Source organism: Schistosoma haematobium, chromosome 2, assembly GCF_000699445.3.
Source record: "Schistosoma haematobium chromosome 2, whole genome shotgun sequence".
Taxonomy (NCBI): Eukaryota; Metazoa; Platyhelminthes; class Trematoda; order Strigeidida; family Schistosomatidae; genus Schistosoma; species Schistosoma haematobium.
This window is the reverse complement of record NC_067197.1, coordinates 995,196-1,139,374: the sequence shown is the minus strand read 5'-3', so window position 1 is coordinate 1,139,374 and position 144,179 is coordinate 995,196. Positions and strand designations below refer to the sequence as shown.

Here is a 144,179-nt window from a genome sequence, read left to right as displayed (position 1 = left end):
CACTGGATGAGAATAATTTCTCTTACGTAACAAAGCATACATGGCTGCATCACCGGTCCAATAGTTGGTTTTACAGCTGATATCTAGAATCATTCATGTAGTTAGGGAACTCGATTATTTTTGGACATACAATGATCAATATTCTCAATTCTGATTTCATCTGAAATAGACACAATAAATTTGGGCAACTCGGTTGAATAACAAGGTGATTTAGTTACATTTCAAAAATAGTATTGTGCTGTATTCGAATTATTTATAATGTGATGTAACAGAAGTAAGATGAATGAGGTTTGATATTACGACATCAATCACACATTCTACTAGTGGTATTATTGGAGAATATTGGCAAGCTGGATCAATAGTTTTTTGTTCATCAGGTGAGAGGAAGTGAAACATCAATAATCCCTGGAATTTCCTTAGATAGCACAGATAGCACTATTGTCACACTAGAATTTTATATTTTTAATTTACCATTTTATTGGTAGGTATAAAGAGAGTGGGCGCATGAATGGTGTTAATAATTTCATGAGTGTACAAATAGAGAGGCAATTAATTTTCACGAAGAAACTGAACGTGATAGAATTAATTTAATCTTTCAATGAATCACATTTATAAATGTTTCAGGTTTGAAAATAGTTGGATCAGTCGAGCAACTGGACATACTGAACACGGATATGCACTCATTGGGCGCAGTTTATTTTGACTTTAAATTTCAGTAGTATAAAAGATTATGTCATATAAGATTGAATAATCAAATTACCTTTCACAGTTGTTATTCTGTTGTCGAAGTCTCTGATAGATCGAAACATACTTTCCATCAGATCTAGAGATTAAAAACACACACAACAACGTGTTTTATTACTACGTTTGTTACTGGATGTTCAAATCAGTTGTTTGTAAAAACATCTGTCAGTTACATTGAAAAAATAACGATTTTATTCCAATGAATATATTAGATTTTGATTGTGATCATAAACCGATTGATGTTAGACCACAATTGAATACCCGGAAGCACTGGATGGCCGTTTCATCCTACTACGGGACTTCTCAGCACTACGCACTTACGATACCGCTCGTGAGATCTTAATCAAAACTTAACAATCACAACAAACACTATACTGATAATAACTATGTGCTCACTAGTGACTAGCTTCGTGAGAAAATTCTCGGAGTTCTAGTAGGAATCCGTGACAACTGGAGCTAATCCATGTCGGATAGAAACAGGTGTCTACCTCAGTACAATGGAAGATGGTTGTGCAACTTCGTGGATTGATTGAGGTTAGACATTAACACTATTGGATGCCGGCTCAGTGATTCAATAGGTTAAGCGTTTGCGCGCTAGACTGAAGAACCTGGGTTCGAATATCGCGAGGTGCGAGATCATGGATGCGCACTGCTGAGGACGAAACGGCCGTCCAGTGCTTCCAGCTTTTCAATGGTGGTCTAACATCAATCGGTTCAGTATCTCAATCAATACCAAACAATCTCCACAACCCCTTTACGAACATATCAGAGTCATTACATTACAGAACATCAAACACATCTCAGCAAATAATTAATGAGCTGATATGATTTCAAGAACACTATTATACATGTATCAAATTCAGGTTCTCGGACATAAACGAGTGGATCAAATTCTACTTCATTTAAATAGTACGATAGAACGTGTGTTATGTGAACACGTTTGTTTGTATGATATATAGTTTGCAAAATTAAAAAAACCGTTACGTACCTTCCGATGCAGAAATCTTCGCTTTTAAGTTCGCAACATACAGATAAAAAATGATCTGTTTTAAATCCTTAGGATGCTTTGGTTCGACATCTGAAAAAAGAAACAGTATTTGTCACAACAATAAGTAGTTCACTTGATTTTTGAGTATTGACGTTCACATTTAAGTACGATGAACCAGATCACTACAGATAGATATGTGATTGTCAAGATTCAGAACACTACAGAATAAGGGTTACTCGTGGACCATCATCGAAACACCACAATTAATGTTTGAAAGACAAAGAATAATGATTAAAACAACGAGTGGTTTTCAACAGGAACAAGTATTTCCACTCAATCAATGTTCTGATCAATTAGTGTCATATGGTTGAGTCATCACAATAAATCCAAACGGTATACATTTGTCTAGAACCTATCTTAGCATTATTCAGATAGAAGGGAGAAACGACAAATTTATAAAACAGACTAATATGCCCAAACAATAGTGGGAGTAAAACAATCCATGTAAACAGCCTACGCTTTACATCATGTTTAAGTCAAGGTTAAGGAATGATGGCGATGGTGAAAATGTTAGTGATATGACTCTGTTTGTACACTGTATAAGACGTGAATATCTCAGCATGTATTTGTAAAAGTGCATTTTCAATAATACTGATAACTTACCAGTCTGTTTGGATGTATGAAGAAGCAAGAGCAGTGAAGCAACGTGAACCAAAACCAAACGAACCATATTCATTGAAACTACAGAATTTATTCTTCAGTTTATATACGATGATGAAATGAAGAAGGAAGATGGTGTGAATATTATTTACCATATAAAAGATCAATGAATGTAATTAACATTTAGAAACTATGCAAGATTCAATGAATGAATAAAGCACAAACAGACACGTTGCATTCTTATTTGACCGACATCGGCATCTTTAAAAGAATGTCCAACCATCAATTAATTTCAAAATGAATAGAGTTTTAGAATAAAATCTTTCGTTGTGAATCAAGTTCGTCTCATTATTATTCAAGAATGAAGTTTGTGTTTTCTAAAGAGTGAACAGTTGAGATCAGATGACCTTTCAAAAGTAAAACATATAAATTGAACAGTGTTGTTTACTGCTAATTAGAAGAGAATTTTATGAATACACTCTGCCCTTTATGTCTATCGTCGTACGACCTCTAGACGTAATATTCAGACAAATTATATACCTGAATAGTATATGTATTTCGTTTGATGAACAATAAACATTAAACGATTATTGATTTCTTTTGTAACTTAGTTGTCTGTAGCGTGGTGTCGAGTTGGGGTTACCTATGAACACTGCTACAAAGAAACACGGGCCAAGTTAATCAGAAGGCGAGGTTTGAACGTAACCAAATAAATCCATAAAATCCTCGAGAAGCCAAATATTAGAAGGCAGTTAATGGACCAAGTCGAGATATATTTGCTGGTGATCTCGTGGCATCGAAAGAATACCGAAATCGTGCCAGGATAGAAGCTTGGTTACAGAACGTAACCGAATTCGCGCGAAGTTACAATCAAAGTGTGAGTATAAGAATGGAAGCACAAAATAGATGTCACTAGTACAGTCAAACAAAAGCACATTAAAACAAGCACTGGTACAGTTGGTTATAATAATGACTGTTTTTATTAAACCAGTCGTGTTCTCGTGATAAATGTGAGTCACTACTTGTCTACTCATCCAACAACATTTTTAATTACATCCTAGCACTAACATATTTACTCACATGCTCTACACCTCGTGGGACATGGGCTCAGATCAGAATCTTGCGAAACATTCTTTTCTGGACTCTCCTTTCCAGTTGTTGTCAAGTAATATTCATTGTTTTGATGTTTGCCTCAGTCTCCTGACACAATGTTTCCTTATATCTACCTCATTTTTTTTTGCTCTGGGGATTCTAATTCGCAGACTAACTGTTGATGCAGTTTGGTGAGTTCCACAATGTAAGTCCAACTAGCCTCCAGAGTTCTTTGTTGAATCCTTCTTCAGCTAGAATTTGTTTTGTTCTCTGCCACAGCATGTTGTTTCTGATGGTTAGTGTCCAAGGGATCTAGTGTGTCTTGTATAGATCATTGTTTGTAAATGTCTGAATCTGTTGTAACAGCACATTACAGCTGCGTACAACACGGTTATATTGACGTTTGTGTTGAAGATTCTGATGTTGTACTGACTGAAATTTCTTTTGAGTTTGATATTTTCTTCAATCGTGACAATATCGCTTTTCCCAATCCAGTTGACATCCAGGAGAAAAAGTAATCCTAAGAGTCAATAAATATGAGCATCCTTTCAATCAGGACTCCACACTTCAGTCACTCGTATAATATATGTGTGGTGGAGGCCATCTACTCTGATTCTCCATAATGTTGAGGTAGATTCGGTAGGCTTCTCCTATCAACCCAGTCAAATGATTTCTTGCAGTCAGGAACGTTGATGTTTAGCGATGAGTTCCATTCAACTTATCGTTCAGCAATGAACTGTAGAGTGGTGAAGATAATAAGGATCATCCTTGTAGTTACCTCCATATTTGACTTAAATGCTTCAGCCGATATATTGTCTGGACCTTCTACGTTTCCAAAGTTGATTCGTCCTATAACTTAGCTGATTTCCTGGATTGTCGGTTGAGTAACGTCTAAAGAAATCTGTAAATGGTTCTTCGATATTCGATGGATTTGGTGAGGCCGGTCTAATCAGTAGCTCATCAAAGTGTTCGACAGACCTGTCTAACTGACCTGAAAATATATCACCTGAAGTACTGAACTCAAACAGAGAATTAACTGCTAACATTCTTTACATTCTATTCAGGAAGATTTGGAAGGAAAAACAGGCGTGAATGACAGACTGGAAAGAAGGATACCTCATCAAGATACCAAAGATAGAAGGTCTGAAAAATGTGAGAACTACACAGGCATCACATTGCTTCCAGCACCAGGAAAGGTTTTCAAAAGAATGTTGCTGAACAGGTTGGAAGATTTCGTAGACCCACAAATTCCAGATGATTATCGTCGAACAGTTAGTTGAACGGATCTGATCATTAAATATCAACTTTCTTGATTACGAGAAGGCATTCGGCAGTGTGGATAAGAGAATCATCGATGAACAAGGAAGATCCGATGCAGACGTAATAGTAAGGGTTGACACAGAAAAGACATCATTCCTACAGTTGAAGAACATATAGGACTCAACATGACTACCAATCAATATCAAATTTGGACTCTTCTATCTGAACCTCAAGGCAGCTCTATTGTACGGAGCGTAAGAATCAATAACTACCACAACAATAATCAGGCATGTACAGGTATTTATAAAACAGTTGTCTACTGAAGCTCCCACCAGCAAAATCCTACTGTGGGAGAGAACAAACCAGCTTCCAAATGAATATTGCATCAGATGCATCTCTTCACCCTCTTGTTTACTCATGTGCATTCGGCCTGTGTCTGGTCTTTCTCCGTTCTCGTTCGGCTGATGTAAATTGCTGTCACCTTATTATTCCCCTGTTGAATAGTGCGCTGGGTATCGATCAAGATCCATTTTTTATGATGGTGCGTCACGTGGGCCAGCATCTCCTGACATAGTCAGACTGATGCTTATTTAGCCCATTTCCAGCTGTTATGCATAATATTCTCCTACTGTTTGAGTGTATCTTCTAAGGATTGAGACCTGTTGCAGAGTGCTATCTTGGGTTCACCGAGCTTATTTGTATCTGATATTAAGGTTATATCGAACTCCCATAATGTTGCTTGTCCGATTGTCCACTGCTTCTTTAGCTTCAATTTCAGCTTGAACATCTCCAGATGGTGATTTGAAGCTATGTCAACTCCTCTATTTGTTTTCACGTTTTCCACTGACTCGTCTGAACTTCTCGTTGATGCAGATGTGATTGATCTGGTTCTTTGTCGTGTTGTCTGTCGAAGCCCATGTAGCTTTGTGAATGCGTTCATGGAGGAGAATGATGACATCTATGTCTTTGCTGTTGAAAGCAGATAAATAAGCAAGTCTTTTGCCATTTTCATTTCTTTCTTCCAGTCCATGTCGTTCCATTATTTCTTTGTACCTGATGTTGTCCATTACGTCTTTGGCGTTCGGGTCCTCTACCAGGATGGTCAGGTTGTTTCCTAGATGCTTCTCTACGGTCGGCCATAGCCTCTCATAAAACTAGTCTTTATCTTCTTCACTGACCTCGTTGTTGGGTGCATGACACTATGTTATATGCACTGTAATCCCCTCGTTCTTTGTTTTGAAAGTTGCATTGACCATCCTGTATCCATGAGATTCGTGCTTTTACAAACAGCATCAGTGAAATTGCCTGTGTGTGAGAGGCATTCTCTTCTTCATGACCAGAGTACAACAGAAACTTCAACGAAGCTAATCTTGCCTTTCAGTAGTTTTCATCTTTGCATCACTGATTGTGATCTGTGTCAAAAACTATTTTTGATGGTAATGTCATGATGTTCCATTTCGCGGTTCATACCTTATATGAATTATGGAAACGAATAACTCTTTGAAATATCTAGATGGCAGGAACAGCTAGTCCACCAATTCAAGCAGGCCGCCAATGTCGCATCATTCAGATGCATCAAATATTTTGAATCTCATATTGTAAATTCGTGAACAGACATCCACAGCAGCCAACGTTTTATGCATCGAAAATAAGCAACACCTATTTTGCTCCGTTATGCGGTAGTGAACAACAACACCAGTGGGGAACAATCGAATGTATCTGACACGAAATTACAGGACTTGTTAATATAACCTAACAATCAAGCATAAAGTAAATACGTAATTTGCAAAATGTCCATCGATTGTCTCAAAATGGCTCAGACTTCATTGTTCTTGCATTTTCATACAAATTGCATCCTGTTTCCGTTCTTTACTGTTCGATCCTCTTGCCTCTCTGCTTCCAGACCTTCTGTTCATGACTAACATCATATACTAATTATGTCAATATAAGTAGCACACACCACAATGCAACTCTCAAGAAACTGCTAATAAATCGTCTAAATTGTATTAATTTCTGGTCCCGTGAAAGAGGCAAACGTTCATAGAACGATTACTTAGAACATCTAGAATTATACTGCATTACTTAGTTGCATTCATACAATGCGTGCTCAAGGTCATGCAGGTCACCAATCATTTAGGAGTTGCATAGTAGGTTACAGAGGTGAGCAAATGTTTGGCGAATGCTTATTTTGCCATGGATTTCATATGGATTTCTTCATGTCAAATGATATAAAGGTGGTAAAATTGGTTACGTCCAGTCAGCCTGTAGAGCTACTCTTCGCTTTGCCAATAGTGATGGCTCTACACTAATATATATATATGTTTTACAATAATAATATAATATAAAGCAATTAGTCCCTTTTATAAATTTCGATAGAACAATGAGAAGACAGAGTTGATCTGAAAAATGTGATGTATTTGCGCTATACATTTCAAACAATCTGGTCACACATATATACTTGTCAATTCATTTTTATATAAAAATTAATAAAGGTCAAACAAATAAAAGTACAACTAAAATAACTAAGGGCGGAGAAAGAATAAGAAATTGTCGCGTTATCCTAGGCCATAGAATGACTTAAGGATTACCAAGGTAAATTCAAGGTTACGACAAATTGTTTTTGTACACCTAACGGAGGATTAGGCTTACGAATAGCCAAGACTTCAATAAACTTAAGAATTCGACCTTGACAATTTCTATACAACGTTGTATTAATGTTAACTTTTTGCCCCGTCTCAATTATGTGTTTTGCTATCGATGAACTTGGTTTTCTACCTCCTACGTTAATCGGATCATTTGACACACATTGATTTTGAAGCCATCTGGGCACATGGAAAGAATTACTTTTATTATGTACAGCTAATGTTCAATTTACGTTTGATGGTGAATATTTTCGACAAGTTGATGGTGTAGCTATGGGTAGCCCTTTAGGACCTCTCTTAGCTGAGGTATTCATGTCATATGTGGAAAATATGACGAGCGACTTCATTGGTGAGACAACTCTATATATAAGATATATGGATGATATCCTAATTATATGTGATAAGGATTTTGATGTTTACCGATTACTGGATAAACTCAATGGTGTTCAAAACGATATTGTGATGACACATGAATCAGAAAGTAATGGCCAACTAGCCTTTCTAGACATACTCTTAAGTCGAAGCGATGATGGCACTATTAGACGGCCCGTGTACAGGAAACCAACGTGGACGGGACAATACTTAAATTTCCGTAGTTTTCGTCCATTGCAATACAAGAGAGGTCTAGTTAAGTGCCTCTTTAAGAGGACTCGAAGAATATGTACCTCTGATATGGTGGAAAAAGATGAAAAGTTACTGACTGACACTTTAATAGCAAATGGTTATCCACTCAAGTTTATTAATAGGTGCAAAAGTCAGTTAATGCCAAGACCTCTAAATTATTCAGTGCCAAAGAAAAAGGTCTATATCAATCTACCATATAGAGGCGAATCAAATAGTATAGTTTTAAGGCAGAGATTGAAAGCAGCCATTGAGAATACGTATTGTGCTCCTCAGTTGGTAGTGATTGAAAAGTTTAAGGCCATGATTCCTAATAGACCCAAACAATGCACTAATGATTACGTCACATCCCATTTTATTTACCAATTTACATGTTTGTGTGGACACACATACATAAGGAGGAGTAATCGAATAATGCAATCAAGGGTCAATGAACATGTGCCCAGATGGCTTCAACATCAATGTGTGTCAAATGATCCGATCAACGTGGGAGATAGAAAACCAAGTTCATCGATAGCAAAACACATAATTGAGACGGGGCAAAAAATTAACATTAATACAACGTTGTATAGAAATTGTCAAGGTCGAATTCTTAAGTTTATTGAAGTCTTGGCTATTCGTAAGCCTAATCCTCCGTTAGGTGTACAAAAACAATTTGTCGTAACCTTGAATTTACCTTGGTAATCCTTAAGTCATTCTATGGCCTAGGATAACGCGACAATTTCTTATTCTTTCTCCGCCCTTAGTTATTTTAGTTGTACTTTTATTTGTTTGACCTTTATTAATTTTTATATAAAAATGAATTGACAAGTATATATGTGTGACCAGATTGTTTGAAATGTATAGCGCAAATACATCACATTTTTCAGATCAACTCCGTCTTCTCATTGTTCTATCGAAATAATATAATACTCATCGAGTGGATACGTTACGTAATAATTACATAATGGCATTTAAATTAACATTGATTATCAGTATGGGGGTTGTGGAGATTGTTAAGTTTTTGGTTGAGATCATGAATCAATTGCTGAGGAGTCTCATAGTAGGACGAAACGGCCGTCCAGTGCTTCCAGGTTTCCAACGGTGGTCTAACATCAATTGATTCATGATCTCAACCAAAAACTTAACATTGATTAATTGGAAGAAAGAGGATTATTCATTTTCAAAGTGATCAAGAAGTTGCTACGTTGCGTAATGTAAGAAACAAAGAAGGAACAGAATTTTAACGGATGGTCAATAAGGTGGTAATTACGTAAGAATCAAGAGATGAATGTTGAGAAGTTATTAAGTTCAAAAGCAGCAGAAATAAAATTACAAAAGTTAAAGAAAAAAACAAGTGGAAGAAGTATGAGAAATAGTTCTTTTGAAGGAAATCTTAAACTGATGGCCAGGGCAGGGAAAGTGGTTGTACGAATCTCTTTTGAATGCAAAGGTCAGGTTTGTGAACATGGATTGCGATGGCTCCCGCAATGTGCAAGAGGCGCACTCGTAAACCATGTGGCAAATTAGATGGGATATTGTAGATAACCTTAAAAACTTTATTCAATTCGACTTGATGACCTGTGTCAACCAAGTGAGAGAGAATAGAACTTTTAATCACTTTCACCTGTCCTTTGTTTAGCCACGACGGATGGTGTTCAGTATTGCGATGACGGACTTGCCGAATTGTACGCCCAATATAACTGGCTCCACAGGAGCAGTTGAAACGATAGATACACATAGATTTGGCGAATTCAGGCAGTCTGTCTTTGTTGGCTGTTCTTATCTTGGGATAGTTGTAGAAGATTGCATTTAATCTGGCAGCATTATATGTTTTTTGTACAGCTCTTCTTAGTTTCTGAGTCAAGATTTCTTCAATGGTGTCATTTATGATTTGTAGTTTTATGAGTAGTACCTCCTTATGGACGATGGGTATCTTTGTCCTTGTTTTCTTCTCCATCATATGTTTGTCGATGAATTTCATGGGATACCCATTCATGCTAAGTAGGTTCCGAATATTATTCAATTCTTGTTCGATGGTGTCTTCAGAGCAAATCATTCTAGCCCGATGTGTCAAGATCTTTATCAAGTTCCTTTTGTATCTGATTGGAACTGCACTATAGAAATGAGTGTATTGTCCTGGTGCAGACTTTCTGTCTACCCCTCTTTTTAAAGTTCCATCTGCTCGTCTAGTTAGTTGTACATCCAGAAATGATATACTATTGTTCTGTTCTTCCTCTGATGTAAAATTAATTGATGGATGAACGTTATTAAATGTATTAAGTAAATTGTCCTTATCATTTTCTTTTTCTAGTACTATGAAGTTATCGTCTATATAGCGATAATAAGTTGGTAAATGGCTAATTATGCTTTTAAGTGGTCCGTTTTCCAGCTTTGCAAGGAAAATATCAGCGAGTAGAGGGCCCAATGGTGATGCCATGGCAACTCCATCTAGCTGTCTATAGTATTCGTTGTCATATCTGAATTGTACATTCATTGTGCATCTAAGAATTAACTGTTTTATCGCGGTTGCTGGAATCGGGGTTTCTATACGTCTCTCTGTTAGTTCATTGCAAATAAAATCAACTGTTTCTAGTAGTGGAATGTTAGTGAATAAAGATGATACATCAAGTGATAACATGAAATTATTCTTGACTGATAGGCTTTTTATGTTCTCAACAAATTCAAAGGAATCCTTGACACTATGTTTGACAATTTCTTTGTGTAATGGTTTAAGAATTTGTTGAATCGAATCAACCAATCAGAATAAAGTAAGGAGAACTTTGTTGTATTGAATCAACCAATCAGAATAAAGTAAGAAGAACTTTGTTGTATTGAATCAACCAATCAGAATAAAATAAAAAGTGTTCTGTCGTATCGAATTGACCAATTGGAATAGAGTTTTAGAAATTCTATTTATTTTGTTAAATATCAAATGGATGTAATAGATTTCAATTAGTTATTAATCTGTTGTTCAATGTTACCAAATTTTTATTGATAATTTAACATTGAATGATTCACTTATGATCTCAATGAAGAGAACGACAACAACACATTAACTATCTCTATAACAAAAAGTCCTATTTTTGATATTTGGTCAATAAAGAAGGAATGAATTGAGTGAATAAATTGCTTTTCAATTAGTACTTTTTTTTCATTATTGCTCTATATATGATTTACAATGATGAAATAATACTTATCAAATGGATACGTTACGTAATAATGATATATTGATTAGAAATTAATATTGAATAATTGAAAGAAAGAGGATTAATCATAATCAAAGTAATTATTCGATAATCAAGAAGTTGCTATGTTGCATACTTTTATCATCTTTTCATTGATAGTTATTATTCATTTGAATTAAAGTATCTACACATAACATTTAATCTCCTATGATCATATATAGTAGTAGTAGTAGTACAGATTAGAACATTGGTAAAGAAGAGCCTGAATGACTTCACTGAATAGTGTTCCATTGTTCATATATTAAAGTCTATCTATTCTTAGTTATTTAAATAGACGATTAATTAATAATGAATAAAAGTCATGAATTCACTCATCTTATTCATACAACTATTAATGCTAATAATTATCAATTACAATCAACTAATTCAACTGTATTATGTTTATGTATTACATTAATTATATTAACATGGTTAACTAATTGTATTCTACTTGGTGGTATATTACAAACAAAAGGAAATGGTAAAAATGTATCTATAATTTATTTTTTTATTGGATCACAAGCAATAGCTGCTTTATTACATGTAACATTAAATTTACCACCATCAATTGTGAATATATTATTTGGTAAGTAATTTTTCCTGATGATGATGATTTGGATGATGATAATACTAATAACAGTAGTAATAATGATACTACAATTACTATCAATATTTGTATAAATTTTTGATTGAAATCATGAGTAAATTGAAGCTAGACCACAATGGAAAACCTGGAAGCACTGGACGGCCGTTTCGTCCTAGCATGGGACCCCTCAGTAGTGCGCATCCAAGATCCTGCTCGTGGGATTCGAACCCAGGACCTATCAGTCACGCGTCAGGCGCTTAATAAACTAGACCACTGAGCCGGCATCCAATGGTGTTAATGTCTGACTTCAATCAATCCACGAAATTGCGCGACCATCTTCCATTTTACTGAGGTAGATACCTGTTTCTATCCGACACGGATTAGCTCCAGTGGTCACGACTTCTCACCAGAACTCTGAGAATTTTCTCACGAAGCTAGTCACTAGTGAGCACATGGTGAATTAGAATATTTTCCTAATATGATTAGGTTCTTGTATTTGATGAATTGAACCAATCAATATGAGCATTCTGTTTGACTTATATACTTGTCAGATAAATGTATCTGTAATCTAGAAAAAACTTATAGTTCAAGTATAATCTGAATATAATTCAACTAGTTTAACTGTTGGAGATGCTACTACTGAACTATTTGGGGGTTATTAATGATCTGTTTTAACACAGATATGTTTGTAGTCTTCTGTTTCTGAGTAGTCATTGATACTATGTTTAAGCATTTTGCCATTTGAGTCTAATCATTCAAAGTCAATAAAGTGTTCTTGATTGAGTGAGATCACGAATCGGTTGATATTAGATAACCGTTGAAAACCTGAAACAACTGGAAGGCCAATTCATTCTTGGATGAGACTTTTCAGCAGTGCGCGCTCACGATCATAGGACCATCGATCTCGTGTGTAAATGCTCAACCTCTAGACCACTGAGCCATCATCCGACCATGTGCCATACTAGGACGTAACCGTCGTCTAGTGATTTCAGGTTTACAATGGTGTTCTAACATTGATCGATTCATGATTTCAATCAAAAACTCAACAGTCTCCACAACCCCGTACTGTCAATGAAATGTGTTTGGTGATCCCGTGTAACGTGATTCGTTGAATATATATTCACTTGGTTATTAAAATTTAAAGCCATACAGGAATATACAATATGGCTTCGTGAAATAGCAAAACCATACTATAATATTTCATTTACAAAATGTTCATTAATTGTCTCAGAATTCATTATTCCTTCATTTTCATACTAATTGCTTTCTGTTCCCGTTCTTTCCTCTTCGATCTACTCAATCTTTTGCTGCCACAAATCCTATTCCTGACTCGTGTTATATGATACACAACAATCATTTTCTGTTCTCATTCTGTTTTCTTTGATCTTATTAACTTTTTGCATCCAGGTATTTCATTTTTTGATTGGCGATATATACTACTTATATATCAATCGATTTCAGTAGTACACGCCCCTTCAAGCATAACAACGTTTATCGATATTAGAAAATTTTAAATGAAATTTGACTAAAACTAGCAAATGTAACTACTTTAATTCAAAAATATATTCAAACAATTTTTTTAAATAACTACATTGACATCCAAAACAGAGAATTTACGAGGACACTCCAAAAAAGTTCACAAGACCAGAACAAATTACTTGTCAGCTGACTGTCGACCTTCCCATCGAATCATCAACAAGTGAAATTCATTACCTCAGCACGTGGTTGAAGCTCCATCCGTCGACTCTTTGAAAAGAAAGTTTGATCAACTGAGAGACCACCATTGTCAGGACTAACACAGGCCATCAAGCCTCCTGTCCTTTCCAAACTGAAACTGGTGATACAATCATGATTCATTTGCATCACATTTTATATTGTATGAATTAAAATTAATGAATGTAGCGTAAAGCATTGATTCTTTAACAACTTTGTCTGTCTTCCCTTATATGGTAATATTAAAATCACTTCATATCTTTCTTCCTACCAACTAATTCTTTCTTCTTGTACTATATCTTTATATGCAATCTTTCTTTTATACATTACTATGATTGAGGTGACTACCTTTATGAATTCGGTATTCATCTTGTTGTGCTAATGATATATGGCAATGTGGACCGGTACACATATGTGCCTGATCTTAAGTTGTAGCTGACTGACTGTTTGACTGGATAGTCTATGTGTTTCCTGTTTATTAGTTGGTTGAAAGTAGTCGATAAAAAAAACATGAACGTGATTTTCATGTTAGTTGACACTTGTCAGCAAAAGAATACATGCAATCCTCAAAGAATTGATGTTTCTTGGTGAATTCAGATATGAATCATCCAGTTTAATACATTGTCATTGAGCTATTCGGGCACCAACTAGCCTCCTACATGATTATAATATGCAAGTTGAATAATTAATAGATTTCAATGAATTCTATACTTAATCCTTAACACATAAACCAGTTAGATAATCATAATTAATGATCAACTTAGAAATTATTATAATCCAATGAATCCAATGTCCACTTGTATCAACTCTCATTAGCTAACAACACTTAAGATTTTTTAACACGTAACATCACTAGAAATAAAAAGAAAATAGTACATTGACATAATTTAATCAATCAACTTGTGATAAAAGTTTATAATAATGTGTTTTATGCTACTGATATCGATAGGTATAAGTAGCATGTACCATCAATCGAAACTGAAATACCTGGCGGCAGAAGGCTAAGACGATCAAAGATCGAAGAGAAGAAAATGAGAACAAAGAATGAGTGGTGTAGAAATGAAGAAACAGTCAATAAGCCAGACAAAAGATGATATTACTAAGAGTGTAGTTAAGATCGTTGTTAAGTTATCATGACATAGTATAGATTACATTTTAAATATACATTTGGGTAGGATCTGATCAATCATACTGACAGTAAAGCAATAATTGATTACGTAACTAAATAATATACTCAGAATGAAATTAACTTGATGAAAGATTATCTTTCGTAACAGTTAATACTATCACGATAGTCAAATGAGAGTTTCCAGATCATTTGACAACTTAAGAAATTACATTTGACATCTTATTTCTTAGTTATCGTCAAACCGGTTCTGAAAAAAAAGAGAACATTAAACGTTTCAACTCATTTCAGTGATTAATATATGGGATCTAGTAAAATAGTGTTTATGAGAGAGAGAGTCCAAAACCAAAGATGACATTAGTTTTACACTGTTCAGCTATTATCGGCATAGATGTTTGTGTGGATTATTTAGCATTATTGATGTCACTATATCATGTGTTCATTAGTGATTAATCTCAAGAAGTAATTGTCGACTTCTATTGAAAAACCATAACCATTTGATTTCAAACTGCGGCCGTTTAGTTTGCGATAGTACACATATTATAAAAAACCATTGTAAAACACATAGCGTTGAACAGCTATTTTGTCATAGTATCAAAATCGTCAACAGAGTTTGCCTACAAACCCCACAAGTGTTGTGATGTATACCTATGGATGTCAATTCAGTGATGTAAAGATGAGGCACTCTCCGTGATATCTGAATTCCTTAGCTTTGATCTTAGAGGGGTCGTGGTTGTAAACTGTTGAAAAGTTTTATGCTAGGACGAAGCACCTATCCAATTCCTCCCAGTCTTCAATGGTTATATAACCAAGGTCATTTCGTGATATAAACTGCAACATTCAGATATCTCCAAAAAACCCTCATACTAATACCTGAAATCAGTTTGCAACGTCAAGATTGTGAATCACTGAAGCTCGATATCTGGTTATAAGGCAATAAATAGTTGTTCCATGGTGATATGGAACTTTTAAGCAACGTATATACCAATAACTTTACATGAGCCCAAACCCACAGCATTCTTGCGTTCTCTTTACTTGATGATTTCAATCGTGATGCTTTCATTGATTTTCTAGGTAGTTTATATGTTGGACTGACTTCTTAATTACTGGTTAGCCTGAGTCTGAAGTGTATAAAAATTCTCTGATCTCCGTTACGTTCCCTTTGTTTAACATTGTAACACTTTACTAGTCAACTGTATAGTTATAATTGTCTACATCCATCAGTATTAGCTAAGATGCATTGTAGAGTTTGATAGCTAGTTGGAATTTATTCAGACTAAGATGAAAGTAGTGATCACTTCGCTTAATGTTATTTGGATAAAGTTGAAATATTTCGTTTTGTTGATGATAATCGACCATTCTTCTTTTATCATTTCATCCTTCAGTTTGTATAAAAGTGACTGGAGTGATTTGGTTGATTGGTTTTATTTATTAATTTATTTAATTATTTGAACAGTAACATTGATACAAGAAGGCATCAAATAGATATGCGCCACATAAATCATTCCATTTATATGAGGTCTGTGTTACTACATGTGTGTGCAGACCGAAACAGGTGGTTTTCTCAGGGAGCCACACCCGAAGCCTTTGACCTAAAGGTCTAATTCACAAGGCAGTGGGGTTACGTAAGGAAACGCAGTCCCATGGTAACCGGTGACCAATAATAGTTTCATACACCATTTGTTTACTCAGGATCCAGGAGTCCATGTACATCATTGGTTTGGAATCACGGTTTCACAACTCACCTAGGTGGATCCTCGGTAACCACCAACCCGGTTAAAGCTCCAGACATTCGTTTTTCGTCCTCTCAATTTCATAATCAACACCCCTGCCTCAAGAAGGCAGTGGTTGTATGCATGTGGCCACTTGAGAGAGAGAGAGAGAGCTGACTCTCCCCACTCTCAGCCGTACTAGCGCATTTGGGGTTCGCAATTACCAATCATCCCTAATAACTTTCATAATGTAACTGTAATTGCTGGCATATATAAATATTCTTTTCATAAAGTTACATGGGTAGCTATTTACCTTTATCAGATATGGTAGACTCAATACGTAGATCATTTTCATTTATGCATGAAATCATTCATTCATAAATCATTCATCCTTAGTCATTTATACCCATCCCCCCAGTAGACTATTCAATAATTCATTACATAATACATCAGTATTGTTCAGATATGATTAATTCATATTTTCCCTCATATTATTGACAGTGAATATTTGATAATGAATGTGTTACAATCGATTTGACAAAGAAATACGTTAGTTATATCTTGTTCTTATCTTTCTAGTTTTGTCTAATGTAAAAACAACTAACGTAGAATAATAATACGGATTCATGTGTGTGTGTTTGCATTTTCCCTTAACAACCAGTATGTTTTCACTTAACAGTTCATTTGGTGTTGACATTTCCAAGTCTTTCAAGATAATCAATAAACCATGAATATTCGATTTGTTATATTTTAGTTCATTTGTTGCTATGAAAAGATTGTAACTAGATTCATCAATTCTAATAATACACACAATGATCCATTTTTTAATTTATTTTCAAGGCATTCAGTTATTGATAAATCTTCTAATTGAATACTTGTTATGTTCATTAAACTTGAATGCTACTACTAATTCGTCTTACTCGGAACGGAACGAAGAATCAAGGATGCAGAGACTCGATAGGCTATACTGATCCGTTGTCCCCGACTCAGCTAACTCGATCCAGAGGTCTTGGTAAGATGTAGAAAAGTGTATTCTACAGACAACCAGAAGATACCAGGTCCATCAAACACACAAATCAAGTGTATTTATACAAAATCGATATTGTCATGGAAGTTTTTAAACGTTTAATCGATAAGTTCGTCAATCGACTATGTGCGTGGGTGGTAAGAAATGCCCAAGCATACATCTGCATACAAGCTCCACAAAGATAAAATTACAAAATATGAGTTTTGGGGATCTAACGTCCCCAACAATACTCGATCTGGTTTCCTAAACTCTTTTAGTAAACTTCAGGCTAAATTTACAAAACAATTTGAGCACGAGAGAAAAAGCGTGAAGTATGGAAGAAAACGCTTTACTCCAAGATTTGATTATTTACAGAAAATCTAGCATATTATATGTGTTATAACTTTGGTCTTGTGTTCTATAAATGTATAACGTAATGATACCGCCGAATAAAAAACGGTGATTTATCCACCGGACTAATGACGCATAATGCACGTACGAGCAGTCAAGAGTTTTGATTGGTCCTGCTTCTTGCTTAGCCCAGCCAGTTAAGTCCAGAACACCAATTTCAGCCTCTGCAATATGAATCCTTATATTTCAAACATACTCGGTTTATATATCAACCAGACAGACCATATTGTACCATAAAATAGGAAACAACATTTGTACAAGAATTAGCCAGAAGTGGCTGTGAGTGTGGGAAGTAGTAATTAATAAACAGGGCATGATTCAAGAATGGTAAATCGTAGAATAATAGTTCATAGGACAAAATAAAACTCATAATAAGAGGGACATGAATATATATAGTTTAGTTATTAAAAACTTATACGATAACAATATACGAATAGTATTGATCCATAAATGGATCCCAAAGGTTACTATTCATTATTCTTATCGAGACATAACACTTACACTAATCTGATCGTTATTGTTCTTCTTTTTTTCTTTTACGCTCCCTACCTTCCTTTTTTGTCTTCCCATTCTCATTGTTTTGTATGGCGCACACATATTTGGTGCCCTTTTGTACCAATATTTATGTGTTCAAATAAATAAATAATCAACACCTATGAACTCCACTAGTCATAAATTCACACTAGGACTTCTACTGGTTAGACATTCATTAGGAGAGTTGAAGGTCTTGAATTGGATCACTAACAAACCCATCTTTTATCAAATCCATTAAGATACAGAAAGAATATCAATGGGACAATAATGAAATGTTGTTAGTACGAATACGCCATTTAAATGTAAATGAAGGGTTGTTCAATTATTTATGTTACATTTATCTAATGTTAAAATATTGTCAATAATGCTAACATTTATGTATGTACCATCTTACCATCACACACTATCATAAAGGGAGGGGAAATTCAAGTCACTGACACTTTGTAAGGTCAATCATAACTTCAGACTACTTCGTTGATAAAACGTTGAATGATATATTTAAAACTTTAGTCACTTACCTGTACTACCTACAAATTCCATCACAGTCACGTAGGTGTATACACACGTTGTCTTTCCTTAAACCGTGAAATTAAATTTACTTTATATCTTTCTTTCTATGAACTAATCCTTCCTTCCTTCCTTCCTCTATCATATCTTTATACATAATCGTTCTTTCATATATTACTACCATGTAAGTTAGTCCTTCTATGAGGTGTGACAAATTGAACCGATGCATACATGTGCCTGGTACTATATTGTAACTGACTGATCACCTACAAATACTATTCTAATTCAAACAGAGCAGATGCTTATTTATGATGAAGATCACTTACAAAATGAAGAATTCTCACAGATGTATAGTCTTGTTTTCTTATGCATTTCAATGGAACTTATATTAGATTTCTATAAAAGACATCGAGAAAGAACTCGATTATGAGGATTTTTCAGTGAATATTTCCAACCGTAAAAACGACACCAACACCGATGTTAATCATATTGACATTTATATCTCATATGAAAAGAATTACAAGTTTAAAATCACGCATGTAATATCCTTTTGTTTATATCCAGTATACTTTAACTAATTACATGATCAATCAATAGAGTATTTTTGATTGAAATCATGAACCGATTGATGTTAGACCATCATTGAAAACCTGCAAGCACTGGACGGCCGTTTCGTCCTATTGTGGGACTCGTCAACGGTGAGCATCCACGATCCCGATCGCAGGATTTCAACCCAGGGCCTTCAGTCTCGCGCGCGAACGCTTAACCCACTGAACCACTGAGCCGGCATCCAATGGTGTTAATGTCTAACCTCAACCAATCCACGAAATTGCGCGATGGTCGCGCAAGGCCCTCGGTTCGAATCTAGCGAGCGGGATCGTGGATGCTCACCGCTGAGGAGTCCCACAATAGGACGAAACGGCCGTCCAGTGCTTCCAGGTGTTCAGTAGTGATCTAGCATCAATCGGTTCATTATCTCAATCAAAAACTTAACAATCTTCACAACCACTATACCAACAATAGAGTATTCATTCCTTCATGTGTTTTTCTTTAGTTTTTGTTTTACTTCAAATACACATCCTAGTGATTATGTCATAAAGAATATTGTTCAAACGAATCGATCGATAGATTGAAATGATAAATCATCAGACATTTTCTTTCGTTTTTTTTGTCTAAAAGAGAAAGGAAACACTTTCTGATGAACAGAACTGATTGTCTACTTTCCAAATCAATATCCAAGAGATTTGACAGAGAATATCAATCGAAATGTTATTTGTAAAGTTCTATGTATACTACATCAATGTGTAATTTTGATTTAATAGGTCTACATAGAGATTATTTTCAAGTATCAAGGGACAAATCTATAAGTGAATGAACATCTAATTCGCTGTACTATCATAGAAACAACTCTTGTTCGCCTCCATTTACTTATGACTGTTTTGTTTTGTAAGATTATGAATGAAATTCAACCAATTTATTACATATATAAAAACAGTCGCTACCAGAACATCTCAGATATGACATGATCTATTGTGATATTGAGTGACATGGATCTGAATCATCAGAACCAATTTTTAAAAAAAGTGACCTATTAGAATTTTGTCAACAGAACTGACAACATCCATCTAAATGTGATTTATTAATGAGTACACTATTTAGATGGTGGTTGGAGGTAGTCAACAGGAAACCCTGGACCCGGGTTTCGTGCTACTTGGCACTCGTCAGAGTGTTGTACCTGTAATCTTGAGGGAACTGGTGCTCCCTGGCGGATTCGATCTCGTGTCACCCAGCTTCACAGTCAGAGACGTTACCACTGAGCTATCTGAGTGGTGACTAACCTCCTGTAGGACTGAGATGTAATCACAATTGATTGATCACTGGGTGGTGATCAATGTCATGCTTGTCTAGTCCTTATTAGTGCAGATCGAATTCTATCGATCCTGTTGACTACCTCCAACCACCATCTAAATCTCAATACATAGTACCCACAGTGTTGAGTCACCTAGACTGGTGGCCACATTGCAACATGATCGATAGCATTCGATCTGCACTAAATAAAGACTAGACAAGCATGACATTGATCACCACCCAGTGATCAATCAATTGTGATGAGTACACTTTGATTAGTACAGTTATGTTTAGTGATTGTGTAAGGTTTCCATACAATGTCAATCGTGAATAAATATTATAAGAATGAAATCCACTGACATATTTCTTGTAAAATAGTATGTTAGAAATGTGTACAGAAGGTGTTGTTTAACATCAATTGAATGTACTTGGTTATGTAATCTACTTTTGACGATTATCTTCTTGACCAATTAGTCAACGAGTAGTAATTAGTATCTTATGGTATATATTAAGGAATAAACTGAATTATATATGTATGTGCATATACTTATCTATATGTATATTATGAACTCTTAACTACGCGGAATGATCTATCCAACTTGTTAGTCATGAAATTCTATCCTTTTCCCATATCAGAAGAACATTAAACATGTGATTGAAAACAGCACTGCTCTAACTTTGAATGTTACCACTATTGATAAATGTTGTGCATAGGGTGAGTACTTCATCAAGTCAGACTTTTAAGAGCTTTCACGACTGTATTTAACAATAGAAACGGAAATCTTCTAGATATGTAACATCAAATAGCGAATATTTTAAATCAGATAACATCAAATATTGTAGAATAAAAACTTGTAGCTTGACAATAGTTTGTTCACTGAACATGATAGGACACATATGCTTATAAAGTGATTGTTAGATATAATTTCATTCATTTCCATTCAAAATATAAGCGAAGTACATCATTAAACCAAAAAAAACGCAATCACAAATCCCTTGTTATCTCTTACAAAAGTATAAATGTCAATCATATTGATCATTCATCATTATAAAGTACCCTAAGTCATATACAATTGTTCTACGTTATGGTTGATCAGACTCCAAAGATCTAATCCGATTGTGATCATTTAACTAATTGACACAATACCTAAGTTCAGTTTGTTTTATATCAGATGTTTGATATTGTGAACAGTTTTAGTAACTTACATGCAATTGAGTTTGTTCACATTTAATTCGGTTAAGTAATTTTGTTAATATCAGAAGGGGTTTTGCGGAGATTGTAGTAAATTCAACAGTTGAGATCGATTTCGTGGGTTAGTTGAAGTTAGACATTAACACCGTTGGATGACAGCCGGCTCAGTGGTCTGTAGCGACTCACGTGCAAATGGGTTTATTCTCATTTAACTCAGTTAAGCCCTTTTGCTAACTTATTTAGCGGACAAAGCCATCCGCACTATAACAATTTATTGTACCCTTATTATTATTTTGTGCTTGTATGAAATACGCATGCTTGAATATTGCTTACGGCCTACGCATTTATTCACTCTGCTAGTCTCACTACTAACCGCTTATTTGATTCGATTACTCATTAATTTCACATGCTATATATATGTCCATGTTATTCATATGGCTGACTCTGACTCTGCTTTCTCGCTCGCTTGATTGTACTCGATTGCTTATATTCGCTCAGTCGCTCGCTTGCCTGTTTGCCGTTCGGCACAACTCTTAATGCTCGTTTAATGCATCTGTAATTTTGGACATCTGTGTGTGTGGTCTCGAAATAAACGTAATCAACGCTTCGTACTCGCCTTCTGAATAATATACCGTTGGGGTTAAATAGGACGGTTATCAAGACGAATTGTATACGAAGTTAAGGAATACATCGAATACCGACCACCACATAATTGGCGATCCCGACGCGCGAACACGAAACAATCTTGAACGACATAATCCAATTCCTAAAATCCAACGTACTCGATTACAATTGTAACTATCATTTGGATTATAATTATAACTGTGGATTTATTATCTCATTATTTTGATTATACGTACATTATCTCACAAACATTATAGAACATAACGACAATATTCATAATAAACAACAATCTTTTACAAACAATTGATATTTTGGTGCAATTTAGTAAGTCCGTTCTTTGTTATGAATTGTACCATTTGTTTTTATCATTGTTTTTATCGACTCACTTTTCTCTGTGACATTCGCATTATATTCGTGTACTTTTTGATCTTTATAAATATGTCTTTAAGTAACGACACAATAGAACTTTCCCAAACGCCGTCCGTGAGGTCCATTAATGTAACTATTCCTCCTTTTAAGGTCACACATCCTCAACTTTGGTTTATCAGACTTGAACATTACTTTGTAGCTAATCGTGTTCATACACAGCGAGATAAATTTGGCCACGCGAGCTCGCTACTTCCAGATGAAGTAGCAGATAATGTACGAGAGATTTTAATCAAGCCAGACATAGAAAAGCCATACGACGCATTAAAACAGGCAGTGATTAAAGCCGTCTCATTAAGCGACCGGCAAGCCATCGAACAACTGCTCAGTCAAGTGCACATAGGAGATAGGGCTCCATCACAACTAAAAAAACTACATGAGAAGCATAATCGATGACAGAAAAGTAGATAAAAACATATTTTATCAGTTGTGGTTACGACGACTTCCAGCGAACGTGCAGCAGATCCTTGCGGTTGAGGACAGCGATGTCGATATAGACAACATTGCTAAAATAGCCGATAGGATTTATAAGAGAATGAAACAAACGAGTCCGCAAAGGCATAGTATCGCAGTAGATGGACGGATCGATGCATTACAAAAGGAGATTAATGTTTTATGCCACAAACTGACGAAACTAAACCAGAGCGATACGCAAAGAGGATGGTCACGAAGTAGATCGAGGGAAAGAAGTCGATCACGTTCTAGGAGACGCTCAGCTCCTACAATATGTTGGTACCATCAAACTTTCGGCGATAAAGCTCGAAACTGTAGACCATCATGTAAATTCAAACGACCACACTGATTGTCGATAACCGCCGCAACAACTACAACAGCTCCTAAAAACAGTCGTTTATTTTACGTTCAGGATAGAGTAACAGGCGCTCAATTCTTAGTGGATACGGGAGCAGAAGTAAGCGTCGTGCCTCCAGTAAGTAACGAAACACGAAATATCGATACAGCGCTAACGCTTAAGGCAGCAAATAAATCCGATATAAAAACATATGGCAAGCGAAAAGTAACCCTGAATTTTGGTCGTACTACCTCATTCCGCTGGGAATTCATTATCGCAGATGTATCCGTACCTATAATTGGTATTGATTTCTTAAAGAATTTCGACCTACTAGTGGATACCCGACGAAACCGGCTCGTGAACGGCGACCATTCAGTAGTGATAAGAGGAGTGACGACTGATCACGCATCCATGAATTTAGTAGTGTCAAAAGACAAAAGCGAGCCATATAGATCGCTTCTAAACGAGTATGCCGATCTGACGAAGGTATCATACGATAACAGAGATCTTAAACATACGGTACAGCACCATATTATAACGAAAGGTCCACCGACTAAATCAAGACCACGAAGGCTAGACCCGAAAAGGTTGAATGTCGCGAAACGAGAGTTCGAAAAGTTGACGAAGCTTGGTATCATAAGACCTTCTAATAGTCCCTGGGCGTCCCCATTGCATATGGTTTCGAAGAAGAATGGGGAAATCAGGCCATGCGGAGACTATAGAGCCCTTAACAAGCAAACGATAGCAGACAGATATCCGATACCACATATCCACGACATTACTACCAATATGGAAGGTGCCACGATATTTTCGAAAATCGATCTCGTTCGAGCTTATTACCATATTCCCGTAGCGGCAGAAGATATATCTAAAACGGCTATAACTACTCCATTTGGGTTATTCGAGTTTTTGCGAATGCCCTTCGGATTAACTAATGCAGCCCAAACCTTCCAAAGATTCATCGATCAGGTCGTCAGGGGTTTGACAGGAGTTCACGCATATATCGATGATATACTAGTAGCTAGCTCTACCAGGGAAGAACATCTACAACATCTACGACAGTTGTTTACGAAACTTCAAGAACATGGCGTCACTATTAACGTGGAAAAGTGTGAATTTGGAAAGGAATCATTGCAATTCCTAGGTCATATGATAAATTCACATGGTATCATGCCAGTTCCGACAGAAGTTGCTGCTATTCGTAATTATCCGTTGCCCGATTCACAAAGAAAATTACGAAGATTCTTGGGGCTAATAAACTATTATAGACGATTTATCCCAAACTGCGCAGCAATATTACAGCCATTGACGGACGCCTTGCGAGGACATACTCGAACATTCCGTCTTTCAGCGGATGCTATACAGGCTTTTGAGAACGCTAAGCGAGCGCTAAACGAGAAGATGATGTTGGTACGACGAAAGAACGAAGCACCATTAGCCGTCATGACAGACGCATCGAACTTAGCAGTAGGAGCCGTTTTACAGCAGTTAGTAAACGGTGTATGGGAACCACTTTCATTTTTCTCGAAAAGATTAAATCCTACCCAAACGAGATATAGTACGTTTGGAAGAGAATTATTAGCAATCTACTTAGCAATAAAACACTTCCGTCATATGGTCGAAGGCATAAATTTTACCGTCTATACAGACCATAAACCACTAACGAAAGCGTTAAGTGCAAAACAAGACAATTATTCCCCTAGAGAGATCCGACAATTAGAGTTCATTTCACAGTTCACGTCCGACGTACAGTACGTTAAAGGACAAGAAAACGATGTGGCCGACGCATTGTCACGAGCAACGATAAGCACACTTATGGCAAGTGGAATTGATTATAACGGTCTAGCAAAGTTGCAGGAGAGAGACATCGAGTTAAATAAACTCAGATCCGGTGGTTCAACATCATTAGTACTCGAAGAGGTGCGGTTTGGTAACACGAAAGTAATTTGCGATACATCAACAGGCCGACCGCGACCATTTATCCCGAAAACGTTGCGACACAAAATATTCGAAAGCATGCACAACATGTCGCACCCAGTAATAAAAGCCACGATAAAGCTGATTAGTGAACGATTCGTATGGACAAACATGAATCACGATGTACGTAATTGGACACAAGCATGCATGAAGTGCCAAAAAGTTAAGGTACATCGTCATACTAGCTCTGCAGTAGGTCCGTTTTCGCACCCAGACACTAGATTTGAACATATACACATCGATATTGTAGGACCACTGCCCGTTTCAAATGGATACAACAATATCTTTACATGCGTCGACAGGTTTACACGATGGCCGGTAGCAGTACCGATAAAAGACACCTCAGCTGAAACGGTAGCTAAAACCCTAGTTGAAAATTGGATTTCTTACTACGGTGCACCAACGATTATCACAACTGATAGAGGAGCACAATTCGAAAGTCGACTCTTTCAGCAGCTTACAGAACTCCTCGGTATTAAACGAATCCGAACGACATCGTACCATCCAATGGCAAACGGAATGGTCGAACGCCTACATAGGCAATTAAAAGCGTCCCTTACAGCCGTCATCGTTAACAACGATTGGTCTAATAAACTTCCTCTAGTAATGTTAGCTCTAAGAGCAACAATTAAACAAGACATGGGATGTTGTCCAGCCGAGTTAGTTTACGGAACTACTCTACGGTTACCCGGAGAATTTTTCACTTCAAGTAAAAGTGTCCCGACTGATGTAACCGGCTATGTGCAACGCCTGAGAAAGCACATGAGCGATTTAAAAATAATACCTCCCAGACCACAACAACGACGAGTATTCATACCACAGGAACTACATAACAGCACTCACGTATTCATCAGAAGAGATAAAATACAACCACCTCTTCAACCGAGTTACGACGGCCCATTTAAAGTGATAGAGAGGACAAATAAAACGGTTACCATAGAAAAAGCTGGGAAGACAGATGTAATTAGCATCGATCGAGTAAAGCCAGCTTTCATCGATAGCGATAATCAATCAACAAGTACAGACTCATCTAAGATGGTCACACCAGCGAAACACAAGTCGCAAGAGTCAACGACGTTAACGCAACAAAAAGACAAGACTCCGATAACAACAAGATCCGGCCGCAGAGTAAGATGGCCCCAACAATATGTTGCTACGATTTTTTATTAATGATCTACTATTTTAAATATTAATTATAACTTCTACCTCATTGTATACACATGCATTATTAAGCTCATGTTATACGCTATAAAACTCAACGTATCTTATGTACCCTTACACTTATGCGTATAATTTTTGTTTAAAATGTAAAGACAATACCGCATTCCTTCTATTTCTTGCTATTATTTTATGTAACCTCACGGACGGGCACAAACCAAATGTACAGCACACACTAACTTCATCTTAATTTTGTATAAGCCATTTTTTTCAAACAATTCAAACTACCCTATTCAGTTTACTATTTTTCTGTGCAAACACAGACATTTTCCATATGTCTTTGTTTGCAGGGGGGAGCTATTATAGCGACTCACGTGCAAATGGGTTTATTCTCATTTAACTCAGTTAAGCCCTTTTGCTAACTTATTTAGCGGACAAAGCCATCCGCACTATAACAATTTATTGTACCCTTATTATTATTTTGTGCTTGTATGAAATACGCATGCTTGAATATTGCTTACGGCCTACGCATTTATTCACTCTGCTAGTCTCACTACTAACCGCTTATTTGATTCGATTACTCATTAATTTCACATGCTATATATATGTCCATGTTATTCATATGGCTGACTCTGACTCTGCTTTCTCGCTCGCTTGATTGTACTCGATTGCTTATATTCGCTCAGTCGCTCGCTTGCCTGTTTGCCGTTCGGCACAACTCTTAATGCTCGTTTAATGCATCTGTAATTTTGGACATCTGTGTGTGTGGTCTCGAAATAAACGTAATCAACGCTTCGTACTCGCCTTCTGAATAATATACCGTTGGGGTTAAATAGGACGGTTATCAAGACGAATTGTATACGAAGTTAAGGAATACATCGAATACCGACCACCACAGGTCTCATTGGTTAAGCGCCTGGCGCAAAACTGATAGGTCCTGAGTCCGAATGCCACGAAGCGAGGTCGTGAATGCGCACTTCTGAGGAGTCCCACAATAGGACGAAACGGCCGTCCAGTGCTTCCAGGTTTTCCATGGTGGTCTAGCTTCAAATGACTCATGATGTCAACTGTTGAAATTAATTTTGTTAACTTAATAACGAACTGGGTCATCCGTACAACAACAATTTATCTACATCATTGTATCCTTATTACTGTTGCGAATGTATAAACATGTATGCTTGAGCATTGCTTACTGCCGACGCATTTATTCACTCTGCTAGGCTTACTACTTAACCGCTTAATTGATACGATGATTCACTCATTCCACTGCGTATATATATACATATGTTCATGTTATTCATGTCCATTGCTCTGTCTCTCTCTCGCTCAATTGTACTCGCTTACTCGTACTCATATTCGCTGACTCACTCGCTCGCTTGCATTCTTGCTTTTCGGCACAACTCTTTCATGCTTGTTTAATGCATCTGTAATTTTGAATATAAACATAATCAATACTTCGTATTCGCCTTCTAATTAATATATCGTTTGGGTGTTATCTAATGACGGTTATCAAGACGAACTGTACACGACGTATTAAGGATTATATTGAATACCGACCACCACAGTATATTATTACCCTCTCGCAATCATTCTATTTTATCTGTAGATCTCAATTTCATAAAGTACTTTAAGTAATAAATTGTGGTATAGTTTATCATTAATCTTTTTCTCTATTCTCTTCTTTCTTTTCTTTTCTTTTTAATTTTCTCTTTCAGGTACTTCACAAGTTCATTCATATGTTCATATTTTCTGTTTATATTCAATCTATTTAGATACTTTATTTTGTAATTTGACATTTTTACAAACATTCTTTTCAAGTTTAGATACATATTTACGATTAAAGAATCCAATATTTTATTTATCCTCATCACATAGAAGACCAGCATTATGGTTAAAAATAGGTTCACCATGGTTTATGGCTTGTATACAATCCATTGGTCAAATAGCATTAAGTGATCGTCGTCATGTTAAATTATACCCTGGTACAATGGAAACATCATCATCATCATTATCATCAGTTACATCCTATCATGTCAATTCATATCAACATTATTCTATGTTGAATAAAGATCCTATAAATGATAAACAAACAAATTCTGAATGGAATACAGTTTGTCTATTATTAGATCCAAATTTTTTAATAATACGTACTGTAATTGCATATGCTTTACCATTAATTACATGTTTAATATTAATTATATTACAATTATACGGTTTACATAGATTACGTAATCATTCACCAGAAATGTTGAATGCTTTATTAAATGTACGTTATCCTAGAAACAATAATAGTACTAGTAATAATAATACTAGAGAATACAATGAAGGAATGTGTTCACAAGATTCAGTCATTCCAAAACACGAAGCAAATCATTTCAAAAGACAAAATACTCAATTCGTTTGGAGAGAAAAGGATACTGGATTAGTGAATAACATTCATTCAATCTTTGATGGAACAATGTCGAATAGAATATTGTTACAAAATCCTCAATATAGACAATTATCAATAATGACAAATTCTTATCAGTTAAATCCAGCTTATACAAATGAAACATTATTACTTAGTAACAATGGATCGATTGATCGAATACAATTAAATCAATCATCCATATCACCAACTCGTTTATCAACTAGTTATTTATCTACGAGTCATTTAAGTGATTTACAAACAACAGTCTCAACGTCAATTTCAATGTTTGAATGTCCTACACATGGTCGAATTACAATGACCAATTCTATAAGCCGTATATCTAATATTGGTATCTCAGAGAATGGTGATCAAACTGTACGAAATCAAATTTCTAGTTTGGTAAATAATTCTAACACAGAAATGGAAAGAAATTCTGAAAAACATTTATATTCCACTTCAATAACTACTAATAGTAATACAATAACAATGAATTCTATATCAGATAATAATCATAATATTAATAGTTTGTTTACAGGTAAATTAGGTTCGAATACTTCCAGTGAAGAACCAATTACTTCAAATGCTTTTTTATTTAATTTGGATGGTGAACAAGTTAAGTTATTGTCGTTTAATCATTCATATGAACCATTGAATTCAACTGGATTAAATCAGTATCATTATTATTTATCATCAATGATGTCACCAACATCATTCCCTGAGTTATCTTCTTCTTCTCCATCCTGTCAACATCAACTATTACGTCATCAGCATACCTCTCCAATGACTTCACAACTAGATTTTAAAGTAACAAATGGAATGCATAAATCAAAATCTGATTATCAAATTAAATGTCGAAATGAAATGACTTCAACAAACGATCGTCTTTTGAGATCACATAGTTTAAAACCAAGTTATCAACAACAAGCACCATTTCATCAAAGTCAAATATTATCTAATGAGAAGAATGGAAACGATATGTTCAAGACAAATTTATGGTTGACTGCATATCAAGGTGAACAATTAGTGGTAGCAATTAATTTAGTTAGTTGTATTATTGCAGTTGGTACATGGTCTCCATATATATTAGTGACATTAGCATATGCTTTATGTCAACCAATGAATATACCGAAATCTCTATATCATCAAATGATGCATTCTTATGGGACTTCATCAATCTCTACAAATTATCCTTTATCTTCTATTCAATCCATTTCATCTATTATGAATAATGATCTTAATTTATCAGATCATTCAATGAATAAATGTTGGATTCATTTAAGTGTTGATCGTATAGCAGATTTTCGTTGGTGGGCCTATGCATGCTCTGGACTATTATTACCATGTTTATTATTCTTTCTTGATTTAGGTTTACGTGAAGGTTGTTGGAAAGCGTTACAATTAAAAACTGAATCAAATCAGAATATTCATTCAACGAAATCCCTTTCAAATAGTATGAATAAACAGTCAATCATTGATAATGAATTGAAATCTGTCAAAGTTTCTAATCATTCAAACAATCATAGTAACAGATTATGTGATCATCCATCAACAAGTCATAATATCAACACTGACTGTAATATAAACACTGAGTCAATCAGTAAACTTTACAAACTTCAAAAATTTGAAATGATCTCAACTATTCCATGTACACAGACCAATGTATAAATGTGAAGTAAATATTTCTGTGAATGTAATGATCATTAGACATAAGAAAATTAACGGGAGAAAGCGAAAGCAAATCATTAGAATCCATAATTTAATGCTACCTTTCTTATTCACTTTCAGTCTTCATCGTATTGTATCATCACATGAATAGATTATGAATAAAATCTTATTAAAGAGATCGAATGCAGAGCTTTACATTCGACTTTTTAGTATGTAGACAATAGAACTATTGTGCTACAACACCAGCTACATAACAAACTACTTACTGTCAAGTCATTACAAATTCTGATGAAAAATGTTAACATAAAGTACCATTTGGTTAAATAGTAATCCTTTCGAGAGTAAAAGTCCTTCACTCCGATTAAAAATTAAAATCAATTTAGATGCAATTTGTTATGTAACATTCCAATGTAATATGCCTTCAGTCTTATAGGTTGTATAGTTGCTTTTTGATGTTGTTAACAGTTTCCATTTAGACTTTGTTGTAAATAATATTTTGATAATAAGTAAATAATAAGTAGTTTGCAATAATATTCGTAAAATGATATTTGAAAATACTTATCTATTTATTTGAATACATAAATATTGGTAGGAGGCAGCACCAGATAACTATGCGCTACATAAATCTCATTTGATTTGTTTGAGGGATGGGATACTGCTCGGGTGCCTAAACCCAAGTAGGTGGTTTTTTAGGGAGCCACATCCGGAGCCTTCAACCTAAAGGTCTGATCCACAAGGCAATGGAGTAACGTAAGGAGATGCAGTCTCATGGTAGCCGGTGACCAACAATAGGTTCATACGCCATTTGTTCACTTAGAATACTGGAACCCATTTAAACCATTGGTTTGGAATCAGGATTTTCCAAGTTACCTAGAGGGTCCTCTATATCCACCAACCCGGTTAAAGCTCCAGACGTTCGTTTTCCTCCTCTCAATTTCGTAAACAACACCCCCGTCACGAGAAGGCAGTGAGTAGGACTTCCCTGGCAGAGGCTATATACGCATGGCCATGTGAGAGCATTTCGAGAGGGAGAGCTGACTCTTCCCACTCTTGGCCGTAGCAAGGCATTTGCGAGCAAAATGCAATCGAGGCTACCAGGATCTGGTTGAGACTACAATTTATGATTGACCTCTAAGAGACGTTGAAGTGACCTTCAGAATGTCCACCTACTACTTAGGACTAAATAATGATCGTAAACTAGTGTGAGGAATAAGTGTCGCGATATACAGTTGATGGTTATGGTTAGGAATTCGATATAAGATTTTCATCACGAACTGATATCAGCCAAAATGTGAAAATGTTATTTAGCCAAAAGGGATGAATGATTTTCGCTTCAAAATACAAGACCTGTTTTCCTATATCTGATTGCTTCGTTTATAAATTATAATCTCGCCGAAATCTTTATGGCTTTTTAACTCTTAAAGCGTTTTGAATTATTTCACCGTTGATATTTTCAATCGGTCTTACTCGATATACGTTCATCCTGTGCAGTTTGCTTTGGTGTGGCTGTTATGTTCACTATTCAGTTAATGCATAACACGATATACAACTAACGGCATTCGAACGAATAGAACCACACAGTCGCAAATTAGAAGACAGAAGAAAGTGATTGTTTGGTAAAAATCCCAAACGCACTGAAAATCATAGCTATTTATAGACAATAGCATTCGCTATAACATCACTACAATTCAGCCAATCTTCAAGAAAGCAAGTTGTGCAATTGTCTAGTCATAGCATGCCATGGTAATACTGTAGAAAGCTCCGTTAGGTTTTGATTAATTTGAAACCCTTCGACTCCTTTAGGGTCTCTAGAGGCTCCGCCGTATTTCTCGAAAACTATCCCAACAGTGGTCATTTTGTCACACGTTTTATTGAATAAATAAATTTTAGTTAACTGCGGATTGCTGAACACGCTTTTCATCTTATCCAGGCATCTAAAGGTGAAGGTACTGATTTAGGTTGAGTACATAATCAAAATACATCAATGATATTAAGTTAACATCATGAGTGAAAACGAATCCATATAATAATCATGTTATTTAACAAACAATGTTACATCACTTATTCCTCTGTACAAGAGTCAAGTTGAAATCACCTAATCATCGTAGCTTTAGTGAAACCGAGAAAAGTAGTGTTCTCTAATCAGAAGTTATTTTTAACAAATTTGTGAAATTAACTATCCATAAAGTTACAGGCAACCTCGAAAGTGAAAACTTTACCTTCCTCCAAACATAAATCTAATGAAATATGATGAGAAAATCTTGTAGATTACTTTCTCCATCCTCTTCTATGTATTTGCTTTCACAATTATATGTATATTCATGTATTCATTTAGAAGTAACTTCAAAAGGGATGTTGTATTTCTGCATCATTCTGAATTAAACTACATTAACCAGTGTAGATAAAAAGTTATGACGTAATAGTCTGAAGTTTCAAATGATTAGGCGATATTTGTAGTACCACAAGAAATCAGGTAGCTGTGTTTTGTTTTTACTTAAGGATCTTTTTATTCGGCATTGAATATATTCTTGTACATAGTGGAATACTTTTAAGTTGAACGATTAACTTATCAGCCATAATGTGGTTAGTAGTCTGTATACTTCGTTGCAGAGATACATGGTGTATATACGTTTGTCTATAAGACTATTACTTTTTATTGACTATAACTTGCTTGTACACTACAAGTTAGAAATATAGACTATTGGATCCTGAACAACTAATTTAGGGAGAATAGTAATCGATATGAAACCTGAAGATGATGGATTTGTATTGATTCGAATTCTCCTTTTAGTTTCGGTCAAGGTCAGTTGTGACTTATGTACATGGTACTTTGGTTAGAACAGCTAGATACATTTAACTAACCATTACATAATAAATTGTTAGTACCTGATAAATGAGTTACTGGTCAAATTATTCGTCATAACACAACTACTAATTGAGACTTAATTTTAATGTGTCATCCAGGCAACATTTACTTTTTCCATTTACTATTATATATGAGTGAAATATTTGCAAATCGAAGTTGACAGTGAAACAATTACATGTTAACAATGTTGAGTGAGAATTCGATTATGTAACGAAATGATTGAAGTTAGACATTAACATCATTGGATACCGGTTCAATGGTTTAAAGATTAAGTATTTGCGTGCGTGACCGATAGATTCTGGATTTGAATTACTAGAGCAAGACTGTGGATGTCTATTGCTGAGGAGTCTCATACTAAGACGAAACGATCATCCACTAATTCCAGATTTTGATCATTATAATTTACAAAATACAAAACTAATGATCATCGGAATAAATTTTATTTTCATAATTCACAATTTTCTAATGTCTTAGTGCAATTGGGAAAAATGGATTAGATTAGGGTTCAAAAAAAACAAAGAATAAATGAAAGAAATGAAACTATATTACAGGGTAAAAATAAGACAAGTTAATGAAGAACTTTTTTTTCCCATCCACTTCATTCACTTAACTTCACAAATCAACATAAAATATCGTGAATGCCTTCGTTAAATGCAAATGATAAAACGTAGTATTGAGATAAAATGATAGTTGGAGGTATTCAACAAGAAACCCTCGGCCTAGGTTTTGTACCATTTGGCACTTGTCACTGGAGTGTACCTGTAATCTTGAGGGAATTGATGCTCTCTGGCTAACTCAATCTTGTTTCACCAGGTTCACATTCAAAGACGTTAGCACTGGGATATCCGGGCCATGACTGCTCTCCTGTAGGTCTCAGATGTATACACAACGTCTCTGAATGTGAAGCCGGATAACGCGGGATCGAATCCGTCTGGCAGCCAACAATTCCTTCAAAATTACAATTACAACTCTCTGACGAGTGCCAAGTAATACGAAATCTGGTTTCAGGGTTTTCTGTTGAATACTTTCAACCACCATCTTATTTCAATATAGTGCACACAATGTTGAGTCAACCAGACTTGTAGCCATATTACAACTTGGTCGATAGCATTCGATCTGCACTAAGAAGGACCTGACATACATGACAATGATCACCATCCAGTGATCAATCAATAATAGTTTATTCAGTAAGAGATGTTTGATTAGCGTAAAGAATTATCCACTATCATCTAAGCAAAAATCCAATGAAGTAAAAGTTCTATAAAGATATAATTAATGAATATTCCAAAACTGTCTACAAGATACTTTTAAAATGTAACTATCACTTACTTATATTCATTCACAAATGTTTATGACAAGTTTTATACCCATGACAGATTTTCTTTTTTATTATAAATTATATAATTCATGCATGAATTCGATGATAATCAACTGTCATTTGTGAAAGGAATAAATAGAATGAGAAATATACAAACCACTATGATGATACTTTCCCTTTACCTTAGTAATTTGATCCATAATTTATGTATATAATAAGTATTTTCTTAAAGCACAAACATAATTAGTTATCAACGATTAATTCAAAACAGGAAATACTGATATCCAGATAGATTTCATCCATAAAGGATAGCTGAAAGTAAAAGGGTCATGAAAATGCTAGTTTGTCTTGATTATTGACGCTTTTAGCAACATTAGGGATCAAACCTAGAATAGTGAAATCTTATGACTTGCACACCTTAATCACAATTGATTGATTACTGGGTAGTGATCAATGTCATGTGTGTCAAGTCCTTATTTAGTGCAGATCGAATCCTATTGACCAAGTTGCAATGTGGACACTAGTCTAGGTGACTCGACATTGTGTGAACAATGTTGAGATAAAATGGTGGTTAGAGGTAGTTAACGGGAAACTCTGGACCTATGTTTCGTGTTACTTGGCACTCGTCAGGGAGTTATACCTGTAATCTTGAGGGAACTGGTGCTCCCTGACGGATTCGATCCCGTGTCATCCAGCTTCACCAGTCCCCTCAAGATTACAATTACACCTTGCTGACGAGTGCCAAATGGCACGAAACCCGGGTCCAGGGTTTCCAGTTGACTATCTCCAACCATCATCTTAACCTGCACAACTTACCTGTAGACCGCCAAATTAGAACTCAATAGGTCACATTAGCAAATATGAACACTGTTATTAGACATATATTGATAAATTTTGAGATCAGTTTAGAAAAGTTCCTTAGAGGAGTCATCTACTTACCTGAACCAAATGTATGATCACATGGCACTGACAAAATATGCTATTCCATTTAGTATATGAACAAATTAGAGACAATTAAGAATACAACCGATCCCATGGCTACTCCACTTGTTTGTTTATATCCGACGTCTGTTTGAACTTGATTAAAGTTGAATTCTGATATCGATCAAAGGATTTTATTATGAAGTTAATGCTTAATTGTCATCTAATTGATAGAATATTATTATTCTCTAGTAAAGTATAAAGAAAATCTAGGCCTCCATCAATAACGATTCTAGTGTATTATGGATACAACATTACAATATACCACTATTTCATTTCCTTTGACGGTCAGATCTGAAACTTTTGTTGATATTGAATAAGCTATTTTAAAGTTCTTTCAAGTATTTCAATAGAGAAAATGCTGAAGTGTTATGAAATCTACTCTAAGGGTTTTAATAGTCAATTATGTTTATGAATTATGCTTTGATAATTCTCAACATATGACAGGGTGTATGATTTGTAATAACCTTGCTTCGTTAATCAATCATCTCCATAACCGTTATTATATAAACCTCAACGATGTTTGAAATCAGAAAGCAAAAAGAAGTGGCAACTACAGTTTATTATCGGATAGCGCAGACCACAAATTTATAAACACATTAAGCAAATTTGAAGTGTGTGTGTGGGGGGGGGTAAATAAGTATATATGTGCAAATACATAGGTAAAATTTACAGTGAAACTGCATAAGGACATAGCACGCCAAAAGCAAGGACTAATAATAGAATTTCAGCACATATATACATGGTGGTGGGTGGGTGGAGGAATCATTGAATGATATTTAAGCAATCAACATTTTAGCTAGAGTCTGTCTTGTGCTTTAGTGATCATGACAGTACATAGAAATATACGAATTGTTACTATTCAAATGATATTGTCTGTTAAGTAAATTTATAAAAGGGTTTAATCAAGATTAACCATAATCAAAATTGGTTATAGGATAGTTGCTATAGTTTTGAAATATGGAGTAAACAATAAAGAGATACCAACGAATAACTTGAGTTCTTTTGAGAAATTCATCTGTCACTGACTTGACTCTTAATTTTCGTTGTAATGTGATGTAGGTTACTTATATCCACACAAGTAGTATATAACGGTGGTCAGGCATAGAATGCATTTCCTCAGAGGATCGATAACGAAAGAACGGGAACGGAACGCACTTGATATGAAAACGAATGAAGAATGAAATCTGTGACAATGGATTGATGTTTTCAACAGGAACAGTCAAGTTTGAGATGATGAATTGATATTTTGCGAATTAACGATTTACTATATGGTTCTCAGATTTTATAGTGATGCTCTGTAATTTTGTACTCGAATATATTCGATTGTCCCCGCTAGTGTTCTTGTTCACTACAGTACTACGAAAGTATTCTGCTCTATATTCTTTGTACCGTTTCAACTTAATTACAGTTATTTGATCATGGTGATTTTACAAGGGATCAACGATGAAAGCTACTTTTTAAGGGCATAAAAATAAATAAACAATTAAACTGTATTGTAATAATAACGGCTTCATTTAGTTTTATGTATTTATTTAAACACGAAAACATTGGTACAAGGAGGCACCAAATAGATATGCACCACATACATGATTCGATTTGTGTGAAGGGTGGAATACCGCCCGGATGTCCAAGCCGAAGTAGGTGGTTTTCTTAGGGGGCCGTGCCCGAAGCCTTTGACCTAGAGGTCTGATCCACAAGGCAGTGAAGCAACGCCAGGAGATGCAGTTTAATTTTAACCGGTGACCAACAATTGGTTCATATGTCATTTGTTCCTTCAGGATCCTGGGATGCATGTGCACCATTGGTTTGGAATGAGGGTTTTCCAACACCCCTAGGTGAACTCTCCGTGTCCATCAACTTGGTTAGTTTAGTGATTCCTAGAATATAATCAATGATCAGACTTTTACAATACTATGACTTCATCATAATTACAATTTCTAACATTAACTTAGTACCCAAATATTATGAAACTATTCGTTCAAATTTAGACAAAAGTTTTTAGATACTCGAAGTTTAATATTGAAATATTCAGTGGTTATCTCTAGCAATGTTATTTTAATGGTTATTCAGAGTTGATTGTTATGTTAACCATTATGAATAGGTGAATGTTTACTGCTCTCAGATATATCAGTCAAAATGTATTTATCTATACCACCACCACCATCACTCTATTTCTTCCGTTGTTGAAATGAGGATGAATAATGTAGAAGATTGGCGCTAATAAATACATAAGATAAGAACACAGGAATTTTCATGACCAATGAGAAAGAAAACGTCACTCTCTTTAAAATTGTCTTCAGATAGGCTATATATTCTCTGTTCTGTTTCTTTGTGTGTAACAGTTACTAGGTCACGCAGTACAAATCAACTCACAATTACATTCATAATCACGAATAATACCCCTTCCCTGTGTGATATCCAGTTATGAAACACTAAATAGAAATTTTTCAGTAGAAACTAACATTACAGTGAAACAGAAGTAACCAGCATATGAAAAACATTTCTATGAAACTCCAAAACAGTAAGTGAGTTTCGACTACCTGCAAGGATTGGACAATCGTTTCGTTCTAGTAGGGAACTCAGCAGTGCGCATCGACGATCCCGCCCCTCACGAGATTCGAACCCAGGGCCCATCACTCTCGCATGCGAACGCTTAATCATTAGACTACTAATGGAGGATCGTGGATGAGCACTGCTGAGGAGTCCCACATATATATTTGTTAAAAAAAATGTATAAAAGTAAAAAGTCAACTATACTAGAAATGGAGGGTAATAGGAGACAAAGATAATAAAGAATATAATGTGAAAATGATTTGAAAAGTCATTATAATAAACTAATATTATTAGGGTAGGTTTAAAGTGAGAACAAACTGTTTTTGAATACACAGAACGGGTTTGAATTTTCGTGTGAGTAAGGCTTCAATAGACCTTAGTATATACCCTCTTTACACTTTTGTACAACACCACAAAAGCTCAGTTAAGTTCAATCTTATGACCTGTTTCGATTATATGTTTGGCAACAGAGAATGATGGATGTTTATTCCCTCCTCTTTATTGGGTCATTTGATTCTATTTATTTCTACAATCATTTCAGTACATGTTCACATATTTTAATTCTCAAATCACGATTACTCCTCCGTATTTATGTGTGACCACACACACATATTTAAAATAATAAACACTGTGGGCTTAGACTCTATCGTTTTCGATGAAGCATGAACCTTGTTCTTTCCTTGATAATGACCTTTGCCACGTAATACGTCTTGTTAATGACTGATTTAAGCCTTCAATAAAAGATTATCTTAATCACCTCTAAATGGTAAGTTGATGTAGACAGGATTTTTTTTTCTGACAAAGTGTTATGACGGGATGAAAGGTCGAAATTACATTGATTTAATCATTATGATTTTTATTCAACATTAATTCCGTTTAATTCAATTTGATGATCACTTAGTATAGTATTTGTTGCTGTTACTCAGAGTGATATTTTATTCTGTATAATATACGAATCGATTCTTGAGGGGATCGGGATCGTAGATGCGCATTGCTGAGGAGTCTCATACTAGGATGAAACGGCTGTCAAGTGCTTCCAGATTTTCCATGATGGTCTAGCTTTAATTGACCCATGATTTTGACTATTGAAACTCCTTCTGATAATAATATACGATATTCTTGCATGAAGTATTTTTTATATATGTGATTTATTCTAATTATCAATCAAAAAAGGATGTATAAATCAATATATAAATGAGTGTATTTCCGATTCGACTTGTCATGATTGCTCGTGGTTCTTATTAATTGCGTAATAGGGGCGGCCAGACCAAAACATAGCACAAGTCCATGAAGTCACTGATAAGTAGACTGAGCCATACTGGTAGGTGTAGACTACCTGGTTGTGGACCGCGAGACAATAGCAACCGATGGTTAGAGACCTTGAATGACATGGCTTGAAATCGTTTGCAATGGCGCGGGTGCATCCACTATTTGTGTTCTCCCAAATTCTAATATCCTGAATCCTCTTTGTCTCTTTTTTTCTCTTTTCAAATTTATTTCACTGGATTATACTCTTTGAATAACACCTTAAAACCCCAATGTTTCCGATTACTGCTTATACTCATGCCGCCTCTACCACTACGGGATTTGAATCGACAACTGCATCTCTGTATTAATGTGGTGTGGCAACTCGAACTGATGTACGTACGTACGAAGTTCTACGTTGTTACTGACTTACTTACTTATTTGAGTAATATATTTCCCCGTTTCGAATGTGAACTTCAGTCTGTCTAGTTACCAGGAGTGGAATGAATCTTTAACTACATTATCTTTGTTCCATTCACAGACTAGATAAACTCGTAATCGCTTCAAATATATCACGAAGCTACTAGTAGATCTCACTGTACTCACTGAACTTTCCATCTATTTCATAACAACGACAGTAATATTACTTACTTACTTACGGCTGTTGCTCCTCGTGAAGGAACATAGACCGCCCAACAGCACTCTCCATTCAACCCTGTTCTGGGCAATCCTTTCTAACTCTTTCAAGTTGTCATTCATCCTTTTCATATCTGCTTCTATTTCACGACGTAATGTGTTCTTTGGTCTTCCTGTTTTCCACTTCCCTTCAGAATTCCGAGTTAGGGCTTGCCTCTTGATGCAGTTTGATGATTTGAGTAATGTATGTCCTATCCATTTTCATCGTCTTTTCCTAATTTCTTCTTCAGCTGGGAGCTGGTTTGTTCTCTCCCAAAGAAGGATGTTACTGATGGTATCCGGCCAATGGATGTTGAGTATCTTGCGTAGACAGCCATTTACAAAGACTTGAACCATCTTGATGATGGCTGTAGTAGTTCTCCAATGACAATAATATCTTTCATTCTATCTTACAAATATAAGTTTCTATTGATGATTCAATTTAGTTTTCTTTCTTCAATTTCAAAGTGAAATTATAATTTACCACCAAAATTCATTCATTTTTAGATGCCCTTAAGATATAAACATAAAGAATAATTGAAAGTGGACAATAATAATGAACAGATTTGTCGTCGTTGTTGTTGTTGTTTTCTTCTCTCTAAACACTTTTAGGCTTGTTTATTATTTATTCATTTCACTGGTTTTGAGTTTCTATTGAATTGTGTGTGTGCGTGTGTGTGTGTGTGTGTGTGTGATTGTATGTTACTAAGCTTATTATCATGGATAAAATTACTTATTATCATATATAAATAGTATATGACTGATTCCCTAAAGGATATTAAATAGGTAATAATAGAAAAGACTGATTCGTTAAGTAAATAAGCAACTTCATGGAACAATCGAATAATGAATTTCTATTTGCATATATAGTTTAGGAATAACAACCAATATGTGGAATGTTAAATAAGATTTAAAAAAAAGATAATGGAATTTATTGTGAAATTATCAGTTTTACATTAGACTATAGTGAAGTTGTTATTCATTATCAAAAAAAGGGTTGTATATCTCTTCTTTACTTTGAAGTTCTTTATTCAATTTTGTCACGGTATATTTCTTTATGGTATGTATAGTATGATTGGGGAGTACTGATGGGCGGTCTATATTATCCTATTTATGTATGTTTGTATGTATGTCAGTATGTAGGTAGGTAGGTAGATGGGTAGGTAGGTTGGTAGGTAGGTACGGATGTGTGAATGAGTATGTATGCGTAGAGTAATTGCAAATGTTAGACGTAATATAATTTTATTCCCAATTGTATAGTTTTATTTTACTGATATATTCATAAGGATTGTATACAGTTATCTAATGCCATAACGTCATTATTTGAAATCTAATACTAAGAATCAGAAGGGGGTTTTGTGGAGATTTTAGTAATTTCAATTGTCGAGGTCATTAGTTAATTGAAGCTACACCACCATAGAAAACCTGGAAGCGCTGTATGACTGTTTCCTTCTAGTATGGGACACCTCAGCAGTGCGCAGCCACGATAACGCCCCCTTCGAGAATCAAACCTAAGACCTATCACGAGTGACTGACTTAACGTGGCATTTCCTGGAATAGATGCCCAATTTCGAGACCAACAGACAGGATTCCGAAAGAATCGATCGTGCACAGACCAAATCGCAACTATACGGATCATTGTGGAACAATCAATTGAATGGAATTCATCACTTTACATCAACTTCATTGACTACGAAAAAGCACTTGATAGCGTGGATAGAACAACACTATGGAGGCTTCTTCGACACTACGGCGTGCCTCAGAAGATAGACAATATCATATAAAATTCCTATGATGGATTACACTGCAAAATTGTGCATGGAGGACAGTTGACTGACTCGTTCAAAGTAAAGACCGGTGTTAGGCAAGGTTGCTTGCTTTCACCCTTCCTCTTTCTCCTGGTGATCGACTGGATCATGAAGACGTCAAAATGTGAAGGGAAACATGGGATACAGTGGACATCTAGAATGCAGTTGGACGATCTAAACTTCGCAGATGATCTGGCCCTTCTATCCCAAACGCGACAACAAATGCAGGAGAAGACGAACAGTGTGGTAGAAGCCTCAACAGCATTAGGCCTCAATATACACAAAGGGAAAAACAAGATTCTAGGATACAACACAGCATGCAACAATCCAATCACAATCGACGGAGAAGATTTGGAAGGTGTAAAATCCTTTACATATTTTGACAGTACCATTGATGAACACGGTGCTGAATCTGATACAGATGTGTGAGAGCAGCATATTTACAACTGAAGAACATCTGGAACTCAAAACAACTGTCAACCAACAGCAGAGTCAGAATTCTCAATACAAATGTCAAGACAGTTCTACTGTATGGGGCGGAAACCTGGAGAACTACGAAAGCCATCATCTAGAAAATACAGGTGTTTATTAACAGCTGACTACGCAAAATACTTCGGACCCGTTTGTCGGACACTATCAGCTACAACCTACTATGGGAGAGAACAAAGCAGATCCCAACGGAGGAAGAAATCAGGAAGAAGCGCTGGAAGTGGATAGGACACACATCGAGGAAAGCACACTACTGTGTCACAAGACAAGCCCTCATATGGAATCCTGAAGGTTAAAGGAAAATGAGGAAGACCAAAGAACACATTACGCCGGGAAACGGAGATAGACATGAGAAAAATGAACAAGAATTGGATGGAACTAGAAAAGAAGGCCCAGGACAGAGTGGGTTGGAGAATTCTGGTCGGCGGCCTATGCTCCATTGGGAGTAACAGGCGTAAGTAAGTAAATAAGTAAGTTTAGGTAGTAGTATATTTACAAATTGTTAGTCGGGATAACTAAATAAGAGAAAAGGATTAGGATAATGGTTAATTCTCTAAGTTTATAAGAACGTGTGATTAGTTCATTTGATATTTATGTAATTAACATCGTTTAAATATTCATAGTTGAACATGATTCAACAACAACAAAAAACAAACATACATACATACATACACCGAACTGGCTGTTCAATTCGTCTCTTTCCAATTTCATCAATAATTTAATGGACTTCTTTAAAATTTCTAATTAACATGCAAATTAAGGTGTTTGATTAGAAAATTCTGTTACTCATTTATTAGACACTATGTTCAATCATAAGTAAATTACCATGTTGATTATCATCGAATTATTGTACAATCCCTTTTTTATTCTTAAAGAAATTGAACTAAACACACAAATTATTTGAATTAAGGCTGAGGTTAGGCATTAACGTAGTTGCATGCCAGCTCAATGGTCTAATGATTAAGCGTTCAAGTGTGAGATGATGCAGTCGATCACCAGGAGAAAGAGGAAGGGTGAGAGTATGCAACCTTGACTGACACCGGTCTTTACTTTGAACGAGTCAGTCAACTGTCCTCCATGCACAATTTTGCAGTGTAATCCATCATAGGAATTTTATATGATATTGTCTATCTTCTCAGGTACACCGTATTGTCGAAGAAGCCTCCATAGTGTTGTTCTATCCACGCTATCAAGTGCTTTTTCGTAGTCAATGAAGTTGATGTAAAGTGATGAATTCCATTCAATTGATTGTTCCACAATGATCCGTATAGTTGCGATTTGGTCTGTACACGATCGATTCTTACGGAATCCAGCCTGTTGTTCTCTGAGTAGGGCATCTATAGAGTCCTTCAGTCTGTTAAACAATATCCTTTTGATGAGCTTTCCCGGCATTGAAAGAAGAGTGATGCCTTTGTAGTTATCACACTTCGTGAAACCCCCTTTCTTTGGTATTTTGATCAGAAGTTCCTCTTTCCAGTCTGTTGGTACTTGTTCGTCATCCCAAATCCTGCTGGAAAGACCTCTGCCTGGAGCACCTCTGGGGCTAATACTGGTCTGAAACCCGAATAAAGGAGGCGAGTTGGGCATGAGGTTAGCGACCCCATCCTGTAGTAGACTAACTCGCTAAAAAACGCTAACCAGAAAAAAATTATTCAAACGACTGAGATCTCGGTTGACAAAAATGTTTGCTTTAATTAACCACTGAGTCGTAATCATTTCCATCATAACGTAATCCTTAGTGCATATTAACCGTTAACATTCAATCTGACTGTTAGTCTAAATGATATTTTATAGCCCCTTTATATAATAATTACATCATAAATTGATTGCTAGTATTCGAACAACATTATGAAGTAGAGAAATAAGAATCTGATTACCACTTAGTAACCAGTTAAAGTAACCAAGCATGGTTTAGATCAATTTTCACTATATTTTAATCACTACTACTTACTATCTTTTGATTCATTTTCTCTTTATCATACCGTCTGTTAGCAGACCTTCATAATTCCATTAAAAAGACACTGAAAACTATTGAAAATGCGAAATGCATGTAGAATCATATTTCTCTTTGGAATAGCCCATGAGAGTTCTTTAAAACGACAGATTATGTTTTTGTTATCTTGATTATACAATTAGCTAAACTGATATCAACTTTCGTTTTGTGGATCCCGAGTTTGCATACCAACCTATCAGTCCATTTGTTTATCGGACTTTAATCAATTTTCAAGACTAAGCTTATTTGATACCGTCCATCAGGATTTCAAGGATGTTGGACTTTCACAGACTAAGAATCGGTTAGGAAGTTAATATTTATGTGTCTAAATACAAGGGATACAAGGTTATTGTTGTTTAGTCTTCCATACAGTCTTTATTTAAAGTAATTAGACCTCTTTTGAAATTTCGATAGAATAATGACAAGATTGAGTTAATGTGAAAAGTGTCTTTATTCTTATCAGTTATGTTCAATTGTTATTAGATCATATCAAGCCCTGAATAAATTCATTGATTCTGAGAAACTTTCACATGATAAGTTATTACTTCTGGTCATTCACCAGTTTCTTTTTCCCAATTCCATTAACCTTGAACTTTCTTCATTAGATCACATGTATACAAAAGTGTTTCCATCAATCAATAAGTAGATGATATAATAAATTATATAATTATTTAATTAAATGTATATTGAATGACCTGAACTGATTACATTTATTTGTTGAGCTTAATTTTGTTTTCTTGTTCTAAGGAAAATGATGTTAGGCCACCATTGAAAACCTGGCAGCACTGGGCGGCCGTTTCGTCCTATTGTAGGACTCCTCAGAAGTGCACATCCACGAACCCGCTCGCGAGATTAGAATGCAAGGCCTTTAGTCTCGCGTCCGAACGCTTAACCTACTGGACACTGAGCCTGAATCGTGGATGCGCACTGCTGAAGAGTCTCATACCAGGACGAAACGGCCGCCCATTGCTTCCAGGTTTTCAATGGTGGTCTAACATCAATCGGTTCATGATCTCAATCAAAAACTAAACAATCTCCAAAACAAATATTTGTGCAGAATAGTATGAATTCATATTATTTCGAGGTTTCTCGTCAGCTGCTTACAAACCAAAAAATGTGATAGAATTTTCACATTGAGATAGAGTGAAAACAAATGACATAGATGAGTGTAAATAACTGGGTTACAATAATAACTATATATACATATATATGCTAGAAGAGGTCAGAGGTCAAAAGGAATTAATTCGGGTTGGGTGGTGTAATAATGGAATTGAATAATCATAAGATAGGTTACGTAATAATAATTAAATAGAATTTGAAAAGTTAAGACAATTTAGGAGGATCAGGTGGTGGAAATGCGTAAATAATAATGTGGTTTAAGAATTATGTAATATGTTTTGCTGAAGCTATTATGATCAAAAAACTTAAACCTGACTTATGCATTCAAAAAGAGACTTTAATTAACTTATCACTACCCTGGTAACCCTTTATTATTATTATTATTTTATTTTTATTTATTTATCTTAAAATATTTATATTCCTCCCCTATTACATAATTCTTAAACCACATTATTATTTACGCATTTCCACCACCTGATCCTCCTAAATTGTCTTAACTTTTCAAATTCTATTTAATTATTATTACGTAACCTATCTTATGATTATTCAATTCCATTATTACACCACCCAACCCGAATTAATTCCTTTTGACCTCTGACCTCTTCTAGCATATATATGTATATATAGTTATTATTGTAACCCAGTTATTTACACTCATCTATGTCATTTGTTTTCACTCTATCTCAATGTGAAAATTCTATCACATTTTTTGGTTTGTAAGCAGCTGACGAGAAACCTCGAAATAATATGAATTCATACTATTCTGCACCAATATTTGTTCTTGCTTTATTTAAATTCATAAAGGGAACCAATTGCATGAAAACTCCAAAACCCCTAAACCGATAACTATAAATGAGTTCACTTGATTAACAAAGGTATCTCTGCACCTAGTGTCACCGACGGCGTAATGTGAAACACTATATCCGATAATATTATTCAGTAGTAATCCGGGCTAAAACTTCATCATAGTGTGAAATGGCTTTAAAAGGATGTTATAACTCTATGATAATCTTCAATCACAGGTCGTGGTCGATAAAATAGAAGAATAGACGATGGAGATATCAGTGATTCTCAATAATCAATCAAATGTATCCGTTTCTTTTACTATTGATACAGAGAAACAATATATATTGAATATAGGGATGATTACATATAAAGTGTCATAAATAAAGAAAATAAATGGAGACTTTATTTTATCGTTTCTAGAAGTTATTGAATATGCATGTTACAATCAGTCTCATGAAAGATTTACTAACAATTATTGAGTTCAATTTAAGTTTGCGGGTTTTATTTTTGAGTTTTGTCGTTGCACTAATACAGTTTGTTACATCTAAAGTTGAATTAAGGGTTATTTTGTTCCTCATGGTATACAGTAAAATATCTCTCAATGTATCATCAGTTTCCTCTGTGACTATCACAAAATATCGAATTCACAACGATTACCAGTAAATCATTATATATAGAGAGTTTACTGTATACATGCCAATGTTACATAAATGTTAATAGTTTAATTGTTCTATGTACTGGTTTGACAATTCAAATTTATCACAACATTGAATGGTCATATCCATTCATGCTGGTAGGTCGTACAAACAATTGAATCATTTAATTTTCATCAGTGTAAATACTATAATGTACCATCCTCTTTCTAATGAATTCAATGAATGAATGAATAATGTACTGACCACACATACTCTAGTTCATGTTTGCAAATCATTGACTATCTACCATACAACGCAAATAACTATTACAATGATTGATATGCTTCTTCAACTCCCATTTCCTCTTTAAGGAAATGAAAGCCAACTACTGACTATCTCTTTACTCCTTCGATATATAACTTAGTGCATTAAACAGTATTGAATAAAATTAATGGTTGATAGTGTCTTTTTAATATTTATACACACGCTAGTCAACTTTATGATTCTCCTAGTTCCATATCAATTGAAATCTTATTATCAGTAGAAGTTCTCAGTTTCTGTATCGAATTCAAACAAGATGGTGTTCGCACCTTCAATTGACTCTTTCAAGTGAAGACTGGACACTCACAGAAGCATACTAGAAAACGAATAACATAGGCCGTAGGCTTTCTGTCCTTACTACACAAATCTGAAATCTGAATCTGAGATTAGATGGAAGTACTGTTACAACAAGGCAAGATGTTTATCTTCGAAAATTGTTAACATATCTTATATGTACTGATTTATGTATGTGATTTTGTGCAGGTTGATAATCACTTGAAAGCAGATTGCATCAAATTTGTACTGTATCGCTTAAGATGAACAATATGATAATGACCAATAATCAGTTGTAGAAGTTAATATAAACAACTTACTTACTTACTTACGCCTGTTACTCCTCGTGGAGGAGCATAGGCCGCTCACCAGCATTCTCCATCCAACCCTGTCCTGGGCAATCCTTTCCAGCTCCTTCCATTTGTTATTCATTCTTTTCATATCTGCTTCTATTTCCCGATGTAATGTGTCCTTTGGCCCTCCTCTTTTCCGTTTCCCTTCAGCATACCAAGTTAGGGCTTGCATCGTCATGCAGTTTGATGATTTGCGTAATGTATATTCTATCCATTTCCATCGTCTTTTCCAAAGTTCCTCCTCAGTTGGCAGAGTTTAAGTGGTTTGAATTATTTTTTCTGGTAAGCGTTTTTTTCAGCGAGTTAGTTTTCTACTGGATGGGGTCGTTAACCCCATGCCCAACCCCCCTCCTTTACCCGGGCTTGAGACCGGCAGTAACTCTACAAGAGCGACAGGTCGAATATGTTCTTTTAAACGAAAATTTAAGTTTTAAAATCAATTTTGTAGTCATTTTTGGATATTCATGTTGTTGGCATTTTTAACTAGACTGAATTGAAATTCACACCGATGTATGTGTGAATACCAGTGTGAATATCGATTTTGAGTGACAGGTATGTGGTATTCATGAAGTGCTATATCGAGCAACTAATTGAAATTGAAAGTGTAAACTATTATATTCTGACCCAGTGGTTTGACAGCTAAGCTCATACTGTAACATCCTGATGTTGTGAACTCAATTTTTAATTAGGTCACGAATGTATGTTCTTAAAGTGTCTCATACAAAGAATAACAATTCTTCAAGTGGTTCATAATACTACTACTGTTGAAGCTAAATGCAATTGATGAACACTATGAACTATTTCACTCTACTGACAGTGAATTTTATAGAGTTGGTGAATAATTTAGATGGTGTTCCTTTTACAGATTTACATATTTCAACTACCATGATTTTATTGCCATCCTGAATAACAACAGCATTCAACTTCAGAAGTTCATTGATAAGTATGACTGAACAATGAGAGATTGACTCATGATACATACAGTTTATACCACAGAATGACTTGGATGAAATAAACATTGAATAACTTGGTGTCCAATGGTTTCGATTTTCAGATCCGGTTAATTTACAGTATTGAACGGCTAAAATCCACTGACACAAACAACATTGTCTCTTATTCGAATTGCATGAACTCCATTGATCATGGCGTTTCACTAGATTTTTGGGAATTACCTCATGAAGATAGTCACTGATGAGCACACGATTATGACTAGCATTTGAAGTTTGTGAACGTGAACATATAGCAACTTTTCTACAATCAATTTTGATTGATTAAATTTGGTTAAGACTTTATAATAAATTACTTAACATCTAGCGTTATTTAAGCAGTAACAACTCTTCTATTTGCTTGTACTATGATGATCACTGTCTTGTCTGTATAAACGTGTATGCTTGATCACAAATGACAGCCTACCGACATAACTTTCTCTAGCTTAAATTTTCATAGCTTAAATATCGCTCGATCAGTCATTCTCTTTCCCATGTATATATGTGCTCAAATCTTATTATTAGCCTTCGCCTTTCTTATCTGTGCCTTATTCGATTTGACTTTAAACTTGCCTCTATTTACTCGCACATACATCTTTACCTCTCTGCTTCAAATTCACTCGATGAGCTTGTACCCTTTGTCATCCATGCTATCCGTTAGTAAATTGAATTTGCCGCTTCGTATTGATTTCCGATTTCATACACTGTTGGGATTAATGTTATAACGATTATCAAGGTGATTGTTTAACAAAGCCAAAACACTGCTCTGAAATTCATGTGCGTGTATTAGGCCCATTCAACTACTGTATTATTTATCTGCTCACTATCATTTAGACACTTGATCCACCATGTTATTTTCTATGTGGGTCTGATTGCCAAATTTTAATCTATTCTTCCATTTGGTTGTAATACACACAGATAATCAATAATTTATGCATACTTGATTAACACTCAAAAATATATGTGAATTTTTAACACTCACACACATACGCACACTCTTAGTTTCCCTGTGTGCTTGCTTCCTGTACGCTTGCGGATTTTACCAATCTTTAACAATGAACCATCTCAATAACTGGTGTTTAGACTTCTGAATAATCTCGAGTAAATTCATAACTCTATTAGGAGATTTAGCCGGTGTTAAATACTCAGTTAACGAGATATCATTTATTGGAGTCAGATATAAAGGAAACTAACCTTTGAATGTGCCTTATCTATCATAATGCTACAAAACAACATCACGACAACAGTAGTTTTATCGACATAGGTTAACAAACTCATATGAAAAGAGAAAATTGACCTTGCACAAATGATTTTCAACTGTTCCTTAAGTTGGCATAAACATGTGATACAACCAATCTCTATGCCCAATTACCGCATGACATTGTAAATTAACATTGTTAAAACATCAACCAACCAATGAGAGAATAGCTAAAGTTGGCATTGAACTTCTTGTTTGTGGGCTGATATTTGACGTGTAAACTAAGAAATGTAACCATTGAAATAAGCATCAAACAATCATTTCATGGTTCTTATTAATCAAAAAATCAATTTGATATAAACATAATTCTTGTGGTAGCACTTTCAATAGAGAATTTATGCACATAATACCTTACTATATTTCTGCCTACATTTGATTGTAAATTTCCTAGAGGATTTTTTCAAAACAGCCAACATGTTAAACATTGACAAAGACTGATACGATGATACATAAACACTTTAGTGCTTTTGTTAACAGACCTTGGTACATGTTTGGCATGTGAAAAACAGAAAATAGAAATGTATAATTGTCATTTACAACAATGTCTTGTCATTTTATGTTCTTGACTTCTAGTGTATGAAAAGAAAATCTGTAGGTAGGAGTTTAACAAATGTATTTTTGTACTGAATTATACAACTTGTATAAACTCTTGACAATAATGAATTACCCTAATGAACAAACACACTGGTTAACAACCATTAACTGATATGAATTGATAGAAGATTGTTTAGTTAAGGTGATTTATGATGTTTGTCTTAGTGATCAGAGATTATTATCATTCACATTAATCATAAACAATTACACATATCTACAAATGTAATATTACAGATGGAATGTTCAATAGGATAACACAATTGTCTTCTATCAAACACTTTATATATATATATATATATAAACAATCTAAATGAATGAATTAGGTTAGTGACTATACGGTTTAGAAGTCATTTCTCAGCTGACCAACAAACAGCCTGTTTCACAATAGAAATAATCAATTTTTCTTTTAGAGTTTAGCAGTTTTAGGTTTGTTATCGATTCTTCTACTTTAATATTTTACACAACGATTGTTACATAACATTATTAATTTGAGTTCAAATACTTTCACGCGCCTAGCGCGAGACTGATAGGTCCTGGGTTCGAATCTCGTGGGGTGCGGGATCGTGGATGCGCACTGCTGAGTAATCTCATACTAGGACGAAACGGCCGTCCAGTGCTTTCAGGTTTTCCACGATGGTCTAGCTTCAAATGACTCATGATTTCAATCAGTGAAATAGATTGATATGCTAAGTAAAATCTCAGTATGTGAAATTCACCTGTTTGGTCACTTTACATTATTGTTTCTAAACATTTTACCCCACTCTACTATAGCGCTTTTAAGTAGTGAACAATCAAAATTATTCAATTTTCTGAGTATCACACAAAAGCACTTTCTTCATTCTAATTGGCTTGCTGCCATAATATAACTTTACCATGAATCCCAATTTACTAACCTAATATGTATACTTGCTGATCAGTAGCTTTAAAACTGGGATGAATTTTCATTTTTTGTACATTGTTTGTTAACGAATTGTTGTACAGCTTAAATATCATCCATTAGTTTCGAGATCATTCTCATACTTTTAGTGGTGTCGACAACAAGGGCTTCTCTGTGGACAATATACACAACCCTCTGTATGACAGAATCCAGACAATCAAAGTTTCTCAATAACGTGTAGACATTTAAATGACGAAGTAAGCATCCTGTGGCTTACATTTCCGATTTATAACAATACTATAATCATCGAAACCGATTGTTCATTAGCCTGGCCATGAATGTGAATTATTCAAGTGTCGCTTAGCGTTCTCAAAAGCCTGTGTGGCATCTGTTGATAGACGGAATGTTAGACTACGTCCTCTCAAACGGTCCGTCAATGGTTGTAATATTGTTGCTCAGTTTGAAATGAATCACCTAAAATAGTTTATTAGTTCCAAGAATCCTCGTAACTTTCTGTGTGAATCGGGCAACGGATAATTACGAATAGCAGCAACTTCTGTTTTAGCTGGCATGAACTTTGAAAATTTATCATATGAACTAGGAATCGGAATGATTCTTTTCCAAATTCACACTTCTCAACGTTAATAGTGACGCCATGTTCTTGAAGTTTCGTAAACAACTGTCGTAGTTGTTGTAGATGTTAATGCACGGTAGCACTAGCTACTAGCAAATAATCGATATATGCGTATACTCCTGTCAAACCCCTAACAACCTGATAGATGAATTGCTTGATGCTTTGATCTTCATTAGTTAAACCAAAGGGCATCCGCAAAAACTCAAATAACCCAAATGGAGTGACTGCAGCCGTTTTTGGTATATCTTCTGCCGTCAAGGGAATGCGGTATTAAGCCCGAACAAGAACAATTTTGGAAAGATCGTGGCACATTCTATATCGGTAGTAATGTCGTGGGTGTGCGGTACCGGATATCTGTCTGCTAAAGTCTACCTTCTGAAGGCTCTATGATCTCTACATGGCCTGATTTATTCATACTTTTTTTAGAAACGATATGCAACGGGAATGCCGAGAGACTATAAGATGATACCAAGCTTCATCAATTTTTTGAACTCCTGTTTCGCAATTTTCAACGTTTTCGGGTCTAGCCTTCTTGGTCTTGCGTTAGTCGGTGGGCCTTTCGTTATAACACGGTGCTGTACAGTATGTTTAAGATTTCTGTTATCGTATGATACCCTCGTCAAATCAGCGTACTCATTTAGAAGCAACCTATATGGCCCGCTTTTGTCTTTTGGCACTACTAAATTCATGGATACGTGATCAGTTGTTACTCCTCTTATCATTATCATTACTGAATGGTCTCAGTTCACGAGCCCTCATACCATTTCCACCAAACGCTAACTGTTGAAACAGATCACAGTCGGTTACACCATGAGAGTTCAAAATAGCCTTCATATCAGATGAAAATAAACTCGGTGAACGCAAAATAGCATTCAAAAACATGTCTGTAACCTTACAACATACACCACAAGTGTAGGAAAATACTATGAATAACAACTGGAAATGGGTTAAAAAGGGCATCAATTTCACTATATCAAGTGGTGCTGGTTCACATGACCGTTACCTGGGCATTATTCAAGAGAGGAATAACGAGGAGACAGTAATCAACCACTGTGAAACAAGCGCGAAGAAAGACAAGATACAGGCCAAATACACAGAAGCAAACAAGTGAGTGGAGAGAATCATCAGATACAACAAGCAGAAATAGATTAAAAAACCCACAAGCTGGAAGAAAAGGAAATATGACAAAACTAAATGATACAGTGAAGAGTGACCAGTCGAAAACAAAGAAGGTAATCCAATCATTTAAATTTATACACAGTAGAACGGGCGTATAAAACACTTCGACGAACTCTTGAGTTGACCGACTCCACCAAACCCACTGGATATCAAGGAAGCAATTTCTGACCTTCTTATAGATGTCGCTCAACCAACAATACAGGAAACCAGCTAGGTCATCGGACTAATGGAGACGTAGAAGTTCCAGACAGTATACCATCTGGAGCATTCAAGTCAAATATGGAGATAACTACAAATATGATCCTTATTATCATCGTGACATTACAGATCGTTGTTGAACAATCAATTTAATGGAACTCATCACCAAAACATCAACTACCTTGACTACAATAAAGCATGTAACGGTGTGGATAGCAGAAACTTATCGTACCCTCTACGATATAAAGAAGTACCTGAGCAGATCATCTCCACAAAAATATCTTATGAATGACTTAAATGCAGAGTCGTGTATGGAGAATAGCTCACAGGTGCTAATTTCTGAATTCCTTCCTCTTCTGGATGGTGACTGGATTTTGAAGGACAATATCGCTACAGATGAAGAAAATATCGAACTCAAAATAACTTTCCACTAATACAGAGGTCAAAATATTCAATGCAAATGGAATGACAGTTTTATTGTACGGAGCGAAAACATGCTGAACTAATACAAACATCATCAACTAAAGCGAATATTTATGAACAGTTGACAACACAACACACTCCAGATCCATTGGCCAATAAGCATCAGCAACAAACTACTGTGTCAGAGAACAAAACAACTAGCTGAAGAGAATTTAAAAATGGACTTCAGTGAATAGAATTATTCGGAGAATCCTGGTTTCAGGCCTATGTTCCACGAGGTGTAAAGGATGTAAGTAAATATGTGAGGAAGTGTAAGAAAGTAAATTAAAATGTTATTGGGAACATTGCCAAGTAAGTTACAAAAGAACTGAATAATCTCACACTGTTTATCGTTCATCAGACAACATACATATATTTTCCAGATAAATATTCACCTAGACATGATCTTTAGAAACCGTCCGATAATTAAAATACTAAGCATATCTTCTCTGTTCAGACAATACTGAATTCATTCATCAAATGAGTTTGACTTAGAACAATAGATTTTATTCAGGAATTTGTTCATTTGAAACATTCTTTGAGAGATGCCAATGTCGGTCAAAGAAATTATCAAACTTGTCACCTTTTACTTTATTCATTCATTAAATCTTGCATAGTTTCTAAATGTTAATTACTTTGTTTGATCGTTTATATGATAAATAATTGTCACCGTTCCTCCCACCTTCATTATATGATGATATATAAACAAAAGAAAAGATTCCGTAGTTTCAGTGAATATGTTTCGTTTAATTTTGGTTCACATAGCTTTACTGCTATTGCTTCTTCATACATCCATACAGACTGGTATGTTATCAGTATTACTTGAAATAAACTTTTACATATACATGCTGAGATATTAACGTCCGATCTGGTGTATAAACAGAATCATAACAATGTCATTTTTGTCATTACCATCATCGTTGTCATCAGTCTAAGTCATGTTTTAAATCTTGTTATGCTTCCAGTATTGTTTGAGAAGGTTTGTCTGTTTTATAAAGTTGTTGTTTATGCCTATTTCCCGAATAGTTATAAGATAGGTTTTAGACAAAAGTATACTGTGTGATGAATTCATTTTATGAATTCAACCGATTGACAGAAACTGATAGGAACATTGATTCAGTAGAAATATCTGATTCTTTTGAACACAATGTTACAATGAATAAGTAGGCGGTTAGTTCTTTCGTTGATCGACAAACAGTTACAACTTATGAATGATGATCTAATCGTTTCGATCATGGTCCATGTTGAGTAATGTCTGAACTATAGACGTAAACATATTTGAAGTTATCTAAATCAATACACTTGAATGTGAAAGTTCATTTTCAATAATCATCTGTAGTACTCATTGTTGTGTCAAATCTTGTCTCTTTCAGATTTCAAATCGAAGCATCTTGAGAATTTCAAAGGAACGGTTATTGCATTGAAAAGCAAGTAACGGTTGTTTTAAATTTTACAGACAATGTATCTCATACAATCAAATGTGCTCATACAAACCATGCTGTTACGTACTATTTAGATGAAGAAGCATTCGATCCAGTTGTTTGTGTCCAAGGACTTGAATTTAGTACATGTATAATAGTGTTCTTGGAATCATATCAGCTCCTTATTTATTTGCTGATGTGTGCATGATGTTCTGTAGTGTAATCACTCTAATATATTCAATGTTACTGATAGATGCTTTAACAAGTAAACCATATGATTGTCCAATAACAATCTTCATGATAAAACTCTTTGTCATTTGTGTGTGTATGTGTAATCTCTAGAACGGATAGAAGATATTGAAATGTCTATCAAAGATTCTGACAACAGAATAAAAACTCTGAGAGGTAATTTGATTATTCAGTCTTATATGTGATACTCATTGACACTATTAAATTGAAAGTAAAAAAAAACTACACACAACAAGTGTTTATTCGTGTTCAGTATTTCCAGTTGTTTGAACAATACAACCAAAACAACGTTAAACATTGATAAGTGTGATTAATGTGAAAGTCACATTCAGTCTCTCTGTGTGAAATTTAATTGTCTCTCTGTTTGCACACTCATTCTATCATTAACACCATTCAAGCTATAGGAGAATAATCTGGTTAAAATATGCATTGTGTATTTGAACCTGCTTGATGGTACTTCTCGAATTTTACAGCGGTTCCATTCGTGGGAGGCTGTGAACATTTGATGGGAGTGAGTAAGTGCACTCGGTTAGCCGACATGATTATTCAATTCATGGAAATCTAAGATATGAAATTAGTCCACATATTTGAGTGATCATAAAAGTGGTGGTTGAGACCTACCAACTGTCTTTGTAACAAACACCAATATGGTTAATTAGGGATAGAAAATTTCAATGAGACAATAGTGATATCTGTATGTTTTGGTGAAATTTCAGGTGTTGTTGACGTCCTAATTCCTCTGATCTAATGAATGGAAACTAATGATCCAGCTTGTCAGTATTGTCCTTTAATACGACTAGTAGAATATTTGACTGATCTTGTAACATCAAACCTACCTCATTCATCTCATTTCTGATTGAGATCATGAACCGATTGATATTAGACCACCTTAGGAAACATGTAAGCACTGGACGGCCGTTTCGTCACCTCAGCAGTGTGCATCCACGATCCCGCTCGCGGGATTCTGTTAGATCAAATCATAACTACTTCAAACACCATAATACTATTTTTGAAATGTAAATTACATCAACTTGTTCCTCAACTGAGTTGCTCTACGTTATCATGTTCGTTTCAGCTGTAGTCAAAACGTTTCGTTCAACTAGAATGTTTAAAATCGATAAGTGTATGTGGTAAAATTATAGAAGTCAATAATTACCATAATGATTTTAGATATCAGATGTATGAGCAACTATTGGAACCGTGATGCAGTGACTGGTGCTTTAACTCGTAAGAAAACTGATTCTTATTACGTGGTTTAATTCCAGTTCAGCATTTCATTATTTATGATTTCCATGTTGACTTTTCGAAACCACTAATCACAAATCGATCTCATGTTCAACCATGATATGTGGTCGTAATATTTCCAGTTGTCTCTGAATCATAAAGTCTCTTGCATACCATAGATAATCCATTGAATTGGATGGAATGTGAGTGTAATATTGCATCATAACTGGTATGCTAGGGATAGTTTTAATCTGTTTCTGTGAGCGAACATATTACACAAGTAATCATTTGTTAAACAGTTGAGAACACATGTTATACTTTAGTGATTGAAATCTCCCGTTCTTTAACACAAGTCAAAGAATAATGCACACTCGACTCAAGGTATTGTGCACTATCAACAACGATAAACACCAAATCATGAACATCCAGACATCGTCATGAGGGCCAAATCTTTAGACCAATAAAACGCTATCGATTGTTTTATTGAGATTATCACATCATGTCGAGTGAGTATTCGGAACCATTTCAAAACCTCTACCATCGTTTCATATTTCCATGTCCAATCAATTCGCAACATATTCATTCAACCATCCAACATCACTCACTTATCACCACATCACATATAACTTGCTCATAAACATCCACATTGAAACCAAGTTAATTTGCAATGTACTTTTGATGGTTTCTATAGGTATCCTGCTTATACAGAATGATTACAACAGACGCTATCGTAAGTAATTTTAGTAAATGAATAGTATTCAGCATTCGGAGCACATTGAAATACTTTAACGACTGTTTCGCTTATTACTTTGAAGTGAAGACACAAATATGAAATACCTTCTCGTATAAATTCGGAAGTTCTTCGAAACGAATGATGCTGTGCATTTGATTTTAATACATTTAGTATTAATGGTCCAACATCATCGATTCATGTTCTTAATCAAAATCTTAACAGTCTCCACAACCCCACACTGGTATTTATTATTTGTCTACCAAATAAATTCAAGACCTTCATTTTATCCGACTTGGGACCAGTTGGATGGATACATGTTGATCTCAAAGTGAATGTTCACTCTGATACCAGGATTCGGAAATCCTCACATCCAGCCAACACTTTGAAAGGAACTCTGTTTAAGTTTCATTGAAAACATCAACACTGGGAGAATGTGCGTTCATCTGATTGATCTAGAGCTGAAGGAAATGACAGTCCTAGTTTCTACGTATTTCAAATCAAATTTCTACACAGCACTCTCAAAAAGCTCATGTTGTAACAGTGGCTCATCAAATTCACTACTGGATACTGTCGACGGGGAATCTCAAACGCTTTCTATTATCCATCCAAATGTTGTACTTACTTGCTTACCACGTTATAGTTTGATATCTATTCAATATCTTTCATTCCATACAGCGTTTGCTTACTTGAGCCCATCGAGACTGGAAGCAAGCTTTAAGGAAAGTGTTAAATATGATGAAAGTAAGTCAAAATATTGAATTACATGCAGTTCATTCCTATCCATCCCAAATGTTTGATCACTTCTTACAATTTCATGAGAATTTATCCATGTTGTTTGCTCAATAATAAGAACTACGGATGTTTGCTACGTTACGGACAGAAACATGATATAAATGACTGCTGGTCAGTAATTATTAAGATGGTATTGTGACAATTCATTCACACCCTCACTTGAGTCTGGCAAATATATCCGGCTATTCGTTTAGTTCACAACAAGTAGTGTTTTCGTGATAAGTATCAAGGCGTTATTGCTGTATAAACGTCGTTTATGTGATTATAATGAAACAAAATTAACACTACTTATAATCATTCCAACCGCTACTGCATACATTTTATTTCCTTATCAGCGTTGCTAATTGCAGTATTGCAAGGCTTAGTACTTGGTTAACATCGATGGTTAAGCTGCGACTGTGTGAAAATTTTGACCATGTTCAATCATTTAAGTGTCATCATCATCCGTTATTTAGTGTTTTTCGAATTGTCTGTAAGTTCTATGCAACACAGAAACATCACGTTGACATATATAGTAGCTGCAGGTGTGGTGGGACATCTAAAATTTACATTGAGAGTTTGCGTGGTGATATTCAAACATAGAGTTTATTTAGTTTATGTGTATTGGTTATTTGAATGTTCCATCGATGTCTAGGACTACGATCGATCAGTCTGTTTTGGTATACGTGCATCTTGTACGGATTGCCTCGATATTGTCACAAGTGTCTTTACCAGAGATGATGGCTAGCAGAATCTCGAATTGAAAATTAAACCTAACACGTAGGGCTGTTCAATCGGTAAGTGTTTTGTTCTCCTGTTAGCCACCATAAATCTCTGAACACAATTATTTTCGTCCAGATCAACATGGTTTCAGGTAAGAATAAAACAGTCTTTCAGACTGAATATATAAAACTAGTGAAGTGAATAGTCTTTCATTGATGTTTTTTTTTATTTATCAACCAATTAGTGATGAAGTCTGATTACAGTATGAAGGATTGTTTTGATGTGATACCACATAGAAAGAGAGGTAATTTTATTTAAATGATCTCTCTTGATATTAAAGAATATGGTAGACATAACCTGACATTCGTTACCGAAATTCACACTCACAAAAACGTTTTATTTATCTACAAACCTGTCTTCTAGATTGTATAATTGTGTTTTTTTTTCACTACACTGAACTAATGCTTCTTCAAACCTAAAGTCACAGAACTGTGTATGTCCTGTTTGTGACTTAGTTAAACTAATGAGGTATGGAAATGAGGCGACAGTTTTATCACCTCCGGTATCATTGGAACGCGAAACCAATAATAACGGGCGTAATACTCATGGGGGATGTATGTCATGCTACAGTACAAACCTAGACAAGGGAATCAAAGGTAAAATATCTATTTTGATCCCATGCACTAAATATTCACAATAACATTGACAAGTGGGTGAGAATATGTGGCAATGATAAGGAGGTCAATGTGACCATCTGGTATTCTTCCTCAGCCGCCCATCACATTTTTATATACAATGTTTTTCATTATTTCGACCATGAGGATACATTGAAATATGTCTTCAAATAAACAATTTGTATGGAAGTTTCTCTAACCAAAGCTATTTTGTATTTCAGCTATAATAAGAATAGATCATTTTGTTCGTCAGAAATACCGTGGTGTTGAAAATCTGTATGTGGAACTCTGTAAGAAAACCTATTTGAATAATGTGATTGATTGATTAATTAGGCAACTGTGTAAGGTCCATATGCAATTGACTGAACGATGGTTATCCATAAAATGTTGTATTATATGAAATGTCCACTTAGTCTTCAATCCGATGGTTTAATGTGAATGAACACAGTCAAAAAGACACGGATGTCACATGTAAAAATAAACAGTTTATTGATACTAATCCGAATTCGGACGTTCTTGCACAAGTGACCCATCATATATGTGACAATTCTAAATTATAATATCAAAGTGTGGACGGTGAGATAGCGTTCTACGTTGAAGACTAATTCGATAGCAAGTATTCGACCAAACATCACTTTCGCATAAACAACAATGTTGAACGATAACAACCTATCGGACAATTGTCCATACAAACATCATATGTGACATTAACAGAGAACAACCACTAATTCATTTTCTTAGTCTTCTCACCAATGACGAGACGGACGTTAAAGTAAATAAAACACTCAACCATTCTGTGATTCGTTTCATTTTCTCAAATTTCAGTTGAGAATAGATTCCTATTAGAAGCAATAAAAGTGATAAGTAAGTAACCTATTGGATCACATTTACTGACAATTATTATATGAAACAATATTTGATGGAAACGTGTTGTATAAAGACTGTGTGCTTGAATGATGAAAGTGAGTGAAGTAGAGTTTCGAACTACTACAGCTGAGTTCATTAGATTCGATACATGATTCCAGTTGAATTGAAATATCTATTCAAATAGTTGTGTTGAGATACAGTCTAGTGAAGTGTAGAATTGAATAAATGTTCCCAAGTCCAGTTGACACTTGACCGACCACGCGATGATTATCTGAAACATGGCATCAGTGAGATCGCTATCATGTTGTGAAGAAATAAATACAATCATGTTGATCAAGATCTACTCAACTGTCTTACTTCTGTCCATTCGTTTATTTCTTATATACACTTGTGTCATTTATCATGTTGCTTATCATTCTATATCTTTATGTTTGAATTGTAGATGATAATCGACAGTAAACTAATTTGAATTTGAGAATAATGATCCGGACTTCAGCCAGTTTTTTTTTGTTTACCAACATTTTGTAACAACGAATTATTTACTATCAAAATAACGAGTCATAAAAAGTTTTCCTTCATTACAAAATCCGGTGTTTGAATTTCAACATTATTCACTTACAATTAAAATTGAAATTGTGGATGGTGGAAATGAGAATAGTAAGAAGAATATGGTGGAATAAAATTGTTGAATGATAGTCATTTGCTGAAATGACAACTGATTTCTGCAAATCCAAAACTTAATCGCAATCTGTTCATCTCATTCGACATTCTCAAATTATCTTTTCTAACTGGAGTTCATGTATAAATATGAACTAACTAACTAACTAACAAGTATCATTACACTATGAGTTTCTCATTATTAGTCATTTACTAGAATAAAACAAACATTCAACCTGCATCGACCATAAAATTCAGGCTGAACTACAGTATTGCTCCCTTTTATTAAGTAACACTTTATGCACTGTTATGTTCGAGGGATTAGTGCTGCCTAATGCAACGATTGTTAGCCATACAACTAAGAGACAAGCCAAGCTATTTCACTGCACCACAGTATGACTTACTAGAGATGGAAAACCATATTAGGTCGAATAAATAGTTCTTCCGCAAGCTGTTCATAAGAACGAACGAACGAACAAGCAATCAACTCACACGTATATATGAGATGCAAATGTTGCCTTGAAAAACGTCGGTAAAATCACACTAGAAGAGAAAAATGAACGTAATAATGGGTGTTTACGGTATTAACGTAGGAAACGAGAACTTACGCAGCCAAACTAATAAAATGAGAAATTCACTAATGATTTCTGAACACCTAGCCTTCACAACATCCACTGAGTAACTAAGTTCAGTAAGTCACCATTTCACTCCATCAGTCCAGTGCTTATATCATTGCCAGTTGTTATGGTTTTAGTTAGCAGATAGTCGATACTACAGATTATGTTTTGATCAGTGTTAGTTGCCGAAGTAGCATTCTGTGAGCTGCATAGGGGCAAGTAAACACATACATTCACATTGAACTGGTCAAACGACAAAAATTGACTTTCGTGTTGGTGTTTTCTAGTGATCAGATAGTCAAGAATACCTGTACCAACATCATACACAATCGTCTTAATAAGTAAACTAATTGATTGATTTCATTTAGAAGAAGTTGATGCATGTTGTGGTTAATACTGAAAATTAAAGAAGTCAGTAATTAGTTACAGTTCAGTCTGTGTTTATTGACTAATTATTTAGAACAGGTTATGAAAACATCTGTTCTGCAAGATAAATCTTGGGTAAAGCAACAACACATACATCTATATGATTTCCTTTCAAAATACAGACAAATTATACTTAACAACATAAAAGTAGTATAAATATATATTTAAGAAATATTTCATGAACATTGATCAAACAGTAGAAAAGTGATCAATGTTTGAAAATAGTAGTTTTCTAATGTTTAAAAGTGATTGTACCCATATAAAGTATGGAATATACACAATGCTTATGAATATTTTCAGAAGAATCAAGTACTTTCACCTTCCCGATTATTCAAAGTTACTTTATAATCAATCTCAGAAGGAAATAACTTGACATGAATTCAAGTCAATTTAATGATAACGAATTAATTGATAAGAAATTCAGTCTTATTCTGAGTGTAGATCGGAAATGTAGGGGTTCGATTCTTGGAACAAAGTATGACATGAAAAAGCTGTCATGATTTCTCTCGAACCGTTAAATCTATATCACCATCTCATGTGTTCAGTGGTACAGTTTGAGGTGATGTTGGGCCGAATGAGATAATAATAGTAGAAATAGTAATAATACTGCAGTAACAGAAATCATTTAGGAATGATCGTTAAAGTTTGGACCAGTGCAGTTAGTAATCTCAATGCTTTATCAATTAACATAAATTAAATGTTGTTTCAATGATATCTTCTTGTTGTAAGTGTTGAATAATAAAATTGACCAGTCTCCATTCTCTTTTGTGCATACTGAGGGAACTGCTACCACCTTAACTATGAGTTACGAGTTCCGGTGTATTTGTACAGTGATTATCAGTGTGACGTAGAGGGTATAGACAACATACCAGATGAAGCATTTTAGTCAAATATGGGGGTAACTACAAAGATGAGCCTTATTATCTTCACTTCACTACAGATCGTCGATGAGCAATCAGTTGAATGGAGTTTATCACTAAACACCAACTTCCTTGACTACCAGAAAGTATTTGACTGTGTAGATAAGAGAGCCTTATCAAAACTACTCTGACACTGTGGAACACGTGGATACGTCATCTCCACCACACAAATACTTTACGAGTGACTGAAGTGCAGAGTCGTACCTGAATAGTAACTCTCAGTTACTTTATTTCGGAACTCTCCCTTATTCTGGAGGTTTACTAGATTGTGAAGAGCAATATTGCTACAATTGAAAGAAATATCATATTTGAAAGAACCTCCTGTCAATACAAAAGTCAGAATCTTCAATACAAACATCAAAACATTTCTGTTGTGCGGAGTAAAAACGTGTTGAACCACTATCAGCAGATAGAGATATTTATGAACAGTTGTTTACATAAGCAACTTCAGATCCGATGGACACTAACCATCGGCAACAACATACTGTGGCAGAGAACAAACCAACTTCTAGCTGAATAGGAATTCATTAAAGGACTCAGGAGGTTAATTTGACTCACATTATGGAAATCATCACACTGAGTCACCAGTCAAGCTGCGAATTAGAAATATGATAGACATAAGGAGATTTTTTTATCAGGAATTTAAAGCACAAATCAAAACAATAAATAGCGCTTGACAACAACTGAAACGGAGAGTTTAGTATGGGACAATTCAAAGAATCCTGATCTGAGGCCCATGTCCCACGAACTGCAAACGACCTAAGTATATATTTGCGAGTATGAGGAAGTAATCAAAAGTGTTATTGGATGTGTAGATAAGTAAGTTGTAAAATAAACGAATAGTCGTACATTGTTCATCAGGCGAAATACATAAATTTTTCAGATACATAGTTATCTGCATATCACTTTTAAACATTGTCTGATTTTGATAAAATTCTCTTTTCTAATTAGCAGTAAACAACACTGTTCAGTTTATTTGTCTTACTTTTGAAAGCTCGACTGACCCTCAACTGTTCTCTCATTAGAAAACACAGACTTCATTCTTGAATAATAATGAGACGAACTTGATTAATTGATGGTTGAACTTAATTTTGAAGATACTGATATCGGTCAAAGAATGTATGCAATGTGTGTGTGTTTGTACTTTATTCATTCATTGAATGAATTTTGCATAGTTTCTAAATGTTAATTAGATTGTTTGATCTTTTATCTGGTAATTAATATTCACACCATCTTCCTTCTTCATTTTATCATCGTATATAAGCAGAAGAATAAATTCTGTAGTTTCAATGAATATGGTTCGTTTGGTTTTGGTTCATGTTGCTTCACTTCTTTTGCTTCTTCAAACATCCAAACAGTCTGGTAAGTTATCAGTACTATTGAAAATGCACTTTTACAAATACATGCTGAGATATTCACGTTTGATCCAGTATACAAACACAACATTATCACCATCATATTTGCCATCTCTATCATCGTTATCATCATCATCATCATCATCAGTCTTACATAATTTCATAAATGTGATGTGTAGTGTTTACTATTTGCGTTAATTAATGTACTTCAAATACTGTTTTAGCATGTTTGCCTGTTTTATACATTTGTCATTTAGGCCTATTTTCTGATTAATTTTAACAAAGGTTCTAGAAAAATCATCATCATCATCATCATCATCATCCAAAGCATCATCATCATCATCATCATCATCATCATCATCATCAGTCTTACATGATTTCATAAATGTGATGTGTAGTATTTGCTATTTACGTTAATTAATGTACTTCAAATACTGTTTTGGCATGTTTGCCTGTTTTGTAAATTTGTCATTTAGGCCTATTTTCTGATTAATGTTAACAAAGGTTCTAGAAAAATGTGATACTATAATTGACCGGAACATTGATTGAGTAGGAAAATACTTGTTTCTATTGAAAACTATTCATTATTCGTCAATCATTGATCTTCCTGTTTCAAGTATCAATTGTGCTATATATTGTCATAGTAATAATTGTCCATCAGTCGAAACACAATCATCAACTTTCAATCAATGAAAACTTTGTTGAATTGTTGCTTTGATGTCATAAATGAATCAATACAAATAGTATTTGTTTGACATAATGGACATAACTGATCAAACGATATGAAACAATGTTATAATGAATAAGTAGGTGTTCAGTTGATCGGTTGACAGATAAACGGTTATAACTAATTTATGATGAACAACACGTTTGAACAATGGTCTATTACAAGGCCTTATTTTCAATAATCTTTTCAAACTTGATATTCAATAAATGAAGTGATTTGACTCAGTGTACTTGTAAGTGAACGTCAGTTCTTGAAAATCAATCGAAATAATTATTATAAATAAAAGCATATTCCGAAGAACTTGACAATGTGAGGGACTAAAGCTTTTAACAGTACAATAGCTCGGCATCTACTTGACACCGGGCATACCGTCGATATTCTGCACGCGTTTAAAATTATCAATCGACAAAGAACTACTACCACTCTCCGCTTTGCTGAAGCCATTGCAATTAAGAAACTGAAACCGGACTTATGTATTCAAAAAGAGACTTTAGTAAACTTATCAATACCCTGGTGATCTCTTTTGTTCCCGTTTTTTGTGTGTGTTTTGGTTACTTGGTTATTTTATTCATTTACTTATTTTAAGATATTTTATACTCCCCCCCTATTACGTAATTCTTAAACTAAAAATTTAATTCACACATTTCCACCACCTGATCCTCTTAAATTATCTCAACTTTCCAAATCCTATTTAATTATTATTACGTAATCTACCTTATCATTATTCAATTCCATTAATCTCTACAATTATCACACAATTTATGAACTTCACTAAACTATTACACCACCCAACCTGGATTAACCCCCCTCTTTTGACCTCTGACCTGTTTCTAGCATATATATGTATAGTTATTACTGTAATCCAGTGATTTACACTCATTTATGTCAATTGTTTTCACACTATCTCCATGTAAAACAAAACTCTATCACAATTTGGGTTTGTAAGCAGCTGACGACAAAACCTCGAACTAATATGAATTCATACTATTCTGCATCAATGTTTGTTCTTGCTCTATTTAAATAAAAGTAATATATTTCTAACTATCCGAATGAGTAGAAAAATCAGATTTTCTGATGTTTCGTCACTTAGTGTAAGTCACTTCTTCAAAGCAAATAAATAATCAAATTAATCCAAGTTTAAATAGTACAACGAAACAATCCAAGTATATTGTGTGATCAATGAAAAACAGGTTTGAACAAGTAAGTGTTATGTCATTTCGGTCAAGGTGATTTATAAGTGATATGTATGTATGTGTGGATTGTTTAAGGGTGGAAAATAGTGTGACTTATATGGTGAGAAACGATAGAGTTTAATTTGTGAGATGATAGTGTGAAATTGTAAATACGATCAGACTGAATGACTAGGATAAATAATCCAAGTAGGATGTATGGTAAGTCCTTCTTTTCTATTGAGTGAAGTAGGATTAAGCATTATATGGAACGCCTCAGCTACCCTCCTTTCTTTGTAGTTGGAAAAGCCTTTTTGCAATATTTTGATATTTTTTTTAAAAATCAATTTGGTGGTCGTTGAAAATGGCATGAACTGCTATTGCCGATTTAATTTGAAGTTTATCCAATTCTACAAAATTGTTAGAAAGTTTCTTTGTGTGTCTAATATGTTCCTTGGCTCTAGTCAAGATTTCGCGGGATGACTCTCCAATATAGAAGGGATTACAATCGATACAACGCAATTTGTAGACGCCGTTCTCTGTGGACATGAACGAGATTTGATCTCTTAAGCGAACTAAAGTATTTCGAAGTGTGTTTGTTGTTTGTCTGTATTGTTTTAAGATTCTTTGGAGTTCTTCTGTTCTGCCATGACGGTATGGATGACTCTTCAATATAGAAGGGATTACAATCGATACAACGCAATTTGTAGACGCCGTTCTCTGTGGACATGAACGAGATTTTATCACTTAAGCGAACTAAAGTATTTCGAACTGTGTTTGTTGTTTGTCTGTGTTATTTTAAGATTCTTTGGAGTTCTTCTGTTCTGCCATGACGGTATGGTAAAACTGCATCACCAATCAATGGCATTTCATTCGAATTATTATTAAAACTCATTAAATCATCTTGTTTTAATATACTTCTGATAATCTTCACAGGAAAATTATTAAATTGTAAGATACTAATTACATTCTTCTGTTCTTTATGTTTGTCTTCTTCTGATGTGATGATCTTGTTAGCTCTTCTAAAGAAAGATTTAAGGCTAACGAGATCTTAACACTGGAAGGATTTGTTGAATGCAAGTCAATATATGACATTAACTTGTTCAGACCTGTTTTATTTTATTGATCACACAATATTCTTGGATTGTTACGTTGTACTATTTAAACTTGGATTAATTTTAATTTGCTTATTTATTTACTCTGAAGAAATGGCTTACACTAAGTGACGAAACGTCAGAAAATCTAATTGTTCTACTCATTGGGATATCTACAAATATATTACTTTTATTTATTTATAACAATCTACCCAATGCTCAATTTATTCGAAATGATCAAATCAAATCTTGGTAATGATATTCTGTTACTTATTTCAGATGTCGAGTCCAACCATCTTGAGGATTTAATACAAACAAATAATGGTCTATATTTTGTGAATTTAAAAGCAAACATTTCTCGAGAAGAAAGCAAGTGACTGTGGTTTTCTTCTTTGTTGTTTAATTTTACAGACTATATATTCATACAATGAAACGTTTTCATAACATACACATTGTTACATACTACTTAAATGAAGAATTCGATCCATTCGTTTGTATCTAAGGGCTTCTATTAGACAAATTTATATAAGTGTTCTGTAATGTAATGAATTGAATAAGTCTATTAAAATAAAATTGTTATAACTTGTGAACCTGCGTACCCTGTTATTGTATAACGCAGCAATACCGCCGATGAAAGAGCAGAGAATTATCGATCGGATCAATGATGTGTAAAACACGTGCGAGCAGGCTAGAATCCTGATTGGTCCCACTTCCCTGTCTAGTCAAGCCAGTTGAGTCCAGAACACCAGTCTCAGCCTCTGCAATATGAATCATTATATTGCAAACATACTCAGTTTATATACCAATCAAACCGACCACAAAGTACCATAAAATAGAAAATAACATGTGTAAAATATATAACAGAACTCATTGTCATTTACAAAAGAAAATCATTTGAATCTTCAGTCATAAACGTCATAATAAACCTCAATATCGTTTGTGTGTGTGGTTAACCTTTAGATCGGATGATCAATTTCATACGGACTATCAGAGACTGTAACAATCAAATAACAACTTTGAAAGGTAATTTGATTATTCAATCTTTTTACATTACTGAAATTAAAATCAAAGTAAAATGAACACAACTAGTGTGTATATATCTAGATTGAAATAAGGTTTGTTTATTTGAATCTGAATCTGGTGATACTTCACAAGGATTCAATCCGTGATAGGCTGTAATCATTTGATGTGAATATGTAAGTGCACATGGTTGACTCACATGCCAATCTTAGAAACAAAGTTAGTTCATACACTTAATTGCCTACAAACGTGCTACTTGTAACGTTTGTCAATGCACCCATTTTCTTGATAACTGCGACTAGTATGATAAATTAAGAATAGAAAATTCTAGTTGTTGTTGTTGTTGATGTCCCATTTCCTTTGACCGATTGAATGATAAACTATTGATCCAGCTTGCTAGTATTGTCCATGAATACCATTAGTAGAATGTGTCATTGATGTTGTAACATCAAACCATAATTCATTTTATTTCTGTTAAATCACATTATAAATAAGTGGAATACAACACACTCTTATGTTTGAAATGTAACTAGATCACCTTATTCTTCAACCAAGTTATTCTACATGATCGTGTTTATTTCAGATGAAATCAAAAATTCCGATCCAAATGGAATGAAGAATATCGATGAGTGTATGTGTAAAAATAATTGAATTCTTTAATGACATTCATGATTCTAGACATTAGCTGCAGAAGTAACTATTTCACTGGTGATGCAGCCATTTATGCTTGGTCTCGTAAGAAAAAAATTGTTTTCATCCATTTGTTTAATTTCTATCCAGCATTTCATTATTCATGACATTCATGTTGATTGTTTGAATCCATTGACTAGAGAATCGATCTCATATGTGAAAGTGGACATAATTCAATGTTAGAAGATTTTATTCTTCCATAATAAGATTGCAATATGACTGATGCCATTAATTTGGCACGTCGAAGTTTATCTTTGATAACTCTGACAAAATACTACAGCTCCTTTGTGACAATAAGTACAAGCATAACACTATGATAAAATAGTATCTTAGAATAAGAGGCTACTAAAGTTTGTTCTGTTAATGGACAGTCTACATTGAGGTGTTAAATGTTGATGTGTGTACACAATATTTCTTATTGTCTCTGTATTATAAATTCTCTTGCATACCATAACAAAAATCCATCAAATTGAATTCAGTATGCAATATTACATCAAGACTGATATGCTTAAGCAATTTTGAGTTTTATTCTGATGCTGTGAGCAAACATATTACAGAAGTATTCACTTATTAAGAAAACGATAATAGATGATTTTCGTTAGATATTGAAATCTTCCGTTCATCAACACATGCCTTAAGGAATCATCGATTATCAGCAAAGTTTTTTACTCAACATCGAATCTAGAACATTCAGACAACATGCTGAGTGTCAAGACTTTAGACCAGTAAAACGTTATCAGTTGGTTTATTGAAATTTTCACCTCATGGCGAACAAGTATTCGGAACAATTTAAATGGTTGGAATATATCGGTCTATATTTTCGTGTCTAATCAGTTCGCAATATATTCACTCGTCCATCAAAACCACATTCAATACTCGCTACTACAACAGATATAAATTCCTCATAAACATACATATTGAAACCAATTCAATCTGCAATCTGCTTTTAATGCTTGTTATAGATATACGAGAAATGCAGGCAAATTACAGGCGACAATATCGTGAGTAATTTCAATGACCGAATACTCTTCAACATTTGGAGCACATTGACATACATTAAAGACTGTTTCATATTTTACCATGAAGTGAAGAGACAAATATGAAACAACGTCTCATACCACTTCAAAAATTCTTTGAAACGAATGATGCTGTGCTTTGAATGTTAATGTTTTTAGTATGAATGGCCTAACACTCATCGATTCATGATGTCAATCCAAAACTTAACTGTCTACACAACCCCACTTTGATATTGAGTATTTGTTTACCAATGAAATTCAAGACCCCTATTTTATCCTTTTTGGGATCAGTCGGATAGATACATGTTGATCTCTATGTTGTTGTTCACACTGCGGCTCAAATATGGAAATCCTTGCTTCAAACCAACACTTTGAAAGAAACTATTTCTAAGTTTCAATGAGAACACCAACACTAGTGGAAAGCGCGTTCAGCTGACAGATCTGGAGCTGAAAAAAATGACTGTCCTGAGTTTCACATATTTCAACATATCAGATATATCAAAATTTAATTTCCAGACAATACTCTCAGAAAGTTCCTGTGGAAACAGTACCCCATCAAATTCGGTCCTGAATACTGTCCATAGGGAGTCGTAAACCATTATTATTATCTATTTACATGTTTTAATTACATACCATGTTATAGTTTGATATTTGTTCAATATCTCTGCTTCTATACAGCGCAAGTTTACTTGACTTCACCGGAACTGATTGCATGTTTTCAAGAAATTGTTAAAGATTATAAAAGTAAGTCAAAATATTGAATTGCATGTAGTTCATTCCCAGCCATCTCAAACATTTGACCACTACTTCTTATGTATTCATGTTGTTTGCCTATCAATAACTACGTTTTTTTAATACTTTACAGACCAAAACAAGGTATAAATGACTATTGGTCATTAGTTCTGTAGATAGAATTGTTTCAACTCATTCACAATCTCACTTTCGTCTGTCAAGTATATCACGCTGTTTGTCTAGTTCACAACAAGTAGTGCTTTCGTGATCAGCATTTAGGCGATGTTGATGAATAAATGTCGCTTATGTGATTATAACGAAAGAAAATTAATTCCACATTGGTTCTCGTCGACCTCTACTTCACACATTTTATTACCGTGTCATCGTTGCTAATTGCAGTATGCAAAATCTAGTGTTTAGTTAACATCGATAGTTTAGCCGGGACTACATGAATATCTTGAGCATTTTCAATTATGTAAGTGTCATTTTCATCTCTAATTAATTGTAGGTTCTAAGCAACACAAGTACATCATGTCGACATATAAAGCCGCATGTTTGGTAGGGCATCTTAAATTCATGATGAGAGTTCGCGAGGTTACATCCAATATTAGAGTTTATTCAGTTTGTGTGTATTGATTATTTGAATCTTCCTTTGATGTGGTAATAACACAACTGATCAGTCTGTTTTGGCAAATGTGCATCTTGTACGGATTGCCTCCATATTGTCACTGAGTCGTAAGTGTTTTTAGCAGACATGGATGGTGGCTAGCAGAATGTCAAAGCGAACATTAACCCTAAGATGTAGAGATATCCAGTTGAGAAGTCTCTCATTCCTCAGTTAGACACCATACATCTCTACTCATAATTCATTTCTCATAGATCAACATGGTTTCTGGTAAAAATGACTGAATATGAATCTGATGAGGTGAATAGTCTTTTATTGTTTCTTTAATCAACTAATTAGAAATGAAAACGGATCACAGTGAAACAATTTGTAATGAGTGGATACCATACAGAACGAACGGTAATTTCATTTAAACTATCTCTCTTGATAATTAATGAATATGACAGACATAACGTGACATTCCTTACCGAAACTCATACTCACCACTACTTTCTATTTATTTACAAACGTGTATTCTAGAATACCTAATTGCCGTTCTTTAGTACGTTGAACTGGATTTCCCTTAATCAGGAAATCATAAAACCGTCTATGTCCTGTTTGGTAATAAGTTAAAGTAATCAGTTATCGAAATGAGACAGAAGCTTCATCACCTCCGATAGTATTGGAACTCAAAATGAATAACAACGGGTGTAGTACTCATGAAGGAAGTATTTCATGGTACAGCACAAATCAAGTCAGTGAAATCAAAGATGAAATCAACATTTTGATTTCAAGGACTAAATATTCACAATAACATTGACTATTAGGTGAGAATATGGGGAAATGGTAAAGAGATCAATGTGACTCTTTGTTATTGTTTCGCAGTCCATCTAGTATTAATATACAGTGGTCTGCATTAGTTCGATGCTGAAAACACGTTAAATGATATCATCAAATAAACAATATTTCTGGATAATAATAATAATAATAGGATAATCAAAATAATTAAGGCCAAGGTAACGATAACGATAAGACGTACTTCTTTTGTACCTGCTCTTGTGGAGCAAGGTACATTGGCCATAGCCAGCGCTCGCTTTCAACTCGGATACGAGAACATATCCAAGCTTGGTTCTATAAGGGTGAAAGGAAAGCAGTTGGGAGTTCTATACTTGAACACCTAATCGACTATAACCATTCAACATATCCACAAATTGACTTTAAGGTTGTTTATATGATTCGTTCAAATCTACCCAGATTTCTTCGTATCCAACTCTTAAAAACAGCCGAAGCTCTTGCAATCCAGTAGCTTAAACCAGAACTATGCGTGGATGTTTTCCTAACCGGAATTATTTTGTCTTTTTCAGGTATAAGAGAAATAGATCAGATTATTCGTTGGAAATATTATGATGTCGAAGAATTGAACATTAAGTTCTGTAAGATAAAACATTTGAATATTTTTTTGATTGATTTATCAAGTAATTGTGCCAGGTTCACATATGTAATTGATTAAACAATGGTTATCCACAAACTCTAGTCTGCAAAGCTTTGTAGCGTGGTGTCGAGTTGAGGTTAACTATGAACACCGCTACCAAGAAACACGTGCCAAATAAATCAGAAGGCGAGGGTTGAACGTAACCAAATAAATCCATAAAATCCCCGAGAAGCCAAATATCAGAAGACAATTAATGGACCAAGTTGAGATATATTTGCTGGCGATCTTGTGGTATCGAAAGGATACCGAGATCGTGCCAGGATACAAGCTTGGTTACAGAACGTAACCGAATTCGCGCGAAGTCACAATCCAAAGTGTAAGAATCAGAATGGAAGCACAATATAGCTGTCATTAGCACAGTCAAACAAAAGCACATTAAAATAAACACTGGTACAGTTGGTTTATAATAATCACTGTTTTTATTAAACCAGTCGTGTTCCCGTGATAAATGTGAGTCACTACAGCTTCATCAAGACACTGATGCCATGAATAACATTAAACAGTCTATTGAGACTAATCTGAATTCGAATATTTTTGCTCAACTGACCCACCATATTTGTGACGATTCTTAATTTAAATATCAAGGTGAAGATTGTGAGATCGCGTTCCACATTGCAGAATAACTCGACAGCACGGAATAAACAAAGAAATTACAAGTATTCACATTAAAATTGTTAAACCAGTAACACGTATCGGACAATTGCTCATATAAATAATAGATGTGACATAAACAGGAAACAATCACCGATTTATTTTCTCTGTCTCCTCATAGATGATGAGATGAATGTTGAAGTGAATAAACACTCAATCATTTGATGATTTATTTCATTTTCTCAAATTTTAGTTAACCATAGATTTCTATCACAAACAATCAAATTGACAAGTGAGTAACCCTATTGAATCAAATTTGTTGACAATTGTTATATGAAACAATATTCGATGGAATAGTGCTGTATAAAGACGAAATATTGTGTGCTTGAATAATGAAAGTGAGCAAAATGGAGTCACAAACTACTACAGGTCAATTGATTAGATACAACACATGATTCTTGTTGAATTGAAATATCTGTGTCAAAATAGTTGCTTGATATATGGTCTAGTGAATAGTAAATATGGATAAATGTTTACTATTCCAGTTCATACATAACCACATGATGATTTTCTGTTCCATGGCTTCAGTGGGATCTACAACATATGTGACCCTATGAATACATACATGTTGATCAAGATCTACTAGACCGTTTCACTTTTGTCAAAGCGTTCATTTCAAATGTACACTTGTGTGACTTATCATACTTAATTTTCTCTGGTTAGCACTGTTTTTTAGCGAGCTAGTTTTCTACAGGATGGGGTCGCTAACCTCATGCCCAACCCTCCTCCTTTAACCGGGCTTGAGACCGGTAGTGGCCCCAAAGGGGCTCCAGGTGGAGTTGTGTGACTTATCGTATTACTAATTATTTTTATGTTTCCTTTTGAATTTTAGGTGAATATTCAAAGTAAATGAATTTGGATTTGGGAATGATGATCTGGACTTCACTCATTTTTTATTTACTCATATGTTGTAACAATTAATTTACTGTCAAAATAACAAATCACAAATTCCCTTTTTCATTAACAATATTAACCGTTAATATGAATTAATTATTAGTTATTCATGATCATCACATTGGTGCAATAAAGGATCGTAAGGTCTGAAGTTGAATGTCTATAAATCTGTGTTTACTTGCAATGAGAATTTGACTAGTAGTTGATGGAAATGAGAATAGTGTCCAGAACATGGTGAATAAAAACGATGGATAAATAGCATTTCTGAAAATGACGACTGATTTCTGTAAATCACCGTGTTCACTGCAATTTACTCATCCCATTCCACATTCTGAAATTAATATAGTATGAACAGGCCTGGTTCAGATGCAGATGTAAAGGCGAGGATTGGCAAAGCAAGGGCCTCATTTCTACAATTGAAGAACATATGGAACTCAAATCAACTGTCAACCAATATCAAAGTCACAATCTTCAATACGAACGTCAAGGCAGTTCTACTGGACGAAGCTGAAACTTGGAGAACTACTACAACCATCATCAAGAGGGTATACGTATTCATAAATGGTTGTCTAAGCAAGATAGTCAACATCCATTAGCCGGATACCATCTGCAACAGTGTTCTCTGGAAGAGAACAGACCAGCTTCTAACTGAAGAAGAAATTAGGAAAAGATGATGGAAATGGATAGGACATACATTACGCAAATCATCAAACTACATCACCAGTCAAGCCCTAACTTGGAATCCTGAAGGGAAGCGGAAAAGAGGAAGACCAAAGAACACATTACGTCGAGAAACAGAAGCATATATGAAAAGGATGAATAGGAACTGGAAAGGATTGCCCAGGACAGCGTTGGATGGAGAATGCTGGTAGTTGGCCTATGCACATTCACGAGGAGTAACAGGAGTAAGTAAGTAAGTAAGTAAGTAAGTAAGTAAGTAAGTAAGTAAGTAAGTAAGTAAGTAAGTAAGTGTCCTTTCACTTTGAGTTTTTCTAAACTGATCGTTTACTAGAATTAAAACAAACATTCGACAAGTATCGAAATTAAAATCGGGACTCGGACACAGTACTGCTCACGTTAAATGACTAACACCTCATTCACTACTATGTCCGAAGGATTAGTACCGGCTAATGCAACGAATGTCTGCAACACAACCAAGCCATTCCACTGCACTGTAGCCTGGCTAATTAAAGATAGAAGACCACATTCAGTCGGGAAAACATTTCTTCTACAAGCGGTTCGAAAGAACGAACGAACAAGGACTCAACTCACGCGAATATACGAAATACAAAAATGCCCATGAAAAACGTCACAAAATAGCACACTGCAAGAGAAGTTGAAACAGTGACGTCCAAGGTCCTTTCAGATAGGAAACACAAACTGAATGTAAAAATGAGCGTTTTTCGATATGAAAATAGGAAATGAGAATTTACGCGAATAAATTACAAAAATCAAAGTTTCACCATGTAATTTCTGGACATCTAGCCTCCTCAAAATCCACTGAGCAACTAAGATCAACTAGGTCCGAGTCGCTATGTTAAAATCACTACTGACGTAGATGCTTCCAGTTAAATAATCCAAAATAGGATGGGATACGAATCCTGGATTCTACTGCCAGCTACAATCCATCCATTATAAATAACTGGTGACACAATGATTACATCAATGCGAATCACAAAATTTTCACATATGCCAAAAAGACTGACCGAAATTCAGTCCCAAAATTAGACAGTTGGATAAATCAAACACCATCTTATCATTACGAAATAAACGTTTCTAATTTCGGATGTCACATCTATCAGAATCGGCTACTTACTACGGTCTTCTTTACATTTGTTAGGACTCATGCCTGTTGATCACAGATTGTTGTCTTTTAATTCTCTGATACTCTGTGAATGATCTTGTCATTCTTAATTTGAATCAGACGTGCTGACGAAATGAATCAATACGGCTGTCACTTACTGATTAAGAGACATAATTCTGTTCCGGAATCGGAATCATGAATAATGTAAATGACAACTGATGGATGATGTACAAATGAAGCATTTATTGTGTGATTTCTAGAATTTACAAAGAATTTTGAACTGGAAAATGAATTGGTTTCCCACACTTATTCTCCGTTCACTGCATGTTTAGTTATCATAATGCGTAGTTCGTCTTGATGCGTAGAAAATTAAGTTATCTGATCGACTAGTTATTGTAGGACATGGGGAAATTTTCGATGTGGTTTTATAAGTAAGTAAATACGGATCACTATAAATGAAAATTAGAATTGATTAAAACTGATCACGTCAAGCGACAGGATGTTATTAGAATATATTCGTGTGTTCATATTATGGACAAGACAACATGTTATCCAATTATATATGGAGAGTAATAACCTGTAAAGTTAGTATACAAATGAAAATACAGGACAATGATGCAACCAGCTTTCTGACAGTGAAATCGACATTACAAACTGTTTTCATACTCATAAATCTGACAGTATATATCCAATAACTTTGCAAATTAAAGGTGATATATGTATACATCTGTCGATGGTTTTATGAATAGTCTGCGACGCTCAGTGTTATGCATCATGGTTATAGTCAGTTGCACATTTTAGAACGGATGACTTCATATTTTTATGTTGTCATTTACCAAGACAAACGGATCATTGTTCACTTATACGTCAAATGATGCTTCTCAATGAATAGCCTATGTATTACCTAGCTGTATAGGAACAGATAAACTCATACATTCACATTGAACTGGTCAAAACCCCTTCTGATAATAATCATCTGCTCACTAGTGACTGACTTCAAGAGATACTCCTGGAGTTCAAGCAGGTCTATTCTGAGATAGCAACTCACTGAAGACAATGGTGTACGGTGGCGCAACTACATGGATTGGTTGAAGTTAGACATTAACACCGTTGGATGCCGGCTCAATGGTCCAGTAAGTTAAGCGTTCGAGCGAGACTGAAGGCCCTGCGTTCGAAACCCGCGAGCGGGATCGTGGATGCGCACTGCTGAGGAGTCCCACAGTAGGGTGAAACAGCCGTCCAGTGCTTCCAGGTTTTCAATGGTGGTCTAACATTAATCGGTTCATGATCTCAATCAAAAAGTATTCATTGTATTGATTATTATGATTACATTTTATTAATCTTTGTTGAAACGCAAAACGAAAAAAAACTTTTACAGTTTAATACATTCCAATTTCTGTCAGTTGATTCGTCAGTAGTCAACATTTACTGATTATCATTTATACTATAATATAGATTGTAATTAGTTTTTTACATATTCGTTACAAGAAACAATTTCTTTTCTTCCTTTCTTTCTATTGTACATGGAGTTATGTTATTCATCATAGATACTGTTCGGATGATCCAGAAAACCTCTCGCAAAAGACAAGAAAAGATCAGGAAAAAGCTAAGATGCATTTAATCCAATCGCCCTCAAATGCACTAGTACGGCCGAGAGTGGGAAGAGTTCGCTTTCCATCTCAGTATGCTCCCATATGGCCTCGCGTATATAGCTTCTGTCAAGGAAGTCTTGCTCATTTCTTCCTCATGGAGGGGGTGTTGTTTACGAAATTAGGAGAACAACGAGCGAATGTACGGCTATCTAACCGAGTTGGTGGATATGGAGGATTCATGTAGGGGAGTTGGAACACCCTCATTCCAAAACAATGGTACACATGGGGTGACTCCAGTATCCTGATGTTCAAATGATGTATGAACCAGTCGTTGGTCACTGGCTACCATGAGACTGCATCTACTGACATCGCTTTACTGCCTTGTGGATCAGACCTTTAGTTCGAAGGCTCCGAATGTCGCCGTCTAAGAAAACCACCTGTTTCGGTTTCAGCATCCGGGCAGTATCACAGCCCTCATACAAATCAAATGAGATTTGTGTGGCGCATATGTATCTGGTGCCCCTTTGTACGAATATCTATGTGTCCACATAAATAAATAAATACTTTATTCAATCATAGATCACTAGAAGTTTATCCAGAAAGATCAAGAAAGTGGAAATTCACATGTACAGTTTTTGATTGGCTGATTACTACACTGCTATACTATGTTTAGTAGTATTCCAGAATTTTCGGGAAACCCAAGGACATCTAAAATACAATAAAAACTTTAGATTTTCTGTATTAAAACAAACCTTTGAAGTAAAGTGTTTCTCGCATATTTTGCGTTCTTTTTCTCGCCCGTGTTTAAATCGCTGTATAGTTCTAGCTTGGCGGTTACGTGAATAGTTTAGGAACCGACTGAATTCGTTGACAACTTCACTTATCTTGGAAGTCTGATCAGCCCTAATGGGCTGGTGTCGGACGAAATCTCAGCACGGATTCGAAAAACTCGTTTGGCTTTTGCCAACTTACATCACCTATGGCGAAGGCGAGATATCCGTCTATCAATAAAAATACGAGTATACTGCGTGACAGTCGGTATTTTTTAATTTACGGCAGCGAAACATGGCCATTAAGAGTGGGAGACACTCGTAAGCCACTAGTATTTGACCACAGATGCCTTAGAAATATTGCTAGCGTCTGCTGAGATCACCAGGTAAGTAATAGTGAGGTTAGACACAGGGTATAAGGGAACGATGATAAATCAGTTGTTGAGGTTGTGAATCATCATCGACTGAGATGGTTGGGCCACGTGTTACGTATGCCTGAACACCGATTACCACGACGTGCAATGCTAACCGGTGTTCGGGATGGTTGGAAGAGAATTAGGGTTGGCCAAACCAAAACGTGGCATCAGTGCGTGAAGTCACTAACTTCTAGTCTGAGCCATGTTGGAAGATGCAGACTATTTGGTTGGGGTGCGCGTGACTATCGTAACCGATGGTTGGAGACTCTTGGTGGTATGGCTCACAATCGATCACAATGGCGTCGGTGCATACACTCTCTGTCTTCCCTTAAACTAAGAGATTAAAATCACTTCATATCTTTCTTTCTACGAACTAATTCTTTCTTCCTGTACTATATCCTTATTGCAAACTCTCTTTTATATATTACCACCTCTGCATTAACTACTTTTATGAATCCGGTGTTCATCTTGTTCTGTTAATCAGGTATGGCAACTTGGACCGATGCATATATGTCCCTGGTCCTACGTTGTAGGTGACTGACTGACTAGGAACCGAAAGAAAGCGTTCAAGTAGTAAGGCTTATCAGATACCATAAGAGTTAAGATCTTCAATAAATCATTGTGTTTTGATCTTTGTTTTTACATCTATCTAAATTGTGCACTATAAACGTTATAATAAATTTAACCATTAAATTTCTTATAACAATATGAATGAAGTAGACTGTTAATATTATACTAATAGTATAGTTTCATTCATCTATTTAATACATAGTACATAAAAGAAAACCAGATAGGAAAAAGAGAGAAAGGGAGAAAGAGAGGAGAAGGAGGGAGGGGGGTGGAGAAAATTACTTATTTTTACAAACAAACAACAATTTTATAAATGTACAATGATACAAACAACTAAATCATAGTGATAACAATGATCATTTTACTAGTACTAGTAATAATCAATAATCAATGATAATAGTGAATGAATAAGAATTACATCGACCAAAATAGGTAATCATATCTATAAACAAGTATTAATATTATAATTTTGTAATAAACAATATGGAATGATATATACATACATATCCAATCATTTATATACGTCTAATGAATCCCTCACGGTTGGGCACAGACGACGCATAAATAAGAATAGAATAACTTCACTTTGGAAGAGGAGTAGAAGTAGTAGTAGTGAGGTTTGTTTCATATTGTTCTACAATTAATTCCGGTATTTCAGTAGAATATAAACATTTAGGAAATGGTTGTTCAAGTACATATTTTGTCTAAAATAATTTAAAAGAAAACAAAAAAGAAACGATAGTTCTGTTGAAAAGTGTAGTCTGTGAAAATTACTGTAGTGTATTGATAATTATCCTTACTAACTGATATTGGATAATGTAAATATGATAAAATTTTGCGATTTGACCTCCTAAGAAAACCAGATAATTCACAGTTTAGGCACTCGGTCAGTATCATAGCCCATACCTAAATCGAATGACTTGTATGGTTCATATGTATTCGGTGCCCATTTGTGCGAATATTTATGTGTTCAAATCAATAAACAAATAAAATACATAATTTTGATCAGCCATAAGATGCCTAATACACAAGAAACAATATGGATATGGATTGTGGGATGTGAACTTTTCAGAAGTCTCAAACTAAAATGAAAGTTATGTGGTGTTTTCTCTTAGAATTCTTAATTATTTTTAAACTGATGTCAGTGAATGATGAAGAAACAAATCGAAATAATACAATAATTACACAATGTTCATGAAATTTTAAGCATAAAGAAATAGTTAATGAATAGTTGCCATTTGACAACACGACAAGATGAAAAAAAACGGATAGAAAACTGGTAGCTGATTGAATTCTTTCATTGAATAGCAATGATATAAAATATTATGTAATCAATCTAATAACATTTACAATGCCTAATCTTTTTTGCATTCATAACAGGATTTAGATTAATTATAAAAAGAGTTGCTTACAATCAATACAATCGAGTCAACTCAACAACAAGATGGACACCGGATTCATAGAAGTAGTTAAGTCAATGACGGTAATATATAAAAGAAAGATAGCATATAACGATATAGTACAAGAAGAAACAATTAGTTAGTAGAAAGAACGATATGAAGCGATTTTAATCTCACAGTTTAAGGAAAAACAGAGAGTGTATACACCGACGCCATTGTGATCGATTCTGAGCCATGTCACCAAGAGTCTCCAACCATTGGTTACGAAAGTCACGCGGACCCCAACCAAATAGTCTGCATCTTCCAACATGGCTCAGACTAGAAGTTAGTGACTTCAAGCACTGATGCCACGTTTTAGTTTGGCCACATCTAACTTTCATCCAACCATCCCCTACACCGGTTAGCATTGCACGTCGTGGTAATCGGTGTTCAGGCATACGTAACACGTGGCCTAACCATTCAGTCGATGAAGATTCACAACCTCATCGACTAATTTACCATTATTCCTTAATACCTTGCATCCAACCTCACTATTACTTACCCGGTGATCCAAGGAGATGCCAGCAATATTTCTAAGGCAATTGTGGTCAAATACTAGTAGCTTACAAGTCAGGGATAATTTCACATTATTAACTAAAATGATATTCTATTTGTTATTTCAACAATCAAAATATTCATAACAAAATGAAAATACAACACAGAAACTGGAAGACTAAGCATAATTTATCATTGGATTGTTATTAAAAAGTTAAAAAGTTTATTCTGTCCAAGTAAATATTCCCAGATTAGAATCCTGTCAAGTACACTACAGAATTCATAGTTAAAAAGTAACATTAAGAGTAAACACAAATTTTTATTTTTATTTTTATTTGAACACATAAATATTGGTACAAGAGAGCGCCAATATATATGCGCCACACAAAACAATGAGAATTCGAAGAGAAATAGAGAAAAAGAGAACAATAACGAAGAGATTGGTGTAAGGTAGTGTGGTAGTAATGAGGGAACGCAAAGGTACAATCGGAAGAAATCTTTCAGATAAGGGAGACAGAACCACTTTTTATGAAGAAAGTAAAAGAAGGTTACAGCAGGATCGCCACTGGCTTCTATTCTGAGCCATATCTGATAACGTCTCTAGCCACTGTGTTGCACCATCTCTCGGACCCCAACCAGGGAGGCGTGAAGGACCAACACAAGCCAGTCCTTTGCAGCTTTCTTTCATACCACGACACCATGTCATGCACTGACCACCTCTCCGCTTCTTCCGACCAGTCCCAGAGTCGGCAAATAATGCACGACGTGGAATTCTCTGGGACGACATTCGGAGAACATGTCCAAGCCACCAAAGTCGGTGTTTCAAGATGGTGACACCAATTGAATTATCATCTCTGTGCCCGAACACACGATGCCGAACCTCTGCATTACTGACATGGTGTTGCCACTGAATGTCAGCAATCCTTCGGAGACAACGACGATCGAACACAGAGAGTCGTCTAACGTCATCAATTCGGAGAAGCCAGGTTTCATAAGCATAGAGCAAAACTGCTCTCACCAACGCGTTGTAGATCCGACCTTTTACAGTCAGACTGACATCACGAAGGCGCCAAAGATGGCCCAGATTGGCATAAGCTGCTCTGGCTTTCACTATACGTGCATTGATCTCATCACTCACACCCCCACCAGCACTTACTGAGCTACCCAGATACACGAACTTCTCGACTACTTCTATCTGCTCACCATCCAGGGTGAGTACAGGATTAGAATCCTGCCAGTCTTGTAGAAGTACTTTGCACTTCGAAGGTGCAAGGCACATACCATACTTACGGACACTGATTGCCAACTGATTAAGTGCGGGTTGCATGCCTTGGGTATTATCGCACAGTAAGACAATATCGTCCGCATACTCAAGGTCGAGAAGTCTTTCTTCAGGCAACAGATCCACACCACAAGCAATTGATTCAAATTATTATCATTACTTTTCTCGCTTCGAAAAACAAGTAAACACAAAAATCTATACATGAGTTAATATAAATTTGTAAAATATTGAAAACGTTCTAATGTGTCACCAAAGAGATTGAACAATCATTCTGTCTAATAGAAAGTATGGTACCTTGTTAAAGAGCTAAATGTCAATTAAAAAGATTCATTCAGCACCAAACATGATTGTGAAACTGCCAAATACAAACAGAATAAACATAGTCGTTGATATTTCTCATGTGAATACTGTCTACTAAGAATATTATGATGAATAGTTGCGTTTTTTTTAATGTTTAGCGATTATAGATCAACGAGATTGTGACAAATTCCACATAACCCCCCTTTTTTTTATTAATCCCTTTAACTTTTCTATTTTGTACTATCTAAAATTGCTTACCAATAAGATAGACTAAATATATATATTATAAGGGACTGTAGATAAATGTGTGTGTGTTTGTCAGTCAGTCAGTCAGCAACAACGTAGGACCAGGCACATTTATGCATCGGTCCAGGTTGCCATACCTCATTAAAACAACAAGATGAACACCGGATTCATAAAAGTAGTTAATTCAGTGGTGGTAATATATAAAAGAAAGATTGCATATAAGGATATAGTACAGAAAGAAAGAATTGGTTGATAGAAAGAAAGATATAAAGCGATTTTATTCTCACTGTGTAAGGGAAAACAGAGAGTGTATACACCGATGCCATTGTGATCGATTCTGAGCCATGTCATCAAGAGTCTCCTCCTATATTAAGTGGGTATATAGAATTTAAATTCATGATATTATGAGAAGTAATTATTTATATATTACATCATGAGAAAAGTTAACATCTTACCAAATCATAAGGCCAATGACTATAATGATAATTCTTGCTTTCATTGGTTCTCATCATTGTTCTATTCGAATAAACACAAAGGACTTCATATAAATTTGAATGTTTTGAAGTTAAACAGGCCAATTGAACACCAGACCATAATTCAGATGCATAAATTGGTGCAATAGGTGTAAGCATTACTATAAGATCAGCTAATGCACGTAGATACAAGAAACTTGACGGTCCTGGACCACCAACATGTTTGGAAGATTTCTGTAATCATAACGTACAAAAAAATCCATTTTGTACACAAGAATATTGTGAAAGAAGCTTAGGACTAAACGAATAAGAAATTGTTCGCTCCTACATAATTAATCCATTCAGTCTTACAAAATTTCAGTCTTGACCGAAATAGCTTAGTGGTAAATATTTCAGATTTAGAAGCTGTATGAATTAAATCTCAACTGTACGAGAAAACATCAGTTCCCTCAAAATCCTAGGAACGCCTATTTGACAGTAGTAAACAAACACAAAACTCAGGTCCAGACGTTCTTTCCAATTAACCTCAACCACCTAACATATAAAAGCTTTAGCAAAGACTTAATCCATAGGATAACATAGTTCATTATTCCTGAACGTGATTCTCATTATACGATAGATTTGTAATATCTAGTTAATAAGCGACTGATCAACTACCGATCAAGCAATCTATATAGAATAATAATAAAACTATCATAAAATTAATGGGACAAAAGCATTGATCAACAATTACCTGAACATATGCCAAGATCAATAAAACGAGAAATTATTATGCTATTTTCAAAACAAATTCTCTTCTTTTTTCCTAAATACGATGTGATAAAGATCTGCCTATTTGACAGTAAAAAAAACCATAAACCATTTATAACTCAGTTAGCTGCAATGTAGAACCTAGCAAGTATGTATATCAGTTCAAGTTCCTATGCCACATTAGCACAGACACATGAAATTGACAGACCAAACCCAAGAATATTAGATGTAGTAACTGCATGAATGGTAATAGAAAAAATTAGCTATCGAAGATACGATTCGAGAAGAAAATATAAATTAGTGAAATAGAAACACAAAAAGTGTTATGAGGAAATCAGAAGCTCAGAATCTCGAGGAAGATAGAGAATCAATCCACATGTGTGATTTCAATCGATTTCGTGGACTCCAATCAGATAGTTCACACTCATTTATATGGCTCATTCTTGTGGTCAGTGATTTCATGGACTGATGTCATGTGTTGGTTTATCGTGTCCTAGCTTTCTCCCAGCCTATTCGTAAACCAGACAACATCGCTGGTCGAGGTAGACACTGGTAGTTAGGTATACATAACACGTGTCCCAACCACCTCAACTGATGAAGATTTACTACCTCGTCAATAGATTTGCGATCTTTACCTAGTACCCTATTCCTAACACAGACACCACTTATTCGGTGGCCCCAAAATACACGGGCAATGCTTCAAAGATACGTACGATCAAACCATTTATAAAGCGCAAGATTATTAACACAACAGATGAAAAATAAGCAGACTTACTCGAAGCATTTCAGTCATCTCATGAAGTCGAGCAATAACAGAACTAATTACAAATGTATCATCATAATATTCATTAACCTGTTTAAAAAAACGAACAAATATTGGACAAAATAAAAAGGGATGAGCGTAAACAACACCCCCTCCATGAGGAAGAAATGAGCAAGATTTCCCTGGCAGAAGCTATATACGTGTAGTCATGTGAGAGCATTTCGAGAATGAGAGCGAACTCTCTCCACTCTCGGTCGTACTACGGCATTTGAGGATATAACTTAACAAAAGTCCTAAAAACTATAAGATGTATTCATCACAATCATTTCATTCTTTATTTCTAAATCATCGTTGAAAATAGAGAAAAAACTAGCAAAATCTTAACAACGCGGTTACCAAACATATCATTTCACACCTGATTATAATGTAAAACAGACTGTAACTCATAGTACTATGTCCAGTTATAATGAAGTAGTAGGAAGACAGTTTTACTGATAATAGTAAGAATGATAAAATACAATAACAAAACTCTTATCTATGGTTAAACGTTGGAAATAGATGGTTAAACGAGGGTAAATAGACTTAGACTAGTCATCAAAAAACATTGGAACCATTATGTAATAAGAAGTGTGTAACTAATTAGATAGTAAAGAATACAAACCGAAAGAGGCGGAAAATTACAAACAAATACTGGATGTGGAAATAAGGTTAATGATAACAAAAATAAAATAAAATGAAAACAAAATTCTAAAAAATGTTGTTTGTTAAGTTATAACTGACCATGGAAGGGATAGGGGGTCACGTAATTCTTCTGTACACATAAATTGGGGTTATATATACGAATTCCTATGGCTTCAGCTATATGTAGGAGACGGCAACGAACTCCATTGGGAAATGATGGAGGTATACGATAGATCACTCGAAATGCTTCCGATTTATCTACAGTATGACCGCTATCAATAAGATGTGCCAAGATAGAACTGCGAATTGTTTTTATCTGGCCCTTTGTAAACCACGCTGGTAGATGTTCACTCATTCGTTGGTTAAGTTGCCTGGTAGTACACCCGATATAGCTATCTCCATAGGAGCAGCTGAATTTGTAAAAGCACATTGAGGAGGCCAACTCAGGTAACTTATCCTTCATTTGGGTAGACAACGCTGGTCGACAAGAGAAAGTCAACGCAAGATTGGCTGCGTATAATGTCCTGCTAATTACTTTCGTTAACGTATCTTTCAAAGTATCACTAGCTAGCTACATCCCCGTTGAATTGTAGTTTCATGTATAAAGACTTCTTTCGAACATTCGAAATCTCCGACTTCTTTTTATGTCATACATGTACTTTTTAATGAAAGCACTGGGGTAGCCGATCTCGGTCAGTGAGTTGTCGATAAATTTCAGCTCATGACATAAAGTATCTACTGTACAGATCTTTTAGCTCTGCTAGTGAGACATCTGACCAAATTTCTCTTGTAGCGGATAGGTGTAAAACTATGGAAGTGAGTATATTGGTATGCAGAGAGGATTCTTCTATACACGCTTCTACTTAATGTGCCATCACTTCTTCTGCTTAGTGTGACGTCAAGGAAGTTAAGCTTTTCGTCATACTCGCTTTCACAAGTGAAAGTGATCGCTGGGTGAACACTGTTGAATTGGTCTAGGAGTTCCTCCTTACTGCTGTTTTGATCTACGATAATGAAGGTGTCGTCAATGTAGCGGCAATATAAATCAAGTTTCTTAATAGTCTCATTAAGAGGTCCATTTTCTAGCTTTGCTAGGAAGAGATCAGCTAAAATCGGGCCTAGAGGTGAGCCCATGGCTATCCCATCTATTTGTCTATAATAAGTATTGTTGAAGACAAAATGGACATTCAGTGTGCATCTTAAGAGTAGTTCCTTTAGACTATCGTTAGGCAAGCCAATGTTGATTTATTTTTCTGATATTTGCTAGTAATTATGACATCAATAATTAAGTAGAAAAACATTTGGCTAATTTCCTTAAGGATCTAAAGAAAAGGGAATAATCACGACCGAGATTCATGATTCAATTAAGTCGACTGGATCATTTACACCACGACTGTATGGTTTGCCTAAAGTACATAAATCGGGTCTTCCTCTACGCCCAGTTCTATATATGTACAATTCTCATTACCACAAAATTACAAAGTGGCTAGTACGAATCTTAGAACCTTTACACAAATCAGTAGTTAGAAATAGTGTAGAAGATGTCTTCAACTTCACCTACAAAGTGGAAAATATTAATGCAAGTATGAAAAATATGATCTCAGTGGATGTAGTATCTTCGTGACTATCTCAAAATTCAGGATTTTTTTTCTTAGAAAAACAAGAACAATAATATCTTTCTCAAATGATTCAGTAATAGAATTATCAATTTACTGACCGTCTTGTTCAGCCCATTTTTTTGATCGATGTGGTCCAGCATTAATATTTTCCACTTTGTAGGTGAAGTTGAAGACATCTTCTACACTATTTCTAACAACTGATTTGTGTAAAGGTTCTAAGATTCGTACTAGCCACTTTGTAATTTTGTGGTAATGAGAATTGTACATATATAGAACTGGGCGTAGAGGAAGACCCGATTTATGTACTTTAGGCAAACCATACAGTCGTGGTGTAAATGATCCAGTCGACTTAATTGAATCATGAATCTCGGTCGTGATTATTCCCTTTTTCTTTAGATCCTTAAGGAAATTAGCCAAATGTTTTTCTACTTAATTATTGATGTCATAATTACTAGCAAATATCAGAAAAATAAATCAACATTGGCTTGCCTAACGATAGTCTAAAGGAACTACTCTTAAGATGCACACTGAATGTCCATTTTGTCTTCAACAATACTTATTATAGACAAATAGATGGGATAGCCATGGGCTCACCTCTAGGCCCGATTTTAGCTGATCTCTTCCTAGCAAAGCTAGAAAATGGACCTCTTAATGAGACTATTAAGAAACTTGATTTATATTGCCGCTACATTGACGACACCTTCATTATCGTAGATCAAAACAGCAGTAAGGAGGAACTCCTAGACCAATTCAACAGTGTTCACCCAGCGATCACTTTCACTTGTGAAAGCGAGTATGACGAAAAGCTTAACTTCCTTGACGTCACACTAAGCAGAAGAAGTGATGGCACATTAAGTAGAAGCGTGTATAGAAGAATCCTCTCTGCATACCAATATACTCACTTCCATAGTTTTACACCTATCCGCTACAAGAGAAATTTGGTCAGATGTCTCACTAGCAGAGCTAAAAGATCTGTACAGTAGATACTTTATGTCATGAGCTGAAATTTATCGACAACTCACTGACCGAGATCGGCTACCCCAGTGCTTTCATTAAAAAGTACATGTATGACATAAAAGAAGTCGGAGATTTCGAATGTTCGAAAGAAGTCTTTATACATGAAACTACAATTCAACGGGGATGTAGCTAGCTAGTGATACTTTGAAAGATACGTTAACGAAAGTAATTAGCAGGACATTATACGCAGCCAATCTTGCGTTGACTTTCTCTTGTCGACCAGCGTTGTCTACCCAAATGAAGGATAAGTTACCTGAGTTGGCCTCCTCAATGTGCTTTTACAAATTCAGCTGCTCCTATGGAGATAGCTATATCGGGTGTACTACCAGGCAACTTAACCAACGAATGAGTGAACATCTACCAGCGTGGTTTACAAAGGGCCAGATAAAAACAATTCGCAGTTCTATCTTGGCACATCTTATTGATAGCGGTCATACTGTAGATAAATCGGAAGCATTTCGAGTGATCTATCGTATACCTCCATCATTTCCCAATGGAGTTCGTTGCCGTCTCCTACATATAGCTGAAGCCATAGGAATTCGTATATATAACCCCAATTTATGTGTACAGAAGAATTACGTGACCCCCTATCCCTTCCATGGTCAGTTATAACTTAACAAACAACATTTTTTAGAATTTTGTTTTCATTTTATTTTATTTTTGTTATCATTAACCTTATTTCCACATCCAGTATTTGTTTGTAATTTTCCGCCTCTTTCGGTTTGTATTCTTTACTATCTAATTAGTTACACACTTCTTATTACATAATGGTTCCAATGTTTTTTGATGACTAGTCTAAGTCTATTTACCCTCGTTTAACCATCTATTTCCAACGTTTAACCATAGATAAGAGTTTTGTTATTGTATTTTATCATTCTTACTATTATCAGTACAACTGTCTTCCGACTACTATGAACTTGTAGTTTTCCCTATTATGTACGTATGTCGATGTAATCTAATTCATTGTGGTTATTAACTAAAATTACCTTAATTGGTTTAACATTTTCGTATGAATATTCATGTATTTTAGAATAAAGCCTGATGATGATCTAATTGAACACAATATTGTTCGCTTACATGTATTGTTCTAATTAATGTATAATAAATGAAATAATAAAAGCAAATAAACATCAGTATAAAGCTTGGTATAGAGATATACACCACAAGTAAACTTGCTGTATCCTATTTACACAATTAGATGTAATGAAGAGGGGATGAATAGTAAAAGAGATGATAATCATCTATTTATTAGTAATGGATCATTGTAAAGACTAAGTAGGATGAATACGATTTGAAAAAACGAACAAACCAACAAACAAGAAAACAAATGAAACGCAAATGATGTCCAAAGGTATAGTAGAATGGTTGATTGTGAGAAAGATAAAGGATGAGCATATCTAAGCAATTATGAATAATGTTGTGTTATATCACCTGATCAAATAAATATATCAATCATATAGAGACTTTTTAAGAATAAGCAAATTGACTACTTACAAATGAATAGTAGGATTAATAGAAAATTGTTTTTTTAGAATTTACCCGCTTTATAATGGATTGATGATATTTTAGAGAATATGATGTATGAATTAATAATGGATCATCCATATCACATTTTAACTCCCATGATACATTAGAATGTTGTAAAGTATTAGAATATTCAATAAGTTGTTCAACTAGTCGATTCATTTTATTTAACCAATTATTAACACCTTGAAGTACTAAAATGAATAAAATTTATAATAAAAAAGGAAATAAAATCACAACACTCCCACATAAGAGCAAACAATATAAAGACAATAAATAATTCTAAGATCAGAATGTGCTATGTATGAATCTTGGTGATTGACGCTGAGGATATGCATTATCACATTACACATTTACACCAATGTATGGAAAACATGAATAATTAATTTAAAAAGAAAATAAGAAACGTCAATAAACGGTCAGTATTACACATACAACTTTAAATCCATCCTAAAACGATTACAGATGTCTGAGTTTCTAACCCCATATCTCTTATGTTAGTTCCTTTTTGTGTATATTACACTTTACTACTTAATATTACTTAGTAGTTTGAATAACTGATCTATTTTATGACGAGTGAACTGTAACACCAGGTATACCATAGAAACAAGTCATATATATGTATATATTGTTCATTTGTAATTTAATTTCGATATTTTAATCCATTTTCCTTATTTTTCAAACTGTGTTCCTCTTTCCATTAACCTTAAAATCTTTCTCATAACCTTATCACTTGAAGTTGTTTTACTTTGGAACTAGTTTGTTGGATAAAGAATGTTTTCTGACAATATTAAGAATGAAAATTATAGAATATTGTTTGGAGAATACTAGAAGAACTTGTGTGATAAAATCAAGTGACATATTACACTTAAAGAATTACATCACAATTTCATAGTATTGTCTTTGGCAAAGCTTTATTCTGTGAGTTGAGTAGGTTGAATATGAAGTATTTATTGTCGTGCAGGGAACCATTATTAGCACAAACTTTAGATAGAAGTGAGGTATTTACGTTTATGTACAAGTGACTAACAGTTTGCTTAGTCAATATTCAGTTTGATTGATTGTGTGTAATACTTGTCGTGTCATTGGCTTACACAATTTTTTTGATTAGCTCTCACCTTGAACTGATTCAGAGCCTTACAATTTTTTTTAGAATTTTCTTAACCAGTTGATAAATCGGACACATTTTAACATCTTTATCGATTCCCGATTGACTTGATTGCCTAACCTTTAAAAAATCTCTAATCTTCTTTATGGCTGTCATTGATGAAGATTTCTAGCCCACTTACTATCATCATCTGAAGCTCGTATTAATAATAACATCGTTTAGATAAAACCAGTGAAACCTCCAAGCTTAGAGAACTCAACCCCACTAATATCATCCTCTTGAATTAGGAATCTTCGTGACTATCTCAAAATTCAGGATTTTTTTTCTTAGAAAAAGAAGAACAATGATATCTTTCTAAACTGATTCAGTAACACAATTATCAATATACATACCATCTTGTTCAGCCCATTTTCTTGATCGATGTGGTCCAACATTTGTTAACATTGTAATTCTTATTGTATCCATACCATGTTTTTCAACGACATCAGTTGGATCAATTCCATTCAATTTGGATTTGCTCATTTTATCCCAATACATTTGAACTGGTTCATTAGTTTCAATTTCATAATATTCAACTTTTTTTAAAAAGTTAGATGAAGAAACAAAATAGAATATGAAATATTGAAATAAATTTAACAGACAAACCTAATTGGTAGTTAGTTGAACTTATTATCATCTAAACGAAAACGTTTAATGTATGGATAAGTGGTTTTATTGATTGAGAAATATGATCTTCAACTATAATGTTACAGGTTCTCTAACTACATCAGATTTGGCAAACTGTTATCATTTGAGCAAGTGATGTGAAGAGATAAATGAAAAAGCAATGATGAAGAACAACGAAGTTCGACGTTCAGACATACGTAACACTTGGCCCAAACATCTCAGTCGATGAAGATTAACAACCTCATCAACTGATTTACCATCATTCCCTAATACCCTGCGTCTAACCTCACTATTACTTACCCGTTGATCCCAGCAGATGCGAGCAACATATCTAAGGCATTTGTGGTCAAATACTAGTAGCTTACGAATATCTTCTACTTTTAGTGGCCACGTTTAGCAGCCGTAAAACAGAACAGAACTAACTCCCGAGCAGTATACTCGTCCCTTATTTGATAGATGGATATCTCACATTCGCCATAGGTGATGTAAATCGGCAAAAGCCGGACGAGCTTTTCGAATTTATGCTGAGATTTCGCTTGACACCAAACCATTAGAACCGATCAGACTTCCAAAATAAGTGAAGTTTTCGACGCGTTCGACTATTTGATTCCCTATCCTTAGTTCAGGTGTTCATGCAGGTCAGTCCTGGAGCAACAACTTGCATTCAGAAAGGGAGAAACGCATCCCAAACATCCTGGCATTGTTCAGTGCTACCAGAAGACTGCATTTTATCAACCAAACAGGATTATGTCATCTGCATACTCTAAGTCAATAAGTAGACGCCCTGGAAGGAGAACAATTCCTTAAAATTCAGTCGACGAAAACCTTTTCTTAAGCAGTAGGTGTCTATAATGAAATTGAACAAAAATGGGGATAGTGAACAGTCATGCTGGACACCAAATGAGGTTGCCATCGAATCAGGTTGCAGATAATATGTCTTGTCTCCTCCGTTGCCAACATATTAAGTTGCAGGTCGGTGACAGATTAGTTTTCTTTTCTCTTCTCTCAAAGTCGATCAGTCATAAAAGAACTCACATATTTGCTAGCCTTATGATTGGATTGAATAACCTATCGCATCAAGGCTTTAAATTAGATCGAGATAATTCTCTCCTGTATATTAGAGGGCAGATGGATCAAGGATGTAAAGGTAATACTATGCCAGAAACGTAAGACATGGTTATAAAATGCTCATTAGTATTTAACTCGGTTTCGGTTCTGTAATTACGACAGATTAATAATTGGCAATCAATTGTCAATTACCTAATACTTATGTAAACGACATTATTAGCATTTCACTTTCTAAATGGGTTACAGTTACAGTCCAATACTTTAAACATTCTATAAAACTTCTGAGAATTATGAAAAGATATGGATATTTGAATTTTCAGTGAAGTATACATAATTTGTTGTTCGCGTGCGCGGATCGGCAAAGCAAGAACAGTATAATTACAACTGAAGAATATTTGGAACTCAAAACAACTGTCAACCAACACCAAAGTTAGATTTTTCAATACAAATGTCAAAACAGTTCTACTGTATGGGAAGGAAACCTGGAGATCTACGAAAGCAATCATCCAGAAGACACAAGTGTTTATTAACAGCTTTCTAAGCAAAATACTTCAGATCCGTTGGCCAGACGCTATTAGCAACAACCTACTATGGGAGAGAACAAACCAGATTCCAGCGGACGAAGAAATCAGGAAGAAGCGCTGGAAGTGAGTAGGACCCACATTGAGGAAAGCACCCAACTGCGTCACAAGACAAGCCCTCACATGGAATCCTCAAGGCCAAAGGAGAAGAGGAAGACCAAAGAACACATTACTCCGGGAAATAGAGATAGACATGAGTAAAATGAACAAGAATTGGATGGATCTAGAAAAGAAGGCCCAGGACAGAGTGGATTGGAGAACGCTGGTCCGCGGCCTATACTCCATTAGAAGTAACAGGCGTAAGTAAGTAATATATAATTTGTCCATAACTTAAATAGTTCTTAAAAGGTGTGAAACGTCAAACTACTATAATGTTTATAAGTAACTAATATTTTATAATAAACATTTCTTTGCTTACACTTAAAGCTTGTCCTGCTTTATTACTTGATAGAACTAATAATCTGTAAGTGGTATTCATTAGAGACTGACCTCCGTTGAGGTAACACTGTAAACTAGGAAAAATTGAACAGCTATTTTGTCCGACTATGAAAATCTTCCCGTGAATCTATTAAAGATGGAATCCCGAATCCTGAGGTAATGCGGTGAGCCCCTAACTATTGGAACATTGGTCTGGTATTCAATGGTTTACACTTCTAACTTCAATTAATTGGTAATACAGTCTGATGATCAATTAACTGAGGTTAATCTATGGATAAAATTAACTGTGAACTAAACTATAATCACTAAAATACCTTTACACCGTAAATAGTAACCGTTTTACTAAGTTGGTCTGGTTATATTGTAGTGTCTAGTACTATGCCAATCCTACATGGGTTATTCTAGTTCATGACAAACCGACTTATTAATTCTTCTCAAGCTACATGTTGACCTTGTCGGTCATTCGCTTGATAACCTTGACTGTTTTATATGAGCGTATATGTGTGCATTGCTTATCCCACACTGATTACATATCGGTAGCTTATTTTTGTCTAAATATAAATACCGAGTCACATTTGGTCGAATTGAGTTGGATCACTCGCCTTCTCTGTTCCAATTCGCCCTGATTTCTTGCTTATCATTTTGAATGACTTTCTGGATCAACAGGTGTCGAAATTTACGTATTCAAAACTGTATTGTCGTATTTGACTTACTACATTATTCATTAAGGCGATTTAAGTCGATAACTATGTACGACGGTATGAAACCTCATACATATCATTATACACGACATGAATAGTTAACTTAATCATTATGCGTGCAAAAATCCATCATACTAATTAGAAATAATACAAACTACTTATATATAGAAGTAGACTATGTACTTTCATTTACATTTCCCTCCACTAAAAGATAATGCCCAATTTGATCATGGTTATAGTTGTATGATTACGTAGGGAGATTAATCAAATTTGAAGAAGTTTCTGTCTTAAACTCAGACAAAACAACAATTATTCAGTACTATCTTAAGGTCTCAATGATGTTCATTGGCCGATATTAGTTGAAGATGATATTTTGACAAAAATATTACCCGTAAGTTAGAAGAGATGATCTGTGCCTGACAGTATAAACCAGGACGCACGTTCCATTCTATTTAGGACTCATCAGTTGGATATACCTGAATCCCAGGGTTGATGTTCACATTTGGACTCAAACTCAGTATTTGTCTCTTCGAACATCAACGTATTATCTACTGAGCTACTAAGGCCAGATAGCTACGAAATTATTCAACAGGTACGCTGTTAGTAAGAATTTGAATTATCCGGTTTATGACATTCTTGATTGAAATCCAATCAGCCTTTGTTAAAATATATCCTGCAAAAATTGCCTCGATATAAACATCTTACATAATTTTATATGCTCAGCATTGTTCCAGAAGCCTCATTTACACAACAAAAACAACAGGCATATACATATAAAAAAGAGGGAGTGAACATAAACCCACTTTCTTTCTCAGATAAATATCTTTTATCAACACATCGTGTTGGTATAAAACGACCAGACTTTGGATCAATATACGTTTGACCCAATACTAAACCAACAGGGAGGAAACGTTTAAATGGTTCTCTACACGGTAGTACATTTATATCATGAAGGAAATGTGCAATAAAACGAGCATAGTACAGATGACGAACAGCTAAATGTAGAAAGCAGAAAATAAATGGAAGAAAATGGTAAATGTTTGAATGTTTTTGAAGGCAGAAATGCTGATTCCTTACAACAACAAAAAAACTGACATACGTTTAAGAACTGTTAAAAACCAGATAGTAACTGGCAATGTTTCTTATTGTAATGAACAAGAACACCAGTCGGAACAATCGAATGTATTTGAGCACGAAGTTACAGAGCATCTGAGAACCATATAGTAAATGCTTAATTTGCAAAATGTCCGTCAGTTGTCTCAAAATGACTCAGACTTCATTGTTCTTGCATTTTTATACAAATTGCATTCCGTTTCCATTCTTTACTGTTCGATCCTCTTGTCTCTCTGTTGCCAGACATTCTGTTCATGACTAACGTCATATACTACTTATGTCGATATAGGTAGCACACACCACACCATTACGATGAAATGTATCCTCAGTAGAATGTGCATTTACAACGCACTGTACAGTAGTAAATTTAGTATTTTCAACTTACCAGATAAAAACACAATACTTTTCTATTAATAATAATTAGGTGAAATCATATTATGGTCGATATTTGAAAATACAGTCAATGCTTTTTTTAGATGAATGAATTAGAGATACTTAAATATGCTGCAATATTGGTAAATACGTGTTCAGAGGAAATAGTTGTTCAGCTAAGTAAATAGCTTTTTATCAGGTCGAAAAGAAATGACATTTTACATTCTGTATTATCTTGAAGGTGTAACACTAGTCATTACTCAGTGATCGACCAAGCATCTTAGTTCTACAGGTCAGGGTTGTGTTAGGCGTTGTCATATTGATATAAACGATTCCCATATGCAAGCCCAATCAGCTATTTGAGTGAGAAAATCAAACTTCAGTAGGAATCTCTTATCGGATATCCTAAGTTGAAATACATGCTCAAACTCAGAAAATTAGACCGGATTTTCAATGAATAGTAAATATCTGCCTCCTGACCAATAGTGTGCGCCCTTTAACATTTCCTACTTACTGTTTAGTCTTGAAATGACATATCTGACTAATGTAGCCTATCAGTCTGTCGCAGCCCAAATACCACAGCAATAACATCACAGTCAGCCAAGGTGAATGGTTTGAATTCCGCAAGAAGCATCAGTCCCCCCAAAATTGCTAACGATCCTCAACTAGTACGAAACCTGGGTCATTTAGGGTTTTCTACCGACTACCTCCAACCATCCAACAATTAGGATTTATGCAGCTTCAACAAATTACTTTCACAAACCGACAACAATAACTTACCATGCTCCATACCTCCAATGTAAACGTCAACAGGTAAACTATTAGCTGCTTTACTCCTATCACAAATCGATGAATTATTCTGTGGGTCCAAATATCGTAAATAATACCATGATGAATCAACAAATGTATCTAGTGTATCAGTTTCACGGTTCGCTGGATTACCACATCTAAAATTTTAAAAACACTTAAACCACATAGATTGGTGCATATATATATTTATCGTACATTAGTTACTAGTTTTAAAATGGGTTTCCAAATAAAGACATACTCTAATACTTGGTAATTAATGTCTGTAAGTACGGGATGCATTTTGAACCTTACAAATATAAATTGTTTCTGAAAGACTGGGTCATTTTTCGCATCGTCCTGATGTTAATCTGTCTGTAAAAAGTCAGTTTTACAACGACCAGCTGTGGGTAGTTCTGATCTACATCTGAAACGTGTCGTCCATGATCTGAGAATGTTCGGCACATTTCTGTAACATAATCAACTTTGACTTTGAAAGATTGTTCATATACGATGGCAACATCATGTAAGTACTGTCAAAGCTCAGCTATATGTATTCAACTATAGCTGATATGATACCTACATAAAAAGTTTTATATTTTAAACATATCATTTCAGCGGCCTTCATATAGCGCATAAAATCTTGAGGCTATAACTGGAAGAAAAAAGTTAACAGGTTAGTTGATGAAAATTTCCCCAGGAATGTAAGACAGTTACATAACTGACATATTGACCTATCGTAACTGTATGGGTAAACTCCTAAAAATTACGCAATTCAGTGGCTAGAAACCTTATCAAATGTGACTTGTAATGGGAACCAGTGGCAACCCTGTATTTAAAGACGGTCATTTCGTCCTAGCATGGGACTCCTCAGCAGTACACATCCACGATCCCGCGCGTGAGATTTGGACCCGGGGCCTTCGGTCTCGCACGCGAACGCTAAACCTCTACATTACTGAGCCGGCATTCAACGGTGTTAATGTCTAACTTCAACCAATCCACGAAATTGCGCTTCCAAGTTATCAATGTTGGTTTAGCATTGATCGACTCACGATCTCAATCTAATACATCTATTTCTATCAACAAATGCGAGAGCAATAAATACTATTAAGATGAAAACTATTTATATAATTAGTTATGGAGACCAATTTAATTTGAGATCGTTCTCATCCTAGACCATAATGAATTCTTGACAAGGTACTGATTTTACACTGTTGAGGGTTCTCGAACCAAGATGAAACATAGGCTCAGTAATTCCGACATTACAATAGATAAGTGAAATGGAGATTAGCAAAAAAAACTCAAAATAACAGCTTCCTTACTTAGGACAAGTTGTTTTACGCCAGGATTCATTATGCTTTAAGGGTTCATCACCTCGTTTCAATGAACTTTCTAGTGGAGGTAGAAGTACAGGGAGTTGGTTTTCTGGTACTGGTACTGCCTATATATATTTTAAAAATATAAAATGATTGAATAAAAGAATTTGTAATTTAATTACATACATAGGACCAATATTTTTCAGTAATCACACGAAAGATGACATATACTATCCAGCTACATGTATACCTATCCATTGTTTGCCACAACGTAGTGTTAGATGACATAGAAGTAGATTGGAAAGGAGTCGTCAAACCAAGTGTATGAAATATTCACTGCTGGTTTGAGCCATTTCGACAAGTGCAGATTAGCTGGTTGGAAACTGTTAGGGACGTTAGATTCCCAGAACTCACTTGGAATAAGTCCTAATTTTGTAATTTTATTCTGAAAATTTGAATCTTTTTGTTTTCGCGCCAAGAGCGCTCTTTTCACCTTCATGTCATATTTCCCACTTGGGAGAATCTTAAACGCTATTGGTCCGGTGTGTCTTTTAGTATGCTGTTTTGTAACTCTCCCCAAGGACGGTTTTGTGCTGTATATATACGTTATGATTTGTGTTTGTTGTTACCGTTCGTTTCTGGCTGTATGCGGAATATACTTCCCCATTTCAAGCTTGGTTTTTTTCCGGTAGTTAGCGGGGCTGGGACGTATCGAATAGCTAGTTTATTGGTCTTTGGTCACCGAGTCTTTGTTACGTTCGCAGATTAAGTGAACTCGTAAACACTTCAAACCTAGCAGAAATATTGAATGGTATGGCTTAAAATCTGATGTAGTGAAGTAAATAAATTCAAACTACGATTTCTGCGACATTTTGAGTTTCCATATTATTTCATAATTTCTGTTGGGCCTTTTAATCTCGTCCCCTTGAACCATATTTTCTGTCATGAATCTTTTTTTCTAGCATCAAAACTACAACTAGTTCTATTATTGCTGTTATTTACCTTGTTGATTTCATCTCACTGTTCTGATAGGGTGTAGTAACTAGAGCAAATGTACGTTCGTACCATACCAAAGGTCCTTCTTGGGTTACTGGAGGTCCCAAGCCTGAGAAAAAGAAGGGTCGGGGATTGGGTTAGCATTTCCATTCCGTGAAAAAGAAATGTTTCCCCGCCTTCTTCACGCCACTTCCAACTAATAATTACATTCAGTCCAGTTGAATCATTGTGTAATATACATTAATAAACATTAAGTATATTATTAATTATTTATTGTTTGAACACATACATATTGGTACGAGAGTGCGCCAAATATATGTGCGATAATGTCCAAGGCGTGCAATCCGCACTTAATCAGTTGACAATCAGTGTCCGTAAGTATGGTGCTTTGCACCTTCGAAGTGCAGGATTATAATTCTGTACTCACCCTGGATGGTGAGCAGATAGAAGTAGTCGACAAGTTCGTGTATCTGGGTAGCTACATAAGTGCTGGTGGGGGTGTGAGTGATGAGATCAATGCACGTATAGTGAAAGCCAATGCGGCTTATGCCAATCTGGGCCACCTTTGGCGCCTTCGTGATGTCAGTCTGACTGTAAAAGGTCGGATCTACAACGCGTCGGTGAGAGCAGTTTCGCTCTATGCTTGTGAAACCTGGCCTCTCCGAATTGATGACGTTAGACGACTCTCTGTGTTCGATCGTCGTTGTCTCCTAAGGATTGCTGACATCCAGTGGCAACACCATGTCAGTAATGCAGAGGTTCGGCATCGTGTGTTCGGGCACAGAGATGATAATGCAGTCGATGTCACCATCTTGAAACACCGACTTTGGTGGCTTGGACATGTTCTACGAATGTCGTCCCAGAGAATTACACGTCGTGCATTATTTGCCGACTCTGGGACTGGTCGGAAGAAGCGGAGAGGTGGTCAGTGTATGACATGGTGTCGTGGCATGAAAGAAATCTGCAAAGGACTGGCTTGTGTTGGTCCTTCACGCCTCCCTGGTTGGGGTCCGAGAGATGGTGCAACACAGTGGCTAGAGACGTTATCAGATATGGCTCAGAATAGAAGCCAGTGGCGATCCCGCTGTAACGTTCTTTTACTTCGTAAAAAGTGGTTGTATCTTCCTTAACTGAAAGATTTCTTATGATTGTACCTTTCTGTTCCCCCACTATTACTATTATTATTATTACACTACCTTACACAAATGTCTTCGTTATTGCTCTTTTTTACGTTCCTTACTTTTTTTCATTCCTCCTTCTTAAATTCTCATTGTTTTGTGTGACGCATATATCTTTTGCGCACTCCTGTACCAATATATGTGTTCAAATGAATAAATAAAATAAACCGAGTAAGCGATGTCTGTGTTAGGAATAGGGTACCAGGTAAAGATCGCAAATCTATTGACGAGGTAGTAAATCTTCATCAGTTGAGGTGGTTGGGACACGTGTTATGCATATCTAACTACCAGTGTCTACCTTGACCGGCGATGTTGTCTGCTTTGCGAATTGGCTAGGAAAAAGCTAGGACACGACAAACCAACACATGACATCAGTCCATGAAATCACTGACCACTAGAATGAGTCATATTAATAAGTGTGGAGTATCGGATTGGAGTTCGCAAAATAAATTGAAATCACACATGTGGATTCATTCTCTATCTTCCTCGAGATTCTGAGCTTCTGATTTTCTCATAACACTCTTTGTGCTTCTATTTCACTAATTTACATTTTCTTCTCGAATCTTATTTTCGATACCTAATTTTTTCTATTACCATTGATGCACTTACTACGTCTAATATTCTTGGGATTGTTCTGTCAATTTCATGTGTCTGTGCTAATGTGGCATAGCAACTTGAACCGATGTATACAAATACTAGGTTCTACACTACGACTGATTGATTGAATGGATTAAACTCTCCAATACACAAAGCATCTACTAATTAACAGTGAGTGAATGAACTATAACAAAGGTTTTTAATCTCCTACTGTTAAACATTCAAGTCAATAAAACCATCAATTATAGTTCAGTTTTTGCTCTCAACTACTTCTATCAACTTACATGAACCCATTCATAACAAACATATTCATCTATCTAGATTCAAACATCTCAGTTTAATTTCATTGTAATGATGAAGTACCAGAAACAGATAAAAGAAAATCATCTCATAAGTAATACATATATATATATATACCTTACCCCACATGAATCACAATGTATAATTGGTATAGGAGTGCCCCAATAACGTTGTCTAGAGATTAACCAATCAGTACGCATATCATTACATCGATAACCACCACGTCCACTAACCTAACAAAAGAATGAGTAGTGAGAATTTTTACAAATTACAGATAATAAGATTTTAATATGAAGTTATATTAAACTATATCAAAATACTGTATTCTTTCTTAAGTTAGATTTATACTTTTAAATTTTTAATACAAATTATGTTATAACGCCTGGATTTCCATGTCTACATGAATGGAACTTAAATTTACCTTTGATAAATATCTACATTAGATACCCCTTAAAATGTCAATTCTACAGAAACTTCAACACACAACTCAGATCAAGAATATATGACTAGCCTGACTAGAACGTAAGTATATTTCCACATTAAAATCCGAAAACAATTACAATAATAGTAGTAATAATAATAATAAGGGTAAGAAAATATATAACTCATCTAATACCTATCAGACAATTTATTTTATTTTATTTTAACACATAGATTTGGTACAAATAAGCACCAAATACATATGAGCTACACAAATTTCATTTGATATGTGTGAGGGCTATGATACTGATCGGGTACCAAAACCGAAGCAGGTGGTTTTCTTAGGGGGCCACACCCGGAGCCTTTGACCTGAGGGTCTGATTCACGAGGCAGTGGAGCATCGTAAGGAGATGCAGTCCCATGGTAGCCGGTGACCAATAATTGGTTCATACGCCATTTGTTCCCTCAGGGTACTGGAGTCCATGTGCACCATTAGTTTGGAATTAGGGTTTCCCAACTCCTCTAGGTGGACTCTCCATGTTCACCAACCCGGTTAAAGCACCGGACATTCGCTTTTCGTCCTCTCATTTTCGCAAACAACACCCCAGCCACGAGAAAGGCAATGAGTAGGACTTCCCTGGCAGAGGCTATAAACGCGTAGCATTCCGAGAGGGAGAGCAGACTCTCCCCACTCTCGGCCGTACCAGGGCATTCGGGGGCTAAGTAAACAATCAATCATTCTCCTTGTCCGTACATAACTTTATTACTCTTGTTACAAAAACTTGCTTCATCTAAACAATTATTAATATAAGTACATAGAACTAAGAATAAATATTGTTAGATTTGTTAATTTGCACGATATAAAACCAAAACTATTAATTCTCACTATAAGGAGAAATGAATGGTGGTTAACAGTGGAATTCAGGACATGCGTCTCGTCTAATTTTAGGACTCGTTAGTTGAATGTACCTCCAAAGTTGCTGTTCACTCTGCGACTCAAACCCAGTACCATTCGATTTAAATACCATAAAACAACCAATGCAAAAATGTATTAATTTTCACATTGGAAAACTACAACAACCACAATCAAGAAAGTACAAGTATTTATAAATATCTGCCTTCGCAAGATACTCAACATCCATTGGCCGGATACCATCAGCAACAGCCTTTTGTGGGAGAGAACAAATCAACTTCCAGCTGAAGAAGAAATTAGGAAAAGACGATGGAAATGGATAGGACATACATTACGCAAATCGTCAAACTGCATCACGAGACAAGCCCTAACTTGGAATCCTGAAGGGAAGCGAAAAAGAGGAAGGCCAAAGAACACATTGCGTCGGATAATAGAAGCAGATATGAAAACGATGAATTACAACTGAACGGAGCTAGAAAGGATTGCTCAGGACAGGGTTGGATGGAGAATGCTGGTGAGTGGCCTATGCTCTTTCACGAGGAGTAAAAGGCGTAAGTAAGTAAGTTTCACATTATCATAAATCATTATATCTAAGTGATTAATATTTTCACTGGAATGTTTAATTCACTGGTTAAAATGAAAGATATGTGATGTTCTACGGCTCGATTTAATTACAATGTACACTTCCTAAAGTATAACGACACCTATTTTATTCGAATAAGAAGATTGTAATGAAAAAAACATTTGATTGATTATAGTCTACACAAGTTATAGGTAAAAAAGCATTTATCCTTTTGACCCAGACAAGCATATATAGGTAAAAACTTTGAGTGAGAACTTCATTGTCTTCCTTTATAATTTATTACCTACCGTCTATCTCTAACAAGCATGTGATATGTCTATACTTGTAAGTGTAATCGAACTTGAACCATACTTGTTTGCCTAAACCGAAATAATGAAATCAGGGCTTTAACCCATAAGTTAATAGTTGAAAGTTCAGTGCTATAATCATTAATCAGTATCCTTAAAGCATGAAGAGACTTATGGACTACTTAATACAAACCAAATTAAAAATCAATGTGGATTCGTTTACATTTATATTTACCCTATGATGAGGTAGTAACATAATGTAAATGAATTACTCAAATTATTTATCATACATTGCTCATATCGACTAGTGAGATTAATTTTTTTTTAAATGGGATTAATTGTTTCATATCGAGTTATTTGCTATTTTTAATACTGATAATTAATCATAAACAGAATTTTCAGTATAGGGGTTGTGAAGATTTAGATCATAAAGTGATTGATGTTAGACCACCATTGAAAACCTGGAAGCACTGGACGTCTGTTCTGTCCTATCACGGGACTCCTTAGCAGTGCACGAACACTTAACCTCTAGACCACTAAGCCGTGGATTGGTTGAGGTTAGACATTAATACTGTTGGATGCCAACTCAGTGGTCTAGAGGTTAAGCGTTCGAGCGCGAGACCGATGGCCTTGAGTCAGAATCCCGAGGGCAGGATCGTGGATGTGCACTGTTGAGGAGTTCTACAATAGGACGGAACGGCCGTCCAGCGCTTCCAGGTTTATATAAATGAATGATTTATGATAGAGATTACAAGAATTTACAGATACATTGTTTTTCCATTATTCATGAAATTTGTATGTTGTTTAGAGGCTCTAGTCGTATCAAAGGATATAAAGAAATATCCCTTTGTCTCATTTATATCTACATTCATTTCCGCATTCACAAATGAGTGCCTTTCGAAACCATTCAACATCTTGCAAGTATTCAACAATGATTTTCGAGCTAAAATTAATCATTGTATGATTGATAGTAAACATCCTATTTTGAGATATGAGCCATGACTTTGAAGTCCTTTTCTCAATCCTAATTAATTTGGAATCATAATTGAATTTAACCAAACGTGTAAGAGTATAATCATTATTATTTTACTATAAAAAACTCACTCTAATCAAATAACAAGTCAATTCATTGTACCATCCAACTCAAGCAACTACTACAAATATTTATTCTTTAATATAACCATTATCATCAAAACAATAAAAGGAACTCAATTGATCGATACTAATCAATAAATATAAATCACTGGACATGCAGAAAACAACATAACAACAATTATCATACAAAGAATAAATAAGTAAGAAGTATGGAATAGGGAAAACGAGGAGAGAATGAGAAAATATAGGAACAAAAACGGATAGAAGATAGCAAGAAGAAAAAAAAGGAAGGAAAACATAGCAGAACACAATATAAAGAATTAGAATCGTAGTGAATACATAATTATAAGTGAAAAGGTTTACAAACCAAAAAACAGTTCAGAAAATACTATTCAACAAATTATTCTATTATGTAATTGGCCTTGAACCACATTATCTGTGTAATGACTGCATAAACCGAAGTGACTGAAATGGAGTTTGAACCTATGAACTACTAGTTGGAAGTTAAGTATTTTAAAGATATTAAGCAGGGAATCTTGAATCTAGGTTTCACGATAGTTGCTACTTATCAGTAATGTGTAACTACAATCATAAGTGGAATGATATCCGTTCTACTGTAGTGCAATATAACCGATGAGATTTAATAACCTTTAAAAGAACTAGACAAATACGATATTGGTCATTGGATAATGAACAGTTAATCGTAAAATGTGACAATCATATAACTAATAGTTTGGTCTAAAATTGATATTTGCCTAGATAGATCCTGAGATCTTAATATACTATTGTTTACATAACGTAATGTTGGATAAGTATACCATATGTATTCATAAAACTTATGATTATAGCAGAAATTTTGTTGAACTAAATATCTTACATGATTAGATAGAACTATGTGCTTTTAATATGTTCAGTATCTACAATTTTCTAGGTCAACTCTGTCATATACATGCTGTTAAAAGACAACAACTAATTTAATTATTTCGATTTACTATAGGTTGATATCATACTTTAACTCCACCTGTAGTTCTTCTACAGTTACTGCTGGTTCCATACATGGGTAAATGAGGAGGGATGGGGATGGGGTTAGCGACCCCATTACGCAGAAAACTAACTTGCTAAAAAAGCGCCAACCAGGAAATAAGGATAGCATACTTAAATGAAAGGTGTAAAGCAAGCATTAAAATAGTGTTTTTTACTGTAAATACAATGATGAAATGCAAATATTAAACGTTATGAAGGATGATACTTTTGGAATTTAATCACAAAACACCCATAATAAGCACGACCCGACATCGATTCACAGTGATTTTGCTCATTTAATATTTATCATAATCTAAATATTGACTTTAGTACACTTTTCTACATCTTCATTATCACTTTGAAACCCTTACACTGTATCACATGTTAACTTCAATATTTTCTTTTGCCAATATAAATTGGGGAAATTTGGGCTACTATGCATTTATCCTAAATTCTATTGCAGTATCCTATGACTAATTAAAATCCATACATAATACATTGTACAATAGAACAATTCTTAATTCAAATCAATTTTGAACTGTAAAATTCACTCATAAAACAATTGATTGGTTGTGTTGTCCCGTTGTACTATTTAAACTTGGATTAATTTTAATTTGCTTATTTATTTACTCTGAAGAAGTGGCTTACACTAAGTGACGAAACGTCAGAAAATCTAATTGTTCTACTCATTGGGATATCTACAAATATATTACTTTTATTTATTTATAACAATCTACCCAATGCTCAATTTATTCGAAATTATCAAATCAAACCTTAGTAATGATATCTACAATTAACTAAACGGTTTAGCTTAACTTACCTTTAAGATTTGCATAGCTTTATCCATAGATTCACCAACTGTTTTCCCATGAAGCTTTTAGAAAAATTAAGCGTGAAAAAAAGGTCATTGATATTTTCTCTCATATGGGAAATTAGTTTTTATTGCCTGAAATGATTAGAATTAGGAAGAACTACTAAACTGTCTATTAGTTTGTTGAAACATTCGATCTTGAATCAATGAGGAGGCACCAAATATATGCGCCCGAACAGATGCAGGTGGTTTTCTTAGGAGACTACTCCCCAAGTCTTAGATCTAAAGATCTAATCTATAAGACATTAAAACAACGTTAGTAAATGCAGTCCCATGATAACCGGTGATCAACAATAGGTTCATACACTATTTGTTCTCTTAAGATCCTGGAACCCGCGTGCACCATTGGTTTGGAATCAGGGTTTACCTATTCCCCTAGGTGGATCCTCCATACCCACAAACCCGGTTGAAGAGCCAGACATTCGCTTTTCGTCCTCTCAACTTCGTAAACAACACCACCTCGAGAAGACAGTGAGTAAGACTTCTCTGACAGTGGCTGTATATGTGTGGCCATGTGAGAGCATTTCAAGAGGTAGAGTGAACTCTCCTCACCCCCAGCCATACCAGGGCATCTGAGGGCATGTGGAAGATTCAGAGCACATGAAAGAAAACGAATTTACTTTATCCCATATTATTTTTTTATTTTTGTCTGCTAAAAGGTTATCACAGTAACTAATTAAATGCAACTAGGAATTACTTTCTAAGTATATCAATTTACTGTATATATAAACAAGAAATATATATAAATGATAAAAATAATGAGATCCGTCTCTGTGTTGTATGTGGATAGAAAAAATAAATTAATAAGTAATAATAAATGAATATAAATAATGGAGTTATTTTGAAATGGCCAAATTAGTGACATTTCATCCGCGAGATTTTGATTGAAATCAGATCCAAAGCGCCAAATACAAATTCACATGAAAACTATGTGTTTAGTACCTCAGTAGATGAACTCAGAAAAAGTATAACGAAGCATAGGATCAAACGTTATGATGGAGCAGCAGCTCACTAGCTAGGGCATTCGATCTTTAGCAACTAGGTTCAGGGTTAGAATCCCAACCAATCTACTTCGACTTGAGCAACCGGCTAGTAACATTGGTCTGCACACATAGGGTGTGGTTCAGAACTATGTACATGGATCTATACCTGGTAAGCGAGCTATTCTTTCACTTTAGTTAATGTTAACACTCATTTGCCAAAACAGAAGTAGATGGAGTGAGGTTTACAACCTCGATCCAGTAGTACTGATTGAAATGTAAGTAATTCACGTAATAAACTATCGCTGCACTATGCATCAACCAAATATAAAATGTCAATAGACTGGTCGACAAAAACAACATATTTTCAGTTCCATTGATTGGAAGAAGTAATAGCGTGTAATGAGGTAGTAGGCACGAGGAAAGTTAAAGGTGTTCAAACAAAATCATATCATCAGTCCATCAAGTCATTGACTGTTAGTATAAACCATGTTGTTACATGCAGACTATTTCATTGCAGTTTGCATGATAAGCATGGTTGGTGGTTGAAGGTTTTGAGTGATAAGGCTCAGAATTGTTTGTAGCACTGCAGACCCATTTACTCTTTATCTTCCACATAATTTTTAAAAAATTCCAATATTCCTCCATATAAACCATTCTACTCTATCTTTTAAGACCATAATATCAAAGTTAAGTCATTCTTTATATTATTACTATTATTATTATTATTATTATTATTATTATTATTATTATTACCACATTATTTTGATCTCTTTTGATGTATTCGTCTCACTGTGATAATATGGTATTGAAACTTGTTCCATGCTCTATTTCGGTGATGTCGATCTGTACAATAGAAATGAAAGTCAGAATGGGTTTTGTGGAGTTTTTTTTTAGAAATTTCATAGGTTGAAATCATGAGTCAATTGAAGCTAGACCACCATGGAAAACCTGGAAGCACTGGACGGCCGTTTCGTCCTAGTACGGGACTCCTCAGCAGTGTGCATCCACGATCCTGCACCACGCGGGGTTCGAACCCAGGACCCACTGGTTTCGCGCGCGAGCACTTAACCACTAGACCACTGAGCCGGCATCCAACGGTGTTAATGTCTAACTTCAACCAATCCACGAAGTTGCGCCACCGTACACCATTACGGGATCGTGGATGCGCACTGCTGAGGAATCCCGTACTAGGACGAAACGGCCGTCCAGTGCTTTCAGGTTTTCCATGGTGGTCTAGCTTCAATCGACTCATGATTTCAACCTATGAAATTTCTAGAAATAAAAGTATTAAATACCTAATTTAGTATTATTGCAGGAAAATGTTAAACGATATTTTATGCAATTTCGAGATGGTAGAGAAGATTTGTAGATCAGGTGGATGATTTTGATGGAGTTTTGTTCTCCGGGCTGGATGGATTGGTTGTGGAGCTTTCATGATGATAAAAGCTCCACAACCAATCCATCCAGCCCGAGAACAAAACTCCATCAAGATATTTTATACACATAAATTGAAGTACATACAAACAAACAAAAAATGAACTATTTTTTACATACTTCAAAGATTGGAGTGGATAATATACAACATTTCAAATCCTCTTCATTAATGATAACATTAGATTCATCTAAATTTAATAAATCTTTTCCTGGAGAAATTAATTTTCCTGGTGGTAAAGGTATATCTAATGATTCTGATAAGAAGTCAGATGTTTGACCATTTATAGAAAAGACTAATGACAATTAAAAAAGATTGGGGGAAAAAAATATTTGAATGGAAGTAATATGTATATAATAATTAAACAATTTAACAAAATGAAATTAAGATAAATCAATTAATAACACATTACTTTCAATATGGTGGCGTGAGTGATGAGATCAATTCACGTATAATGAAAGCCACAGAGGCGTATATTAATCTGGGCCACCTTTGGCACCTTCATAATGTTAGGCTGGATATAAAAGCTCGGATCTACAACGTGTCGGTGAGAGCAGGTTCGCTCTATGCTTGTGAAGTCTGGGCTCTCCGAGTTAAGGATTTTAGACGACTCTCTGTGTTCGATCATCGTTGTCTCCGAAGGGTTGCTGACATCCAGTGGCAACACCATGTCAGTAATGCAGAGGTTTGGCATCGTGTGTTTGGGCACAGAGACGATAATCTAATTAGTCTCACCATCGTGAAACACCGACTTCGGTGGCTTGGACATGTTCTACGAATGTCGTCCCAGAGAATTCCACGTCGTGAATTATTTGCCGACGCTGGGACTGGTTGGAAAAAGAGAGGTGATCAGTGTATGACGTTATCAGATATGGCTCAGAATAAAAGCCAGTGGCGATCCTGCTGTAACCTTCTTTTACTTTCTTCATAAAAACTGACCGTAACTTTTTTGACTGAAAGGATTCTTTCTGGTTGTACCTTTCTGTTTCCCCAATTATTATTACTATTTCACTACCATACACTAATTTGTGGTCGTTATTGTTCCCTTTTCTTCTTTTTACACTCACATTACATCCTTTATCTCTCTCCATTCTCATCATTATTGTGTGGTGCATACGTATCTGGTGCCCCCTTGTACCAATATTTATGTGTTCAAATAAATAAATAAATACTTTCAAAGTAGTAGTACATGGTCAGTTATATTTAGAAAATAATTTCTGATAGTGTGATGTGAGCTACTTATATCCACATAAGTAGTATATGATGATAGTCAGGAGTAGAATATATTTCAGTAGACCATGGAGGAAAGAACGAGAACGGAAAGTAATTGGTAAGCAAATGCAGGAACAATAAAATCTGAGGCAATTGATTGATATTATGCAAATTAGATATTTACTGTCTGATTCTCAGATTTTACTAAGTGATTCTGTAATTTTGTGTTGGAATATGTTCGATCGTCCCCCATTTGTGTTCTTGTTCACTACAATAGTATATACACTTACAATTCAGAGGCGGTACACCTGATGAAATCCTAAGACCGAAGTTACGCAGATCAATCCAAAGAACTTTTAATGCAGGTAAACTACAATTAATGTTTTCCACATGTCCAATGATCACTTCGAGGTTGAAAGATAAATTGCCTAGACTAGCCACTTCTTTCAGTATCTATCAATTCAACTGCTCCTATGGAGCAAGTTATATTGGCAGATGTTCTAGAAATGTGTATATTCGGGTTCGTAATCACCTCCCAGTGTGGTTAAGTAAAGGTGTACTTAAAACGGTTGACAGTTCCATTTTAGCCCATTTAATTCATACTAATATTAATAAATTTATCATGTATATTAGATTCTGCTTTGCTTATGACTAACCGACAGGTGTAATATTGTAGGCTATAAACGATTGTAATCATTGAATAAAATAATTATTTCATCTCAAATGATAAAGACTAACCGATGAATTTATTAGAGTAAAATAAACGATATGGAAAATCCATCTAGAGGAATTGGAAAATCCTGATTCCAAACCAATGGTGCACATGGGCTCCAGGATCCTAAGGGAATAAATGATGTATGAACATATTGTTGGTCATTGGCTACCATAAGACTGTATCTCCTGACGTTGCTCCACAGCCTTGTGGATTAGACCTTTAGGTAGAAGGCTCAGAGTGTGGCCCCCGAGTTTAGGCACCCGGACAGTATCCTAGCCCTTACACAAATCGAATGATTTATGTGGCGTACATCTATTTGATACCTTCTTGTAATAATGTTGATGTGTTTAAATAAACAAATATATAAAATGACCTAAGCGAAGAAAGATCATTAGTTGCTTGAACTACTTCACAAAATGAACTAATTACTCTATTTAAAAAAAAAAAAGAAAATAATAATCATCATCATACCTAATTCATTTGGATAAGCTCTAGGAAGTTTAGATAATGGAATATTTTCACGAATTATTGGAATAGAACGTCCTGTAAATGGATGACGAATAAATATGTTTAAAATTTCCGGCCAAGGTGATACAGATGTACATGATGTAATAGATAATTTGTTATTACTATCATTATGACATGAATTATTCCAGTCTGAGTATAAGATTAACTTTCGACTAAAGTTTAAATCACGTTTATGCTCAGGCTATGGATAATAAATAAATAACAAATTAGAAAGTGAGACATATGCAAACAACTATATGAACGTTAATTATCTAACTGAATACAGTATAATTAATGCCAGTCAGCTACAACGCAGGACCAAGCATATATATGCATCGGTTCAAGTTGCCATAACACATTAGCACAGCAAGATGAACACCAAATTCATAGAAGTAGTTAATTCAGTGGTGGTAATATATAAAAGAAAGATTGCATATAAGGACAAGAAGAAAGACATGAAGCAATTTTAATTTCATAGTTTAAGGGAAGATAGAGAGTGTATACACCTACTCCATTGTGATCGATTCTGAGCCATGTCACCCACAATCTCCAACTATTGATTACGATAATTACGCGGATCCCAACCAAATAGTCTGCATCTACCAACATGGCTTAGACTACAAGTTAGTGACTTCAAGCACTGATGCCACATTTTGGTTTGGCCGCCCCTAACTTTCTTCCAACCATAGTATAATTAATGAGTGGAAAATAAATTATTGACAAGTTGAGATAATCAATTTGTCACAAATTTTATTACAATTTCCCATCAATAAATCAGTAACTTAACATTACTTCAACATTAATAAATGAATATTCAATCCAAATGACCATAGTTTCTTTAAAAACTAACCAATAGGAATAATAATTAGGTATTCAACTTGAAATTAAGTTTTATTACGCATTAGGTAACAGCAACACAGAACCATTGAAAAATAGGGGCATACTTGATGATTATTTTATCTTGACTAGAAATCGTTTTAGTCGTATGTACTAACGACACAATGTGAGACCTAACTGTAAGTTTTGAACTTAGTTATCAGACTCAGTTTCCTATGTGTTTATGAGTGCACTTTGTTAAAGATCCACTAAGTAGGACGAAACAACCATTTAATCCTCCCTGATTTCTTGACAGTTAATTTGTTGATATCTAGGCATGGTCGCAACAATAGTTAACAGAGATTCGTCTTTTCTTATAAAAATTAGGATAGCTATATGCACAGTTATTGGTGACAAGTGCCTACACGACAACGATACTTCATTTGTCGCAACACTCAGTAGCTCAAGAGATATCTGAAAATCCAGACAAATTTGATTATTAATGAGTAGTTGGTAACATTAAAATTTTTATGTCCACAGGAATTAAATTGTGTGTTATTTGGATAGAAAAATCTAAGAATCTATAGGGTTTATCGCATAAAATTATCATAAACATGGATGGTTAATAGAAATAATGATACGGCCGTGAAAATTGATATACGGGAATTTAGATCTGAGTTTTTATTTGATTCGTTGCCACTGAACTTATAAGACTGCAACTAGCCTTCTGTAAGACCAAATTACCGAGTGATTTACTGTATCTGATAACAGCATTACTAGATAATGGCAGACCGGTTAACATATATGCATCGGACGACCCTCTAATAGTCTCATGTGATGTCAGTTTTCCGGTTAGAAAATAACCAGTCAAATCAACAGTTTATCCAACACTAGTCACTAGCAAAGTGTTACACTGCTAAGGCGATCCAGGTCAAAAGTGATAGAAAGTGCTAACCAGCTACATTGAGTGAAATCACATATTTTATCATAGGTTGAAATCAAGGAAGCGTTGGTATTTTCCCTTAATGCCTTGGTTTTAAACTTAACGACGGTATGTTGAACGATGCACACTTGTTAATCAATTCTTAAACGTGGAAGAATAATTTCTTCCGCTTACAGTGGCTCCGTAAACAAACGGAGAGAAAATCCATGTTATTATCAACAAATTGTTACGATTACACAAGTAAAAAGAGTGGCATACCTTTCGATAGATATCTGAAAAATAAACACTATCCGGTCCAACTTTTACATGACTGATTAAATCAGCAACTGCTAGACTCGGATATTTTGTAAATACAACTAGTCGTTCATTTTGAGGTACGATATTCTTTAAATGTCCACAATCCAGAAATGATTGTTGTGGATTAATTTCATGGTGTTCGGTAGATGAATAAATATTGAACTCCATTTGAGTACCATTCAAATGACCAAGCCAACCACGTTGCAACTGGATGACGTCACGCCACTGATTATTCTCAATATCTTTTAAACCATCTAAAAGAGACTAAACAATAGATATTAGAGGATTCAAGGATACTGAAATTAGTGTAAAGTGTTTTGCGGTCCAGTCCAGTCACAACATACACTTTCTATGGTATAACACATTGTACAAATAAGAAGACGGAAACGAATAGGATAGTTTAATTACCAAGCCGAATTATAATCTACACAAACTTTAGGTATATACACGATTCGTCTCCTGACTTGAACAAAGATACGTAGGATGAAACCCAGGGTGCAGTATAATCGACTTCCTTAAATAGCGTGCCTTGTTTACGATTTCTCACCTATCATCTCACCTTGAGGTGACAAGAGCACAAGCACGTGACATAGCCATACTTATCCTGTCTGTCATGATAGTACTTTATTAATTGCAAATGAAGTAATGATAATGATATGAATAATACGACTTATATGCCAATGAAAACCATGCACTCAGTTGTTAATCACATTACAGGCGATAGTTGACCAAACTTAAACAAATGGAGTAAGGTTCAAACCCATAACTTTTACCTAAGAGCTGTACATCTTTGAAAGACTAAGATTCCATTCCGCTCCAAATGAATAAAACAAAATGCCATAAACAAAAAAATGTACAACTGAAATATGAGTATCAAAAGAAATCACTTTATTGCACTGTTCTAAATTAAGTCGATAAAAACTAAACTACAATCGATACCCTATAATTAATTTTAGTAGATTTATCACTCATTTGCTGAATGAATACTGCAACCTTCTGACTAACCTAATACTTTATATTATCCTGTAGAATAAGTCCGATAAAAATGATTTAAAACTTTTTTAGTACGCGATACAAAAAAAGCACATGAATACTATTCGATACATGTTAACATACCTCAGAATAAGCAGTTGTTCGGAAAAACCATTGACGTAAAGGACGTCGTTCTACTTTAGCACCAGAACGCCACGAACATCCTTGACTGTCAATAAGTTCATCTGCTAAGACAGTCTGATCAATAGGATCCCAATTGACATAGGCTGGACGATGATAAGCCATGCCCGATTGATATAATTTAAGAAAAAGCCATTGTGTCCATTTATAATAATTAGGATCACAAGTGCTTAATTCTCTTGACCAATCAACAGCCAAAGACATGGTTTCATTTATTTGTTGTTTCATTGTAAGTATGTTTCTGAAATAATACATAATAATACAACTATAGAAACTATGGGAACGAGCAGGTTAGAAATCGTAGGCGGGCAAACCAAGACGTGGGGTCGATCCATAGAACAACTAATTAATGAATTAAGTCATGTTGATGAGTACAAACTACATGATTAGGGTTTGAGGGATTATCGTAACCAATGGTTGGATACGTTGGACAGCATGACTAAAAATCAGTTGCAATCGCATAGATAAATCCGCACTTTGTTTCTTCCTAGATCTCGAGTTTTTTTAATTATCTTGTACATTTTTATTCCGTGGATTCAATCTTCTTTCTCGAACCATTATGTCTGTGTCCGGGTGCCCAAATTGAAGCGAATAGTTTTCTTAGGGGGCTACAACCGTGGCCTTCGACCTAAAGGTCTGATCCACAAGGCAGTAGAGCAAAGTTCAGAAATGAAGTTCCATGGTAACCGGTGGCCGACGATTGGTTCATACGCCATTTGTTCCCTCAGGATTCTGGAGCCCATAAGCACCATTGGTTTGGAATCAGAGTTTTCCAACCCCCCTAGGTGAATCCTCCATATCCACCAAACCAGTAAAAGCGCCGGACATTCCCTTTCCGTCCTCTCGATTTCGTCTGGTGTGAGCGAAACAACCTGTGAAGATGATAGTTCAAAGTACTAACATCTATCGAAGTCTTGGACGATGAGGAGGGTTTTTGAGGAACAGTTCAACTGGTCTGCTGTCCCGGGAACATCGACCAGACTGTACTGCCCTCCATCGCCTATGACGATTGATCCACCTAACGAGGCGGAAGTCTGCAAGGAACTTCAACTCTTGAAGCGCTATAAATCACCAGGCCCAGATGACTTACCTTCGGCCCTTTTTAAAGATGGTGGTGACTTTCTAGTTAAAAAACTGGCCGAGTTGTTTACAACTTGTCTTGCAACTAGTGTTTCAACATCATGAAATGAGTTGATAGTTGTCCCTACCTTTAAAAGGGTTCACGTCACCTATGCAAGAACTATCGGGGGATAAGTCTACTTTCGATTAGGTCCAAACTATTGGCTTCCGTCATACTCCGCAGATTGTTCAAAACCCGAGGAAGATTGACACGAGAGGAGCAGCCTGGTTTTCATTCTGGTTGAGGATGTATTGATCACATCTTCACCCTCCACTAAATGTCAGAACACCGCCATACATCAGGGCCACCTAAGATTCGTTGAACAGGACTGTTCCCTGGGATTGTCTATTGAAGAAATGTGTGCCTGAGACATCTATTAACATATTGAAGGCCCTAAATATACAAAAACCTCAGGCAGAATGAAGGCATACAACCACTTCTCTCGATGGCTCCATTCAAGCAGAGGGGTTAGATAGGGTTACCCAATCTCATCATCCCTCTCCAACTTCGCTATCGATGACGTTCTGAAAATAGCTCTGATGACGCATATGTATTTGGTGCCCCTTTGAACCAATATTGGTGTTAATAAAGTCAACAAATAATTAGTATTCAACTTTGTGTCAGTTGTCTTAAGATCACTAATCTCTGTCTAAATTTAATAAATCAGAAAAGCTATTAAGTACCTTATGGATCGATGTAACGTACTGAACTAACCATTACTTAAATTTAATACGAAGTAATATGAACTACGTTTAGAATTTCAAGTTGATTAAGTTGTAAGTCAGTTTCTAATACACTGAACTACCAGCTTGTCGGGAATGCTAACTAGTATAAATTGTTTTTAAAGTGTAAGACAATAATCTAATAAACGTGCAGTGACAGCCATGCTTGAAGCTTAACGGCACCATATAGGAAATACTGTTTATATCCCTTTATGAAGAAAAAATTACCAGAATACACCAGAATGTAACTCATTTTATAGTATCGAGTGTAAAAACTTACAAATAACTCGTGCAAAAATGTGATACATTCTGTCCCGCTATGCACGCCGAAGTTGGCATATTTCACTATCTTTGAAAGTTACCTTTAACCATACTTCTTAACTTAATGAATCAAAACAAATGGAAAGACCGGTTTATTAGAGTTAAGTAACACAACTCTTAAAACCAATAAGGACTCAAGACCTAATGGCGTCCAACTCTCAGCCACTAAGCACTAGATTCGAACTCTGATCCACTTCGGTTTGGGCAACCAGGTAGTATCATCAGCCACCACACTCAGAATAAGATTCACGCCTACGTCCAGGGTGAATTGGTAAATTGAAATGGGTGATACAATTTATGGACGACCTTTGAGAGATGCTAGACTGACTTTGAGTGTCCACCTAACAACCAGGACCAAATGAGGGTTATAAACCTGTGTGAAGAATTGGAATTATGATTCACAGTTGATGATTAAGGTTAGGAATTGGATTTAGGGTTTCTATCACGGACTGACATCATCTACAACTCCAAAACTCTATTTATCCAATTAGATGAGTGAATTTCGTGCCAAAATCCGAGACCTGTTATCTTATAGGTGATTGGTTCGTACATAAATTATAGTCTTGCCTTCAAATGTTTTAAATTAAATTTCATACACCAGAAGTTCAATTCAAATGCTGAAAGTCAAAAACGGAAAACGCCAAGTAATTTCATCAGTGTCATTGATTGCAAATATTTCTTACGTCGATTGACAGGTCAAGATTAACCGACCATAAGGGCCTTCAAATAATCAAATGTACAGTGGGACCATCGAATGAAGAATGTCGACATCAAATTTAAAGTAGTTTTCAGAAGTAAAAAACTATTGCAAGATTAAAGTACAGTGAAGAACCTTCATGTAAGAAATATTGGTGGTATAATGGTTGGTCTCCATTTTCTAATAAAACGATCAAACTAGCTATAATTAGTGCGAACTTCTTATGGAAACATAACTTGAAGCGCTTTTACTCATTATTCAAAAAAGACATGCAAGAAAGCAACCGGACGACGGGGTCTGATAATGTTAGCTAACCGCAGTTAACACTGAGAACATTTTAACAATGAAGTATAACAAGAGTACATTATCAGAAACATTTTGGACCGACCGAGTTCATATAGCCAGGTTCGAACGCCCAGGATTTTGGTGCCAACATATAGACTGCATACTCTTAGACTGACACAGGAGACTAAATATATGTAGCCAAAGCATACAAAACTTTTAAGAAACAATTTAATAGGCACATAATGTATGGATGAACTTCTGAATATGTTAGCTTACTTTCGGGTCCAATTCAATGGGTTTTCGCTACGATCAATAGCAGCATTCTCTGCAGGCAGACCGAATGAATCCCAACCCATTGGACAAATCGTCAACTCACCAGACATTGTTTTATAGCGGGTTAAAACATCTGAAACAGTATAAACTCGTAAGTGTCCCATGTGCAAACTTCCAGATGGATAAGGGAACATTGACAATACGAAGGACTTTTGTTTACTCACAGCTTTGTCCTGAATCTAGCAGTAATGACAAACGTTAACTTACATTTGAATTTTCGAAATCAACCTTCCGGATAACAGGTAGCCATTTTTGTTCTAATCTCTTCACATCGCTTAATCCACGATAGGTCTATAAATCTTTTATGATATTTTGTTTGGTTAGCATTACGGAACTATTCCGAAGGGACGAGTAGTGCCTGTGCAGACGAATTCTCAAGAAACCCATGTAATTTTGGAAAGGAAACAGGTTTCAAGGTCATAAAATAAATAACAATTTAGCCAAAAAAGCGTCACATATCACACTTCAGAAAAAACAGTGTACCATTTAACCGGTAACTGGCCACTGAATCAATATTTAGCTTTAATTTCAGTTTGTCCGGAACGAGAGCGGAATGTTCTGTGGTAGTCATGCAAATGGAGGTTCAAATGGTTCAAATGGTTGTGGACGGAATAGAAGTTTCAGTTTCAGTTTTAATTTAGGAAGGACAGGAAGCTTGATGGCCTATGTTAGTCCTGGCAATGGTGGTCTCAGTTGATCCAACTTTCTTTTGAAAGAGTCGACGGATGGAGCCTCAACTACGTGCTGAGTTAATGAATTCCACTCGTTGGTGATTCGGTGGTAAAGTCGATAGTCAGCTGACAAGTAATTTGTTCTCGGCTTGTGAACTTTTTTGGAGTGTCCTCGTAAATTCCCTGTTTTGGAAGACAAGAAAAATGAGAGCATGTTAGGTGCAAATTTATCACTAAGCAATTTGTAGACTGTAATCAAGTCGCCTCTAGTTCTGTGATATGACAACGGGAAAAGGTTCAGCTTGGCCAGTCGAGATTCATACGGAAGCTTCGCTATTCCGGGAATCAGCTTAGTCGCCGTTCTCTGAACCTTTTCCAGAAGCTCACTGCCTTTTTAAGCAGGGGCTAGCCGCTTGTATGCAGTACTCAAGTTTAGGACGAACGAACACTGTATACAAAGTCAAAAACGTTTTAGCGTCGACATGACTAAAAGCCCTACGTATTGACCATAACGTTCTAAAACCTTTGGCGGCTATTGCACGGCAGTGTGCAGTAGTCTTTAAGTCTTGACTAACGATAACTCCTAAGTCATTATATGTCTGGACGACAGGTAGCTCAGTGTTATTCATCGTGTATGTATCTGTGCCTTGATGACCGATATGCATCACAACACACTTGGAAGTATTTATCGGCAACTGCCATGTTTGAGACCATTCAGACAACTTCTTCAGGTCATTTTGAAGTTCTAAGCTATCACTCTTACATCGTATCGTTCTCCATATCTTGACATCGTCAGCATATAGCAAGACCAATGATGATAGGAGACGAGGGAGGTCATTTACATACGAGAGGAATAGCACTGGCCCCAAAACTGTACCCTGGAGCACTCCAGTAAGCACAGTTTCCCAGCTAGATAACTTTGAGTTCACCCGAACTCTTTGTTGACGCCCAACTAAGAAGTCTTTTATCCACATCAATAAATTGCCTCCAATCCCGACTTTTCTTAACTTATATAACAGCCGGGTGTGCGGAACTTTGTCAAAAGCTTTACTGAAATCAGTGAAGGCGACGTCTACAGGTAGCTTTTGGTCCTTAAGAGCGCACCAGCTTTCACGAGCCACTAATAAGTTAGTGAGACAAGAATAACCTATTCTGAAGCCATGCTGCTTCTCCGAGAGGATCCGGTTTTTATCGAGATACTTAAACAGCTCCTTCCGAATAATCTTTTCTAAGATTTTAACAACCACACTAGTTAGGCTAACGGGGCGGTAGTTCTCAGGTTTGTGTTTCGTACCTGTTTTGAAGACAGGACTTACTATGACATTTTTCCAGTCTTTTGGTAAACGACCCTGCGTAACGGATAGGTTAGAGCATGTACTTAAAGGGCTTGCAACGAAGTTAGATAATTCCTTCAATAGCCTAGGATGTAATTCATCGGGCCCCGTGGATTTACCTATGTCAAGCTTATTTAGCAGACCAAAGAGATCGAGTTCTTTAATGGTCACACTATCCAGTGTATGTGTGGGGGGATCTGTATGCGCTGACGGGAAGGGCGCTTCATTGGTATACACGTTGCTAAAGTAGTTTGAGAACACGAACCTTACCAAAGTCGTCCACCACTAATGATGAAGCAGTACTGTCTCCCCATCGAGCAGGAATATTCCCTTTTCTCCTTGTCCTTTGGTTTATATAGGAATACAAGCGTTTAGGACATTCTATGGATTCCTTAACAAGTTTTTCTTCGTACAATTTTCTAGACTTACGGAGGGTCGAGGCACAAGTGTTCCGAGCCTTTCGATACTGAGATTTTGACTCATCAGTCCCCAGTAACCTAAATCTATCCCACATTTTCCTTTTCTTACGGAGAAGGATACGGACCTCCTTACTGAACCATGGTGGCGAGTTTTTCGGCTCCTTTGGTATAGTCCAAGGGATGTGAGGTGTGGTAACTTTTAAGTATGTATTTCGAAATGTGTCCCAGGCCGTTTCAATGGAGGACTCCGGGTCTATTGTCCAATCTATTAACGATGCTGAGTGCATGATGTCTGTTATGTTTGCTTTCCAGACGTTGGGTCTCGACTGGAATGACGCGTCCTCATGACTGGCAGTTACATGGAAGTCGAAAGTTAAAACTGCGTGGTCACTTTTACCTAAGGGTGGCATATGATGGAGGTTCGCAACATCATCCTCATAGTGAGTCAGTATAAGATCTAATAAGGATGATTCAGTGAACGGATCGTACCTTGTCGCTTCTTTCACATGTTGCACTAGAGCACATGTGATAACCCCATCAACTAGTTCCTGCTCGAAAGAATTCTCCGACGATTTAGTTCGCAGATTTTCCCAGTCTACCATAGGTGCATTGAAGTCCCCTAGGATTAGACATCGACCACTTTAGGACCAAGTATTGAGACTGCTTAGCAGGATCTCATTTGCCTCACAGCTTGGACTGCGATAGACCAAACCAATCAGCAGCTCTTGTCCCTTGCATTTCAGGCGGCAACTAACTAATTCACACGTCCCACTCTCATGGGATACACTATCGATAATGGTAAATGGGATAGCATTCCTAATGAATAGAGCTACTCCCCCTCCTTTGCGCTTTTGTGTTCTGTCGACCCTTAATAACGTAAAACCCTCGAAATCAAGTTCCATACTATCTATAGCCTGTGTCACCCAGGTTTCTGTTACTGAGATTATATCTGGCTTTGTAGAGTCAATCTGTACACCTAGTTCCGATCGCTTATTAAGTAAGCTTCATGCATTGGTGTAACAGATCCGAAGCCTCTTTAAGTGCCTTCGTGCTTCACCCAGAGTGGCTTCGGCATCATTCTCTGTCGAAGTCTTACAACCCGAAAATTTACAATTTTCAGGTCCTTTTCGCCAGCGTCTAACCTATGTTGTAGCTCTTTCTCGGCTTCCCGTCTTTTAACACGGTCTGCCAACGGTGGGTCCTTTCGGATAAAGACTCCTGAACCCTTTAATTTGTGTCCATTCTGTAAAATTAGGTCACGTTCGTTCGAAGATTTGAATACTACTTGGAGCAGTCTGGAATATTTTGGTTTCGAGTCCGCTAGACTCCCTAGTCTGTACACCTTTAGCAAGGTGACCCCGATCATATTTTGAGGCATGAGTTGATTAAGCAGCTGCCTAATCAACACAATGTCATGCTCAAAACGAGATTTAGGTTCAGAGCTCTTGTGATATTATGGTCTACTATAATATTATTACTGCTCTAATAATAGACCTAATCCTAAAATTGTAAATTTGTGATGATATAACTGCCTAATCTATAAGATCTTACGTGGAAGTCACACCATCGACTACATCAACTCACTGTATCGTATCAACTACCAATACATTATGTAGAACAAGGTTAGGCTAGAGAAGGGACAATATATTTAATATGAATAGAAGATATAAGGTAACATTCAGCAGGGACCACGCCTGCATGGCCGAGCCATGCCATCCGGTCAACTCCAATTCATTTAACTGTTTGTTCGCGCCTTCTCCATCGTTAGGTATTCCTCCGTGTTAAATATTGAATATCTATTCTCCGAGTAGTCTCGTTTTCAGCTTTGAGGATTGTGTGGTTATTGTCCAATGCCACTACACTCTCACTCTCCGTGATTCTATGAAAAATAGCTGATCCAATGCCACTACAACTTCACCTGCTGAGGAAGATCATTTATGTAGATCAAGAAGAGAAGAGTTCCTAGTATTGAGCCCTGGACGACCCCACTATGACATTCCATAACCTGAGATAAAGTGAAGTTAACCCTGACCTTAAAATGTTGATTTTTCAGATATGAAGTGAGCCAATCGATTAGAAGTGGTCTGATATCAGTCGTTTGAGCTTATTGATAAGACATATATGGTCGACCCTATCGAAAGGTTTTGAGAAATCAAGGTAAATGATATCGACTTTCCCACTGCGGTCGACGATGTTTGTGCATCTGTCCACCTCAATCAGCAGGTTGGTTATACAAAAGTAACCCTTCTTGAAACCATGCTGTTGGGTGAGAAGAAACTTAAGGACAGTAAGCAGTCATTTATACCATCGCATATCAGGGACTTCATGATTTTTGAAGGTATTGGGAGAAGAGCCAACGGTCGATAACTTGAAGTTTCGCTGCGTCGACCTCCTTTACAAATTAGTGTGATGTGAGCCAGCTTCCAATTTTCCGGTAGTTTTCCTCGGCCTAGCGAGTGCGAGAACATCACGCCAAGCGGTGTTGCCAGGATTGAGGTTGCTTCCCACAGTATGGCAGAATAGATCATTTCCGGGCCAGGAGACGTGTCTATTCTCAAGTGCTGCAGTTTCCGGAACACCAAGTCAGCGCACAGGTTCACTTCGGAAAGTCCTTTGGAGTTGCAGATGAACTTTTTATCAGTATAGTTGATGTGGGTCGGTTGAACTGTCTGAGAGTATTGTTTAGCCAGAAGGTTAGCAGCGTCGCCGTCGTCGTTGGTCGAGCCGTTAAGACCTAGCAGTTGGGAAACTCCAGTTTTAGCTTGACGAAGAGAGGCTGCATAACGCAATAAGCTTCCCGGATTAGGGACAAATTTATCCATAAGCTTTATATGGTACTGAAGCCTGTCTTCTCTTATAGCCTTCGTGCATATGTTTCTTCTATGTTTGTATTGCCTGTACGCTCCGTTGTTGTCAGTTCGTTTGTATTCTGCCCAACAGTGCCTTTTGCGGCTTAGCAAGCGAAGTGTGCAGTTCTTGATGATTGTGGGTTGCTGATAGCCATGGAGGACCGTTTGGGGAATTGAATGATTTGTAGCACCTATGAGCGTGTGCAGTAGGAAGTCCCAATGAGCATCCACATCGAGTTGATGGTGAACATCCCAATCCACCTGTTGTAGATAGTCCTGTAGAGCTGACACATTCAACCGTTTGAAATTCCAGCGCAAGTTGTTGGTGAAATATCTTAGCTCAAGTTTGCTGACGAAACTGAAAGTTATAATGGCGTGATCGCTTTTTCCCAGGGGAGCCAGGACTGAGAGGTTGTCAACTAGGAACTCTTCGTTTGTAAATACACAGCCTAAGCGCGATGGTGTCGGACTGTTTCTTCAACGAGTTGCCGACTTTACATTTTCGTATAATTCCAAGTCCTCAATGAGGTTGGAGAACCGAGCTTTAGTTGAGTTTTCACCTCCAATATACGTGTGTTCCACGAAGTTGACTCTAGGGAGATTGAAGTCCCCTAGAATCAGGATATGGGTGAAACCGAGACGCGTAGAGCGGGATAGTCCTTCAAGCATACGACTGCCATAGTCGATGTCGGCAGTGGGCTTCCTATATATGACTCCGACTAGACACCTCGAAGTAGTAGACAGTCTTACAGAGCACCATATGGATTCCTCAAGATTGTTGAACTCGAGGTTGTGAACTTGGTGCACCTCCAAGCAAGAGCTTATGTATGTAGCTACTCCGCCCCCAATTCCTGATTTTCCGTAGCTGCGAAACAAAGGCATCCCAGGTACTGCTAACTCCTGGTCCGAGAACTGAGTAGATAACCGAGTTTTAAATGTTCCTATCAGATGAGCCTTATTAGTATCGCTGAGTTCACGTAGCTCATCCATTTTGTTTGATAGACCCGCAGCGTTCATGCATAAGCAGTTTGTGCTTTCAATTTGAAACGCGTGAGCTTCTTCCTGTTTGTCTGTATGAGCCTTACGTGGATGGACAGATAGCCTACCTACATAAGGTTTGCCGAGTTGGTAGGCCCTGTCCTTTACACGTTTTTTTATCATCGAGACAGTCCACAAGTGGTATGGTCAGCTCCAAATTGCCTTTGTGTTTGGTCTTAGCTTCATATGGCCTATCCGGGTGCATGTGGATTCTAGCTGGCAGCCGACGTCTTTTGGTACGAAATTCCTCCAGAGTTGCAGCCGCCATATGGGAGGATGGGAAAGTTATTTTCATTAGACGGGGTCTAGAATCACCGTCCTTCTTGGCTAGTCTCGTCACATGTTGAGTCAGTATGTTTTTGAGCCTCAAGGACTGTTTGATGAATTTCCATTCCCTAATATTAGAGTTTGCTTGATTAGGGTCCGTGTTTTCCTGTACACCTTGCACAATTATATTTCTTCCGCGGAAAAACTTCTCGCGAGACTCTTTGGGGATGTTCCGGATAAGATTGCGCTCAGAATACGGTATGTCAGGTAGTATTCTTACGTCCCCATCTGATTTCAGTAAATGACTCGCTAGCAAGACATCCTCTACTTCGGTAGCATTCTTAAGTGTTACACGAAGTAGCGTCGGGTGATTTTGATGCTTAGATTCCTTTCCCCGAGTGAGCCGTGTGACCATCAAAGGCTCTATTCTTGGAAGTTCAAGTTTCTTGTTCAATTCTCCCCACAGCACCCTGTCATTTTGTCCTGCAAACTGAGAGGAAGGTCAGGGTTGTCTTTGAGGTTCATAATTATGAGAGAGTCATCATGAACCGTTATTGTTTTCCCAGGTTTTCAGGTGCGTTCAGATTCAACACCTTGTTGTTTGGAGGCCGAAGCACGTTTCTGAATCCCAGGCTCTTTGATGACTGGACGGTCATTCTTGGGGGTAGAGTGTGCGACCAAATCACCAGTTGACTTCCGTTCAACAGCTGGGATGTTCAGCTTAAACGGTGACGCCTGGTTCTTCTTAGCTCTGTTAACGTGCGTCCAATCACTTACAGAGTTTTTGGGAACCACTGTCGCATTCAAGGATCCTGAGCTGGGAGACCCGAGTTTACTGAAGGAGTCGATTACCGTCGACGTAATGATGGTGCTGAGCTTCTACACGTCATCATTAGTGCTAATGGATGCTCCATCGATGGTGGACTTGTCAACATCCCTATTCTTGTTTTCGTTGCGCGCTTTAGTTGTCTACTCGTTTTATGACTGTCTTTATCAAAGTTTGCTGACAACTTACTCTGCAAACCTGTCAGTAGAACAGTGATATTACTCAGCAAGACTACGGCATCCGTGCTGCACGTAGCACATTACCACTTATGGTCCGGCTTGCTGAGTCTGTTGTAAGCAGTTGCTGTGAGATCTATGCACGCTTCGTGGAACCAACCTTTGCAGTTGTCGCACTGCATACTAGATGTAACAGCAAAACGGCATCCCGGTCGTTTGCATGAATTTTTCATGAACATATTGACGTAAACTGTGTTATAGATGCTAGCAAAAGCCCAAGACCGTAAAATTACACGAAAAAGCACACTGGAAACGGACAAAAATGGATAAAAACGGATGAGATAAACTGGACTAGCCTTTACGTGAAAAACTGAGAAAAAACCAAATAGTAAGCTGAGGCAAAAACACAGTTAACTATTAAATTGGGTGAAACTCAAAAAAAGTAATCTACTCAACGTGTAGCTCAGGGTAGATTCTTTTGATCAGAAATGGTACTTTTGTTGCGTAAGAATACAGCAAAAGTTTGATAAATGCAAATCACGTTGGGACTAAACTTCCCGTTCGAAAAGCCAAAAGAGGACCCCATTTTTCTTAGTCAGTTATTCGGGGTCTGTCGAGCGTCTTCTAGGCTGTTTCGTGTTCTTCTTCAAGGATGATTTGTGGTGATATTGTGATATTATTACATTATCGCCAATGATTCTAGAGTTCGGTATCATCCACCTATGGAATATAATGACCACGTCATTATATTCAGGTTCAATCTCACTGTGGTCTACTAAGCAAACAAGCTGACATTCTCTGGTACATTGAAGGACGACATGAAAGCGATCGAATATACAGACTCTACGGAATAATGACCAGTCAGTTTGGAAAGGCTATTTGAAATGACACAAAGCTCATACAGACAATAACTTTAGATTCCCTCGATAGTTGTTGATGGAAATCTACCTCAGGTGATGAAAGAAGATCAGGACAGAGCTGAACTTTATTCAGAATTATGCACTGAAAGCGCTAGGTTCTTTAGATACTGAAAAATTAATATGACCGGATGAACTACAATTTAAAATCCTGATACATATTTCAACATACACTGTTATCCCCACACTACGATATTCAAGACGTCACTAAACAAGGTAAGTTACCTACGACTGAAAAGATGCAATTGTAACCATATTTCGCAAGACAGGACTATTTACATAGAACTACAGACCTATCAGCCTCGCCAATGTCGTAGTTGAAGCACTGGTAAGAATAATCACAAAAGAACATTCGTTAATCAGTATTTGATGAAATGTCGCACGGCTGTTTCTTTATGAAGCTGGAAAGTCTGGGGATTGCCAGACCTCTTCTAAAGTGGGTCAACGACCTATTGGTAAATCGTAAATAGAAATTAGGAACACATTACAAATTTTTACTATGGAGACCAGAAATTAGCGAATTATCACAAGGCTATATTGTGGATCATTTACTTTTATGTTATTTGTAGATTAACTCTCGAGTATCATCGAGTCCCCAAAATTACCTTATTCTGGTGACGCCAACATTTAACGAGAAATAATGGGGGAACACAGATGCATGTACACCAAGACGTTCTGGTTAGCTGGTTTCGGACGTCGCCGAACCCTATGGACACTACCAAGTGTGCCTACAGTCATACTGGAGATATGAAATTAAAGGGCATCACAATTAATGAAGAAATAGTGCTAATAGTTCTGTTTCATGATGATCCATGGACAATAAGGAACCAGGATCTAATGGCTGTACTCCGTTCCCATGCAGTTCAAGTCAAGTGGTTCAGAATGCCATGGGTTTGAAGACTGTAGTATACATAGCGTCAATGCTATCAAAACTCGAAAACGGACTTCGGACTGCTGGTAAGAAGGGCAACTAGGATGTGTTGAAAAATGTGAAGGGAATAGTTACCCGTGCAATTCCAGAATCGATAGGTTTACCGTTCACAAGGAGATTCGAGAAGCTAGACCACTTTACTCTGTTTTACCGATGATTAAGAGGTGACCGAATTGCGATTTACAGAATACTTAGAAATTATTTTGAAAGGTTAGAATCTCACGGAATAAAACCAGAAAAGGGACAATGCAGACCGTCTGGTTTCTCTCCTTAATGCGCATATCTGAATTCGACATTGTTTTACTGCTCTGTACCAGATTGGGAACTCAGAAGGTCGTTCTTCTGCCGGGTGAGTTCGCTAGTGATTGCGTCCTGTGTATTGTATGTATATCACGTGGTCGGTTAGAATTGCTATTTTTCTAAGCTCTGGCCATGTACCAGTTGTAGCAAGTTTAAAATTTGTCGCCAGGTTTCTCAATTTGAGAGAAAAGTAGGCAGTTTGGTGTTAATTTTGAGGGAGGTTCCCGTTTCACATAATGTTAGTTTCGAGGCATTTTCCCTCAATACGGAAGTTTCGGGTAAAATTCTCACCTTTTACCACGTGCTAGATGCGCGGTCGCTTATATCCGCTCTGGGTTTTTCTGAGGAATTTTGAAACCTGTCCAAAGCTTTCATTTCCCCTTTTTTTTGTTTGCTTAGTTGAGGGGACATCTGTTCGCTATTTCAACATAACACACTAATTCTCTCAACTTCCGATAGACGTAACCAGTCGTATGGAATTGTTTTTGAAGTCATATTAGGATTTTCTGCTAAGGGCGTCCAAAAATCGAAAATTCCCACTAATTTAGATAAATCTTCCAATTTTGGTGAAAATTCGACCCATGTTGGGGAACTGGCACCAAAACCTCAAAATTTCCCCTAAACCTTGGTAAAGGTCATTTGACTTTGGGGGTTTACCCAAACTTGGGAGATTAGGAGTTCTGCAAAATTTACGCTAACTCTGGGGAAATCTCCATTTGCACAAAGTGTACGTAGACACTGAGAAGATTCAGCAAATTAGTGCATAAGCTTCCCGAAACTTCTAGCAACTTCATGCAAAGCCTCGAAATATCAGTCGAAACAAAACATCGAAATTTTATCCTCCAAAATTCAAATCGGAATATTGACTTGTACATTTTCGGTCTTCCAAATTCAGTCTAGTAGTTTCCCCCCAAGCTGCCTGCATAACTATCTACATCATAGCACCGTGCACAGTTGACTACATAGATCCAACCAAGTAAACTTTCTGCTTAGATAATATTTTATTTTCACATAAGGACCGATAACTGAAGTTCATTCACCTTGTAGACGTAGTCCTTGTCAATCAACACTCACAAACATAACGTCATATTTTTGTCCGACCATAGTTAAAAGGCTGACATAATATTCAGGGCAATATATGTCTAAAAGAAAACAAATATACATTTTACATAAGTCGTTTCATTTCTCCATATTGTGGTTTAAAGAAGTGAGGTGATTCCCTAAAGCTGATTCAAACTTAGGTTTACAGTATTCTGCAAAGATAGATGTTAGTGATGTCATTGGTTTACCAATAAATTTATTTATTTAAACATAAGAACGTTGGTACAGGGAGGCATCGCATATATATGCATCTTACCTTGTCATTCGATTTGTGTTTGGGTTGTGATACTGCCCGGGTGCCCGGACCGAAGCAGGTGGTTCTCTTAGGGAGACACTCCGAGCCTTTGACCTAGAGGTCTAATCCACAAGGCAGTGGAACAACGCTAGGTGTTCATATTTTCCACAGTGGTTGATGATCGTCGCTTTTTAGGAAAAGAAATATAAGATAGTATCTGACTAGCGATGTTTGTCACAGACATGATTTCTGTTAAATGGCAGATGGCACAGGAACTAGATTAAATCAACAAGCTGAGGGTCGATTTATTTGAATATGTATTGTCACTGATATACAATATTCAGAAAGAATATATTACAACTTATCCAAAGAAAATGTACACAAATAAGATGATTGGTGGTACACGATAAGAAATGTTAATCAAACCAGTTCAATCACTGATATGGATACTAGTATACATAATTAGAACACGAAATTGAGCAAGGTATTAGATGTATTACTTTGATGGCAAGCCTTTAAAGAATTCACCAGTTAAAGAGATTGGTGAAAATATTAAAAAAAGATTGTACCAATTAGTGAGTATTATGAAACAGCCACGGAATTGGTTGGCAAAATACGTGTCGCAAAATTGTATATAGACCTATGAAAACGATGCAAACTGAAAGATTGTAAATAGATATGTATGGTAGCAATAGCACACTGACGTCTGTTAGTGCTTAAGAAGCCAGCTAAAACGTGGTAGTACACATTAATTTTTAAATTTTGAATAAACCTACAAGCTACAAATATTGACATATGAATATATATCCAATAAACCATTCTTACTGATTCTTACATTATCTTTCAATATTCATCCATCAATATCTCTTACATCGTACAAGGAACCCTGACTTTCAGAATCTATGACTTGTCTGAAATCTTTCCCACATAAGGAAGCTCTGAAATATGGAGTACTAAACTAGCCAAAAATGGTCTAGTACAGCCGAGGGTGTGTAGAGTCCGCTTTCCGTATTTCGGACACTGTTTACTGTGGGACGGCATTTCCTAACGTTTCTGTGACGGCTTGTAAATTCATTCTCTAGGTTAGAAGCTCGGGGAGTGGCCTACTAATAAAACTACTTTTTTTCGGTTCGGGCAGCCTAGCATTATCCCATCCCATATACAAATTGAATGATAACTACTTGGTATGGCGCATATATATTTTGGTGCCCCTTTAAACCAGTTTTAAATAAATAAATAGAATAAATACTATAGATCGTCCCGGATTACTGATAACCAACTTGCTTTTCGTTTCATAATGACCATGAGTAGTTGCAAGTTTGTTCGATATTGCTCAATCACGGAATTTTTGATCTAATGTAGCCTCTATCTTACTTAGTTCTTCAGGTGTCTGAAGTGAAAATTTCGAAGATCAAAAGTCCATGCAACATTTACTTTTTCGTCTAATTTTGGTTGATTATCTCATCAGACAGATCACTCCCTAACGTTTTGTCAACATTCCAATTGAAAGCCTGGGATCCACAAGCATAAAAATAAGTACCAATTCAGCCTACTCGGCTACGGTACCCCACGACGTACGTAGCATCAGTAATGTCAAAACATCGGTTTTAAATAAACGAATTTCTAGAAATGCATTTAACTATTACTTAAATTTAGATCAGTGACAGGTGGTCTACCAAAATGTAAACATTAGGAAAATTAAGTGGAACGCATCCAGCCTCAAATTCTGATGTATAAACAGCTTTTGTTGCTCTGACAACTCTTATATATTGGATATGATTGCTTACCTCAGGCCTTTTTAACGAATCTTTACACTAACTCATTCATCAGGTACTTCAACACTGACTAAATTGTGAGGGCTAGTGGTACTATCCGGTTGCACAATCTGAAGGTGGAGCGTGGTTCGAAACTGGTATTGGATGGCTTGAAGTCGAACGCCTAAACCACTAGACTTTTGATTGGCACAGTAGCGTGCCATCCTTAATAGTACTCGTGGCATCGTAACCGAGGTCTCCTGTAAATGTAGATTTCAAGTAGATGACTAACGAACTCATCTGGAAGAAGGGTGTATAATGTCATCACAACTAACCACACTAATGCAAAACTTTGTATTTCTTCGAAGAACACTCAGCTTCGAGATCAATCTGATCCATGATATTTTTAAATGTCGCATCCTACTTGTGTACGTACAAGTACTGATTGAGAAACCAGTTTGTGGCTAGTACAAACACCCCTCTAATCTGAGTCGATTATAATATAATATCCTGATTGTTGCTTAAAAAAAATACAATTACGTTATAAAATTGAAACACTTGAAACGTCAGTAAAATCGTTGATAAATCCATCTTGTGGAATAGGCTGCCGTAATATAAAGGCGCCCGTGTGTAAGCCTATTTAACTGACAACTTTTTCCAGTGGTAACGTACATAAAGGCAGGATTATGATCTCGCAGTATTACGTAAGAATCTTTTATTTATTTATTTAAACACATTGGTACAAAGGGGCACTGAATACATATGTGCCACACAAGTCACTTGATTTGTGTGTGGACTATGCTACTGCCCGGGTTCCACAAAACAATGGAGCAACGTTGAGAAATGCAGTCCCATGATAGTCGGTGGTCAACAATAGGTTCATACACCATTTGTCCCCTCAGGATCCCGTAGCCCATGTGCATCATTGGTTTGGAACCAGTGTTTTCTAACTCCTTTAAATGGACCCTCCGTATTCACCAACCCGGTTAGAGCGCCGGACATTCGCTTTTTGTCCTCTCAATTTCGTAGACAACACCCCCACCTCGAGAGGACAGTAAGTAGGACTTCTCTGAAAGTGGCTGTATACGCGTGTCCATTTTGAGAGGAAGAGCGAACTCTCTCCACGCTCAGCCGTACCAGGGCATTTGGGGACTATTAGTATACGTTAGAAATCCAAATACATACATGTATACATTAAGAATACCAGTTAATTTAGTGGTATTGCGTAGAAGAGCATGTTTTAAGTAAAAGTTGGGGTAATTAATAAATAACTAGTTCTCTAAGTGCTTAAAGTTTGCGAAAAGACAAGATTTTGTGGGATAGAAGAGTTTATATAAATGCTGGAGATTTTCCCACTGATGGAAACATCGGAAGAAAACTTCAGACCATTGGGAACTCGGATCTCTGTGATATGACGGGATAAAACGTCAAAATTAGATTGATTTACTGATTATGATTTCTATTCAACATTACTCCCGTTTTGATTCAATGTGATGAGTACTCAGTATGGTATTTGTTTTGTTTTCCCCTATGACGTTTTTCTCTGTATAACATACGATATCCTTGTATTAAGCTAACATGAACTATACTCAGCATATGATTTGTTATAATTGTAAGTATTTTTCATATATGTGATATTATTCTAATTATTAATCAAGAATGGGTTTATGAATCAATATATAAACGGGTGTATTTCCGGCTAAACTTGTCGTGGTTGTTCGTACTTCTGGCTGTTTGTGGAATATATTTCCCACTTCCGAACTTGGACTTCTCTCTAGTTAGCGGGGCTGGGACGCGTTGGAATAGCTAGCTTATCTGCCATCGTGTCACAAAATTTTCGTTCTGTTCTCAAATTAGGTGAACTCGTAATCGCTTCAAACATAGCACTCTGGTCTCGTTTTTCCAAAAGATTTGCTTATTTCTCCATCGTCCCTTTATATACTTAAAATGTGGGACCTAGATAAGAGACGCCTGCTTCAAATGTTTCACAACCATTGGATAAGACGAGGGTTCATTATGGTGTCAAATAATTAAGGGCTAATATTTTCGACCCTAAATTAGTCAAACTGATTCCCCTGGTTTATTGTCCAGCAAGTTCGTGAGTCCCAGGTAAGTATGCGTCCAAGACTAACATTTTTGCTGTGGATTACGATTTGAAAATGAGATCTTACCTGAATTAATATCCATCAGGTCTATCCATCACTATCGACTAGAATACTTATTAAATCATCAAACTGACTGAAACACAGGGACGTTCATGTATAATGTGGATAGCCAGTCATACATAACTTAGAACCTGTGACATATGTACCAGTTCAAGTTAACATATCAGAATCTCGTATAACTTATTTGATATCCAGGGGATTAATATTTGGACCATCCCAACAGTTGTTAGAGGTAATGTTTATTATTCATAATGTCAATTTTTATAAATCATGAGGTTTTGACACTAAGCTCTTCTTTCATTAACCGTGTTTTCATCCCGTTCATTCTTACGTTACACAATTTGACTAAACATTTCTACTCTCCTTTCTTAGATATATTACTGTTGGTCTTATATATACATAACACTACGGATTTTAAATGCCTGACACTACCAAACGTGGTTTATTTGTGGTTTTCGAAGGTGTTGAAAAATGTGGCAAAAAGACACAATCAGAACTATTACAAGAAGCTTTAACTCAAATTACCGGCAAACAAGCTTTGTTGATTCATTTTCCTGACAAAAGTACACCAATAGGGAAACTACTGGCTGAATACTCTGATGAAAAACTCCAACTAGAACCACATGCAGCTCATCTTCTTTATATAGCTAACAGGTAGGCGATTCTTGATTACCCGTTAATACTTGAGACATTTTACATGTTATTGAGTTACTTAGGTCAAATTACCAGTTTCATAACCTTCATGTAGTATCAATAAAACAAATTTTCATTGATAAACTCTTGAACTTCGAGTATCGAATAGTTCATTACATCTTTAATGGCGACTTCAATTGTTATAAGTATGTTTCACGGTTTTTACATTAACTTGCTTATTAGTACATTCCATTTATTTACCAGGGAATCATTTTTTTTATCGATCTTGATGCGAGTTGAATAGACAGGAAAACGAACGTAGCAGAATAACCTGAATTTATTTTATTTCATGGTTTCTCCTCAGCTGCATACAACTTAAACATAATAGTATTAAGCTAGACCACCTTGGGAATCCTGGAAGCACTGGGCGGTCGTTTCGTCCTAGTGTGAGACTCCTCAGCAGTGTGCACCTACGATACCGCACGCAGAACTCGAACTCAAGACGTTCGGTCTTGCGCGCGAATGCACAGACTAAACCACCGAGCCGGCATTCAACTGTGTGGAAAGAAAAAATTGATATTCACAGTTACATAATAATAATAATAACAATAAATAGATTGATTGAGATGAAAATGGGTGTAGTTCAAATAAAACTCAAGAATGTATGAAAACTTACTTACTTACTTACTTACTTACTTACTTACTTACTTACTTACTTACTTACTTACTTACTTTACTTACTTACTTACTTACACTTACTTACTTACTACTTACTTACTACTACTTACTTACTCACTTACTTACTTACTTCACTTCACTTACTCACACTACTCACTCACTTTACTTCTCACTCACTCACTCACTCACTACTTCACTTCACTCACCACTCACTCACTCACTTCACTACTTCTCACTCACTGCACTTACTTCACCACTTGCTTCTCACTTCACTTCCACTTACCACTTCTCTTACTTGCACTCACTTCACCACTTACTTCACTCTTCCTCACTACTCACTTCTCACTTCTTCACTACTCACTTTACTCACTTCACTTACCACTACTACTTACTTACTACTTACTTACTTACTTCACTTACTTACTTACTTACTTACTTACTTACTTACTTACTTACTTACTTACTTACGCCTGTTACTCCTCGTGAAGGAGCATAGGCCGCTCACCAGCATTCTCCATCCAACCCTGTCCTGGGCAATCCTTTCCAGCTCCTTCCAGTTGTAATTCATCCTTTTCATATCCGCTTCTATTATCCGACGTAATGTGTTCTTTGGCCTTCCTATTTTACGCTCTCCTTCAGGATTCCAAGTTAGGGCTTGCCTCGTGATGCAGTTTGATGATTTGCATAATGTATGTCCTATCCATTTCCATCGTCTTTTCCTAATTTCTTCAGCTGGAAGTTGGTTTGTTCTCTCCCACAGAAGGCTATTGCTGATGGTGTCCGGCCAATGGATGTTGAGTATCTTGCGTAGACAATAGTTTATAAATACTTGTACTTTCTTGATTGTGGTTGTTGTAGTTCTCCAAGTTTCAGCTCTGTACAGTAGAACTGCCTTGACGTTCGTATTGAAGATTCTCACTTTGATATTGGTTGAAAGTTGTTTTGAGTTCCATATGTTCTTCAATTGTAGGAACGCGACCCTTGCTTTACAAATCCTTGCATTTACGTCTGCACCTGAACCTCTTTGTTCATCGATGATGCTTCTCAGGTATGTGAAGGATTCTACATCTTAAAGAGTTTCGCCATCAAGAGTGATTGGATTGCTATTCTCCGCTTTGAATTTGAGGACCTTGGTTTTCCCCTTGTGTATACTGAGGCCTACTGATGCAGAGAGTGCTGCTACACTGGCTGTCTTTATCTGCATTTGTCCATGTGTATGCGATAGAAGGGCCGGGTCATCTGCGAAGTCCAAATCGTCTAATTGATTCTCAGCTGTCCATTGTATTCCGTGTTTTCCCTCAGATGTCGAGATCTTCATAATCCAATCGGCCACCAGAAGAAAGAGGAAGAAGGAGAGTAAACAGCCTTGTCTGACTCCGGTCCTTACTTGGAATGAATCTGTCAGCTGTCCTCCATGCACTACTTTGCACTGTAGTCCGTCGTATGAGTTCCGGATAATATTGACAATCTTCTCAGGAACTCCGTAGTGTCGAAGAAGTTTCCATAACGTCCTCCTATCTACACTGTCGAATGCCTTTTCGTAATCAATGAAGTTGATGTACAGTGACGTGTTCCACTCAACTGATTGTTCGACGATGATCCGTAGTGTCGCAATTTGGTTTGTGCACGACCAATCCTCACGGAATCCAGCTTGTTGATCTCGAAGTTGGGCGTCTACTGCATCTTTCATCCGGTTCAGCAACACTCTGTTAAAGACTTTCCCTGGTATTGACAGTAGTGTAATGCCTCTGTAGTTTTCACATTTGCTCAGATCTCCTTTCTTTGGAATCTTGACGAGGTGTCCTTCTTTCCAGTCCATCGGCACTTGTTCCTCCTCCCAAATCTTTTTGAATAGAGGGTGAAGCATGTTTGTAGTTACTTCGATGTCTGACTTCAGTGATTCAGCTGGTATATTGTCATGTCCTGCTGCTTTCCCGTTCTTGATTTGTCTGATGGCCATTCTGGTTTCTTCCGTCGTTGGTGACTGACATCTATGGGAAGATCTATGTGTGCTGCTTCGATGTTCGATGGATTCATTGGAGCCGGCCTATTCAGGAGTTCCTCGAAGTATTATACCCATCTGTTCCGCTGTTGTTGAATTTCAGTGATTGGCCTGCCTTCTTTGTCCTTTGCCGGTCTCTGGTTTACTGTATTTCCCTGCTAGTTTCTTCGTTGTGTCGTAAAGTTGTCTCATATTTCCTTCCCTTGCAGCATTTTCCGCCGTCCTTGCTAGTTCTTTCAAGTATTTCTTCTTGTCTGCTCTAGTGCTCTTCTTCACTTGCTTGTTTGCTTCTATTTATTCAGCTTGTGCTTGGACTTTCTCTGTCCGTGTTCAGCTGTTGTTAATTGCTGTCTTCTTGTTCTTACTTTCTTTGATCTTGTCCAGTGTTTCTATAGAGATCCATTCCTTATGATGGTATTTCTTTAGACCCAGAACCTCTTGACACGTTGAAGTCAATGTTTCTTTGATGCCTTTCCAGTTGTCCTCCATACTAGTTGTTCTTCCTTCAGTAGATCCTGTAAGGCTTGGAACCTGTTGTTGAGAGCTATCTTGAATTCATTGAGTTTGTCAGTATCTCAAAGGAAGGCTGTATTGAACCTTTGTAGTGCTGTTTGTCCGCTTGTCCAGTTATTTTTCAGCTTCAGTTTTAGATTGGCTACAACTAGGTGGTGATCTGAAGCTATGTCAGCACCTCTCCTGGTTCTCACATCTTCCATTGTCCTTCGGAATTTTTTATTGATGCAGATATGATCTATCTGGTTCTCTGGAGTGTGGTCCAGTGAGATCCATGTAGCTTTGTGTATACGTTTGTGTGGAAATATTGTGCCTCCTATGACCAATTTGTTGAATGCACACAGATTTGCGAATCTTTCTTCATTTTCGTTTCTTTCACCCAGTCCATGTCGTCCCATGATATCTTCATATCCGGTGTTGTCTATTCCGACTTTGGCATTTAGATCTCCCATCAGAATGGTGAGGTCCTTTCTTGGGCACTTCCCTATGATTGATTGCAGCCTCTAATAGAATTGATCTTTAATTTCGTCGTTGCTATCATTAGTGAGTGCATAACATTGGATAATATTCATTATGATCCCCTCCTTCTTTGTTTTGAATGATGCTTTGATGATTCTGGATCCGTGAGATTCCCATCCTACAAGTGCATTTCGTGTTACTTGGGACAGCATTAGAGCAACTCCCTGAGTGTGTGGAGCATTTTCCTCTTCATGACCGAAGTATAGTAGTATCTCTCCCGTATTTAGCCTTTGTTGTCCAGCTTGGGTCTAATGGGTTTCGCTGATTCCCAGTACTGCCAAGTTGTATCTCCTCATTTCCGTTGCAAGTTGACTGGTCTTCCCGGTTTCCCACATTGTTCGGACGTCCCATGTACTTATGAAAATTGTTGCTCTGGTTGTTAAAAGGGGCATCGGCCTCGTGGCTTCCGAAGGAACTCGGCTTTCACCATGAAGCGTCATAATTCTTCTAAATGAAGACCTTCTAACTCTCAGGGCATAGTTTAAATGGTTTGAATTATTTTTTCTGGTGAGCGTTTTTTTAGCGAGTTAGTTTTCTACGGGATGGGGATGCTAACCCCATGCCCAACCCTCCTCCTTTACCCGGGCTTGGGACCGGTAGTAACTCCAGAAGAGCTACAGCCGGAGTTAATGTATGAAAAGAAAAGGAAGAATTAATTTTTGGTTGTATGCAGCTGATGTAAATCACGAAATATAATGAATTCAGGTTATTTTACCATGTTTGTGGTTCTTAATTTATTTAAATTTATCAATAGGAAATATCGTATGAAATTCCTAATTCAGTGTTAAAAAATTAGTCTGGTAGAATTCTTTCTTGTTTTATTACTACATATCAAAGGCATCCAACAAATTGTAACTCGGTAGTTATGAGTTAAGTCTCAGTCATGAGTGAGATTTTTTTCACAGATCATTGATATCCAAGATGACTCCTAAATATGTAGGCTATCGGTCGGTAAGTACTATGTTAAAACTGGTTACAAACCCTCTCTACTTTAAATATTTTCACCAGGCAGATGTTACCATTAATCCATAAGAAAGTCAGAGTAAATATACACACCCGTAAATGGTTGCCTAGCAGCAAAAAGCATACTTATTGCATTATTGTTCATTTCTGCATATTAGTATCACTTTGATTCAAAGCATAAAATTAGTATTCACATATTGAGTCTTTTAGCTTCAAGGGTTTAAGTTGATGCATTTGAACGTTTATAACTGCATCATACCTAACTACAATTATTTGAATACATACCTGTACAAAGGGGGCACGAAATACACAATAAAAATGAGTCTGAGAACAGATAGAGAATGTAAATTGCACATGAGATAAAGGAGAACAACAACGGACAGGAATTACTGGATGAAAATGAAATAATAATAATAATAATAATAATAATAATAATAATAATAATAATAATAATAATAATAATGGGAGAAACAGTTCAGCAGTTTAAAAATCCCCATAGAATATTCAAAAATGAAAAATATTTGAGCGAACAATTGTTTTCAATAACTTCACCATCATCATCATCAGGCTCTACGGTTCAGAATTATGGTGATCTTTTACAAAGGCCAAAATAAGGCATGGCATTAATGAATTTGACAATGTTATATGTTAAAAATGGTGAACGTGTGAATCTGTTACGACATAGATACAATTCAAAATTGTGTTATTCACAAATTAGACCAGCCATTTAATAAAGGTCAAAATGATTTGGAGTAAAGTGTCAAGTCACAATCAGTACAACAATAGTAATATCGCAAAGAATGAAAATGCAAAAACTCGCGTGAATAAAATGCATAGTAGGGGAATTTCATCTTGTCAGGCTAATCACGTGTTCTTGATATGAGTTGTGTTAAAGTCCTGTAGAATAGACACTGGGAGGGAATCTAGTGTGGATATTCAACGTAAATATATTTCCACACCAAAAACTCGACACAATCCAACAACAATGAACAATCAATAAGAAAAACAATAATAAGGATAAGAGAATATATAACTCATCTGACACCACCTATCAGACTATTTACATGTTCGACTAAGCAGACAACCAATCATTATTATCCTCACCCACTCATCATTTTCACACTTGGTAGATAGTGAACATTATATCAAAATAGAGGAAGCATTCTCTGTTTTATATCACGTTCCAAAAAAACCTACCTCAAGGAGCTAGATTACGGCTACTCTACATAGCCGAAGCCATCTAGATCAATTCCAGAAAACCGAACTTATATATCCAGCCTTTATGTTTACCTTGGCCTACGACTGAATCACCGGATACCTAAACTGAATATTGTAAACCTCTTACCCCCTTCCCGTTTTTTAATCATAATTACCCTTGATAACACCCCTCATATTACATACTATATTCACACAACAATATTATTATTATTATTATCTCGATTAACAAGATGAAATTCTCCTACTATGCATTTTATTCACGCGAGTTTTTGCATTTTCATTCTTTGCGATATTACTATTGTTGTACTGATTGTGACTTGACACTTTACTCCAAATCATTTTGACCTTTATTAAATGGCTGGTCTAATTTGTGAATAACACAATTTTGAATTGTATCTATGTCGTAACAGATTCACACGTTCACCATTTTTAACATATAACATTGTCAAATTCATTAATGCCATGCCTTATTTTGGCCTTTGTAAAAGATCACCATAATTCTGAACTGTAGAGCCTGATGATGATGATGGTGAAGTTATTGAAAACAATTGTTCGCTCAAATATTTTTCATTTTTGAATATTCTATGGGGATTTTTAAACTGCTGAACTGTTTCTCCCATTATTATTATTATTATTATTATTATTATTTCATTTTCATCCAGTAATTCCTGTCCGTTGTTGTTCTCCTTTATCTCATGTGCAATATACATTCTCTATCTGTTCTCAGACTCATTTTTATTGTGTATTTCGTGCCCCTTTTGTACAAATATTTATTTGTTCAAATTAATAAACAATAACTATACATGACTGGCGTATCTAGTGGAGTAACCGATGCAGTTTAATCCGGTACTCGAGAGTATAGGCAAGGTACACGGTGCTATTCGTTATAAATCTATCCTGTGTATATAATAGCTTAAGCTTTATGTTTTTAATTTTGATTGAGATCATGAACTGATAATAATAATAATCTCCACAACCACTATACTGACTTATGTTTTTGTTTGTTCAAGTACTCAGTGGGCATATTTTCGCTAAATAACTTTTTTTGACTTACGGTTTGTGTGTAGTGAAGTCTATCAAATAGTAGTTAATATAAATGTTTGGTTAGGTTCATTGTTGATAAATCTTGGACCGAACTATCTACCTCATTTAAAAAAAAAGTTTTGTTTTCACTGTAGATGGGAACGTCAAGATGAAATTTCGAATGCATTAAAAGCTGGTATTAGCGTTGTTGTAGATCGTTACAGTTATTCTGGTATTGCTAACACAGCCGCTAAATTTCATCCACTCTCTGAATTTGATTGGAAATGGTGCCGTTCTATGGAGTATGGGTTACTGCAACCTGATTTTATATTTTGCCTTGCTCCAGAAAATTTTGCTGAAATTTCAGTTCGTGACGCATTTAGTGACAAAAAGTTTGAAACAATGGATTTTCAAAAACGAATTCTTATTTATTACGGTCGTTTATCACGTGAAATGGAGTCTGAGTTAAGTGAGAATGATGACACAAATGAGCGTGAACCGAGACTCTGGCATTGGATACCAGCAACAGGTCAAACTGTGGATGAAACGCATTCGTGTATAATGTCGATTATTGATTCTAAATTATAAGCCAGTTTTTTAATAAAATTATCTATTCATTATATTTACTTTTGACTATTATTTATTTTGTTGTTAATGATGACTATTAAGAATAGTCAATCGAATTGAAGTAGTATCAGTAGTTCATATTGAAATGAGGCACAATGTGCTAAGCAAAGATGATTCATCGGTTGTTAAGTTTGTGAATATCCATCACCTGGAGTGGTTGGGATGTGTCACGTTTGTCGAATCATCATCTACTTCGATATGCAGTGGTAGTTGAAGTGTGAGTGAATCAAAAAGCTAGTTGTCAAGTTTTCTGGGGATGCTAGATCCCCAGAAATCGCTTGATTAACGTCTTGTTTTTGTAATTTTGGAAATTTGAATTTCTCGTTTCTCTCCAAAAGCGCTCATTTCTACCTTCAGATTGTATTTCCCACTTGAAAAGACGCTAAATGTAGTTGATTCGTCCCCTCTTTTAATATGCTATTTTGTGACGTTTCCTAAGGACATTTTTATGCTGTATATATACGTTTGAGTTGTGTGCTTGTTCTTGCTTGAGATTCTCGGTGCTTGTGGAATATACCTTTTCATCATCTGAACCGGGTCTTCTTCTGGTTATCAGGGCTCGGATGCACCCAAGTCATGGTGATATCAAGCTATTTAGTTATATGGTCTGCGTGATGACCTTGGTCAATCGTTAGAGACGTGCAACACGACTCATAATTGGTCAGAGGGACTCAAATGCACTCAATGTTCATTTAGATTTTGGCTTCCAGTATCCCCTTGCACATAAATTTCTGTTCAATCTTATTGAACCATATCCTTTATTTCCGGTCTTTCTAATTGCTATCACATTGTTTTGATCCCTTTACTACTCATTTTATTCATTTCATCTCGTCGTTTTGACGCGGTGGGTAAATTGAGCTAATGCACGTGCCATCCCGTATGTTGATCTTGACTAACAAAATTATTCTTACGATTTCATACAAGTTATCCCATTTATAAATTAGGATATATTCTTCTGACACGATTGAAAAGTATTCTGAAGAAAACTATTTTGTAGATTATTGAAGTCTAAGTATAGACCGCCTCATGTGTCCTTACGATAAGTATATCTTCCCAATCGACCATTTGTATTACTCTTTAGAAGATAACACTGGTTAATTAACCATACTTGAACTTTGATTACGTGGTAATGATTATTCTCAACAATTCATAACTAAGTATGAGAAGACTAAAGCGAAGGAAATGCAGTATGCTACGGTTGAGAAACATGGCTTCAAGGATGATGAAATAACTAGAAAGATTGGTTCTAGATTAAAAGACGTAATAAAAGGATATATACAATTACCAACCCGATCTCCATATATCAAACGAATTAAGACGGTTGTTTGTGAACAATTCTCCCTATACTACCTCCAAATGTATCTACCAGTTTATATCTACGCCCAAAAGTACATACATTAGAAGAACAGAAAAGGAGGATTAGTATCCGCATCTCTAAGCACATTTCACAAAAGTTTAAACTAGGGGAACACTTTTTTAGCATTGTGACTGAACATCATCTGTTTGTCAATGACCATGATGTTTATGTCTCAGAGTCATCTAAGATACTTAGTAGAAAAAAGGGCGTTGAATTTACTGTGGCTTGATGTAGCGATTTCCGTCAAAAGATTTAAGCCAAACATATTCATCCAGTCACCAACCTTGTTTTGTCGTGGTACCTTTAATCATAAATGTTTGTTACTCGTTTCGCATGACACTGATCATTAATCCCCATCTTTATCTGATCTGTGATCAGTCAATTTTGTTTCAAGGGTTACATAAATATCGCATTAATATCTCATCTTTAAATAATTCTGTTACTATGCTCTTAGTTTTCATTCTGGGATATTCTTATCATCAACCTATGAATACTCATGTTATCTAGCGAATAAATATATCTTGCATTTTCCACTAATCTCTGATAAGAACTTATATTGTATGATGAAGTATGTAATCTTATTCTCAATGATGTGAACACCATTATGTTTAAGTTGTAAACAGCTGATGAGAAATCGCGCAATATGACGACTCCATATTATCTTGTCACTTCAATTGTTTTTGTTTTAGTCTAATTCTTGTGATATAGATTCAAATGTATTTAA

General features: G+C 35.9%; 4 protein-coding genes across 6 annotated transcripts in view; 3 read left to right on the top strand and 1 right to left on the bottom strand.

The window, feature by feature from the left end:
- Positions 1-10,940: 10,940 nt before the first annotated feature.
- On the top strand, positions 10,941-30,898 carry MS3_00006005 (uncharacterized protein; the record flags this gene model as incomplete). The annotated part of the gene is made up of 4 exons (XM_035729562.2): positions 10,941-11,799; positions 16,331-16,482; positions 20,468-20,528; positions 28,539-30,898. Exons 1-4 carry the CDS (start codon positions 11,523-11,525, stop codon positions 30,896-30,898), a joined length of 2,850 nt encoding a protein of 949 aa, XP_035586663.1. The 5' UTR covers positions 10,941-11,522.
- A 36,586-nt stretch (positions 30,899-67,484) lies between these two features.
- Positions 67,485-76,774, top strand: MS3_00000195 (uncharacterized protein). The gene is made up of 7 exons (XM_051208056.1): positions 67,485-69,886; positions 70,804-70,842; positions 71,536-71,601; positions 72,554-72,613; positions 73,558-73,626; positions 74,530-74,568; positions 75,169-76,774. Exons 1-7 carry the CDS (start codon positions 69,811-69,813, stop codon positions 75,183-75,185), a joined length of 366 nt encoding a protein of 121 aa, XP_051067214.1. The 5' UTR covers positions 67,485-69,810; the 3' UTR covers positions 75,186-76,774.
- Positions 76,775-80,199: 3,425 nt separating this feature from the next.
- LARS2_1 (putative leucine--tRNA ligase, mitochondrial) lies at positions 80,200-119,427 on the bottom strand. 3 transcript variants are annotated; one of them, XM_051214091.1, is made up of 17 exons: positions 119,270-119,427; positions 119,147-119,230; positions 118,883-119,118; positions 115,405-115,702; positions 114,250-114,552; positions 112,197-112,434; positions 109,921-110,093; positions 107,333-107,386; positions 102,314-102,424; positions 99,127-99,245; positions 97,799-97,965; positions 96,337-96,528; positions 92,472-92,654; positions 90,987-91,165; positions 86,143-86,220; positions 84,600-84,851; positions 80,200-81,086 (listed from the first exon to the last, which is right to left on the bottom strand). In XM_051214091.1, exons 1-17 carry the CDS (start codon positions 119,324-119,326, stop codon positions 80,964-80,966), a joined length of 2,847 nt encoding a protein of 948 aa, XP_051067213.1. In that variant the 5' UTR covers positions 119,327-119,427; the 3' UTR covers positions 80,200-80,963. The 3 variants fall into 3 exon arrangements, with proteins under 3 accessions (XP_051067213.1, XP_051067211.1, XP_051067212.1); XM_051214089.1 differs by having other exon boundaries at positions 118,883-119,112; XM_051214090.1 differs by having other exon boundaries at positions 119,147-119,427.
- A 9,246-nt stretch (positions 119,428-128,673) lies between these two features.
- The window catches only part of MS3_00006003 (uncharacterized protein), a 17,802-nt gene continuing 2,296 nt past the window's right edge, over positions 128,674-144,179 (top strand). The window contains exons 1-3 of the mRNA XM_051214088.1: positions 128,674-131,577; positions 134,295-134,576; positions 141,627-144,179. The exon at positions 141,627-144,179 is cut by the window's right edge and continues 2,296 nt beyond it. Coding sequence (XP_051067210.1) covers positions 134,341-134,576; positions 141,627-142,059 — 669 coding nt within the window. The 5' untranslated portion in view covers positions 128,674-131,577; positions 134,295-134,340 and the 3' untranslated portion in view covers positions 142,060-144,179. The remainder of the gene's footprint in view (positions 131,578-134,294; positions 134,577-141,626) is intronic.

Coding starts and splice junctions, on each gene's coding strand:
- MS3_00000195 (XM_051208056.1), top strand. CDS start 69,811: ATGACATTCATGATTCTAGACATTAGCTGCAGAAGTAACTATTTCACT. Junction 69,887..70,803: donor AGCCATTTATGCTTGGTCTC/GTAAGAAAAAAA, acceptor TGCTTGTTATAG/ATATACGAGAAATGCAGGCA. Junction 70,843..71,535: donor AAATTACAGGCGACAATATC/GTGAGTAATTTC, acceptor GCTTCTATACAG/CGCAAGTTTACTTGACTTCA.
- LARS2_1 (XM_051214091.1), bottom strand. CDS start 119,326: ATGGGTTTCTTGAGAATTCGTCTGCACAGGCACTACTCGTCCCTTCGG. Junction 102,425..107,332: donor AAGCTATGCAAATCTTAAAG/GTAAGTTAAGCT, acceptor TTCTTTTGTTAG/GTTAGTGGACGTGGTGGTTA. Junction 96,529..97,798: donor CATTGGAGGTATGGAGCATG/GTAAGTTATTGT, acceptor TTCTACATTTAG/CTGTTCGTCATCTGTACTAT.